General features: G+C 45.8%; 2 protein-coding genes across 2 annotated transcripts; both read right to left on the bottom strand.

Moving 5' to 3' along the window:
* Positions 1-7,569: 7,569 nt before the first annotated feature.
* Positions 7,570-31,860, bottom strand: LOC144479497 (adenomatous polyposis coli protein 2-like). Its single transcript, XM_078198227.1, has 9 exons — positions 31,786-31,860; positions 30,500-30,878; positions 28,248-28,343; positions 27,022-27,161; positions 21,914-21,991; positions 19,298-19,414; positions 17,002-17,216; positions 9,519-14,943; positions 7,570-9,452 (listed from the first exon to the last, which is right to left on the bottom strand). Exons 1-9 carry the CDS (start codon positions 31,825-31,827, stop codon positions 9,204-9,206), a joined length of 6,741 nt encoding a protein of 2,246 aa, XP_078054353.1. The 5' UTR covers positions 31,828-31,860; the 3' UTR covers positions 7,570-9,203.
* A 43,285-nt stretch (positions 31,861-75,145) lies between these two features.
* Positions 75,146-132,809, bottom strand: LOC144479395 (adenomatous polyposis coli protein 2-like). The gene is made up of 6 exons (XM_078198017.1): positions 132,669-132,809; positions 104,909-104,999; positions 96,186-96,381; positions 88,974-89,082; positions 85,922-86,035; positions 75,146-75,280 (listed from the first exon to the last, which is right to left on the bottom strand). The coding sequence occupies exons 1-6, from the start codon at positions 132,807-132,809 to the stop codon at positions 75,146-75,148; spliced, it is 786 nt and encodes a 261-aa protein (XP_078054143.1).
* Positions 132,810-144,179: the final 11,370 nt, after the last annotated feature.

Below are 144,179 nucleotides of genomic sequence, written 5' to 3'. Positions count from 1 at the left end.
GGGCACTGGAAAGGTTTAGTCTTGGAACGACAAAGGCATAGATGACCATCTCAGCACCAGTGGCTAAGGAACCCTGGAAAAACTGAGCGGAGATGGTTATTAAGGAAAATAGATTGTAGTTTATATACTTTCTCCATAGCAATCATGAATGGGCCAGCTCAGTGCCAATGTTTAAGAATGAATTGAGCAAGTCATTGGAGATTGTACATCATGGATCATGTCTGATTTCCCCATGGTAACCATTGATTGTGTCCAAATAGTACAAATGAATGTCCTTTCAGCAAGACAGCGCACATACTCACCCATTGTTATCAGTAAAGAAAGTGGGTACTGTGTTTTATAGGGAAATAAAGTCCTTAAATTGTCTGAAAGATTAGATCCAGCTCTTGTCTAAATACCTACAACCACAACAGAGTTACTATGGAATGTAATATGCAATTCTTCCCCTTCACACAATCCTGGTGATTATAGGAAATATTTGCAAGAGGAAAATTCCTTCCGAAATATTCTTCAGGACAAGTTTAAGAGCCATTGTGACCTATTTTCTTGGAAATACATTTTCTCTGTGTGTGAAAGAGTTTTGGGAGTGACAAGGATTACAAATTAGTAAGTACAGCTTGCTCCTGCCTGGATGACATTAGTAATTGCAGACACATTAACCCACTGTGCTCTTATAGAATCCTTACAGTGCAAAAAGAAGCCATCTGGCCCATCGGGTCTGCATGGATTACTAAAAGAGCATATCACCCAGGCCCTCCACTCCGCCCTATTCCTACACATTTACCATAGCTAATCCATCTAACCTGCACATTTTGGGATGCAAAAGTGCAAGTTAGCATGGCCAATCCACCTAACCTGAACATCTTTCGACATTAAGGGGCAATTTAGCATGGCCAATTCACCCAATCTGCACATCCTTGGACTGTGGGAGGAGTCTTGCTGAATCCAGTGTTTTGCGGGAAGTAGTTTGATTTAATTAGCGGTTGCTGGGAAAATGTTTAATGTTCTTTTTCTTTAAAATGACAAGGATTACATTTACAATTTTTCAGCTTTTAATCAAATGAGAAAGGTACTCTATGTCGGTGTATTTCACTCATCGTATTTTTCAGTTGCAGTTAAAAATAAATCCACCTTTCTTCGGATGTTGTGCAAGATAATTGGAGTGTTTTGAAATTATATCTTAAAACTTGATATCAAACTGCACATTGTCCCAAAACACAAGGGGATGCAAAACAGCAACAACAGTCAAATGGATTGTCCATATAATGAAACATCCAGGAATATATTTAATTATCATAGAAACCCTACAGTGCAGAAAGAGGCTATGTGGCCCATTAAGTCTGCACTGAGCACAATCCCACCCAAGCCATAACCCCATAGTCTCATGTATTTACCCTGGTAATATTCTTGACACTAAGGGAATTGAGCAAGGACAATCAACCTAACCTACTCATCTTTGAAGTGTGGGAGGAAACCCACGCAGACACAGGGAGAACGTGCAAATTCCACACAGTTACCCGAGGCCGGAATTGAACCTGAGTTCCAGGCGTTGTGAGGCAGCAGCACTAACCACTGTGCCGCTACCATGCCATCCATAGTTAGTGTCCATAACTCTAGTTGGGTGGTGGTAATAGGTTACAAATAGTTTCCAGTTAGGACGAGCAAAATTGTCCAGTGTTCCCAGTCATAACCTAGTGCCCTGCTAGTATTGTACATCTGTCAATATTGGGTGCAGACAAGGTTATTCTCAGCAAATAATGTCCCATAACAATGACTGGCTTACTATAAAAAATGGCCACTTGGACCAAGTAATGGAGTGAAACTGTTCCCACCCGAGTGTCAAGAGCTAGAGGCACAGGTTCAAAATAATTGGCAAAAGGAGTAAAAGTGATGTGAGGAAAATGATTTTCACCTAGAGGAAGGTTGGAGTCTGTAATGGACTTTGTGAGAGAGTTGTGGAGGCAGGTACGATTGAGATATTCAAAAGAGAATTGGATTGCTATCTGAAAAGAGAGAATATGACAAATCAGAGGATTGGGACTAGGTAGAATGCAATTTCAGAGAGTTGGTGCAGCCTCAATGGGCAGAATGGCCTCCTGCACTGTAAAGGTTCCAAGGAACACCATTATATCCTATCAGTGACAAAAACAACTACTTGCATTTATACAGCACCTTAAATGTAGTAAAACTTTCCAATGTACTTCACAGGAGCATTATCAAAAGAATTTGACTGAGACACATAAGCAGTTGAGGTGGTTTTGTGGTGCAGTGGGTAGCAACTCTGCCACTGAGCCAGGAGCTCTGGGTTTGAGTCCCACCCCAGGATTTGATGGCCAACGAAGGTGCATTCATAATGTGGTCAAACAGGTTGGGTGTCAACCTGCAAATTCTTCCAGTGCGCCAATGGCTGGCAGTAAGAGCAGGAAAGACTCCTGTCAGCCACGATTGATGTGGAGTGGCGCCCCTCAAACTATAATCCCCTGGTGACAGACTAGGGCAGCATGGTAGCACAGCGGTTAGCACTATCCAGGGACTCAGGTTCAATTACGGCCTTGGGTGACTGTCTGGATTTTGCACGTTCTCCCAGTGACTGTGTGCGTTTCTTCTGGGTGCTCCAGTTCCTTCCCACGTTCCAAAAATGTGTGTGTTTGGTGGATTGGCCATGCTGAATTGCCCCTTAGTGTCCCAAGATTTGTTAATGGATTAGCCAAGGTAAATGCACGGGATTACGGGGTTGGGGTGGGGTTGGGGTGTGGTGGAGTGGGTCTGGGTAAGATGCTCATTCAGAGTCAGTTTATACTCAATGGGCTGGATGGCCTCCTTCTGTACCGTAGGGATTCTATGAACTGTCCCAGGAATTACTAGCTATGGAAATAGACAAAAGTCTGGCTTAGTGCACCACTAGGTGCGGGAAGAGAATTTGAATTGGAACAGAAAGAGGTATAATAGGGCAGGTGACCAGATCTTGATTAAAGAGGTCATCTTCAAGAAGCATCTTTAAGGAGAGAGACAATCATGGATTCATACAGTACAGAAGAAGGCCATTTGGCCCATCAAGTCTGCACTGAACACAATCCCAGCCAGGCCCTATCCCCATAACCCCATGCATTTACCCGAGCTAACCCCCCTGACACTAAGGGGCAACTTAGCATGGCCAATCCACCTGACTCTCACATCTTTGGACTGTGGGAGGAAACCCACACAGACACAGGGAGAATGTGCAAACTCTGCACAGACAGTGACCCAAGCCGGGGATCGAACCATGGTCCCTGGCACTGTGAAGCATCAGTGCTAATCACTGTGCCACTCTGAACAGGCAGAGAGGTTTAGGGAGGAAATTCCAGAGCTTAGTACCTTGGCAGCTGAAGATGTCAATGGTGTGGAGCAATAAAAATGGGCATTCGCAAGAGGCCAGAATTGGAGGATTGCAGAGATTAAGCAATCAACGACGCCTTCGAGAAAGCTGGCTGGAACGAGAGAGGAAAAAGTAACGACCAAACCTAGGGGGTGGCACAGTGGTTAGCACTGCTGCCTCACAGCGCCAGGGATCCGGGTCCGATTCCTGGCTTGGGTCACTGTCTGTGTGGAGTCTGCACGTTCTCCCCGTGTCTGCGTGGGTTTCCTCCGGGTGCTTCAGTGTCCTCCCACAGTCTGAAAGACGTGCTGGTTAGATGCATCGACCCGAACAGGTGCCGGAGTGTGGCGACTAGGGCAATTTCACTGTAACTTCATTGCAGTGTTAATGTAAGCCTTACTTGTGACTAATAAATAAACTTTACATTACTATTGCTGTGTAAAAGGCGTTGAAGTATATATTTGTGATTAAAGTTATTTGTCAGTTTGTTGTTTTTTTTTAACTTGAAGCCAAAACTGGCAACCAAACTGGCATAATCTAGCAGGAAGAAATGTTGGAAGTCCATTAACAATCTGAGTTGAAGTATTTTTTAATGAGACAAACATTTAAAATACATGACTGTGTTATAAATATATACACCACATTTTTCTGATATGCAAAAGTGCCGATTTGCACATTTGTCCAGTGAAACATAAAAACCTTTTGATGAGGCAGTGATAAGGTGGCATTGTGCGTTGGCCTGGGGTTTCATTAGCGCCCCCTCCCCCTTATGCCGCCTTCATTAGCCAACAACTACCTGCCTTCATTCTGTTTGCACCACAATTAAATATATTTTCTGCCAAACTCCAGCACATGGTATGCCAAAGAAAAGAAACACATACTACTTAAACAGCACATAATTACAGACGTGTCAGTCATGCCTATATTGAATACGAGATTCTGATCTGCAAATTGAGATGTTTCTCCTTGAAGGTTAAAAATAACCAACAGTCAATACATTTAAGGACTTCAGTTCCATTGCCATGGAAACCAATCTCAGAAGCAAGACAGGCGGAGAGTTTCCATGATATTTAAAGAGGCCATGTTTTAAATGGTCTAGAAGGCTTAATTTAAGCAATAGCAGTCAAAGTTCAAGCATACCTCAATATGCTGTTATTGGTTTTGACTTTTAAAAAATGTATTGTTCGATAAACCTTTGACATCCAGCCTTTCTTTTGCACCAGAAAGCAGAAATACAAGCTTCACAACTGTGGTTATTTAAACTTCTACTTGACCTCCTGTGGCAGCACAGTGGCACAGTGGTTAGCACAGCTGCCTCACACTGCCAGGGACCTGGGTTCGATTCCCGCTTGGGTCACTGTCTGTGCGGAGCCTGCACATTCTCCCCGTGTCTGTGTGCTCCGGTTTCTTCCCACAGTCTGAGACACGTGCTGGTTAGGTCCATTGGCCATGCTACATTCTCCCTCAGTGTAGCTGAACAGGCGCCAGAGTGTGGCGACTAGGGGATTTTCACAGTAACTTCATTGCAGTGTTAATTGCAGTGAGCCTACTTGTGACACTAATAAATAAACGTTAAACTTAATGAGGGAGTTAAGGCCAAGTGCAACATTCAGGTGAAATAGGGTTAGGGAGCAGTGGATAATTAAACCATGTGCCACAGACATATTTCAGTGGATACTTTAAAGTCATCCTGTCCTTATATTTATATAACAAGTGAACAATTTAATTTATAATTCAGTAGACATTTAGGAACAGAGAAGCAGAATAAATTTGGGTGGAAAAAAAGGAGTTTATCTGCAGTACAGGGGAAGGAAGGAGAGGGAGAATTGATGTGGTATAGCCCCACCAGTGGTAGGAGGATGTAAATACAGTGTGACAAGTTTACATAGGCAATTTCCATTATAAAAGTTGGCATATAAATGTATAATGGATAAAACTGACACAAGTGTGACAAAAATGTAACAACAGGAGTACAGTTTTGTAAACAGGGAGTGCACACAGATGTATTTAAGTATTTAATACATTACAGATAGCAGATAAGAGGAAATCTTGCTTGATTCCTAACCTTCATCTTATAAATATGTTGGACTCCACAGTGATACCTTTCAGATGGAATGTCCATCGACATTTACTGCCTATGTTCACAGAGGATGATGATCACTTAAGCAAGGATTGATGGTGACATTATAGAATCATTGTCCAGCAGAAATCAGTGGAAAATATCAGGAGAAATAATATTGACACTAAATATCCTCTCGATCAGCACATCTTACTGTAACAGGGTCATTTCTATGGGGAGATAGCACACTTACATATCAGAAGAGAATTGGCTTAATTGCTCCTTTCTTGCGAACAGCCCACCTCCCTTTCTTGTCTTATATCTTCCGCAATCCCACCCTTTTCCACAAGATTATAAAATAGCTCTCCATAAAGAAGATCCTTTTGTTCATTTGGCACCTTCGTTCCAGAGTAACAGCCACACTTATCTTCCCAACACGCATCCAGCTGTTTCTTAAATGAATCTCCAAGTGCAAATAGCAGTCCCTTAAACTAACTTAAAGAGTTTGCTTTGTGAAACGCCTTCACTTTTTGTTTGTTTGGAACAATGAGGACTAAAAGTTACTCTCAAGTATGACACGGACTAAGAACAGAGCCAAAGATTTCGGTTTCCAGTGACATGCTGTGAAATTAGCAACCGATCCAAGCTTGTTTATAGTTTAGTATTCCAGTAAATTAAACTTGACGGGTACACAAAAGTCTGGTCATTGTGCTAATATGCCATTCTGTCCCTTCCATTAATTTAAATTTAGTGAAAGTAAATTAACTACATTGCCTACCGATGAACATAATTAATCATTTTATGTACATGTAGCGGACATAATTTTGCTTTCCCACACTGGACACCACCAGTAAACCATGAGTTACTTTAAAGGGACAGCATCACTCTAGTTCTGCTGTACAAACTTATACACGATCAAGATACAAGACTAAAACCTTCAAATGACCTTGTGCAAAGATTAGTATACAAGCTCAATCCGGGTGTAATTTTAGCCTGACATGTATTGAACACACGGGACTGGGTGGAATGCTGAGTTTCCAATCTACTTGATATTCCTCTCCAATAGTAGAGATCAAAGCAGAGTAAAATCCTGCGGGGAGAGGGAGAGTGTAAGACCAATATTGCACTCGGTCCCATCACTTCCCTGATCAATTTTAACCTGATTGGCTTAAATTACGCTGAGTGTTTCTGTTAAAATGCTCAAGGAAGCAAAATAAAAATCATACTTATGTAACACCTTATTATAATCTCTCAAAACAGAAAAAAATAGCAAATTTCTTTGAAGTGCAGTGATTCATGAATGGGCAATTACAGCAGCTATTTTGCATTAAGTGAGAGATTAATGTTCAGCTAATCTTTAGTTTGGTTTGAGTGGCATTGAAGGAGAGCCGTTTGCTCTGCTTCAAGTAGTGCCAATGTCCTTTAGGGAAGGAAATCTGCTGTCCTTACCTGGTCTGGCCTACATATGACTCCAGAGCCACAGCAAGAAGGTTGACTCTCAACTGCCCTCTGAAATGACCGAGCAAACCTCTCAGTTGTGTCGGTGTTTCAAGAGGGCAGCTCACTACCACCTTCTCGAGGGCAACTAGAGATGGGCAATAAATGCAGACCAGCCAGCGACGGCCATGTCCCATGAATGAATAAAAAGAAAAATGGGGTGCCAATTGTCCCTGGATGCAGCAGACAGAGAGAGACTGCAAGCAACTGATTGACATCTCTGCTTGATAAAGAAATTAATAACAACTTCATGTGCTTATCTGTTCACAGTGTCATTTGTGGACCCAAGTCTCTTACAATCAAAGGTCATTACATTACATTACATTTTACTTTTCTGAAATAAAACATTGACTTACTTTTATTACTTACTTTTCAGTCAATATCCTTCTAAAACCATAACATATTGTTGATATTTCTCAATCACTGTTCCGTTCTGCTGTTGCGTCTCTTGCCAGAGCTTAATATTTATCTTTGAAACATTTGGTATCATCTGTTGAATTTTTGTACACACCAAGATGTGGAATGTGGAATCGAGACATGTTTTGGCACCAAGCATTAGCACGGAATGATTCCAGGTCAAGTCTCAGACAGATTAAATATAGAGTGCCCAATTTTAACCCAAAACTCAGCAGAGTGCTCATCAGTGTGGTATTTACAATTCCCGTCCAGGCAATCCTCTTGGCCTCTTCGATGTCCCCTTTTGTGCCAGTCAAACTAAAATGCATGTATGTCTGCTGTAAAGCCCCTTCATCTGTCAGAGAAAGAGGAAACCTGAATTCCTTCTGACTGAATTGGATTAAAGTCTAAATCCCAGAGGTGAAAGGACAGCGCAAAGCACTCATTCCCGAGTACAGTTCAAGAGTTGCCACCATGCATTTCCCTCTAAACTCCATGGAGTTATTAAGTGCATTTTTAGATTGTAGCCATTCTAAAGGTTAAAACTTTCCATATTTATCCCTTCTACGTTTAAATATGTGTATAATCACTGCAAAAAATAATGCAGTCAGCAGCATTGCCAGCACAATGTCTGAATGGGAAATTAATCCATATGGAACCTCTTAAAAATGTTAAAAATCATTTGTAACGTTAAACAAATGAAAGCAAAACTTTAATTGGAACATTTTGAAATATCAATTGTGAAGATGCAACTTTCCTGAAGAAATTGAAGCAAGTTTGGTTAGAAAGTGACACTCCCCGTTCCAAACATTTTTTTTTAGTTTGTTTTGCTTTTGCTTGTTGGCTACCATCTAATGTAGTGTATTCCCTCTTCTCAATTCAAAATTTATATCTATTTTAATGTTTGTTGCTTGCAAACTAGGAATGTATTGTTAGTGTAGCGTTTCTGCTACTCCTTCCCAACTGCCTGCCTGCTTTTGACCTTCATTTGTACGTTAGACATTCAGAGAGTGCTGCTTTGTAAAACAATAGGCCTGCATTTGGCCTTGGTCGAGAAGATGGCACTTTGTCCCCTCCTGTCTTTCCTCCCACTTACACTGCCAAGTTGTGGATATTCATCAGACACATTGGTGAGCAGGATGGAGAACATCAGTACGTTAACCATTAACTCCAGTAACCATAGTACAGACATAATTGAGTGCCTTGATTTTCGTAACATGGGCTAACTTCATTATTAATTTGTCTAAACTGAGTAACTGGCCCATGATTGTTACAAAAGGTACCGCAATAATTGTCTTCATAAATTGAGATAGTCATTGAAATGGCAATCATTATTGAACTATTAGGAATATTATTCGCTTTATAATTTTTAAAAATGATTTTCGTCCCAGCAGGACCTCAACTCAACTCATCTCAGCATCACTGATTAGCCAAATGCGTTAACCTGCTACCTATTCTTCATTCAACCAATATTTGCAAATCTCTCTAACAATTGACCAACTGGAAACCAATTTGAGTTGAAACTGATCAAAGTTTGAGTGTTAGCATCGGTCACTAAGCCTTATCATTGGAACATTGTGTTCACACTTGCAGCAGTGTGTCACCATTTGTTGCAGTCAACTCATAAATATAAACAAGTGGTACACCAACATAGCTGTTAATGTCTTTGTAGGAGGTACCTCGCCTGATTATGTCTTAATTAAATGATAGTCTCATAATCAGATGGATAGTGGTAGAACTAAATTAGATGATGCATGCATTTTGTACCCCAATTAAGGCTGTGCTTGAGGCACATTTATGAATGAGCACATCGTTCCCAGGTTGTATCACCGCAAAGTGAAAACTGCAAAGTAACAAAGTACTTAAGCGCAAGTAGTCTACTGTTCAATTTGGCTTTCAGCTTTGCACTTTCCCCACTGTTTTTTCATTAATAATAGGTGCTCGTATCTGAGACGGTTGGAGGGATCCACTGTCTGATCTTATTGTCTTGGGGCTAGGTATATAGTTGAAAGGGGTCACTCGAGCAGCTCTGCTTGGGGAACCATGTCTACTTGAGTTGAAGTGCATGTGTCCTGGGACATTGGTATAGTTTTCAGTCTCAGCTGAAATGGTCATATTCCTCATCAACATTAATGTGTCAAGTTCCTGTTCATTGTCTGAATAGACACCATACGTGGTGTCTGTATTTTTCCCTATCAAAGATCGGCTCACGGTATTCCTGGGAATAGCCTGCGCAATGTGAGGGATTAGGTCCAAGGTTGGCGACGTACTCGAATTTATTTTTGTGATGGGGAAGTCGTCAGTTTGCACGAAGGCATCACTGGTTTTAGTTTCCACGGTTCCCACTTTGTTCAAATGTTGCTCGGACTCTGATTTATTCACCAGTGCCATGGCTGAAGGCGGAAGGGAGTTGCTGAGAAAATACGGAATGTCTTCATCCTTGATTCTTCTCCACATCCCTTTTAAGCTTGGCTGAATCTTCTTCACCGGCTGCTCTTTCTGGCTTGCAAACTTTTGGCTACTCCGAGGCTCTTCTTCGCTTTTTGTCTTGTCGCTAGATTCTGACGAGGCTGAACGAATGGAGGATGGGCTCCCTGCCCTCTGCAATACATTGATGTGAGGGGAAGAGGAGTAGCGTTTGAAGTTATCATGTCGCCAGGCGGCACTGTTCTTCACGGGGAGCCTGGAGGGGCTCTCCGAGCTGGGTCTTCTCGACAGCTTCTCAATTCGGAGTCCGTCCTCACCACAGGTGGCCTTCCTTTGACTCAGGCTCAGGTTAGATGCTGGCTTAGCCACTCTGAGCTCTTGACTTTGTGAGGGGCGTGTGAAAGCCTTCTGGAAATCCGACTTGCTCCTTCGTGGTGACACAGACTGAGACAGCGACGAGACGGATTCGGAGGAGGAAGCCTCAGACCTCTGCCTCATCAGCAGGCTTGAGGATTCTTTGATGAAGGTCAGCTGCCGCACAAAGTTGGACTTGTCGGATTCGCTGCCGCTTGACTTGGCCGATGACATTCTCACCAGGTCCAGCCTATTGGGTGGCATTACCTTCTTGGAGCCTTGATTCTTAGTTGGTCCATGAGGCTCGTTCCTTGGAAATGAGGGAACCTTCTTTGCTGGAGTTACCGGTTTAGTTGGTGTCTGAATATTTGGTGGTTGGACTGGAGATTTGCGGGACAGTTTCCCTGACACTGGAGACTTGATACTTGGAGTGGAAGGTGTGGAACTCACCTGAGCTCTGGGTTTCTGATCAAGCTTGCTGATGATGGTTTTTGTTGCATTTGGCGTTCCTTGTCTGGTAGGCTGCACACTCGCTGTTATGTTCTTTGGGGGTTGCCTGGATGGTGTTGAATTCCTGGACGACCCCCTTGAAGGCCCTCTCGCTATTCTCGCTGGTGGAGTCACACTTCTTTTTGGTAAAGTACTCTCGACCTTTACTGTTGTTTCTCCAGGTCTGTGCAAGCTCCTCGATCTGAATGCCTGGTTGGGAGTTTTGGAAGCCACATTACTTCTAGGCGCTGCTTTCTTTGAGGCAGGGCTGGCATTTGCAGACTTCTTCCACATGTCAGGCATGTAGATCACAGTCCTTCCTCGAAAGACCACAGGCAAGCTCACTGCCCGAGAGGGCGGCTTGGGCGCGTTGGGAACCTTCTCACCAGTAGATTTCCCTGCCTTATTTTCATTCGGCTTGCTCCCTTCTTTCGAACTGGTCTCCGCGCCCTCCACGTTACGCGTTTGCTCCTTCTGAGTCCTTTTTTTGTCCTTCCGCTCAAGGGTAAAGTGCAGCGTCGATCCGATGGACAGTCCGGACACGAAAGATAGAATTGAATCTGATTCCGAGGAAGGTTCCCTGGAAAGGCAGGCTGCAGCCTGGTGCAAGCTCGTGACTATCGAGTTGGCACCTTCTTGGATGGCTTTCCACTCAATGCTTTCCAGATCTGGAGAGGTTAAGTCCGACAGCGAGCTGTAAACGTCTTGGTTCGTGTCCTTCCTGCGCTCCAGGTCATAAACCGTGTTGTCCCTGCCGGTGCTGCCCTGAGCGTTGCCTTTCAGATTCTGCTTTGCGGACCTCTCAGACTTTCTCTTCGAGGAATGCCTCCTCTTCTTTGGCATCGCTGAGCTGATGCACTTCTGCAAGAGGTCATCTTCCGAATCGTAGCTCAGGGAGCTGGGGGAACTGTCCCTTCTGGTCGACAAGGACGAGTACCCGTTGGTAAAAGATTTCGAAGAAGTGGAGACCTGAGACTTCTTCCTCGATTTCACAAATGCTTTCCGTGTTTTCGCCTGAGTGTCATCCGACTCCACGTCGCTGAGTGAACTCAACGAAGAGCTAAGGGAAAAGCAGAGAGGGCTTTCGTCTGTTATCAGATTCCGTTCCGTTTTGCTCGCCACGCCGGTGCTTCGGAACTTTGAGCTGGATTTATGATGCTGGGTTGCTTCGTTTCTCCCGCTGTGGTTGACGGATCTTTCCTCATAGTCGTTTTTGCCTTCAGTTTTCGGCTTGCCCGGGTCTGTTGGGACACCAAGCATGTCCAAAGAGTCATAAAAGCAGTACACCGCCTCTTCGGTGGGTGTGGTGTGGCGCATGGATTGGAAAGCGTAGCTCCCGTGAATGTATTCGCCGCACGAAACGTCCATTCTTTGCTGCCCTTCCTCTGAACTCCTGCAATCGCTTTTCTTTGTACCCAGCTCCAGCGTGTGCCTTGGCATAGCTTGCTCCTTCCTGAAGCTGTTGGCAATCGACCCCGGTTGGAAAACATGAAGGTTCTGGCTTTGACACGACTGCGACGGCAGGGAGTTCTGATTCCTCTTCAGGACCTCCCTCTGGCTGAAATTAAGTGAATACGATTGGGCCACCGGCATGCAACTATTTACATTCAAGTTGTATTTGCTCCCTTGTTCGAGACTCCTGTCGTGCATCTTTATAGCAATGGGCACCTCCAAGTCGTCAGCGTTTTGTCCTTCTGCAGGCAGCAGCTCTCTCCTCTCGATTACTTCGGCCTTATTGGTTGTCAATTTGGGCGATTCCTTGTGGGGGTACTCCAAGGTCTCATCGCTGAGGGAGGCTGAACTGGAAAAGTTAACTGGAGTCCCTTCCACAGAATCCGAGTAGGAGGAATCTTCTCGGAATGTGTCGTTCTTTGAGGTGCCCGGGCCAGATGGTTCTAACTGGGAGTGGGCCGGCAATAGCATGTAAACGGGCAGCTGAAGCGACTTCTTGGATTGCAGCACCTGCGTGGGCAAACCAGACGCAGCGGTGGCTTTCACTTTTCTGAATTTGGTGGGCATGGCGGAATTGATGCATTCCTTCAGGATTTCAATGTCGTCATCAGAGTTTTCCAGGATGCTATCCAGCTTGTCAACCTTTTCCATCCCATCTCCGTTCCGTTCCTCCCTGAGGTCCTCCCCCTGCGCACGACAGTTAAAACAGCTTTTCTCCTGAAGGAGAGGCATCAACTTTAATTCAATATCCTTCTGTATGTATGGTTCGTGGAGAGTGAGAGCGCTGAGGCTGGAGGCACATGAAAAGTTCTCATTAGGCTTCTCCAAGGTGAAATAGAGCATTGTGTCAATATCTGGAGGGAGGTGAAATCGTTCTTTGAAATCATTGATGTCCATGTGTTTTTTCAGATCGCCATCCCATTGGTTATTGCCTTGACTGGCATCTTTCTCCAGTTGGTCAAGCAAGGGGGTTTTACTTCTGCTAGGGGGCATGGTTTGCCCGGGGCTGTCTGGCAAATCACTGGGGCTGATTGTCCCGCTAATCATTTCACTGCACGGGTCGCTTTGAATGGAACTCACGATGGACGGGCTTTCAAAGCTTCCAAGTGAACTGACTGAGCTGCACCTGCTTAAGACCAATGGGGTTTCTTGCAAATAATTTTCGGATGGGCTTGAAGGGCTGGAATCCATATTTCTGGAAGATACTTTCTTCCTCAGCGAGAACTTTTCGTGCTTGGGGCAAGGTATTTCGATAGGTTGAGATGAGCTGCTGAATGAATGATCGCTGGACTTGTTCCGCATTTCGTCTGAGGAAAAGGACTCGACGGGCTGCGGTGATCCTTTATCCACGCCAATGATTTCCAGAGAGGAGTCACTGTCCACGTCATTTTCGCTGCCAATTTGAACGTCCAAGACGTTTTCAGCAGATGACAGGGATGAGAGTGAGCTGCACCTTGAGAAGCAAATTGGAGTGTCTTCCACACAGTACGTCTGTAAAGTTTCCTGGTCGTTGGACAGAGGTGTGGAAGAAGATGTGCTAGAAAGACCTTGGTTCACACTTCTACCGCTTTGCGAATACCCAGAATGAATCCACGCCTGCTTTCTGCCACTCAGGCTCTGAGGAGTCAGAGAATTTCCTGGGCTCGGACTTTGACTGCTTCCTGTTGCGACTGAAGCCACCGGGATCTTTTCATAAAAAGGTGAGAATCGTTTCTTACTTATTTCGTCAGGTTTTCTTATTCCCCAAGCTTCATGAAATGTAGTTGTAGATTCTCTAGAACTCAGTTGTCCATCAGAATCCTTTCGATCTCGCTGATCGTTCTCCCCACTCTTTAGGTCTAAGTTGGTCGGCCTTCTCTGATACGTCGGAAGCTCACCCTTTTGGTCTGTAACCGAGGATTCCTTAGCTGAAAGAATGCGACTTTTCACGTCACATTCGCCAGTGCTGTTAGCACAATCCAGACTATCATTTGATAAGTTGGCGTAGTCTGTTCTTGCACCCAAGATTGCGTGCACTTTGCTACGATTTTCACGTTTGCTTGAATGAGCAGCATCAGTAGGGTGACAGGGCGATGAAGATTTTGTCCTGGGCTCGTTCAAGTCATCTAACGCACACTGCCAGTCAATGCATTGATCTTCAGAGCTCAGACTGAAACTGTCCTCTGAGGATGTGTGCATGTTAGACATATCCTCCACTATTTTGTCAATTCTAGCTACAGTTGTGGATATTTGGTTTACCAACCTCTCTGCTGCAACAGACACATTATCAGTGGCAGGGTTGAATTTTGGAAGAGCTCCGTCAAGATCTCTTTCCGATTCTGAACATCTTCCACTGCTACGACATCTGGACAAGCCTTGTCCTTGAAGAAAGGAAGAATTTAGGTACATGGACAGCACGCTTAAGCCACCAGTTTCTAATCCAGTTGATATATTGGGGCCCTCATCGTCATCAAAACATCCAGAGTCTGAAGCATAATCCTTGGCCAGGCTTTCGATATGCCTGAGGGGCTTGTTGATGTTGGGATGCTTAGGACTAAGTTTTTCGATACCATCAAATGTCTCTGTTAAATGTTTAGCATCCAGTTCAGCCTCCAGAGCTTTCTGCTTCCTCATGTATAAAGAGGGCATGCAAGAGCCAGGGGATACCATGGTGGTATCTTTGTATTTGGCTGGCCGGTTGGTCAAAAGATTCCTCAGGGCAGCTGCGCTCCCCATTGCGATCATCTTGTGTTTGGAGTGAATGAGGTTCCTCAACATGCTGATGGCTCCCAGGTCCCACAGTAGCTCTTGGTCCTTTGAACTGCGAGCTGAGAGATTCCACAAGGTTCCGCACGCATTGCTGACAATGGTCAAACTGTGAGACTTCAGATGTTGCAACAAGGTCTGCAGGCAGTTGTAGTCACGGAGGATTTGCCTAAAAGACAGACAAGGCCATTAAGCAAAATGGGCAATGATATTTTTATAATAAAGTAGCTGGAGAAGAAAAATAATCCAAACATGAGTATATTTTTTAAATTGCCATGATAATAGTTGCAAGAATTTAAATAATGGGGCGATTTTACCAAAAACATTCTAAGCGCTGAACAAGCATGAAAACGGGACAGAAGCGCACCTATTTTTGGGCCACTTAAAAATCGAATCTTACCTCACTTTGAGGAGAAATGAAGCAAGATCTGCTTCCTGCCAGCAGGGGGAGGGGGCAGGGCTTAAGCTTGCAGAAAGCTGGCAACTTGCAGCAGAGGGTGCCATTGCGCATATGCAGATCTCTGTTCTATGCTGCTCTTGCTGCCCTCCATGATAGCGTCCCAGGCTCACTTGTTGTATTTAAATTCTACTTTACACAGGATTCAAATGTTAGAATCAGCCTCGTGCCTGAGGCTGATCTCGCCGGATATCTGGTGCCGGTAAGATCGTGAGAGGCAAGAAACCAGGTGTGAACCTGAATTTTCCACTCTCTCGCCATCCTATCGGCTTGCCCCCCCATCCATCGACTGGTGGGGCAAGATGGTAAGATCACCCCCAATTTGTCTCAATTGTACGTGTATTCATTTAACATTTTTGAAGTACAGTGCTGTGTAAAACAAGAGATGGAGGAATGGTAATGTCATTGGACTAGTCCAGGGGCCAAGGCTAAAGATCTGGGGACACGGGTTCAAATCCCACTATTGGGAATAATGTGGCTGTCACTATTGAAACATGAATTCCACCCTAGGCAGCATCAACTAACTCTTTATGCAGCCATCAGTACATCTTTCATAACTTGAGGATGTCCGAAAGCACTTTACAGTCAATAAAATAATTCTGAAATGGAATCATTGTTGTGATGTAGGAAATGCAACAATCAATTTGTGCACAGCAAGCTCCATGTATATATAATATATAGAAAAATATATATGTAGCATAGATATTACATAACATATATACATTAGATATATATTCAATATATTAGAATATCTAATATGTTCCAGAAATATTAGAATGATCAGTTTTTTTGTTGTAAGATGTTGAGGGATAAATATTGGCCAGGTCATCATGGAAGATTTCCCCGTGTTTCTACAGTGCCATGGAATCATTCACTTCACTTGAGAGGGAGAAGGAGCCTCAGCTTAACATACCATCTGAAAAATGGCACCTCTGACGGTGTTGCACTCCCTCAGCACTGCACAGGAACGTCAGTGGAGGTTTTGTGCTCCAGCTCCTGGAGTTGGTCTTGAGTCACCTTCATAGCGAGAGGATTTGAGTGTAGGAATAGGGATGTTTTACTGCAAATGTATATGCATTGGTGAGGCCACACCTGGAGTATTGGTGTCGTTATCTGAGAAAAGATGTCCTTGTTATAGAGGGAGTGCAACGAAGATTTACCAGGCTAAATCCTGGGATGGCAGGTCCATCATACGAGGAGAGACCAAGTCGATTAGGATTATATTCACTGGAGTTTAGAAGAGTGAGAGGGGATCTCATAGAAACTTATAAAATTCTAACAGGATTAGACAGGGTAGATTCAGAAAGAACGTCCCTGATGGTGAGGGAGTCCAGAACTTGGGGTCATAATTTAAGGATAAGGGGTAAACCTTTTAGAACTAAGCTGAGGAGAGATTTCTACACCCAGAGAGCGGTGAATGTGTGGAATTCAGTGCGACAGAATGTAGTTGAGGCCAAAACATTGCGATTTCAGGAAGAAATTCGATATAACTCTTGGGGCTAAAGAGATCAAGGGTTATGGGAGGAAGGGAGGATCAGGATATTGAATTTGATGATTAGCCATGATCAAGATGAATGGTGGAGCAGGCATGAAGGGCCAAATGGCCTACTCCTGCTTCTATTTTCTACGTTTCTATTCATGACTGTCTGATTCAGAAGCCGGCATCTCCACATCATGATTCAGAGGTGACAGGGCTACTTACATATTTAGGCAATGCTTGTAAATCGGGCACAGCAACATGCTTTTAAAATAAATCATTAACTGCTATACCTGTACTCCTCGTTTGTCGCGATGAGGCTGGAAACATTTCGCAGAATGCCTCCTCCGCTCTCTATGATGGCCAGCGAATTGCTCTGACACTTGTAGGTCAGAGTACCTACAAGGAAAACCAGCGCCCCTTCAACAGAACAGATGGCCACCTTGTTCTCTGTGCTGTGAGCTGACAGGTTCCAAAGGGCACTCAGTAAGCTTTTCAACGTTGACTCCTTGAGAGGAACAGTAAAATGTAAAACTCAGAACACCAATTCACGAGATCACAAGATAGTTCCGGTGAGAGCCACCATTCAATCCTCTTTAGGCTGAGAACTTCCATGTGAAACAAAAAACTATTACAATCCACTCATTGCATCACACAGTAATAAACGCTTCGATAACTCTGAGCCTCTTCGCTTCTTCCTGGAACTTTATTCCACGTGTTGACTATTCTATTTGAGAGAAATTATTCTTTACTTCTGTGCACTCTTCGACAATGGCGAAGTGGTATTGTCGCTGGACTAGTAATCTAGAAACCCTGGGTAATGCTCTGGGGACCTGGATTCAAATCCTATCATGGCAGATAGTGGAACTTGAATTCAATAAAAATCTGGAATTAGAAGTCTAATGAAGACCACAAAACCATTGTCGATGGTAAAAACCCATCTGGTTCACTCATGTCCTTTAAGGAAGGAAATCTGTCATCCTTACTTGGTCTGGACTACATGTGACTCCAAATCCACTGCAATGTGGTTGGCTCTTAATATCTTCAAGGGTGGGCAATAAATGCTGGCCCAGCCAGCAATGCCCACATCCCATGAATGAATAAAAAAAAGACATAATAAACTATCCCAAGGTGCTTCTCAGGAGCATTATTAAGCAAAATTTACCACTAGGCCACATAGGTTAGGTTGATTGGTCATGTTAAATTACCCTTGATGTCCCAAGATGTGTCGGTTAGGGGAATTAGTGGAGTAAATAAATGGGGATAGGGTCTGGGTGGGATGCTCTGCTCGAGAGTTGGTGCAGACTCGATGGGCCAAAGGGCCTCTTTCTGCACTGTAGGGATTCTATGATTCTATGATAGGATGATAACGGCCACAAACTTGATCAAAGTGGTAGATTCTTTGGAGCAACTTAAAGGAGGACGACAGTGCAGAGGGGCATAGAGACTTGGTGGTGGGTGGGGAGGGGATATTCAGAATTTAGGCTGGACAGTTGAGGCACGGCCACCAATGGTGGAGTGATTAAAATCTAACATGCTTAAGAGGCTAGAATGAGAGTGACAATATTTTTGAGGGTTGTGAGGTTGGAGGAGATTAAACAGATGGAGTTGGGCGGGGTGGGGGGGACCGTGGTTTGCTGGGTGGAGGCAGGGGGTGGTTGTGGTGGTTTGGAGAATGAGACCAGAGAGGAATTTTAAAAACAAGCATGAGTATTTTAAAACTGACTCTGAGCCAGTGTAGGCCAGTGAGCACAGGAGCGTGGAGGATTGGAGCTCGTGCAAGTAAGGGCCAGCGCAGCAGAGTTTTGGATGACCTCAAGTTAATGGATTTTATATAGAGATACGGACAAAATGCTTGATATGAAAAAGCAGATTAATTTACAACTGCATGCCCAGGTCCAGTAAGCACCTGAGAAGTGTAGCACATAGAATTGTGAAGCACAGCAATTGGACAGAAATGGCCCATGTTTATGCTCCATGCAAACCTTAGAATCATAGAATTCCTACAGTACAGAAGGAAGCCATTCAGCCCATCAGGCCTGCACCGACCACAATCCCAATGTCCGTAACCCCATGTGTTTACCCTGCTAGTCCCACTGACACTAAGGGGCAATTTTAGCACGACCAATCCACCTAACCCACACATCTTTGGACTGTGGGAGGAAACCGGAGCACTCAGAGGAAACCCACACAGATACGGCAAGAACATGCAAACTCCACACAGTGACCCAAGGCCGGAATTGAACCCGGGTCCCTGGCGCTATGAGGCAGCAGTGCTAACCACTGTGCTACCGTGTCACCCCTGTGCCCGCCTGCTTCTGCCATTTTATTTCATCTCAACCTATCAATATTTCAAGAGAGAATGGGGGCTGTGTCACTGAGTCGGAGATGACAATAAAAAAGTGCATAGGACATTAAAGTAAAATTTGTTTGTGTCTATAAATTATTGAAGCAATGTTATTCTTTATGGATTGTCAATCAGTTCCATTCTTTCTGCTTCCCTCATCTTGGCTACATTTTTCCATCAATACTCTTCGCTAGAACCTTAGGTTAACCCATGAAATGTGAGTTCGTTAATTAAGAACGCACCTTTTTAGCCTTCAGAGCACATTGCATCAATGCGCTTACGCTTCTGACTTCCCGTAGAATCCTCTTGCTGTTGACGTCAGCTCTCCATGAAAGATTTCTCAGAATGCTAGCAACAACCTGGAATAATACACACATATTAAGGGCTGAACACAAGTGTGCAGACCTATCATTGACTACGCTGTGAGCTGTTTGCGCGGGACTGCGGCAGATTGAGATTCCTGGTTGTTTGGACCTCAGCCTGACTCCCAATCCAAAACCGGTCCAGTTCTCCAAGTCATTCCCCTCCAAAGCAACAATGATTTCCCCATTGCCAACTACAACGAATTACAAAAATCAAAGTTAATTAATTTAGGTAATTAGGATACAACGGGATACACGCACGCAATTACTTTATACACACATTCATACATGTTCATTCAGACATTCATTAAATGATATGTTCCACTGTTGATAAACGCTGAAGTAACTGTGACATTCTTAACGTCGACCTGAAGATCTCCCCCTATATATACATGAAAAACCCTTTCAATTAATCACAGAATTTTGAACACACCCTGATTAGATTTGATTTGATTTATTATTGTCACATTTTGGGATACAGTGAAAAGTATTGGGTGGGATTCTCCCAAAAAGATTCTAAGTGTCGAATTTGCGTAAAAACTGGAGATTGTTTTTCCAGCAGGATTTTCAAAATGAATCTCTCCCACTCTGTGCATCACAGAGAGCCCGAGCATGAGTCACGCTAAAAATCTGTGGACGGGGCCTATTCCCGCTGGAGAGGCCGGCAGCATAGTGTTGAGCGGGCCACTGCACATGCGCTGATTTGTCAGCACCAAGATCGGCACATGCACTGTAGCCCCGCACTGCCAGCCTCCTGATCGCTGGCCAGCTCCAACACTGGCCAGCCCCGTGACCCCACATCACTGGCCGTGGGACCCCTCCACCCCCTGATCGCTGGTCTCCGGGATGTCTCAGGACCAGCCACCCCACCTGGGGCCACCTCAACCCCCCTCAACCCCCCTCCATTGGCAGTCCTGAACCCCCCCCCCCCGCAGTCCGGCCCCTCCCTTCTGCAGCCCCAATCACCTACTGGCAGGTGGACCCCCCTCCCTCCCCCACCCTGACGGGCAGTCCCTCCCTCTGTCAGCGTTGAGTGCAGAGTGGCAACAAGACACCCCACCCCCATGATCTCCCCCCAATAGGCTCTGCCCCCTATAGGCCCATCCCCATCTGACCCCGTCCCCTTGGCACTGCTCGGTGCCCAGTGTGCAATACTGAGGCAGCAGTGCTAACCACGGTGCCACCGTGCCGCCAAATATAAATACAAGCTGCTCAAACTCTGAGGTCCCTGATTTTAGCCACCTGCTTGAAACAGGGTAGATTCGGGTCAGAGGATCACTTGCAGCATGCCTGATATTTGACATTATTTTATGGTATTTTACTGAAGTTAAACGCAGCTGGGGCCCTTTGAACCCAAGCTCTGCAGTTAATGGAATAGGCACAGTAAGAAGTCTCACAACACCAGGTTAAAGTCCAACAGGTTTATTTGGCAGCACTAGCTTTCGGAGCCTCAAGCTCCTTCTTGAGGTGCGTGAGCAGAATGCATTAATGGAATAGCCAGAGGTTTTTCATCTTATTTTGATTTCAAGGACAAAATGGAGATCAGGGATAGGATGGATGACAGGAGAGATTGAATGATGGATCCATAGATCCACCTGCTCTACGCACATCTTTGAATTCCTCGATTCTTTTCTTGCCCCATTACCATCCACTTTGCCATTGTAAGACCAGCTCATTTGGGGCTGCACGGTGGCACAATGTGTAGCACTGCTGCCTCACAGCACCAGGGACCTGGGTTCAATTCCGGCCTTGGGTCACTATCCGTGTGGAGTTTGCATGTTCTTCCCATGTCTGCATCGGTTTCCTCCGGTGCTCTGGTTTCTTCCCACAGTCCAAAGATATGCGGGTTAGGTAGATTGGCCATGCCAAATTGCCCCTTAGTGTCCAAATATATGCAGATTAAGATGATTGGCCATGATCAATGTGAGGGCTTACAGTGATGGGGCAGGGGAGTGGGCTTAGGGAGAGTGCTCTTTTGAAAGGTCGGTGCAGATTCGATGGACTGAATGGCCTCCTACTGTACTGTAGGGATTCTATGGATCCGTCATTCAATCTCTCCTGTCATCCACCCTATCACGGACATCCATTTTGTCTTTGCTCCACCCAACCTTTGCTCAAAACCTACTCGATCTCTTAACTTTTCCCAGGTCTGCTGGAAGGTCTGTGACCTGAAACGTTAACTCTCTTCTTCTCTCAACAGATGCTGCCATAGCCTGCTGGCTGTTTGCAGCCCTCTCTGCTTTTGCTTCAGATTTCCAGCATCTGCAGCATTTTTGCGTGAAAGTTAAGGCCCTCACTTTAGTTCTAGGATGGCAGCTCTGACGGGGAAGCCAAAGAATAACGTTTTTTTTAAAGTTGAAAATTATTTTACATCCTGTACAAAGAGGAATTCGTTTTATATCAATATGTAACTTTAGGAATGTTGTAGCGTGTTACTTTGGAGTATCCCTTTAAACTTTGACAATATCAGAACAAACTGCTTCACGAGTGACCAACCTGATGTATGTCCTCACTTTCAGACTCTAACTGGGCCACGATACTTTGCATGCATCCTTTTCTGGAGCACAATGTAGCCTGCAAGAGGAAAACAAGCGCAGAAAGTTGAACGAGTGAGCACACCTCATTTACCAAACCATTTGATTCCCTCTCCTCAAGATATTTCAGACCAAGACAAGGGTTCAACACCTGTGATTGGCTGTTTAGTGGGACATCATGGTCCCACTGGGAAGATGAGAAAATGATTCATTGTGGCAACATCTTAAATCAGCCTACTTTTAAATGGGCCGGTTTTGTGGTTGGACTTCAGTTTGACTCTTTGTGCTGAATTTGGCTGACCTGAGTCAAATATGAGGGCACTGTAGGTAGATCACAGGCCCAGTGCGAGGAAGTGAAGAAAAAAATGGGGTTACGTGGGTAGGGCGAGGGAGAGGGCCTGGGTAAGATGCTCTGTCAGAGAATCGGTGGAGACTCGATGGGCTGAATGGCCTCCTTCTGCACTGTAGGGATTCTATGATTCTATGAAAAGATAATCAGCCAGGATTCCAAAGGTTGGTGATATCCACTGAACCCCACGGAAGACTGCATTGACTTTGATACCTTTAAAGGTTGAAAACTTACTGAAACTAATTATTTCAGTTCCCACATGAAGAACGATAATATTGAGGTTCTAGATGGGATGATATCTTAACCAGTATTAAGCTTCATAAAAGAGGATGAGGGAGAGAGTAACCTAGAAAATAGAAGCAGCAGTAGGCCACTCGGCCCTTCGAGTCTGCTCCACTATTCATTCTGGAGAGTCATTCCTTTTTTTTTATTCATTAGTTGTGGGTGTCATTGGCTAAGCGAGCATTCATTTCTCATTCCTTGATTGCCATTTCATAGGGCATTTTTTTTAAAGAGTTAATCTCATTGCTGTGGATCTGGAGTCACATGTAGGCCAAACCAGGTAAGGACAGCAAATTTTCTTCCCTGAAGGACATTAGTGAACCAGATGGATTTTAATGACAGTGGTTTCCTGGTATCATTAGACTTCTATTTAAACTCAGATTTTTTATTGAATTCAAATTTGCCTTGGTGGGATGTGCACTCAGGCCCCAGAGCATTAGCCTGGGCCTCTGGGTTACAAGTTCAGTGACAGTACCATTACGCCACCACCTCCCTGTTAAGGGTAGCTATTGCCTATGACCAGTTTGAGTGTTTCTTGTGATCAATAACTGTTTTGGAAAAGGTTAAATCATCTACCTCTGACCTACAGGAAAATAGCACTGAGGAGCAAGAGTAGGCATTCAGCCCCTCGGGCATGGTCCACCATTTGATAAAATAATGGCTGAGGTGGTTGTGGGCTCGACTCCACTTTCCTGTCTGCGTGCTCCCCCCTCCCCCCTAACCCCCACCACCCCCCACCACCATAGCCCTTGACTCCCTCATCAAAATTCTATCTAAGTCAGCCTTGAATAGATTCAATGTCCCAGCCTGCCTTGCCTTCCGGGGAAGAGAATTTCTTATTCCAACTCTTGAGGATTAACCAGACGAAGCACGGTGAGTACTCAAACTCCTAAGCTTTTATTACTTGCTCGCAAGGAGAACAGACACAGTGAATTTCACTATGAGGTTCTGTTGATCCATACAGATAATTAGCAGTTATAGTTAATTACAGCAAATGAGAAACCAGCAACTTTCTAATCCTTTATTTGCATACATAGTCCACCAATCATAGCATAGCTTTTTGCCCTTTCTTATCCAAAAGAAAACCGTCTCCATACAATATGTCACCATATCTTGTTTTTTTTAATATTTGTCATGGTAACTTATCTTTGTTTCATCCTGTGGCCAAGGCTGGGAATGCAGTGTTTATGAAACTGACACAAAGTTAGATTAGTCTCTTTCCTGAATACCTCAAATGAGGCCTTGTTTGATAATAAGTTATTTTCGCTGACAGAGTTGCCTTGTTGTTGTTGTAACTTAATTTCCACAGCGACCCTCCCAGGGAAAATAATTCTCCTCGTCTCAGACATAAAAGGGAGTCTTCTCATCCCGGCAGATTGGGTGTTTCAATAATGGATGAGTTGCAGAGCAGGTTATTTATTATTTAATAAACTCAAAAGATTGCTTAACGTGTCTTGACAATATGTAAATGAATGTCGTCTACTTTTCATCGACTCACAAATAAACGGATTTGAATTTTTTTTTAGTATCAATCTGATTGACCTCTACACCTGTTGGCACCAGCTTCTGATTTGCATTTTTTCTCTCGCATTAATCATGTTTTGATGTGAACATTGCAATTAGGTAAAAAGATTGGGAATTCCCACTGGGCCAACGCTGAGTGAGAGATCACTTTGTCCGTTGTGTATTAATTCCTGGAGTTCAATAGATATTATCATATATATATATATGCAAGTTATATCACTGTATTGACTTTCAGGAAGAATGATCATTCTAATTTCGCAGCAGCAGATGGAGTACAATGAATATCCATATATACCTTAACAGGTGAGGTTAGGCGATATGTACTGAATTTGTACTGTTTACAATGCAGAAGAAACTTAGCACTTGTAGAGAGAACCACTGATCACACATTAATAGCGCAGATGATGGCCTAGTGGCATGTTAGTATCACAGTGAATCTGAACTGGCAGTTATCCAATTGAATCACTCTGGCTCCTCTTTTGAGTCGATGGATTCAATTCCTCCACTTGAAAAAGCCGGATAACAGTATAGCGAATTTAAGCATTAAAAATACCAAGTGCTGAATTTCATTGGAATTCTTAACTTTGTGGTCGGAAAGTTCCATTTGAACATCACTCAGCTAAAATGTTACTAACTAAACCTTGCTAGGGGAGGCGTTGGCCTAGTGGTATTATCGCGGGGCTATTAATCCAGAAATTTGGCGAATGTTCTGGGGATCCGGGTTCGAATCCCGTGGAATTTGAATTCAATAAAAAGAAATTTGGAATGAAGAATCTCCTGATGACCATGAAACCATTGTCGATTGTCGAAAAGATTCACCTGGTTCACTAACGTCCTTTAGGGAAGGAAATCTGCAGTTCTTACCTGGTCTGGCCTACATGTGACTCCAGAGCCACAGCAATGTGGTTGACCCTCAGCTGCCCTCGAGCAACTAGGGATGGGCAATAAATGCACTCCCATGAATGAATAAATAAAATAATTTGTTCAGCGGGGGTACAGGGCATTACTTTGAAATCTGCTGTAACACAGAACATAGTAATAGACTTTAAGACAGGCTGGTGCAAAGGTGAACAAATGGCAGGTGAAATTCAATTCATAGAAGAGCGAGGTGATAGGTTTTGTAGGAAGAATAAGGAGACAGTATAAATGACCTTAAAAATGGACGTAAGGAAGAGAGAGGTGCTTGGGGATGTTTGTACACAAAATTTTGAAAGTGGCAAGACTGGTTAACAAGGCAATTAATAAAAATATCAGATCCCAGGCCTTATAAAGAGAGGTGTAGGTTAGTAAAGTCAGGATGTTATGCATAACCCATATGAAACTCTATCGCTGCTCCAGAAGGAGTATGTATCCAATTCTGGGCATCACACTTTAGGAAAAATATGAAGGCTTTGGGAAAGTTATCAAAAAGATTTACTTAGAGATGAAGGGTGGCACGGTGGCACAGTGGTTAGCACCGCAACCTCACAGCACCAAGGATCTGGATTCAGTTCTGGCCTCGGGTCACTGTCTGTGTGGAGTTTGCATGTTCTCCTCGTGTCTGCGTGGGTTTCCTCCGGATGTTCCGGTTTCCACCCACATTCCAAAGATGTGTGGGTTAGGTTGAATAGCCATGCTAAATTGCCCCTTAGTGTCAGGGGGACTAGCAGATGGGGTTGCGGGGATAGGGCTCGGATGGAATTGTTGCCAGTACAGGTTCGATGGGCCAAATGGTCTCCTTCTGCAGCTTTGGAACAGAAAGAGTTTAGACAGAGTAAATGAAGAGAAATGTTACCAACAGCTGAAGCACTGCTAACCAGGGAACACAGATTTAAGGTGATTGACAAAAGAACCAAAGACGCAAGGGAAAAAATTCTATAGGTGGTTCAGGTTTGGAATGCCTGACATGGTGTTGGTTACAAATTCAATTGGAGTCTTGGAAAGGAAACTGGACAAATAGCTGATGGAGAAAAAAAAGTGCATGGATAGGGGGAAAGAGCTGGGATTCATGGCACGAACTGGATGGGAAGACAATGACGCAGTGGAATGTCTGTGGACTGAACCTCAGGCTCTGGGGACATGGATTCAAATCCCACCATCGCCACACTAGTAAATTAATAAATCTGGAATCATAAAATTGATGGTGACCATGACAACTATCACTGATTGATGTAAAAGCCCATCATTAATGCCCCTTTAGGGAAGGAAATCTGCCACCCTTATCCGGTCTGGCCTATACGTGACTCCAGAGCCACAGCAATATGGTTGACTCTCAACTGCCCTCTGAAATGGCCGAGCGAGACTCTCAATCCAAGGGTAATTGGGGATGGGCAACAATTACTGGCCTTGTGAGCGACACCCACATCCCATGAAAGAATTTTTAAAATTGCTCTTTAATAAAGCAATGCAGTTTGATGGCCTTTTTGGCCTCCTTGTGTGCTATATTGTTTTATCATTGAGAGCAGGCCAATTGCCATCCACCCCCTTCAATGTGACTGCTCATAATGTCCCATTCTTGCATCAACAGCATGACATTGGGAAGGGGACGGCCTAGTGGTATTATCGCTAGACTATTAATCCAGGAAATTTACCGAATGTTCTGGGGACCCGGGTTCGAATCCCGCCATGGTAGATTACTAATGTCCTTTAGGGAAGGAAATCTGCCGTCCTTGCCTGGTCTGGCCTACATGTGACTCCAGAGCCACAGCAATGTGGTTGACCCTCAACTGTTTGTGGGCAACTAGGGATGTGCAATAAATGCTGGCCAGCCAGCGACGCCCATGTCCCACGAATGAATTAAAAAAGCAGAAGCATCATAAAGGTAGTAATAATAGCCACAGCTGGGGTGGTGAGAATCCTCAGCATTCTTGTACTAACAGCAAAGGCAAATCCTTCCAATCAGTATTTTAAGGGCAGGTGTGAGACGGTATGGTTACCTTATTGACCACGTCCCCGAAGGTGAGGTTAGTCAGGGCCATTCCCGCGTACCGACGCAGGGCTGAATTCAGAGGATCATTGGTGGGCCCGTACATGTCACAATCGACCTGAAGAAGTTCAGCAACGGCCTGCAAACCTCCTGTATTGGAAGGTGGGCAGAGGGAAGGGCAGAGGGAGAAAATAACAACTATAAGACTCAGATAGAAATAAAAACAGAAGATGCTTGAAATGCTCAACAGGTCAGGCAACATCTGTGGAGAGAGAAGCCAATAGGTCAATAGCCTTTCATCAGAGCTGGAAAAAAGTTAGAGATGGAACCGGTGATATCTTGCAGAGGTGGTTGGTTCCAACAGGTTAAATTGCTCTAAACTTGTTTTATTTTTCCAACTAGTTATGAATCAAAATGCTTCAATACCAGAACCTGGGACATGTGTCAGTCAGTGGAAATGAAGGCACTCTATTAAGTTGAAACTGAAATTTCATCATAGAAATCCTACAGTACAGAAAGAGGCCATTCGGCCCATCAAGTCTGCACCGACCACAATCCCACCCAGGCCCTACCCCCATATCCCTACATATTTTACCCACTAATCTACGCATTCCAGGACACTAAGGGGCAATTTTAGCATGGCCAATCAACCTAACCCGCACATCTTTGGACTGTGGGAGGAAATCGGAGCACCCGGAGGAAACCCACACAGACACGAGGAGAATGTGCAAACTCCACACAGACAGTGACCCAAGCCGGGAATCGAACCCAGGTCCCTGGAGCTGTGAAGCAGCAGTGCTAACCACTGTGCTACCGTGCCGCCCATTTACATTCAGAGTCTCTGAATCTCAATTACACAGGCAAACCTCCTTATCAAACTCCTCTTGTGTTACCAATGTAAGTGCAGTTAGCACCACTGATAACATCTGGCCCTGGCTGGAACTCTAGATCACTGATAAGACTCCAGTGGGTATAATTTTGTTCCCATGTCCTGCACTGTGATTTGTGTGACACAGATGAATGAGCTCCAATTAGTATGGCAATCTTAGGCTTTATCCTCAGATTCTCCAAGTTTCATCTTCTATTCTGAAGTGCTTGTCCTTTTGAAATACTCCATAAAATCCAATCTCAAAACCAAATTCTCATCTGCAAGTTACCACCAATTAAAATGGAGAATTGACAGGAACACCGAGAGAACAGCCAATAAAGAGTTAAGTAACAATTTTTGCAACTTGCCAAGTTCATTCATGGCGCGGCGATACTCTTCGTCGAAAGACAGTTTCATGATTGCACACATTGCCTGGCAGATCTGGGGCTCAATGGGTAGTGGCACTGCAAGGGAAAAGAAGAAAAGAGCACTTAGAATCAAAATTCAGCAACATCCAGTTACAGCGTTTGTCCCGAATGTCTCCTTCACCTCCTTCTCTTGACTTCTTATGGCATATAGCTCCACAAGTTTTGAATCAGTAAGAGGATCAAGGTTTATGGGGACAAAATGGGAAAGAAGGAGTTGAGGATTACATCAGATTAGTCATGATTCTGTTGAATGGCGGAGCAGACTCGATGGGTCGAATGGCCTACTTCTGCTCCAATGCCTTGTGGTCTTGTAGTCTAAGTGGTATTAATCCTCCCCTAGCTCATCCAAGTGGCCCAGCTATTTGAGGCTATGACCCACTACTGAAATCAGTTAGATTATAGTTGGTAATGGAGGTGACGCAAATAGGAGAGATACTATTATGAGGAAGATCGATAAGTACATGAGGGAGGAGGAATGTTCACAGAGTAAGATGAGGTATGTTGGGAAGAGATGTGTGTGGAGCTTCAACACAGGCCTGCGCCAGTTGGGCCAATGCTTTAAATTTTGTGTAAGGTGGAATTTTCTTGTTGTTATAACCTAACGTTACATTAGAAGTTCCTTTACCTATTGATAAGTGGTGGGCATGCTTACAGCTTTTACAGAGTACTCCTTCGGAAATGTTTAGACCTGATTGTGGGAAAGTTATTTAATTTTATTTGTCACTGGGATGTGGGCAACACTGCCATGGTTGCATTTGTTGTCAATTCTTCGTTGCATTAAGGAGGAGGTGGTAGGCGATTGTGGTTTACGACTGAAGAGCTTGCGAGGCCACATCAGAGGCCATGAAGAATCAACCACGTAGTGTTGAAGGCACAAACCTATAAATAAAAGGAAAGGATTGACAGACTAGGACTCTCTTCTCGTCAAAAGCGAAGGCTGAGGGTTTACCTAATAGAGGTCGTTAAAATAATGAAATGTTTGGTCGGATGGATACAGAAGGAATGTTTCCTCTTGTGGGGAAGAGCATAACTTGAGGTCATCAAAATAAGATGGTGACCAAGAAATCTAATTGGGAATTCAAGGAATTTCTTTACCCAAAGGCTGATGAGAATGTGAAACTCACCACCACAGCGAGTGTTTGAAGCAAATAGTATGGATGCATTTGAGGAGACATTAGACAAGAACCTGAGGGAGAAGGGAACAGAGGATTACAATGGTAGATTTGGATGAAGAAAGATAGGAGCCAGTTCGGGTAGAGTATAAAAGTTGTGTGGATTAATTAGACTAAATGGCACTATGCCTATGAGGGGCAGCACGGTGGCATAGAGGTTAGCGCTGCTGCCTCACAACGCCGAGGACCCAGGTTCGATTCCTGGCTTAGGTCACTGTGTGTGTGGAGTTTGCATGTCCTCCCCATGTCTGCGTGGGTTTCTTCCGGGTGCTCTAGTTTCCTCCCACAGTGCGGGTTAGGTGGATTGGCCCTGCAAAATTGCTCCTAATCAGGGGATTAGCTAGTATAATTCATGGGGTTATGGGGATTGGGGCTGGGTGGGATTGTGGTCGGTGCAGACTCGATGGGCCGAATAGCTTCCTTCTGCACTGTAGGATTCTCTGATTCTATGATCTGTGCCGTAAATCCTACATAATCCCATGTAACATATGAATGGTAGAAGTGGCAGGTTATCTGATGAATCAGTTTCATATTCAGTGAATTAATTAGGTTCTTAACGACAATTGTCATGGTCATGCGCTGAGCTTCAACCCATTATCACTGCTGCTTAAAGTGTCTTTCTGAAATCCAATCTGGATATATAGGCTTGCAAAGATAGTGAGCAGTTTGCTCCTCTCTTTAAATGTGAGGCCAAACACTAACTTTTTATTCAAGGACTTTTTGGAGTCATTCTTGGGAAATGGGCATTGCAGGATGGCCAGCATTTATTGCCCATCGATAGGTGTCCAAGGGCAGTTTAGAGTCAACCACATTGCTAGGGTTCTGGAGTTATATGTAGGTCAGGCCAGGTAAGGATGGCAGATTATCTTCCCTAAAAGACAGAGTGGAGTGGAGTTGCGGGAACTAACCTCTCCTCACCCAACAATAAACACAAGTAAAACTTTCAGTTGAAATCGATGAACATTCTGGAACCAAACCAGCCAAGGTTGGGCTAAGAAAAATGACAGTTTATTTACTTACTGTTGTTGGATTCTGGACCATTGCCTTGCCTGTTAGTATCCAGCCATTCCCAGCACGTCTCGCAGTACAAGCGCACCTGCTCCAGCACATGCAGAACGCGCATTTCCCGTTTGGCCTGCCCTTCGTCGGGCTGGGAGTATATGATGTTGTGGAGCGCTGCGCTGGCGCGGGCTCGGGCCTCCTTGCTGTTGCTGGAATTCCTGCTCGGTCCCGAGTCCCTCTCGCTGTCGTGCAGGAGCTGAATGAGCAGAGGGAGGCAGCCAGACTTGCGCATGGCGATGCAGCTATCCTGCGAGCTGGACATGGCGAGCAATGTCTTTGACATGTCATCTTTGTCACGGGTGGCCAGCATGGAAAGCAGCCAGAACACCATCTCCACCTGCGGAGTGAAACACAGGAAGGAGTTATTTCCGATTTTCATTAACATTTCATTTTTGTCCCATCCCAATTTTACAAGATCTGTACCAATCCTTGCGATAAGTCCTTCCATCAGCTTTTCTCCTCTCTCGTTCTATTGAAGGCTTTCATTTAAATTAGAGTGTTGATAAACAAGTGCCAGCACCCTGCCCAAATGAAAGCAGAAAATACTGGAAACACTCAGCAGGTCAGGCAGCGACTATGGAGAGAAAGAAAGTTAAACCTTTAGGTCAATGACACTTCATATGCCTAACTGAATGCATATTACAACAGTGGGCTACCGATGGTCCCGGGGGACACATGCGGCCTATCAGGGTTCTGAGTGCGGCCCACAAGACATTTTGTTGACTGTTGCCCATGCGCAGAGTTGCCACATTTCACTGGGTTCCATCCGCAAAGCTTTTTTCCTATCGCCACGACTCAAATGATGCTCACCTAAAGCAAGGACAAGTGAAGAGAGGTGCGTGCTGATTTCACACAACACTGACCGTGTGAGCCGTACACTTCCTCCGCGTCCAATCAAGTGTGAATATTTATTTTGTTTTTACACTTGACGTTGATGATAGTTCTATTAATATATGAGTAGTTAACCATTTTCTATAACTCGTTATGAAATATTTGGCGTGTATTATATGCATTTAATCTTATTCATGGGGTCATGGTTAGTGAACAAGCCTAGTTTCAACCTTGCGGCCCACTGAGAAGAAGGAGGGCCACTCTTGCGGCCCATTTACTAGCTTAGGTTTCCTATCACTGGCATATAGGGATACCTAACAATGGGTGCATTAGGGTGTCAGTATGGTTTAATGTGCGTGTGCCTTTTACTCCATATCTTATTGTTGTTTTGTTAAGTTATTACAAGCACTTACCTTACTGCCCAAGTTGTTCAATCCTTGAGGTAAATTATTCATCGTGCTCTCTGCACCTTGATCATTCGATTTCCCATGGCCCTGCACACAAACAAATGAATGACATTTTAGAAGGAAATGTGACAGAGACATTCTTTATGTAGATCCATGAAGTGTAATTGATTTAATTCTACTCACTTATCCTTTGGTGAATTTTGTGCCCATCAAAGGGGTAAATGTTCATGTTACCAACATTTTGATTTAAAGTTAAAGTTTATCAGTTAGTCACAAGTAAGGCTTACATTAACACTGTAATGAAGTTACTGTGAAATTCTCCTAGTCGCCTGTTCGGGTCAATGCACCCAACCAGCACGCCTTCCAGACTGTGGGAGGAAACCGGAGCACCCGGAGGAAACCCACGCAGACACAGAGAGAGCGTGCAAACTCCACACAGACAGTGACCCAAGCCGGGAATTGAACCCAGGTCCCTGGCGCTGTGAGGCCACTACTGTGCCATCGTGCCGCCCACATTTGTGCCACTGGCAGTTCATTTCCTTAAATAGCCAAGTCTCCTACAGGAACTTGAATCTTTTTATACAGTATGCTGTAATTTCCACAAGATCAGCGGTTTCCCTTAATTGCAGTGCAATGTGCCAAAGATTATATAGGATGCCCGCTATGTCCAAAAAGGTGATAATTGCTACCTTGTCATCAGCTATTAAGTGTCAGCTTTGTCTCAGTTGGTGGTACTCTTGCCTCATGAGGTTGCTGGTTCAAGTCCCACTCCAGTGCTGGAGCACAAACATCAAGGTTGACACAAATTTGAGGCAGCGCTACGCTGACAGTTTAACATCTCATCCGAAAGATAGCAGGCGTGATCTTACCGCCCGTTCGCACCACGCTCCCACTGCAGCGAAGATGGAGAATTTGGTGACAAGCCAAATCTCCGTCCACTGCATTGGGATGGGAAAATCCCACTGGCGTGAACAGTCGGAAAACTCGGCCAGCATCTTTGAGTTTCCATCTGTCTACTCGGGTGTGTAAAAGATCCTATGATATTATTTTGGAGAAGAGAAGGCTGTTTATCTTTGGTATTCTGTCCAATATTTATTCTTCAATTGACAGGCGGAAAGGCAGGTTAATAGGGTGGTGAAAAAGACATATGGCACACTCGCCTTTATCAATCGGGGTATAGATTACAAAAGCAGAGAGGTCATGATGGAGTTGTATAGAACTTTGGTGAGGCCACAGCTGGAGCACTGTGTGCAGTTCTGGTCACCACATTATAGGAAGGACGTGAAAGCACTGGAGTGGATGCAGAGGAGATTCACCAGGATGCTGCCTAGGATGGAACATTTAAGTTATGAAGGGAGGTTGGATAGGCTTGGATTGTTTTCTCTGGAGCAGAGAAGACTGAGGGGCGACCTGATTGAGGTGTACAATATTGAGGGGCATGGACAGGGTGGATAGGGAGCTGCTGCTCCCCTTAGTTGAAGGGTCAGTTACAAGGGGACACAAGTTAAAAGTGAGGGGTGGCAGGTTTAGGAGGGATTTTAAGAAAAACCTTTTTACCCAGAGGGTGGTGAGGGTCTGGAATGCGCTGCCTGGGAGGGTGGTGGAGACGGGATGCCTCACATCCTTTAAAAAGTACCTAGATGAGTACTTGGCACGCTATAACATTCAAGGCTATGGGCCAAGTGCTGGCAAGTGGGATTAGGTGGGCAGGTCAGGGTCTTTTCACATCGGTGCAGACTCAAGGGGCCGAAGGGCCTCTTCTGCACTGTAGTATTCTGTGATTCTGTGACATCATAAAAACAGATGATTCAGTTATTATCGAGTTCTTGTTTGTGGGAGTTCGTTTTGCGCAAATTGATTGCACATTTCCAGCATTACAACAGTGACTAAAATTCAAAAAAACTTCATTGGTTAGGATTGGGAAGCCTGCCTTCCATACGTAAATAAATAACAAGCCAATTATTAACAAACCAATTGATTTGGATTAATACCATTCCCATGTCAAAACACATTTAGTGTGGATATGGACAGACTATTTTTTGAAAAAAACCCTCGTAAGGGTGGGTAGGAAGGAGGTGCACTATCTTCAAGGGGGGTGCCCTTTGTACAGCAGGGAGCAGCCCCCCTAATATAGTATCACGGCTTTCTTCCTACCCGCCTGCTCTCGAAATACCACTACACTCCCCACCGCCCACCTCTGTAAGCTGCCCAAACTTTCCCTGCCCAAGATCTGGGATTTAACTCACTCTGAGATAAGGCTCCTCCATCCCTCCTCCCACCAGCCCCCTCCACTGGCAAGCTTCGCACTACGGCCTCTGTATTGCACAGAGCGCTGTAAATTCCCATTACTGACCTTGCTGAAAAAATTGGCAACGTTCGACACTTAGAATTATTATGAGAAAATTCCGCCCATTGGCTGGAATTTTACCGCCTCGTCTGCCCCAGAATTGGGGCGGGCGAGGCTCGCAGAATGGTATTCTCCGTTGGCCTCGAGTAGGATCTTATGAGCCTCGGGCAGACGAGGCAGTAAAATTCCGGCAATTATGTCTTCCTCTTGGGCCTGCTTGCAGTCCCAGCAGTGCCCGGTAATGTGCTCTTGGCATTGTTGCAGCTGCCAGCCAATCAGGCAGTCTATTTAGCTTGTCCTGCTGTGCGTCATGGTGCAGGTCGGGCTGGTGTGTGGTGAATCAGCTCCAAACTGACTTTGCTCCTTGTATAAGTCTTTAAGGAATGCAATGAATAGTTGAGGGTTTGGCACAGAGCCTTACAAAATCCCATTCTCCACATCTGCCAAATGGAGTACTTGCCCATTATTCCTACTCTCTGTCTTCTTCTGCTAGAGTCAATAACAGGGCAATAATTTTCCTTCAATTCCATGGGTGCTCAGCTTTAGATAACAATCTCTCATGAGGGGCTTTATTAAATGCTTTCCGGAAATCCATACAAATATCATTAATGGACATTTCCATGTGCACTACTTTAATCATCTTTTCAAAAACTTCAATCAGATTCATTGAGTACGTCCTACTCTTTCCAAATCCAAGCTGCCACTCTCCGATTAGGTGAAAATTTTCCAGGTATTTTTTTTATATTCATTCGTGGGACATGGGCGTCGCTGGCTGGCCAGCACTTATTGCCCATCCCTAGTTGCCCCAGGGCAGTTGAGAGTCAACCACATTGCTGTGGTTCTGGAGTCACATGTAGTCCAGACCAGGTTAGGACAGCAGATTTCAATCCCTAAAGGACATTAGGGAACCAGATGGGTTTTTCCGACAATCGACAATGGTTTTGTGGACATCAGTAGATTTTTAATTCTAGATTTTTTAAATATTGAATTCAAATTCTACCATCTGCCGTGGCGGGATTTGAATCTGGGTCACCGGAACATTAATTGAGTTTCTGGATTAGTTTCTGGGTTCAGTCAGAAGCAGATGGTGAGTCCTGCTTTTGGGTGAAGGTTTAACAATAAACCCTGTGCAGACAAGATTAGAATTTATTCATAGAATCCCTACAGTGCAGAAGGAGGTTATTCAGCCCACCAAGTCTGTACCGACCACAATCCCACCCAGGCCCTATTCCCATAACCCCACGTATTTACTCTGCTAATCCCCCTGATACTAGGGTCAATTTAGCCTGACCAATCAATCTAACCCATATATCTTTGGACTGTGGGAGGAAACTGGAGCACCCGGAAAAAACCCACACAGACATGGGGAGAATGTGCAGACTCCACACAGACAGTCACCCGAGGCCGGCATTGAATCTGGGTCCCTGGCGCTGTGAGGCAGCAATGCTAACCACTGTGCCGCCCATTTAAAACAATGTTCTGTGTACTGGCTAACTACAAATACGTATCTGTGACTTAGAGCTGAGAGTGCTGTTTTAAAGTGCTCTCCCTCTGAGGGCTGTACTAGGGCTGAGTGCTGTGTTAGAGGAGAGCGCTGCTTTGGCGGTAACTGTGGTTAGTTTGTAAAAGTCCTCCACAACAATGATGAAAGGTGAGCTTGTTAATGGTGGAGCAAAGGAAAACAGGAATGCACAAGAGACCCAAGGTTGGAGGGTTGCAGAGTTGTTGGAAGGAATTTCCACTTACTTCTAATGTTACATAGAAAGTCAGTGCAAGTGCAGGTTTAGGAATTGCATAAATTGTGAAGCTTTGAGATTCTGATCCATCCAGAATGCTAGTTGAGCTTCAGTTTACACTGATGCGCGATTAAATCACTCGGGAGGCTAGATCGTACCCGGGAAATAAAGGCTTGTATTACTGACAAGAATGGAGCATACTATATTACAATACAATCCCAGACTAAAGGGTCACCAGGCAGTGCAGTGACCTTTATACTCCTCCAGGTAGGCGGAGCCAACTGGAGTGTACCACAGAACAATATCAACAGGTAGAACAGCCCAACCCTAACCCCAACAGTGACAACAGTAACATATCTACAAGTACCCATAGTGCTGACCATCTATGGTTCAGTACCCATAGTGGTAACCAACTATGGTTCACCACATACACGTCTCAGCAGGTCATTTGAGAGAAGAATGCCAATAAGTGGAAACAAGTTGTTTCTTCACAAGAATATTGGCCTCTGTGTCATTTCAAGCCCCTCTTACACATCTATAGGCAATCGGTTATAAAAGAACAGTGCTGAGGAACAAGCCTGTCCCTAGGTTAATGAATCAAGTGTTCAGTCTATTGATTGAGTTCTATTCACCAGAGAGCAATGTGAACTAATGCTAGTTAAAACCCACAGGCAATAACCTCTTCTGGGAACCCACAGTGTCTCTTGAAGTGTTTGCTTAACAGCACTCATGTGGACCTATTTTTAAAATATATTCTCGAGTTAGATATACTCTTCCATAGAGAAATTTAAGAATGAGAAAAACTGCTACTTTGGCTCCAGGGTATATCTCTTGACAGATAAAATACATTCCCGTTCCTGGGATACTTGAACTGCAAGGTCCTATTGGTCAGAGAGACTCACTGCCAGTCTCAGAGAACCCCTAACCTTTTAAAAAGACCAACATGAACTCTGGGGCAGACGATCTAGACAATAATTCAATGTACAGATTCAGATGAAGAGCAGTAGTACACATAACTGTTTCCCTTGCTAATCATTCACTTCCACATAAACTTAATTGTTATTTGGTAGCTCACTGTATTCTTTGAAATACATAAGTTAACTAATGATTATTAGGATTATGGAAAGTGCCACTTAAACCATGAGCATTAATATATGCCCAATTTAGATAAACTCTACGCTATCAAATTTCATCCTGTGGGGACATTTTATGTTTAAAATTATTCACTGCAATTAATTATTGCCAAAGCGTCACTATCTAGATTGGAACATCGGAATGTACAAGGCTAGACATGTAAGATCAGATCATTGTTAGAGCACAGAAGGAGACTGTTCGGCCCATCAGTTCCTATGGTGGCTCTCTGCAAGAGCAATTCAGCTACTCCTACTCACCTACCTTTTATCCGTATCCCTGCAAATTATCCATTTTCCTTTTGGTTTTGAGCGAATTTGCCTCCTTCACACTCTCAGGTCCTGATCACCCACTATGTTAAAAAGCCTTTTCTGATGCCGCATTTTTTCTTTTACTATCATTTTAATTTTTTTTATTCATTCGTGGGACATGGGCATCGCTGGCTGGCCAGCATTTAATGCCCAACCCTAGTTGCCCTTGGAGGGCAGTTGTGAGTCAACTACATCGCTGTGGCTCCAGAGTCACATGTAGGCCAGACCAGGTAAGTAAGAAGTCTCACAACACCAGGTTAAAGTCCAACAGGTTTATTTGGAATCACGAGCTTTTGGAGCGCTGCTCCTTCATCAGGTGAGTGGAAGTAGGTTCACAAACACGGCAGATATAGACAAAGACACAATTGCAAGATAATTAAACATTGGAATGTGAAGAATGGTTGGAATGCGAGTCTTTACAGGTAATCAAGTCTCAGACCAGGTAAGGACGGCAGATTTCCTTCCCTAAAGGACATTAGTGAAACTCTCTCGTTGTTTCCACCAATGAGGACAGTTACACCCTATCTATTCTGTCCAGACCTTTCATGATTTTGAACCTCCTCTGAATTTTCTCTTTTCCAAGGAGAATAACTCCACCTTCTCCAATCTACCCACATTAATGAAGGTTTTAAAAATTCATTTACGGGATGTGGGCTGGGCCAGCGTTCATTGCCCGTCCCTAACTTCTCTCCAATTCAGGGGGCATTAAAGAGTCACTTGTAGACCAGACCAGGTAAAGATGGCAGATATCCTTCCTTAAGGAACATTATAGTGAACCAGGTGGGTTTTTTACGATATTCAACAATAGTTTATTCATTAGTCACAAGTGAGGCTTACATTAACACTGCAATGAAGTTACCGTGAAATTCCCCTAGTTGCCACAGTCCGGCGCCTGTTTGGGTCAATGCACCTAATCAGCACATCTTTCAGAATGTGGGAGGAAACCGGAGAACCCGGAGGAAACCCATGCAGACACAGGGAGAATGTGCAAACTCTGCACAGACAGTGACCCAAGCCGGGAATTGAACCCAGGCCCCTGGCACTGTGAGGCAGCAGTGTCCCACTGTGCCTTGCTCCCTACCTCCATGCATAAATTCCCTTTTGTGTCCCTAATTTGCCCTACTCCTCATTTAAGACCCTTTGTTTATTTATATACCAATAGAAGATTTTTGGATCCCCTTTTATGTTAGCTGCCAGGTTCTTCTTATACTCTCTCGTTGCTTCTCTTCTCTTTCCCCTGCGCCAAACGTCCTTAGCCTGGTTCTCAATGGTGCTAACCACCTGGTATCTATCATAAGTAGCCTTTTTTCTGTTTTATCTTGCTCTCTATCACCCTTGCCATTCAGGGAAATCTGGATTCGTTTGTCCTACCCTTCCCCCTTGTGGTAATGACTTCCACAAGATCAAAACAATCTCCTCTTTCAAGGCAACTCTTGCTCTGTTACAGTTTTCCCTTCCAATCGTTGATTCTAATTTACCAGGCTCAGAGCTGTGATGTTGGCTCACCCAAATTAATTATGTTTCCATGCTGGGATACACCTTGTTCTTTTCTATTGTTGTTTCTCTTTCCACACCTGGTGGTGCACAAGGCAGACTTTCTTTAGTTCCCATAGCAAAGTTTTTCCTGGAACAGGTCACTAGCCTGTTACCCGTTCTTTTCTACAGTTAGCCCTAAATACTGTTCCCTTTGTCACTCTACTGACCACTGATCCACATGATGCACTCTATTCCCCAGAACCAGATGGAGCAGTGCCTCCTTCCTTGTTGGACCAGAAACGCACTGATCCAAAAAATTCCCCTGAAAGCATTTCATAAATTCTCCTTCCTCTCTGCCCTTTACACAATTACATCTGAGTTTTTCAAAGAACAAAGAACAGTACAGCACAGGAATAGGCCCTTCGATCCACCAAGCCCGTGCTGACACATGATACCTTTCTAAACTAAAGACCTTTTGCCTCTATGCGGTCCATATCCCTCTATTCCCTGCCTATTCATGTATCTGTCAAGATGCCTCTTAAACGTTGCTATTGTATCTGCTTCTACTGCCTCCTCTGGCAGTGCATACCAGGTGCTTATCACCTTCTGTGTAAGAAAGCTGCCTCTAACATCTCCTTTAAACTTTCCCCCTTTTAATTAAGCCTACATCCCCTACTAATTGCCATTTCTACCCGGGGGAAATGACTCCGACTATCCATTCTGTCGATGCCTCTCATAATTTTGTAAACTTCTATCAGGTCGCCCCTCAGCCTCTGACGTTGAAGTAAAAACAAACCAAGTTTGTCCAATCTCTCCTCATAGCTAATATCCTCCAAACCAGCCAACATCCTGGTAAACCTCTATACCATCTCCAAAGCCTCCTAGTCATGGGGCAACCAGAACTGTGCGCAGTATTCCAAATGTGGCCTAACCAGTTGCAAGACTTGCCAATTCTTATACTCTAACCACTACAATTCAATTAACCTCTACAGCCTGCATCATCAACTTCCAAAGTTTGAGAAATATTATGCACTAGAACATCTATTGCACCTCTCAATTAATTTTTCCACCAACTATCTAACCTTCCTAAATCATTAGAGTCATTTCAGTCTTCGTCTCAATTTTCAATAATTTAGAGTTTATTCACTGCCATATTATAGATACCTATTAACACAATATTAAGATTTCAACCACCTCCACTTACTGAATCATTTACCAAACAACATCATCAGCAATTACAGCCTCATATTATTAATGGATGGAGAATCCAACCTCTATTGTTTTTCTGAAGTTCAGGCAAAGGGAGCATTGAAGATAAAAGTTTATTTATTAGAATCCATAGAATTTTACAGTGCAGAAGGAGGCAATTCAGCCCATTGAGTCTGCACCGACCACAATCCCACCCAGGCCCTATCCCCATTACCCGATGCATTTACCCTAGCTAGTCCCCCTGACGCTAAGGGGCAATTCAGCATGGCCACCTAACCCGCACATCTTTGGACAGTGGGAGGAAACCAGAGCACCTGGAGGAAACCCATGCAGACACGGGGAGAATGTGCAAACTCCACACAGACAGCTTCCCAAGCCAGGAATTGAACCCGGGTCCCTGGTGCTGTGAGGCAGCAGTGCTAACCACTGTGCCATCGTGTCACCCAGGACTAGGACTTGAAGAAAATAGCATTGCCATCATGCCACCCTAGTCACAAACAGCCTTACTGCAGTGAAGTTACTGTGAAAATCCCTGAATCACTACACTCCAGTGCCTGTTCAGGTACACTGAGGGAGAATTTAGCATGGCCATGCACCTAACCAGCACATCTTTTGGACTGCGGGAGGAAACCAGAGCACAGAGACACCCAAAGGAAACCCACACAGACATTAGGAGAACATGGAGACTCCGCAAGGACTGTGACCCAAGTTGACAATGGAACCCAGGTCCCTGGTGCTGTGAGGCAGCAGTGCTAACCACTGTGCCATCGTGTCACCCAGGACTAGGACTTGAAGAAAATAGCATTGTGATTACAATGCAAAAGAAAATTAGGTAGCATTCACTACATGGAACTTAGTGTAACATTATTACTTTTCCTTTCGATTACAACTCTGTTAAATTGCTATCAACGGGCATATTTAGAATATTGGTTGGGGAGTCGGTGATGAGAAGTCAGTAATATAAAATTATAGCAAAGTGCTGCTCTTTCAGTGAGTTGATGAAGTATGAAATGTTTTGCCACAGGGTGTGATTGAAGCAGCAATCATTGAATCTTTATAAGAGAAAATTGGATAAATAATGTGTCCTGCTTCACAATAGCACTAGATTTCTCTAGAGATTTTGGTAAACATTCTTATTGCATTTACTTATTGCAATTCCTGTCTCTATTGCATTATATATTAAAAGTTATGTTATCTCAATCAAATCTTGCCTTTATTTCAAATGGATTGCAAATATGTTCTACTGTAAAAAGAACATGTGTATGAATATGAGTTTTGCTTCTTGTTTTTCTCCCATCTCCATTCCTGTAATTTATGGGAGATGGGCAAGGCTAGAATTATTGCTCATTGAGAAGGTGGTAGTTAGCTGCCTTCTCAAGCCATTCCAGCCCCGTGGTGTAGGTACACTCAGTAACAAGTCTCACAACACTAGGTTAAAGTCCAACAGGTTTATTTGGTAGCAAAAGCCACTAGCTTTCGGAGCGCTGCTCCTTCATCAGGTGAGTGGGAGTTCTGTTCACAAACAGGGCATATAAAGACAATTTACAAAATAATGGTTGGAATGCGAGTCTTTACAGGTAATCAAGTCTTAAAGGTACAGACAATGTGAGTGGAGAGAGGGTTAAGCACAGGTTAAAGAGATGTGTATTGTCTCCAGCCAGGACAGTTAGTGAGATTTTGCAGGCCCAGGCAAGTCGTGGGGATTACAGATAGTGTGACATGAACCCAAGATCCCGGTTGAGGCCATCCTCATGTGTGCAGAACTTGGCTATCAGTCTCTGCTCGGTGACTCTGCGCTGTTGTGTGTTGTGAAGGCCACCTTGGAGAACGCTTACCCGAAGATCAGAGGCCAAATGCCCGTGACCGCTGAAGTGTTCCCCAACAGGAAGAGAACACTCTTGCTTGGTGATTGTCGAGCGGTGTGCATTCATCCGTTGTCGTAGCTTCTGCATGGTCTCCCCAATGTACCATGCAGTGTACCATGTAGGTACACTCACAGTGCTATTCGGAAGGGAGTTCCAGAATGTTGACTTGTGTGGCCGGTCCAGTCAATGGGAACCGTCAGGATGTTGGTGGTGGGGGATTCAGCAATGGTAATGCCATTGAGAGTGTAGGGAGGTGGTTAGATTCTCTCTTGACACTGATGGCTGTTACCAGATAGTTGTGTTATACATTTGTAACTTGCCATATGAAGCCCCAAATCTGAATGTTGTCTTCTTAGGCTTACATAATATATATGTCCAAAGATGTGCAGATTAGGTGGATTGCCCCTTAGTGTCAGGGGACTAGCTAGGGTAATTGCATGGGGTAATGGGGATAGGGCCTGGATGGGATTGTGGTCCATGCAGACTCGATGGGCCGAGTGCAAACTCCACACAGACAGTGACCCAAGGCTGGAGGCAGCAGTGCTAACCACTGTGCCACCGTGCTGCCCCACTCTTTGGCTGAAGGAGTATCTTCTGAATTTCCTATTGGGTTTCTTGGTAACTAGCATGCTACATGCATCATGGACTGCTTCATTATTTCAGGAGTTGTGAAAAGAATTTGAATACTATCCCCACTTCTAAACATAAAGGAAGGGTATTCATGAAGCAGCTGGAAATTGCTGGTCCAGAACACTGCCCTGAGGAACTCCTGCAGCGATGTCCTGAAGCTTAGGTGATTGGACTCCAACAGCCACGATCACCTTTCTGTTAGATATGACTCCAATCACAGCAGATTTCCCCTTTGTTCCCATTAACTTCAATTCTACTCAGGCTCCTTGATGCCACACTCGCTCAGCTGCTGCTTTGATGTCAAAGGCAGTCACAGTTACCTCTCCTCATAGTTCAAAACTGTATTCTTCTTATGTTCAACTTTTCTTTCATTCAAGAAAATCCAATAATTTAATAATTCAGGAATAGGTGCTTTAACATTTAAGACAAGTTCATCAACCTGAACCAGAGTACAGGAAAGAGGTAGAGAATCTGGTGAAATGGTGCAACAAAAATAATCTCTCCCTAAATGTCAGTAAAGCGAAAGAGATAGTCATCGACTTCAGGAAGCATAGTAGGTGACATGCCCCTGCCTACATTAATCGGGATGAAGTGGAAATGGTCGACAGCTTCAAGTTTCTAGGTGTCCAGATCACCAATGACCTGTCCTTGTCCCTCCACACTGACGCTATAGTTAAGAAAGCCCACCAATGCCTCTACCCTCTTAGGAGGCTAAAGAAATTCAGCATGCCCACTATGACACTCACCAATTTTTATTGGTGCATCATAGAAAGCATCCTTTCTGGATATATCACAGCTTGGTATGGCTCCTGCTCTGACCAAGACCGCAAGAAACAAAGGGTTGTGAATGTAGCCCAGACCATCACGCAAACCAGCCTCCCATCCATTGACTCCGTCTACACTTCCCGCTGTCTTGGAAAAGCAGCCAGCATAATCAAGGACCCATGAACCCTGGACATACTCTCTTCGATGTGGAGATGCCGGCGTTGGACTGGGGTAAACACAGTAAGAAGTTTAACAACACCAGGTTAAAGTCCAACAGGTTTATTTGGTAGCAAAAGCCACACAAGCTTTCGGAGCTCTAAGCCCCTTCTTCAGGTGAGTGGGAATTCTGTTCACAAACAGAGCATATAAAGACACAGACTCAATTTACATGAATAATGGTTGGAATGCGAATACTTACAACTAATCAAGTCTTTAAGAAACAAAACAATGTGAGTGGAGAGAGCATCAAGACAGGCTAAAAAGATGTGTATTGTCTCCAGACAAGACAGCCATACTCTCTTCCACCTTCTTCCATTGGGAAAAAGATACAAAAGTCTGAGATTATGCATCAGCCGACTCAAGAACAACTTCTTCCCTGCTGCCATCAGACTTTTGAATGGACCTACCGTATATTAAGTTGATCTTTCTCTATACCCTAGCTATGACTGTAACACTATATTCTGCACCTTCTCCTTTCCTTCTCCCCTATGTACTCTATGAATGGTATGTTTTGTCTGTATAGCGCAGGAAACAATACTTTTCACTGTATCCCCGTACGTGACAATAATAAACCAGATCAAATTGAACAGCAGCAATTGAATGGCTACTCCTGCTTTGCAAATTCCTGACTCGTGCTTCAGACCTAGTCAGTTCTGACACTAGCACCTCATTGACTGGTGTTAAAAGAGCATCTCTAAATTCTCAAACTCTAACATAACATTACAGGATATAAACAACCTCTATTCAGTTCTCAGTAAATGGAGAAGCATCCTTTGTTCTGCCAGTAATGAATTCTATCCGTGACTTTGCCACAAGCCACGACTCTCATTGCTTTCTTCTTGAGAGAAGTTTTTTTCTCATGTACCGAACCACAGAAATGGATCTCACGTTACGACAGAAGCCTCCAGCTTTACTGTTCAATCAAACTAGGAACTAGAAGCAGGAGTAGGCCATTCGGCCCTTCGTGCCTGCTCCACCATTCATGGCTGATCATCGAATTCAATGACTGGAATTTTACCGGCTCACCTGCTCTGGAATTGGAGCGGGCGATTCCACAGAATGGAATTCTCCAATGGCCTCAGGCGAGATTTTACGAGCTTCACCCGAGTGAGGTCGTAAAATCCCGGCCAATATCCTGAACCCCACCCCCCCCCCCCTTCCCCCCATATCCCTTGATCCCTTTAGCCCCAAGAGCTATATCTAATTTCTTCTTCAAATCAGACAACGTTTTAGCCTCAACTACATTCTGTGGTAGTGAATTCCACACATTCGCCACTCTCTGGGTGAAGAAATTTCTCCCCATCTCAGCCCTAAACGTTTTACCCCTTATCCTCAAACTATGACCCCTAGTTCAGGATTCCCCCATTATTGGGAACACTCTTTCTGAATCTACCCTGTCTAACCCTGTCAGGATTTTATATGTTTCCATCAAATCCCCTTTCACTCTTCTAAACTCCAGTGAACATAACCCTAACCGACTTAGTATGTCCTTCGTCTCTTAGTTTCTCCTCCAATTGGGGAAAATTATTCAGTATCAGCACAAAAACATGTGGAAATATCTTTGGGCTAGGGAAGGGATGCAGTGACGTATCAGCTACACGGTTCTATTTAATTGTGGACGTTACTTTGCATTCAACAAAATAAAATCAATGCAGCTTTTTAGATGCCCAGAGTTCCACCAATATCATTAACAAGGGACAAAGACACATCACAACTCCACAAATAAAGTGGATTGCCTTCCAATAATGCATTAGGGGCAAAATTTGATTCAAAGCAAAACTAAATTCACCTCACATTAGCTAACCCAAGTGTAACACAAAAAAAATCCTAATTCCAGCATACAAACACCAACAATAGAATCCCATCAATTCTTGACATCGGAACAATGAAACACACAGCCATTGAATGATATTTTTATTTATTATTTAGGTTTTTTTAATCAATCAACCTCATTACATGGACTCATTACTCTCAAAAGGGCTATATGTTTTTTCTTAATCGGTTTGCTTAATAAGTATAGTCTCTTGGGTTTGCATTTTAGTGAAAATAGCCTTAGGTTTTTCTTCAGCAGTGAGAGGCATTTCTTTCTTGTCATCTTCCCCCCTCTCCCCCTCTGGTGCTGGACAAACGTGGATGCAAATTGCCCAATTACTGTTTACCCAGCAGCACAGAACAGTCCACTGTTAATTATGCGGGGTTTAATTGCTGCTACCTTGTTAATATGAGTCTTTCTCTGATCATCGGTGAAGTAGCTGTCACTTTCTGCCAGGCTGGAGGACGGTTAACATTGGAAATGTCCCGAATATGAAGATTGAACACGGTGGCACAGTGGTTAGCACTGCTGCCTCACAGAGTCAGGGACCCGGGTTCGATTCACAGCTTGGCTCACTGTCTGCGCGGAGTCTGCACGTTCTCCCCATGCCTGAGTGGGTTTCCTCCAGGTGCTCCAGTTTCCTCCCACAGTCCGAAAGATCATAGAATCTCTACAGAGCAGAAGGAAGCCATTCGACCCAGCAAGTCTGCACCGACAACAATCCCACCTAGGCCCAATCCCACACATGTTTACCCTGCTGATCCCTCAAACCTATGCATTCCGGGATTCTAAGGAGCAATTTAGTATGGACAATCCACCTAACCTGCACATCTTTGGACTGTGGGAGGAAACTGGAGCACCCGGAGGAAACCCACACACGCATGGGGAGAATGTGCAAACTCCACACAGACAGTGACTCAAGCCGGGGATCAAACTCAGCTCCCTGGAGCGGCGAGGCAGCAGTGCTAACCATTGTGCCACTGTGCTGCCCCTAAAGATGTGCTGGTTAGGTGCATTGGCCAAGCTAAATTCTCCCTCAGTGTACCCAACTGGAGTGTGGCGACTAGGGGATTTTCACAGTAACTTCATTGCAGTGTTAATGTAAGCCTACTTGTGACACTAATGAATAAACTTTATGAATTACCAGATGGTATTGGCTACATGTTTTTCATGGCTTTTCGGAAGATCTTCAGTAATAAGGGGTTATACTCTTTTGAACGAGGTCAAAGAATAAGGCGGCACGGTAGCACAGTGGTTAGCACTGCTGCTTCACAGCTCCAGGGTCCCGGGTTCGATTCCCGGCTCGGGTCACTGTCTGTGTGGAGTTTGCACATTCTCCTCGTGTCTGCGTGGGTTTCCTCCGGGTGCTCCGGTTTCCTCCCACAGTCCAAAGATGTGCGGGTTAGGTTGATTGGCTAGGTTAAAAATTGCCCCTTAGAGTCCTGGGATGCGTAGGTTAGAGGGATTAGTGGGTAAAATATGTGGGGGTAGGGCCTGGGTGGGATTGTGGTCGGTGCAGACTCGATGGGCCGAATGGCCTCCTTCTGCACTGTAGGGTTTCTATGATCTCCTTAAGCCTACAAGGACACAAAACGACTCTGACACACTGATGTAAGCTTTAACAATATTAAACCATATTGGGGCCTGTTTGGGTAAGTGTGCCGTAATACATTGCAATAGAAAGAATAAGGAGGTCAAATATGTTCCTTGGAAAGTAAATGGGTGGGATTTACTGCCCCCCCACCACCATGGTGTTTTTCCCAGCAATGTAGGTTATATATATACATTGTATGTTGGAGTTTGGGGTGCGGACAGGTTAAGTGACCCCTGAGACATCACAGAGGTGGCTCGCCATTGGCAGCCAGCGGGATCTTCCAGTCCCGCCAATGTCCGTGGTGTTTTGCGTTGCTTGCCCATCCCAGCGTTTGGGAACCCGCAGTTGAGGGGGTCACTATTGGCGGGACTGGAAGATCCCGCTGGCGGGAAGGGCCAGAAAATCCCACCCAGTGCCTAAATGGGTTAGAGAGACAGAGCGATCTGAGGTACAGATACACAGATCACCAAATTGCTTGCGCATGAGGCCAGAAACAGGGGCCATAAATATAAGATAGTCACTAACAAATCCAGTCGGGAATTCAAGAGAAACCTCGTTCCCCAGAGTCTGGTTAGAATGTCGAACTCACTACGACAGGGAATAGTTGAGGTGATGAGCACAGATGTGTTTATGGGGAAGCTAGATAAACAAATGGGGCAGGAAGGTATTGAAGGATATTTTAGTGGGGGTTAGATAAAGTAGGGTGGAAGGTGGCGTGTGTGAAACATCAACACCAGCATGAAGCTATGGGCCAAAAGGCCTCTTTCAGTGCTATAAGTACTCTGTAACTTTATAGGGTTAGCTTTGACGAAGGACATACAGAAACTGCTTCAACTCGGACACCCATTAGTGCTGATCAAGTCACAGAGTATTTTCTGGGTGGAGTAAGCAACACTGATTGATATATAGTGTTGCATAGAGTATATAGCCCAGCAAAGTCTGTTTATACTCTACACATGCTTCCCCCCAATCCAACTTCATATAACCTGATTAGCATATCTTATTCCTTTCTCCCTAATGTGCATATCTAACAGCAGCCATTGGGGCTTGGCAGCTGGAGTTTAGGGCCTATACTTAGCCCTGTGTCAGCACCTCACTGCCCAACCTACAGAATGGGCCGGTCTAAGCCTGGGCCTCCCAGAAGCAAGTCTCAAGTGCCAGCACCAAGGCACTGAGTCATAGAGGTCATAGACGTTTACAGCATAGAAACAGGCCCTTTGTCCCAACTTATCCATGCTGCCCTGTTTTACCATTAAGCTAGACCCAATTGCCCGCATTTGGCCCATATCCCTCTATACCCATCTTACTCATGTAACTGTCTAAATGCTTTTTAAAAGACAAATTGTACCAGCCTCTACTACTACTTCTGAAGCTCATTCCAGACACCCAAAGTTGGTCAAAGACATTGACTATCTACCTTATCTATGTCCCTCATTATTTTATAGACCTCTATAAGATCACCCCTCAGCCTCCTACACACCAGTCAAAATAAGTCCCAGTCTTTCCAGCCTCTCCTTTTAACTCAAACCATTAAGTCCCAGTAGCATCCTGGTAAATCTTTTTTGCACTCTTTCTAGCTTAATAATATCCTTTCTATAATAGGATGACCAGAACAGTACACAGTATTCCAAGTGTGGCCTTACCAATGTCTTGTACAAGTTCAACAAGACGTCACAACTCCTGTATTCAATGTTCTGACCAATGAAACCAAGCATGCCGAATGCCTTCTTCATCACTCTGTCCACCTGTGACTCCACTTTCAAGGAGCTATGAACCTGTACTCCTAGATCTCTTCGTTCTATAACTCTCCACAATGCCCTACCATTAACTGAGTAAGTCCTGCCCTGGTTCTGCCCTTAAGGCTCTGGATATTGGCGACGTAGTGAAGCAAGCCAAGATCTATGTGAATGGCCAGTAGTAAGGAAAGTGCAGTGGTCAACATGATCATAGAGTCCCTACAGTGCAGAAAGGGGCCATTCGGCCCATCGAGTCTGCACCGACAACAATCCCACCTAGGCCCTCTCCCTGTAACCCCACGTATTTACCCTGCGACTCCCCCTGACACTAAGGTGCAATTGAGCATGGCCAATCAACCTAACTTGCACATCTTTGGATTGTGGGAGGAAACCTGAGCACCCGGAGGGAACCCACGCAGACACGGGGAGAACGTGCAAACTCCACACAGACAGTCACCCAAGCCTGGAATTGAACCCAGGTCCCTGGCGCTGTGAGGCAGCAGTGCTGACTACTGTGCCACCGTGCCGCCCTTTCAATTCCCTTCGCCCCTCAGCTCCTGGATCAACAGCGGAGGAACTGAGCTGAATGTGTTTGTTTTTATTTGGATTACGAATGGGAACAAGATTTCTGCAGTTCCTTTTCAGTTCCCTAAATTCATCTATGCAGCTCATCTCAAATAATCCATGTGGTAGCAAGTTCCACACTATAACCACCAGCAGAGGCCGGTGAGCTACGTCATCAAAGATCAACTGGGTATGAGTCTGTTCTTGTGGCTCAGAATGCAGTCAACATCAAGTCTGAACATTTGTTTTGACCGCAGTGCCAGTTTCGGGAAAATGCCGCTGACACAATTCTCTCTCACTCACATTTCACCCCATGATCCCACCCCAGGGGCGGCACGGTAGTGCAGTGGTTAGCACTGCTGCTTCACAGCTCCAGGGTCCTGGGTTCGATTCCCGGCTCGGGTCACTGTCTGTGTGGAGTTTGCACGTTCTCCTCGTGTCTGCGTGGGTTTCCTCCGGGTGCTCCGGTTCCCTCCCACAGTCCAAAGATGTGCGGGTTAGATTGATTGGTCAGGTTAAAAATTGCCCCTTAGAATCCTAAGATGCTTAGGTTAGAGGGATTAGCGGGTAAATATGTGGGGGTAGGGCCTGGGTGGGATTGTGGTCGGTGCAGACTCGATGGGCCGAATGGCCTCTTTCTGTGCTGTAGGGTTTCTATGATTTCTATGATCATTCTCCAAACCGCTGAATTTGCCTGTAAATCTCACTGAAGGGTGTGTCTGTGATACCACTGGGAAGTCCACACTTCCGCCAACGACGAGTGAACTGAGTGTTTGTGTTTGAATGCGGTTTTTAAACCATAGAAGTACCAATGGCCGCTTTTAAAGGAAGCCTGCCTTTTGGCAATCAAATTCTGGAACTTGGTTGCCAAACGAATGAAATCAACGTCAGTCAGGGTTAGATTTCTCCATAAGGACATCAAAAAACATCTGTGTGCATTGTTCTCAGGCAGAGTGTTCCCTCTCCCTTCAATTTCAGATTTCTGCAATTGGAATTACCGTAAGAAAATTTGCTGCGTTCAGAATAACCCAGTTACACTTAATCAATGTAAACATTTTGCCTTGCAAAAGGAAACTACATGTTGCCACACGTCAAACATTGTGCTCCAATTCTGGACCGTTTCAAAGGATGCCACCTTAAAAACACAGACAATTCATACTTCTACTGCCCGGCGCACAGAGTAAACACCGAACTTGAGGACAGAATCAATCGATATTGATGTGCTTGGATAAATCTAAATGTTGGCCCAATTCTGGATTTGCCCCTTCAATAGGGTCCACTTTCCAGTCAGCTGATGTTGGTTGCAATTAATGCACAGGAAGTAAAGTTGTTTATTTAAAGACTTTTTAAATATCGCTTTACGTTTTTGAAAATACACGGGCCTGAATTTTTTGCCCGTTAGGTGCGCACACTTGCGCCATTCGCACCACACAAATGCCACCATCACCAATATGGTACACTCTAACCACTGTCTCTTGACATTCAATGGTATTACCTGTAATTACTTCAATCAGACCACTTAGATTGGCCTGTTGGAGTATGAGCTCCCTGATTAAGAATCCAATTAATGGGCCAATCAGGGAGTTTTTGCCTTGTACTTAACCGGGAGTGGCAGTTCCTCTGACACTCCCGGAGATAGACTGCTGACTGCGAGCACTCTGTGTACTGCTGTTAGAGTTTATAAATCAAGGGATTTTGGTGAAGGGACTTCTGCCTCCGAAGACTTATTACATCACTGAATCCCCCACTGTCAACATCCTTGGGGTTACCATTGACCAGAAACTCAATTGGACTCGCCACATAAACACAGTGGCTACAAGAGTAGGTCAGAGGCTATAAATACTGCAGCGGGTAACTCACCACCTGACTCCCTGAAGCCTGTTCACCATCTCGAAGCACAAATCAGGAGTGTGATGGAATACTTCCCCACTTGCCTGGATGAACGTAGCTCCAACAACACTCTAGAGGCTTGACACCATCCAGGACAAAGCAGCCCTGCTTGATTGGCACCACATCTACAAACATTCACTATCTCCACCACCGACGCTCAGTAGCAGCAGTGTGTACTATCTACAAGATGCACTGCAGCAATTCACCAAAGATCCTTAGACAGCACCTTCCAAACTGATGCACCATTGATTACGCAAAGACTCGTTGTTGCGAAATAACAGGCTTTTATTAACAAAAGAATCGGAGCACACCCGAACCGATAGCTAATCTGAACTGAGGCAAAAAGGGCGGAGAGCAGTCACTTTTATACCCAGAGAAGGGCGGAGTCCCAGATTGAGGCAGCAGGGGCGTGTCCAGGCATATCACCCAAACAGACAATACTACAGTGGTTCACCACACAAACCTACGACTACTTCCATCTAGAAGGACAAGGGCAGCAGATACATGGGAACACCACCACCTGCAAGTTCCCCTCCAAGCTACTCACCATCCTGCCTTGGAAATATATCACTGTTCCTTCACAGTCGCTGGATCAAAATCTTGGAATTCCTTCCCTAACGGCATTGTGGATCAACCCACAGCACGCGGACTGCAGCGATTCAAGAAGGCAGCTCACCACCACCTTCTCAAGGACAACTAGGGATGGGCAATAAATGTTGGCCTAGCCAACAACGCCCATGTCCCATGAAAGAATTAAATAAAACTCAGCAGGCCCAAAAGTGAGCACAAATAGCGCTTACAGCCAGGATTGGCCCTGGAACACGATATCATAGAATCATAGAATCCCTACAGTGCAGAAGGAGGCCATTCAGCCCATCGAGTCTGCACCGATCACAATCCCACCCAGGCCCTATCCCCATAACCCCATGCATTTACCCTAGCTAGTCTCCCTGACACTAAGGGGCAAATTAGCCTGGCCAATCCACCTAACCAGCACATCTTTGGACTGTGGGAGGAAACTGGAGCACCTGGAGGAAATCCACGCAGACACGGGGAGAACATGCAAACTCCACACAGTCACCCAAAGCCGGGAAACGAACCCAGGTCCCTGGCGCTGTGAGGCAGCAGTGCCACTGTGCTGCACTTACTAGCCAAATAACAGGCAAGGAACATGAAACACGTGGAGCAGAAAGGCTCAGCACTGCTGGGGGGGGGGGGGGGGGAGGTGTGGGCAGGAAGAGGGCAGGTGTTGAGAAAAGGGAGGGTGTGGCTGGCATTTATATTGGTTCCTTAAGGGGACAGCCACTGTGGAGCTGCGTCAGTGAGCTGGAAGCCTGTACAAAATAAATCCTGATGGAGAAACGCTGCAAACGGTGTCTGGGCAGCACATTCAAACACAAATGTCAGCCCCCGGACATCCTTATTTCATCCTGGACATTTCACCCTATCCTGGATCGAGGTTGCTGCTCAGATGTCTAAAGGCTGCCTGACCAATCAACCCGTCCGCCAACTATAAAAGTAGATGGGCCATGTCAAATCACTTTCAATTGTCCCTTTAATGGGCTAAATTGCCTGCGTGATTATCAGCGAGCACGCTTCCAATTCTTGCACGTGCCCACCGAAATATCACGTGAATGCGCGATGCCATCGGGAAGCATGCCTGGCACCTTCTCTCGTAATTTCACGAGCTTCCCAGGATCAGGTATGTGCCTGTCCAAGCAAGGCAAAATTCTAGTCATATTCTTTTCTCGTCTGTTTACGCATTCTTCGGTCGTAGGCATTGTTGACAAGGCCAATATTTGTTGCCATTCACTAACTGGATAGCTGCTTCAGAAGCCACCATGTTGGTGTGGGATTGGATAGATGTCACACTGGATAAAGACCACAGATTTCCTCCATTAATGGACATTAATGGACCAGTTAGCATTCCAACAGCCCCGTGGTTATTTTAACCATCGTGGCAGGAATTGAATTCCTGTCCTCTGGATTACTAGTCCAGGAACATAAACACCACCCCAGTCCATCTGCTGCTACAATCTCCAGTTATCCACTGTGCGAGAAATTTGGGAATGATTTGTCTATTGTTTTATTCATTCGTGGGACATAGGTGCCGCTGGCGAGGCCAGCATTTATTGCCCATCCCTAGTTGCCCTTGAGAAGATGGTGGTGAGCTGCCCTCTTGAACCGCACAGTAAGTAGTCTCACAATACCAGGTTAAAGTCCAATGGGTTTATTTGGTGGCATGATTTTCCTGTGCACTGCTCCTTCATCAGGTGACTCACCTGATGAAGGAGCAGTGCTCCAAAAACTCAAGCTACCAAATAAACCCGTTGGACTTTAACCTGGTGTTGTGAGACTATTTACTGTGCCCAGCCCAGTCAAACACTGCCACATCATACCTCTTGAATCGCTGCAGTCAACGTGCTGTGGGTTGACCCACAATGCCGTTAGGGAGGAAATTATCCACTGAACTTAAATGATCTGATTTTCTATTGGAGGGGACACATTGAATTTAAACTTGAATTCAGGTGAAGACGTCAGAGAGATTGCAGAAAATAGTTGCAAGAATGATTCTGTGGGTGAGAGAATTCTCCATTGTGAAGGGAAGGCTGAGTGGTGATCTGAAAGATATGTTCAAAATCACGAGGGGTCTGGGTGGAGTAGAGAGATAAATTGTTCCCCTTGGCAGCAGAGGGCACAGATTTAAGGTGATTGGCAAAAGAACCAAAGGCAACATGAAGAAAGATTTGTTGCGCGGAGAGTGATGTCCCGTCAGCAGCACCGGCTGGAGAATTCCAGCCCGTGGGCGGGATTCTCCGACCTTGTCTGTGCCCGCCCGGCTGCAAGTCAAAATGGGGAATTTGGCGTTCCAGCCAAAATTCCATTCACTTTCCAGCGGCACCGGAGAATCCCAGCCTGGATGGAGGTTTTTGGCCTGTATTTCTTTGAAGGCGGCATGCGATTCTAAAGAAAAACAAAATGACGCTTAAAATTGGTCAGCTGGCGATGGGTGGCACTTTCAGAAACATGTCTGTGGATAATGAGAAAATGAGAGCACCCGGATCCTGAGCAGAACAACCAGATTGACACCAGAAGCCCGTTCATGAGACAACAGGAGAAATTTCAACTTTTGTTCCAGGAGTCTAGAGCCACATTGGGAAGGCTACAAGGCTACCGGGGCAACATGGTGGCACAGTGATTGGCACTGCTGCTCCACAGCACCAGGGACCTGGGTTTGATTCTCGGCTTGGGTCACTGTCTGTGTGGAGTTTGCACATTCTTCCCATGTCTGCGTGAGTTTCCTCTGAGTGCTCCGGTTTCCTCCCACAGTTTGAAAGATGTGCTGGTTAGGTGTATTGACCCGAACAGGCGCCGGACTGTGGCGACTAAGGGAATTTCACAGTAACTTCATTGCAGTGTTAATGTAAGCCTACTTGTGACTAATAAATAAACTTTTAAAACTTTAAGGTTAACTTCCAAAGATGAGTAGGGTGGGATCGTCTCAGAGTTTAAAACACAAATAATCTGAAGCAGAAACGCACCCCGGCTCAAATCCACCCATTTCCAGTTTTAACAGAGACCAGACGAAGGGCAGGGTATCAATGTGCTGGCAGGAATCTATTTGCTCAATTAATTCGTAAATATATAAAATATGGCAGCACAGTGGTTAGCACTGCTGCCTCACAGCACCAGGGATCTGGGTTCGATTCCCGGCTTGGGTTGCTGTCCGTGTGGAGTTTGCACATTCTCCCCGTGTCTGCGTGGGTTTCCTCCAGGCGCTCCGGTTTCCTCCCACAGTCTGAAAGACGTGCTGGTTCAGTGCATTGGCCATGCTAGATTCTCCCTCAGTGTACCTGAACAGGCGCCGGAGTGTGGCGGCTAGGGGATTTTCACAGTAACTTCATTGCAGTGTTAATGTAAGCCTACTTGTGACACTAATAAATAAACCTTTTAAAAAACTACTTTAAAAAAAACTATTGTGTAAATATAATGGTTGGGATAAATATGGTCGTTGCACTGTCTTCGAGGGTGGAGGAGGCAATTTCAATTGAGGCACTCAAGAGGGAATTGGATTGTTATCCGAAAAGGAAGTGCAGGATTATGGGGAGAAGGCACAGAATGGCATCCTGTAAATTGCTCCAACAGAGAGCCAGCACAGACATGAGGGGCCAAATGGTCTCCTTCCTTCCTGTAACAAATCTGTAGAAAAAATTCTCCAGAAAGATTGCTAAGTGTTGCCCCCGGCGACAAAAGCGTTGAGATTCCCGCCAGGTGGGTTGGCACGATCCGAATCGCAATCCACCCACACATAGGCCACGATTCTCCGATCTCGTTCACCCCGCCACAGCCTCTGGCAAGGATGGAGAATTTGGCGCTCGGCCAAAGCTCCATTCACTGCGGAGAATCCCAGCCACAGGTGTGGTCAGAGAACTCTGCCCTTAATCATTTTAGTCATCACCCCGCTATGGGGTTTCCAAAGGCCATCCCCTTTCAGGACCCCACCCTCCCCTAGCTATTTCAAGCGCCCCTTTCAGGTCTCCCCTTTCAGGCCCGCCCCTTGGCATTGCCTGTGTGTCAAGGCACTGTCCAGCCATATCCCTGACCACCTAGGAGCTGCAATGGCCTCCGAGCCACCTGGCCTGGTCATCAAATCTGGTCTCTGTTTTTGAAGACCAGTAGTGATTCCCGCCAGCTTTGCATTGGGTGGCTAAATCCCAGGAGCCGGGAGAATCCGCCTTAAAACAGACCCTGCATATTTAAATAGTGATTTAGTTATCTGGTCAATGCCCTCTCTGGAGCAAATCCCAAAAGGGGTTCTCCTCGTCACAAATCATGGCCTCTGTTGTGAGATTCTCCAGTCGTGACGCAATATGCGCTTGCCAGAGAATTTTTTTTTGAAATTCTCTTGTGGGACATGGGCGTCGCTGGCTGGCCAGTATTTATTGCCCATCCCTAGTTGCCCTTGAGAAGGTGATGGTGAGCTACCTTCTTGAATCACTGCAGTCCATGCTCTGTGGGTTGACCCACAATGCCGTTCGGGAGGGAATTCCAGGATTTTGACCCAGCGACTGCGAAGGAATACCGATATATTTCCAAGATGTGGAGATGCCGGCGTTGGACTCGGGTAAACACAGTAAGAGTTTTAACAACACCAGGTTAAAGTCCAACAGGTTTATTTGGTAGCAAATGCCATTAGCTTTCGGAGCGCTGCTCCTTCGTCAGATGGAGTGGAAATCTGCTCTCTTGTCGATATGCGCGATCTTCTTGGGGATCCTCTCCACTTGGAGCCGGAAGTTTGCGGTTTCGATGGTAGTCATGATGTGGAGATGCCGGCGTTGGACTGGGGTAAACACAGTAAGAGTTTTAACAACACCAGGTTAAAGTCCAACAGGTTTATTTGGTCGCAAATGCCATTAGCTTTCGGAGCGCTGCTCCTTCGTCAGATGGAGTGGAAATGTGCTCTCAGGAGAGCAGATTTCCACTCCATCTGACAAAGGAGCAGCGCTCCAAAAGCTAATGGCATTTGCTACCAAATAAACCTGTTGGACTTTAACCTGGTGTTGTTAAAACTCTTACTGGATATATTTCCAAGTCAGGATGGTGAGTGGCTTGGAGGGGAACTTGCCCTCTGCAATTTAGTAATGAGGCTCCCATCTTCAAAATACTGCCATGGGATCTTTGGTATCCACCCATACGGGCAGATGGGACCTCAGTTTAATGTCGCACCTGGAATACTGTACAACTCTCCCTTGTCAACCTTGATTTTTGTTCTGGAGTGGGATTTGAATCTCAAAGCTTATGACTCATATGTGACCATGCGGGTGGCACAATGGTCAGCAATGCTGCCTCACATTGTCAGGGACTCGGGAGTTCAATTCCGGCCTCAGGTTCACCGTCTGAGTGGAGTTTGCACATCCTACCCGTGTCTGCGTGGGTTTCCTCCCACAGTCCAAAGATGTGCATGTTAGGCTGATTGGCCATGCTAAATTGACCCTAGTGTCAGAGGGAATGGCAGGGTAAATATGTGGGGTTACGGGAATTGGGCCTAGGTGGGATCGTGGCCGGTACGGATCTGATGGGCCAAATGGCCTCCTTCTGCACTATAAGGATTCTTATGCTGCCAAACGACACACAGTTGAAACTGGATCCATGAGGTAAGTGCTTTTGAAGCCCAGCTTGTGGGCCGAGGGTTGCAGGAGTGTTTCCTCCAGGCTTGACAAGCTACCCAGCAAACCCCCATCTCCCCGACAACAGCAGCTTGTCTGTTCCCCTCCCACCCCCAATCGGGTGGTGTCGTGTGCCCACACACTTACAGGAGGAGGTTCAAACAGTGCAGTGTTGGTGCTGTTTTGAGTCATACCAATCACAAAGGTTTCAGGTTCACTTTCCAGTCTGTGATGAGGCATCTAATCTCGGGTTATGGCAATTTCCCTCTGGGATCGAAACAGGGGGAAAAAGGTAAGCCTGAAGTCCTTGATCACAGGAGTGGAGGTTGGGTGAGAAAGGGATTAAGTTTGTCCGTGATGCCTCCATGATTAAATAGCCTACTGACACTCAGCACCACATCTCTCAAGAAGCGCCCTTTGTGCAAAGTATTGAGGTGGCACGGTGGTACAGTGGTTAGCACTGCTGCCTCACAGCGCCAGGGACTCGGGTTCAATTCCAGCCTCGGGTGACTGTCTGTGCAGAGCCTACATGTTCTCCCCGTGTCTGCGTGGGTTTCTTCCAGGTGCTCCGGTTGCCTCCCACAGTCCAAAGATGTGCAGGCTAGGTGTACTGGCCATGCTAAATTGTCCCTTAGTGTCAGGGGGACTAGCAAGGTAAATATATGGGGTTCTGAGGATAGGGCCTGGGTGGGACTGGTGTCAATGGGCCAAATTGTCTCCTCATAAACTGTAGGCATTCTATGACTCTATGAACCTTAGCAACCTTGGAACAGGCAAAGAAAAGAAAGCAAAGCAATTGAGAACAGTTCTTCATGCAGTGACCACCCCCCCCTTCCATCCCCCCAATCTCTGCCTCCTGCTCTGGGAGTTACTGTTTGCCTTGAAGACAATTCACACAGGATGGTGGGCATATCCTTGTCACCAGACACACCTGTCTGTGGCAGGTTCGAGCTCTGTGTGGGTAGCGGCCTGTGGTTTACTTGCCCTACCTCCTGTCTGCAAGCAGTGCAGGGATAAGCAGAGAAAAAAATAGCTTCAATCATGGGGAAGGGAGGCAGAACAGATAGTTTTTTTGAAGATAGTTTTTCAATGGCATTTAAAAATAAGACATTTAAAATGGCATTTGAAAGAGGGTATTTAAAAATGAGCATCCGATAAGAGGGGCTGTAAAAGACTGGGCCTTGTGATTGGGGACTCCACAATTAAGGGGACAGATAGGAGGGTCGGAACTAAAGGTAGGGACTCAGGGTTGGTGTGTTGCCTACCAGGGGCTGGGGTCCGGGATGTGTCTGACAGGGTATTCAGGACTCTTAGGGGGGAGGGAGATAAACCACAAGTTATTGTACATGTGGGGACACACGACATAGGGAGGATAGGGGAAGGGGATATTAGGCAGGGATTTATGGAGTTGGGGTGGAAACTAAAGGCCAAGACTGACAGAGTGGTTATCTCTGGACTCTTGCCTGTACCACGGGATAGTTTAGAGAGGAATAGGGAGAGGGAAGGTTTGAATTCATGGCTGAGGGGATGGTGCAGGAGGGAGGGGTTCAGGTACTTAAGCAATTGGGGCTCGTACTGGGGAAGGTGTGACCTCTATGAGAAGGATGGTCTACACCTTAATCAGAAGGGGACCAATATCCTGGGGGGTAAATTTGCTAAGGCCATGCAGGGAGGTTTAAACTGATTCGGGGGGGGGGAGGGATCCTGAGTAGTGGGGCTGAAAGTGAGGGATGCATGGATGGGGACTGCAATGCACGGCATTGCAGAGGTGGGGTGGAGCAGGGTTTGAAATGTGTATACTTCAATGCCAGGAGTATTCGCAATAAAGTGGGTGAACTTGCAGCGTGGATCAGTACCTGGGACTTCGATGTTGTGGCTATTTCAGAGACATGGATAGAGCAGGGGCAGGAATGGATGCTGCAGGTCCCGGGGTTCAAATGTTTTAGTCGAAGTAGGGAAGGAGGTAGAAGAGGGGGAGGGGTAGCATTATTGGTCAGAGATTGTATCACAGTGTCAGAGAGGAGGTTTGATGAGGACTTATCTGTTGAGGTAGTATGGGCGGAGATTAGAAATAGGAGAGGAGAGGTCACCCTGTTGGGAGTCTTTTATAGACCTCCTAAAAGTTCTAGAGAGGTTGAGGAAAGGATTGCGGAGTCAATCCTGCTTAGGAGTGAAAGTAATAGGGCAATTGTTATGGGGGATTTTAACTTGACTAATATTGACTGGAATTGTTATAGCTCTAGCTCGTTAGAGGGGTCAGTTTTTGTTCAAAGCGTGCAGGAAGGTTTTTTGACTCAGTATGTAGACAGGCCAACTAGAGGTGAGGCTATATTGGATCTGGTGCTGGGAAATGAGCCAGACCAGGTGCTAGACTTGGAAGTTGGTGTGCATTTTGGTGATAGTGACCACAATTCGGTTACGTTCACCTTAGTGATGGAAAGGGATAGGCATGAACCTCGGGCCAGTGGTTTTAGCTGGGGGAAGGGTAATTATGAGGCTATTAGGAGAGAATTAGGAAACATAGGTTGGACTAGATTACAGGGACTGGGAACGTCCGACATGTGGAGTTTTTTCAAGGAGCAGCTACTGCGAGTCTGTGATAGGTATGTCCCTGTCAGGCAAGGAGGAATTGGTAGGGCTAGGGAACCGTGGTGCACCAAAAAAGTTTCTTTGTTGGTTAAAAAGAAAAAGGAGGCTTATGTTCGGATGAGACGTGAGCACTCGGGTAGTGCACTAGAAAGCTTTAGATTGGCTAAGAGGGAGTTGAAGAGCGAGCTTAGAAGGGCTAAAAGGGGACATGAGAAGACTTTGGCGGATAGGGTTAAAGAGAATCCTAAGGCGTTCTATAGGTATGTCAAGAACAGAAGGTTGGTTAGGGCAAGTTTAGGGCCAGTTATAGATGGCAGAGGGAAGTTATGTGTGGAACCGGAGGAGATTGGTGAAGCATTGAACCAATATTTCTCTTCGGTGTTCACGCAAGGGGACATGAATATAGCTGAGGAGGACACTGGGTTGCAGGGGAGTAGAATAGACAGTATTACAGTTGATAAGGAGGATGTGCAGGATATTCTGGAGGGTCTGAAAATAGATAAATCCCCTGGTCCGGATGGGATTTATCCAAGGATTCTCTGGGAGGCAAGAGAAGTGATTGCAGAGCCTCTGGCTCTGATCTTCAGGTCGTCGTTGGCCTCTGGTATAGTACCAGAAGATTGGAGGTTAGCGAATGTTGTCCCATTGTTTAAGAAGGGGAACAGAGACTTCCCCGGGAATTATAGACCGGTGAGTCTCACTTCTGTTGTCGGCAAGATGTTGGAAAAAATTATAAGGGATAGGATTTATAGTTATTTGGAGAGTAATGAATTGATAGGTGATAGTCAGCATGGTTTTGTGGCAGGTAGGTCGTGCCTTACTAACCTTATTGAGTTTTTTGAGAAAGTGACCAAGGAGGTGGATGGGGGCAAGGCAGTGGACGTGGTATATATGGATTTTAGTAAGGCGTTTGATAAGGTTCACCATGGTAGGCTTCTGCAGAAAATGCAGATGTATGGGATTGGGGGTGATCTAGGAAATTGGATCAGGAATTGGCTAGCGGATAGGAAACAGAGGGTGGTGGTTGATAGTAAATATTCATCATGGAGTGCGGTTACAAGTGGTGTACCTCAGGGATCTGTTTTGGGGCCACTGCTGTTTGTAATATTTATTAATGATCTGGATGAGGGTATAGTTGGGTGGATTAGCAAATTTGCTGATGACACCAAAGTCGGTGGTGTGGTAGACAGTGAGGAAGGGTGTCGTAGTTTGCAGGAAGACTTAGACAGGTTGCAAAGTTGGGCCGAGAGGTGGCGGATGGAGTTTAATGCGGAGAAGTGTGAGGTAATTCACTTTGGTAGGAATAACAGATGTGTTGAGTATAGGGCTAACGGGAGGACTTTGAATAGTGTGGAGGAGCAGAGGGATCTAGGTGTATGTGTGCATAGATCCCTGAAAGTTGGGAATCAAGTAGATAAGGTTGTTAAGAAGGCATATGGTGTCTTGGCGTTTATTGGTAGGGGGATTGAATTTAGGAGTCGTAGCGTTATGTTGCAACTGTACACAACTCTGGTGCGGCCGCACTTGGAGTACTGTGTGCAGTTCTGGTCCCCACATTACAGGAAGGATGTGGAGGCTTTGGAGAGGGTGCAGAGGAGGTTTACCAGGATGTTGCCTGGTATGGAGGGGAGATCCTATGAGGAGAGGCTGAGGGATTTGGGATTGTTTTCGCTGGAAAGGCGGCGGCTAAGAGGGGATCTTATTGAAACATATAAGATGATTAGAGGTTTAGATAGGGTGGATAGTGATAGCCTTTTTCCTCTGATGGAGAAATCCAGCACGAGGGGGCATGGCTTTAAATTGAGGGGGGGTAGTTATAGAACCGATGTCAGGGGTAGGTTCTTTACCCAGAGGGTGGTGAGGGATTGGAATGCCCTGCCAGCATCAGTTGTAAATGCGCCTAGTTTGGGGGCGTTTAAGAGATCCGTAGATAGGTTCATGGACGAAAAGAAATTGGTTTAGGTTGGAGGGTCACAGTTTTTTTTTTTAACTGGTCGGTGCAACATCGTGGGCCGAAGGGCCTGTTCTGCGCTGTAATGTTCTATGTTCTATGTTCTAAGAGGTCATTTGAAAGAGGGGGGAATTAAGAAATCTGGTATTGGATCAGATCGAGATCAATTGTTGCAGAGGGCAAGTCTCTCATTATGTATGAGAATGTGTCAATCAGTGTACAGGGACACTGCAAAATACATTGCTCCTTCTTCAAGATGATGTTAATGTGCAAGAGCGTGCTGTAGTCACTGGGCTTGCCAGACAATAGACTAAAGAGTGAAGGTACAGCAAGAATGGAATGGGGAAAATGGGCAGAATTTTGCAGCAAAGCTAATGTCTGCATCATGCATTTGATTTAATGGGGACAAACGGAATTTGATCTGGCACACTGATTTGAGTCCACACAGAAGCCAAGTGTGTGTGTCTGTGCTTCTCTGCTATCGAGCTTCACCACCAATCTTACTGTCAAACCGAAAAGGGAAGGAGAACGGAAGACAGGCAGGGACAAAAAAAATGTGATTAAATGCAGCATTCATAAATACTAGCGACAGAGGGACTGGCCATCCATCATTTCCTAAATCCTTTGCATTTGACAAGCCCTTAATGAAGAATAACATTATGCAGACAATGTTTCCTCAGGGTTATGCTAATATTGCAGGGGGTGGCTAGGTTGAGAGGCAAATAATCGCAATAATGCTAATTGTGGACAAACATGATATTTAGATGGAAGATTGACCAGAAACATAGAACCATGTGAGACATTCACGAAAATTGATCTGGATGAAACGTTTGTTGATGTTTAACAAAGGACTAGGGTTAAAATCAAAAGACAGACACCAAGAAAGAGGGCAGCTACCGGCCCCAGCCAGCCACTGCTGATTAGTATGCTGCAGAAGCTGCATGTTTGGTACACCCTAGGGGACTGTACAATTTGAAATTCCTACCTGACTCCCCTCACGGGAGCACGGGATGGATTCCGACATCCCCTGTCCCAGTTTTCAGCACCATGTGACCCAGCTCCCGGTCCTCCGAGCCTTCGGGGCGAACATCTCCCTTTCAAAATCCGTCTACCGACTCAAAAAAGCACACTCACCCCAGACACCACGCTAGCCTTCCAACAATAAAGAATTTTTTTTTAAAAACACAACACACCGGTCCTCTCAATAATTAAAATGGCTGCGTCCTCCTCAGTCTGGCTGGGGAGGGGGACTGGTGGGAGGGAGTGGGGCAAGTGAGGGGGGGCTGGTAGACGTGCTGAACCCACGCGCCAACAGAACACACGATGGAGAGACCGGGTAGAATTGTCCACTGAGACCCCGGTTTCGTCTGCTTCAATGCAAATCCCTCAGCTTCCACACAATTCTGGCACAGCACTCAAGATGACAGCTGAAGAGGAGAGAGGGGGAGAGAGAGAGAGAGAGAGAGCGGCCACTGCCTGACTGCTACATCCCTGATGTCATCTCCGACACCCAATCACAAAGCAAGCAGTTAATCTTTTCACAACTACCTTTTCTTTTCACCCTAGCAACACGGGGTAAAAAAACCAAGGTCTGTAAAATGTGGTGACTTCAAAGGTGTTCTTCTTCAATTTTTTTCAGCATCCTTTTTGTGTGCATTTCCTAGTAGCGATGTCTCTTTTGAGACTTTTAAGCAAATGTGCAATTTCCCATCCTGGAGTCACATCCAGCAACCTGTCTGCAATTCCGCTGGGTAAAATATTCAGTGTTTGAAATTTGCATTGAGGGGAACCAGAGCTATTTATTCTCTCGTTGAGGAACGAGGGGATGTGAAACTGTTCTCAGAACAAAACATTAGATTTGGCAACAATTCTGGAGACTTACAGATGCTGGACATTTCATTGTGTCTTACTCTGTAAAGAAAGACTGATATTTTTTTCCCTATTGTGTTACGCCTGTGAAAAATAATCTGTTGCTGATTCATACAGTGGGTTCCTAATGAAGGAGGAGGACCAGAGAAAACAGACATATTACTCCCTTCAGTAGCAATAAATGTGCTGAATTATTTCTTCCCCTGCGTTTCTCCCCATTGGTTTTGGAATTATGGTCCATAGAGAACAGTTACATGACATTATGATAACTGTGTGGCCGTTCTTCACCTGTCAGCCATGATGGGGAGTAGCAGCAGACTATTCGAGCACACGGGGCGACACGGTGGCACAGTGGTTAGCACTGCTGCCTCACAGCGCCAGGGTCCCGGGTTCGATTCCCGACTTGGGTCACTGTCTGTGTGGAGTTTGCATGTTCTCCCCGTGTCTGTGTGGGTTTCCTCCAGTTTCCTCCCGCAGTCCAAAGATGTGCGGGTTAAGTGGATTGGCCATGCTAAAATTGCCCCTTAGTGTCAGGAGGACTAGCTAGGGTAAATGCATGGGGTTATGGGGATAGGGCCTGGGTGGGATTGTGGTCGGTGCAGACTCGATGGGCCGAATGGCCTCCTTCTGCACTGTAGGGATTCTATGATTCACAGGAGGCCTCACAGCCAATGAAAATGGTATTCTCAGACACTGACTTTCCAGGACCCAACTGCAGTGAGAAGCCCGGATGCATAGCCTGGAAGTGTGGTAAAGGCAGGTTCAACTGAGGCATTCAAAAGGACATTAGATGATTACTTGAATAGAAACAGTGTGCAGGAGTACAGGGAAAAGGCAGGTGAATGGCACTAAGCCATCATGCTAATTTGGAGAGCTGCCTCAGACGCGATGGGCCAAATGGCCTCCTTCTGTGCTGTAACAATTCTGCGATTGTGTGATTTTTCTTCTCTCAATCTGACGGCGAAAGAGGCCAGAAAAGCAAAACATGCGCAGAGCGAGAAATCAGAATCATGGCCCACCTGGCCTAATCCCAACCTCTCGTGACAATTCAGAGCAAATGTTCATGACATTTGACGTCCAAAAGATGCTTGTGACACTAAGTTTAAGTTTTCAAGTTTATTTATTTGTCACAAGTAGGCTTACATTAACACTGCAATGAAGCTACTGTGAAAATCCCCGAGTCGCCATACTCCAGCGCCTGTCTGGGTTCACTGAGGGAGAATTTAGCATGGCCAATGAACCTAATCAACTAATAATAACCTAACATATAAACAAACTTAAACTTAACCTATCTAACCTACACAGCTTGGGACAATAAGGGGCAATTTAGCATGGCCAGTCCACCTAACCTGTACATCTTTGGACTGTGGGAGGAAACTGGAGCACCCGGAGGAAACCCAGGCAAACACGGGAAGAACATGCAAACTCCACACAGACAGTTGCCCAAGGCCAGAACTGAACCCGGATCCCTGGTGCTGTGAGGCAGCAGTGCTAATCACTGTCGCGACCGTGCTGCTCTTTAGTGACCAGCTAATCTCTTTTGGGCAACAGGATTAAGGGATCAAAATCCAGCAGGATACCAGGAAAAACTCTTACTCTCCTTCAAAATTGGATCTTTTACATCCAACTGAGAGGGCAGAGGGGATTTTAGTTTACCATCTCACCTGAAAGCTTTAGCAACACCTCCAACAGCTGGTGCGCCAATCCCTCAATACTGTACTAGATGGTCAGCCTAGATTTTGTGTTCACATCCAAATAGGGACTAGAACTCACAAGCGGTTGAATCAGAGGCACAAATGTCACTATTGAATTGCAGATGACATGTACTGGAGTGCCAGATAGGAGTCTAAAGTTTTAAAATTTATTTATTAGTGTCACAAGTAGGCTTACATTAACACTGCAATGAAGTTACTGTGAAAATCCCCTAGTCACCACGCTCTACTGCCTGTTCAGGTACACTGAGGGAGAATTTAGCATGGCCAATGCACCCAATCAGCACGTCGTTCGGAGGAATCCGAAGCACCCGGAGGAAACCCACACAGACATGGGGAGAACGTGCAGACTCCGCACAGACAGTGACCCAAGCCAGGAATTGAACCCGGGTCCCTGGCGCTGTGAGGCAGCAGTGCTAACCACTTTGCCACCATGACGATAGGACCATCCAGCTCAGCAGAGATCAGGGCTGGAACTTGAGATCTTTATGATCCATAATGTACACTTCAATCCACTAAACTCGAGGAGGCTGACAAACGGCCTCTGTTGATGGAGGCCGCATAGAGGTATCCACAATCCTGAGGGGTTTTGAACAGGAAGGTGGGAAGAAACTCGGTAAGTGGGTCGATAACCGAAGGTCATAAATATAAACCAATTGGCAAAGAGCAGGAAGAAGGAGAAATTATTTCACAAACTGTGATTACGAATACAACACCTGAAAGAGCAGTGGAATCAGATTCCATTGGAACTTTCAATAAACAATTTGACATCTGAAGAGCACAAATTGTCAGAGTGATAGGGAGAAAGATGGGGACTGGATCTAAATTGGGCTGGCACAGGTACAATGGGCCGAATGGCATCCCCTTCTGTTCTGATTCTTTGATTCAAAGCCAGAAAATAACCTAGAATGAATGACAACTCTGAATCCAAGTAAGTGACCAAGCCCATGGACTAATTACATTTTTATGATTTGGGATTCTATCTGGCATTTTGAGATCACGTTCTGCTATTTAGGTTTGGGTTTTTTTCTGGGAAGACTGAAACCTAACGGCCTCCCGTATGCAGAGCTGTCAATAGCTATTTTTCTAGAGCAGGCAGCTCATCCTTCAGTCTCTGTTAACATTGTTCATGTAGAACCCTAGAGAACAAAGCAATTCAGGGATTGCTTAAAACCCTCAATGGGGCTGAAGACCCCATAAACCGCTGACTCACGGCAAGACTGACACCAAATGGACCATAACGACACAATCAAATGCTTCACAAACTGTCTCTCACACAGGAAGCTTCGTCTTTCCTCTGAATTGAGCTGCATGCTTTTTCTTTTTTTGTTCATGGGATGTGGGCATTGCTGGCTGGGCCAGCATTTATTGCCCATCCCTAATTGCCCTTGAAGTGACAGTTAACAATCACGGTGACACAACGGTTAGCACTGCTGCCTCACAGCGCCAGGGACCTGGGTTTTGATTTCCGGCTTGGGTCACTGTCTGTGTGGAGTCTGCACGTTCTCCCCATGGGTTTACTCCGGGTGCTCCGCTTTCCTCCCACAGTCCGAAAGACGTGTTGGTTAAGTGCACTGGCCATGCTAAATTCTCAGGCACCGGAATGTGGCGACTAGGGGATTTTCACAGTAACCTCATTGCAGTGTTAATGTAAACCTTACTTGTGACGAATAAATAAATAAACTAAATATTGGATCTGGAGTCACATGTAGGCCAGACCAGGGAAAGTTGGTAGATTTCCTTCCTTAAAGGGAAGGAAAAGGATATTAGCGAACCAGTTGGGTTTTTACAATGACCGATAATGGTTCCACGGTCACCGTTAGACTTTTCATTCCAGAATTTTATTCAATTCAAATTTCACCATCTGCAGTGGCAGGATTCAAGTTTGGACACCCAGAGCATTACCCCGAGTCCCTGGATTACTAGTCCAGTGACAATACCACTTTGCTGCCACTTCCCCTATTTTGCAGAGACAAACTGCGCTGTCACCGTTCTCCGATTCTGTGAAGGTATCACAAGTTGGACGTTAGCGGTACTGAGTCATGTCTGGGTTCAAGCCACTTACCCAAACATTCAACACAAAACTATTTTTAAAAAACACCGACGCTGGGTGAACTAATTTGTTCCAAGCTTACACAGGCCGACATTTTTTGTGGACATGTGGCCAAGGAACAATGCTCGCTCGCTGTTTTGCCATTTGCTACTCTGACAGCTGCCCACAGACTTTTCATGGATTTTTTGAGCGCAGCTCCCTGTCACTGGGGTCAGGAGGAGGTCACTTGCGCCTGCTCCGCCATTCACTGAGATTGTGGGCTGATCTGTATCCTAACTCCACCCACCTGCGTTGGCTCCACGTTCCTTTGTACTTCTGGCTACCAATAATCTATTAGGGATGGGTGACAAATGTTGGATTCAATGTGCTCCCCCACCACCACCCCCTGGCTGGTGGATGAGTGCTAAATCCAGCCCAGGATGTTGTGAGAGAGGGTCTGATTGTGAGGATGGTCCACTGGATGCCAGCATTTTCTGTCCATCCCTAATTGTCCCTGAGAAGGTGAATACAACTGAATGGCTTGCTAGGCTGTTTTGGAGGACAGTCAAGAGTCAACCACATTGCTGTGGTGCTGGAGTCTCATATAGGACCTCCCTAAAGGACATTAGTAAGGAGAGGCGGTGGCTTAGTGGTATTTTCACTGGACTATTAATCCTGAAACTTAACTAATGTTCTGGGGACCGAGTTCGAATCCCACCATGGGATTATTTGGAATATCTGGAACGAAGAACCTACTGATGACCATGAAACCATTGTCAATTGTCATAAAAACCCAGCTGGTTCACCAATGTCCTTTAGGGAAAGTAATGTCATCCTTACCTGGTCTGGCCTACATGTGACTCCAGAGCCACAGCAATGTGGTTGACTCTCAACTGCCTTCTGAACAATAGCAACCAGGGATGGGCAATAAATGCTGGCCAGCCAGTGACGCTCATGTCCCACGAATAAATTTTTAAAAGATGGGTTTTCACAACACTCCAATAATTTCATGGTCACTACAGCTGATACTAGAAGTTCTGTTCCAGATTTAATTCAATCAATTGAATTAAAATTATCCGGCTGCTCATGGTGGGATTTGAATTCATGTCACTCATATAGTTCAGGACTGCTGGGCGGCACAGTGGCACAGTGGTTAGCACTGCTGCCTCATAGCGCCAGGGACCCGGGTTCAATATCCAGCTTGGGTAACTGTCTGTGCAGTGTTTGCATGTTCTCCCCATATCTGCGTGGATTTCCTCCGGGTACTCCAGTTTCCATCCACAGTCTGCAAAGACATGCTGGTTAGGTCGGTGCATTGTCCATGCTAAATTCTTCCTTAGTGTACCCAAACAGGTGCCAGAGTTTGGCGACTAGGGGATTTTCACAGCAACTTCATTGCATTGTTAATGTAAGCATACTTGTGACATTAATAAATAAACTTTAAACTTCAATTGATCTCAGACCGATCAAGTGACTATATCATAGTCCCAGAACCACAGACCCAGTACCATAACCACTATAACACCCAGTTGAGATATAACAGAGTTGAGCAATGCTATGTGAATTAGCTGTGTGTAGTACAGTTCCAAATGGGAATACACACATCCCTTTGTTACCAATGCAGATATTTAATGGACCGATCAGTAGCTGATTGGAATTAGCTGTATAATACACATGTAGCAATCACGTCTGTGTACATATTCAAAGCCAATAAAATCATTTCATTTAAATGCTAAATTTCTCTGTTTGTCTCTGACCTGTTGTTTGTGTTGTTTTTTTTAAATCTTTGTTACTCACACTTAAATAAGGAAAAGTTATTTCTGTAGTGGTGGAATGGGACGCCACAGCTGCTTCAGGAAGCGGGCTGGCTGTAAAGACTCTTCAAGTTGTGATCACGCTTCTTTGAAAAATAAACTAATCACTCCCATTCATAGTTTCAATATGCAAATGACTCAGAGGTAATTTCTGCTTAATTTGGGGTGGCACGGTGCTTAGCACTGCTGCCTCACAGCACCAGGGACCTGGGTTCGATTCCTGGCTTGGGTCACTGTCTGTGTGGAGTTTACACATTCTCCCTGTGTCTGTGTGGATTTCCTCCGGGTGCTCTGGTTTCCTCCCACAGCCCAAAGACATGCTGGTTAGGGGAATTGGCTATGCTAAATTTTCCCTCAGTGTACCCGAACAGGCATCGGAGTGTGGTAACGAGGGGATTTTCACAGTAACTTCATTGCAGTGTGAATGGAAGGCTACTTGTGACTAATAAATAAACTTTAATCCGGACAAATGTGAGGTAATGCATTTTGGAAGATCTAATAAAGATAGGAAATATATAGTAAATGGCAGAACCCTTTAGAGTATTGATAGGCAGAGGGATCTGGGTGTACAGGTACACAGGTTACTGAAAATGGCAATGCAGGTGGAGAAGGTAGTCAAGAAGGCATACGGCATGCTTGCCTTCATCGGCCAGGGCACTGAGTTTAAAAATTGGCAAGTCATGTTGCAGCTTTATAGAACCTTAGTTAGGCCGCACTTGGAATATAGTGCTCAATTCTGGTCGCCACACTACCAGAAGGATGTGGAGATTTTGGAGAGGGTACAGAAAAGATTTATCAGGATGTTGCCTGGTATGGAGGGCATTAGCTATGAGGAGAGGTTGGAGAAACTTGGTTTGTTCTCACTGGGAATTTGGCCACACAGTCAAAGGTATATAAGGAGTATAGTAAGGGGCTGAGGACACAGCCTTGTCGGGCACCGGTGTTGAGGATGATCGTGGGGGAGGTGTTGTTGCCTATCCTTATTGATTGTGGTCTGTGGGTTAGGAAGCCTAGGACCCAGTTGCAGAGGGAGGAGCCAAGCCCCAGGCCACGAAGATGAGTTTCGTAGGAAGAATTGTGTTAAAGGCTGAGCTGTAGTCAAGAACTAGGAGTCTGACATCGGTGTCTTTGTTACCTGCGTGTTCCAGGCTTGAGTGTAGGGCCAGGGAGATAGCATTAGCTGTGGACCTGTTGTGGCAGGAGGCGAACTGCAGTGGATCCAGCCAATCTGGGAGTCTCGTGCCATGACTAACCTTTCAAAACACTTCATAACGATGGATGTCAGAGCCACCGGACAATAGTCATTAAGGCACGCTGCCTGGCTTATCTTTGGTACCGGGATGATGGTCGTGATGCACTGGCACCAAGACCCAGGGGCCTAATCTGGAATCTGGAACATGCTTGTGATGTTTAGCCATTAATGTGACTTGTCCCCTTAAGGCTACTACTCAGATACTGCTCAAAGAGTGGAATGGTAGCACAGTGGTTAGCACTGCCTCACAGCACCAGGGACCCGGGCCTTGGGTGACTGTGTGGAGTTTTGCACATTCTCCCCATGCTTGCATGGGTTTCCTCCGGGTGCTCCGGTTTCCTCCGACAGTCCAAAAGTGTGCAGGTTAGGTGGATTGGCCGTGCCCATTAGTGTAGACCAGAGGGATTAGCAAGGTAAATGTGTGGAGTTACGGAGATAGGGCTGGGGATGGATCTGAGTAAGATGCTCTGTCAGAGAGTCGGTGCAGACTCGGTGGGCCAAATGGCCTCCCTCTACACTGTAGGGATTCTATCCTACTATGCAGCTAAATAAAGCTGTTTGTAAGTTAGCAAGGCTGATAAGCAAGGTCATGTGGGTGGCACGGTGACACAGCGATGAGCATTGCTGCCTCACAGCACCAGGGACCCGGGTTCGATTCCCGGCTTGGGTCACTGTCTGTGCGGAGTTTGCACATTCTCCCCGTGTCTGCGTGGGTTTCCTCCGAATGCTCCAGCTTCCTCCCACAGTTCAAAGACGTGCTGGTTAGGTGCATTGGCCATGCTAAATTCTCCCTCAGTGTACCCGAACAGGTGCCGGAGTGTGGCGACTAGGGGATTTTCACAGTAACTTCATTGCAATGTTAATGTAAGCCTACTTGTGACACTAATAAATAAACTTTAAAACTTTACTGATTACTTGTAGATTTTAGGAAACAGTGTGAATTCAGAGATGAAGTAACTGGTTACATTTCTTCTTTTTTAAGTTTGTTTTGCATCTATTACAAAGAGTCATTTCGGAAGTATAATGAATGCGTACTTGACACTGGGAACTTATAACTTTCACGTCTCCAATGATGCTGATGACCTTAAACATTGGCCGAATTCTCCAATCTCGTTCGCCCTGCTACCGCTGCCAGTGAGAATGGAGAATTGGGTGCTTTGCCAAAACTCCATTCACTGCACAGGGCCAGAGAATCCCAGCCAGGGGTGAGGTCAAAGAATTCTGGCCATTAACTCTGCTCTCTTTGCAGATGCTGCCTGACCTGCTGAGTATTTCCAGCATTTTCCTATTTTTATTTCAGCTCTCCGAAGGTGCTGCTCACAGTGAGTCAGAGGATCAGTCGCTGTAACAGTTTCAGGGTGTTATTCCATGCAATGCCCAATTAATTTTAGGGAAGAATTTGGCAACGGGTTCACACAAGATCACCCTCGAAGGACGAGGGTAACATAAGAACATAAGAAATAGGAGCAGGAGTAGGCCATCTGGCCCTTCGAGCCTGCCCCGCCATTCAACAAGATCACGGCTGATCTGAAGCGAATCAGTTCCACTTACCCGCCTGCTCCCCATAACCCCTAATTCCCTTATCGATCAGAAAACTATCTACCCGTGATTTAAACATATTCAACGAGATAGCCTCCACCACTTCAATGGGCAGAGAATTCCAGAGATTCACTACCCTCTGAGAGAAGAAGTTCCCCCTCAACTCTGTTCTGAACCGGCCCCCCCTTATTTTGAGGCTGTGCCCTCTAGTTCTGGTTTCCCTTCTAAGTGGAAAGAATCTCTCCACCTCTACCCTATCCAGCCCCTTCATTATCTTATATGTCTCTATAAGATCACCCCTCATCCTTCTAAACTCCAACGAGTACAGACCCAATCTGTTTAATCTCTCCTCATAAGCTACACCCCTCATCTCCGGTATCAACCTGGTGAACCTTCTTTGCACTCCCTCCAAGGCCAATATATCCTTTCGCAAATAAGGGGACCAAAACTGCACACAGTACTCCAGTTGCGGCCTCACCAGTGCCTTGTACAGTTGCAGCAAGACCTCCCTGCTTTTATATTCTATCCCCCTCGCGATAAAGGCCAACATTCCATTTGATTTCACGATTCGTGAAAATGGAATAAAACAATTTGGTGGGATTCCCGCCATTGGCAGGCGGTGGAATCTTCCGCCCTTGCCACTGTCAACAGGGTTTCCAGTTGTTTACACCCTCCGTCACCGGGGAACCTACGATGGGGAGGTCACCATCGGTGGGGACCGGAAGATCTCACTGGCGGGGAATAGCCGGAAAATCCCATCCATCAAGCTCGCGTAGGTCCATGCCAAGGATGGGAAGTTATGCTGATGAGAAGACACTTGACACATAAGCCTTGATTTTAAAATTCTCATCCTTGTTTTTAAATCCTTCCATGGCTTCGCCCCCCACCCCACCCCCAGATCCATGTCCTACAACTTTCCGAAATCTCTTTGCATCATTCCAATTCTGGTCTCTTGAACATTTAACTGCTCCACCATTGACAGTTGGGCGGCACAGTGACACAGTGGTTAGCATTGCTGCCTCACAGCTCCAGGAACCCGGGTTCGATTCCAGGTTTGGGTCACTGTCTGTGCGGAGTGCGCATGTTCTCCCCATGTCTGCGTGGGTTTCCTCCGGGTGCTCCGGTTTCCTCCCACAGACCACAAGATGTGCTGTTTAGGTGCATTGGCCATGCTAAACTCTCCCTCAGTGTACCTGAACATGCGCCGGAGTGTGGCAACTAGGGGATTTTCACAGTAACTTCATTTCTGTGTGGGTTTCCTTCAGGTGCTCCGGTTTCCTCCCACAGTCCAAAGATGTGCAGGTTAGATTGATTGGTTATGCTCAATTGCCTCTTATTGTCTGGGAACTTAGCAGGGTAACTACATGGAGTTACGGGGATAAAGCCTGGGTGGGATTGCTGTTGGTGCAGTCTCGATGGGCCAATTGGCCTCTTTCTGCACTGTGGGGATTCAATTATTCAGCTGCATAGGCCCAAAACTTCATGTTCCCTCTTTAAATCTCTTCACCTCCCTAAAGGCGGCACGGTAGCACAGTGGTTAGCACTGCTGCTTCACAGCTCCAGGGTCCTGGGTTCGATTCCCGGCTCGGATCACTGTCTGTGTGGAGTTTGCACATTCTCCTCGTGTTTGCGTGGGTTTCCTCCGGGTGCTCCGGTTTCCTCCCACAGTCCAAAGATGTGCGGGTTACGTTGATTGGACAGGTTAAAATTGCCCCTGAGATGTGTAGGTTAGAGGGATTAGCGGGTAAATATGTGGGGGTAGGGTCTGGGTGGGATTGTGGTCGGTGCAGACTCGATGGGCCGAATGGCCTCCTTCTGCACTGTAGGGTTTCTATGATTTCTATGAAATCTCTCTCCTGCTTTTGAAGACACTTCTTGAAATCTACCTTGCCTTTGGTCACCTGTCCTCCTAATGCCTTCTTACGAGGCTCAATGTCAAATTTTATTTGATAGTGGTCCTGTGAAACGCCTTGGAATGTTTTACCACAGTAGAGGCACTCTATAAATCTAAACTGTTGTTGCCCATAGTAGATGCAGAAATTTGTTATTGCCACTGAAGCAGAGAAGGGGATTTATCTGAAATTTTTTGTAACAAAGAATTTCGGTAGAGTGTATTGGGTCATAGGGGGAAATTTCCCATCCTGTCTGCCAAGCGAATTGTAGTGGGCAGGGGGTGAACCATGCAAAGGTCTGTTGACCTTGGGCAGGATTTTTCGGCTTTGGGGCCGGAGAACTTTACAGAAAGAGGCCCTTCGGCCCATTGAATCTGCGCTGGCCATCAAGCACCTATCTACTCTCATCCCCTTTTCCAGCATTTGGTCCATAGCCTTTCATGCAATGATGTTTCAAGTGCTCATCTGAATACTTCTTAAGCATTTATTTGATCTGTCCTTGTGCAAAATAATCAGGTAGTTCCAAATTTGGTTGCCATTTGTGACTTGCAAGGTTTTTGAATGGTGATTTGTTATTGTGTTATGGATGTGAAATACGTGACAGGAATTTGCATTAGACAATATGAAAAATGGCAGACAAGAAATGCACATGCTATCTAAACTTTTCTAAACTACTGCATGAGAATAGAGTGCCGATTGCAGTGTCCTGCATCATGTTTCATGCAGTATAAATTGTAGTCTCCCGGTTACAGTTTGATAATTTCTTGCAAGCTGTTCTGATGAGTGCAAGGCAAAAAACTTCAACAGCATGTCTCTTTTTTCAGCAATACTCAAGTTTTGTACCACTGACCGACTAAATGCACATGCAAAAATATCTATGTTCTTGGTAGAAATAGGGCAGTAACTGCAATTGTAAAAACACTTCGCAGCATTGAAAGTTATCCAACACAAACTCAGTCATGTGTGGTAGACCTCCGGGTCACAGGAAACAAATATAATGTACTTCAAATCCCATCTTATCAAACTCTTCATCACGCATCATTTAAAAATAACAATGCAACTAAAAATATGATGCCATTTGGTGGGAAAATATTTTTACAACTCTTGCAAAGTATAATCTGATGAAGAATGCATTCAGTGAATTGAAAATTACAATCCAGTCTCCAGATTCAGCCTCTGAGACGTAAACCCATTCCAGCTTTGTACCTGAGGTCAGATAGATTTTCAATTGAAATAAACAGCCTTGCTTTTTATGGGTATCTTCTAGTTTCTAGTTATTACTTCATAACAGGCTATACAAAATATGGCAATGTCTTTGAATCTGACCTCTGCCTGATGTCCCTTCTGCTGGAGCCGAAGAATTTCCTTTTCAATCTGTTGGATCCGGTTCATTCGCGCCTGTCAGGAAAAGAAATAGTATAAAGCAATGAGTTTTTCTTCAAAGCGCCAAAGGGGTTAGACCAGAGAGTTTGAGCTCCAATTTCTAGTCCATCCTGTGTTATTTGGTCTTCGCTGGGGTAACAATACAATTTATTGGCCTTGACTACGGAGGGAAGTAACAACCAGAGTTCATATTCTTAGTTGTTATAGTGATCCCTGTGTCTGAATATCCAATCACCACAAAACTGCACTGGGAAGTGCTAGCCACACAATAAAATCATGAACGGTTGAGTAGCTATTCAAATACAGTGACTACAGGAGCAGGTCAGAGGCTGGGAATTCCGTGGCAAGTAACTCACCTCCTGGCTCCCCAAAGCCTCTCCACCATCTGCAAGGCACAAGTCAGGAATGTAATGCAATCCTCTCCACTCGCCAGCTCCAATAACGCTCAAGAAAGTCAACACCATTTTGAACAGGACATGATCAATTTTCAGGGAGTTTGGGAAGGATCTTACTGGAGGGAGGTGTGCTGGGCAGGGTGGGGGATATAAGGGAAGAGTCCAGGACTGGGAAGGCTTTGACTTTCCTTGTGGAAAAGACATTAGAAAGGATATTATTCTCCTGAAGGACCTCCTTTATCCTTCTGACCAACTGCCAATTTGCTTCAACCATTCATGAATAATGATTTATACGCAAATGGTGGCCAGTGTTTGTAATTGGATAACTGAAGTTGCCCTTAACAAGCTAAATTAATTATAAATAGCACCTTGGTAGGACAGAACTTGAGCATAGCTGAAAAAAAGACAAGTGTTGTTGAAGATTTTCATCTTGCACGCATAGAATCATAGAATCCCTACAGTACAGAAGGAGGCCATTCAGCCTATCGAGTCTGTACCGACCACAATCCCACCCAGGCCCCATCACACTTTTACCTTGCTAATCCTCCTGACACTAAGGATCAATTTAGCATGGCCAATCCACCTAACCCGCACATCTTTGGACTGTGGGAGGAAGCCGGAGCACCCGGAGGAAACCCACGCAGACACGGGGAGAACGTGCAAACTCCACACAGACAGTCACCCAAGGCCGAAATTGAACCCGGGTCCCTGGCGCTGTGAGGCAGCAGTGCTAACCACTGTGCCACTGTATAAGAATTTCAGTGCTAGTGTGATGCTAGGTGAGTAGGTTGTACGCTCCGAAGTCTGCTGGATCTTTTCAAACAGCGTATCCCTTTGGCTGTTTGTAACAAACTGACTGTACCCAACCAGTAAAACTCAAAACAAAGTTTCCAACATTAGATGCGATTCTATGATTGGATAACATTTGTCAAACAATCCTGAGCGTGCTAAGAATTGTGCTGACAACCAAGTTAAGATTATCAGTCGGGCTCACAGTGTGGTGCCCTTATGTGTGTTAGAAGCTACATATATTAACACACAGGGCCGGTCCCTTGCCAACGGGAAGAACATGTATGTGCAATGTATGTGCCTTATTCAATCAAACAAAATAGGTGACAGTCATTTCCTGGTTCATGTCTTGACCAATCAGAGTCAACCTGCCTGGTTTGAATGTAACCAAAGCTTGGCAGTTAACTGTCATTTATACGTAAACTAGTGCACTCTCCATGCCAACATCTCTACAAGTCATCACTCTCTCCTCAGGTAGTATGAATTGTTCCTCCTTTCATAATTTGGTATTCTTGCGAAGCTTCGACAATGTGTGTCTTTTTTCAAGAATACTAATTGAATTATGCAAGTTTTTTGGGGGGGATGTTTGAAGTTACAATCATTGAACAAGGCTGAGGAATGAGTTGTTATATTCTGGACCTGAACAGCATAGGGTGGCACAGTAGCACAGTGGTTACCACTGCTGCCTCACAGCTCCAGGTTAAATTCTAGCCTTAGGTGACTGCCTGTACAGAGTTTGCACTTTCTCCCTGTGTCTGCGTGGGTTTCCTCCGGGTGCTCCGGTTTCCTCCCACAGTCCAAAGATATGCGGATTAAGTTGATTGGCCATGCTAAATTGACCCTTAGTGTCAGGGGGACTAGCAGGGTAAATATGTGGGGTTATGAGGATGAGGCTTTGGTGGGATTTTGTTCGGCCAGAACCGATGGGCCGAATGGCCTCCTTCTGCACTGTATGGATTCTATGACTCTATGAGATGCACCAAAGCTTTAGGGCTCTGTAAAATACAGTGAGGAGTTCCATGCAGGTGGTCATTACAAGAGCTTGTAAATGACACTTTCCTGAAGGCTGATTCTCCCTGTGGGGGATGGCTCCCGTGTGAAATGGAGAACCAATGGATACTGACCGTTACATCTATTTGAATAATGGATGGGATTTCATACATTGATGGCCCATGACTTCCCAGCCAGCAAGTCCTGAGAGCTCTACTCCTCACCAGGAACGCTGGATTAGGGACTATCTTTAGTTTTCAATGTCATATTGGCAGACATGAAAATATAGCTATGAGTTTTTTATTCATTCGTGGAACATGGACATTGTGGTTGGCCAGCATTGATTGCCCATCCCTAATTGTCCCTTGAACTGAGTGACTTGCTAGGCCATTTTAGAGGGCAGTTGAGAGTCAACCACTCTCTGGTGTGGCTCTGGAGTCACACATAAACCAGACCAAGTAAGGATGGCAGATTTCCTTCCCTAAAGATTAGTGAACCAGATTGGCTTTTACGACAATCGAAGATGGTTTTATGATCATCGGTAGATTCTTCATTCCAGGTATTTTTATTGAATTCAAATTACACAATCTGCCATGACGGGATTCAAACCCGGGTCCCCAGAACATTAACTGAGTTTCCAGATTAAAAGTCTCACGATAATACCACTAGGCCAATGCCTCCCTGAGCAAGATTTAGTTAGTAACATTTCAGTTGAGTAATGTTCAAATGGAACTTTCCTACCACAAAGTTAAGAATTCCAATGAAATTCAACACCTGGTGAAAACCTCCTTCTTGGTATTTTTAATGTTTAAATTCGCTATGCTGTTATCCAGCTTTTTCAAGAGGAAGCATTAAGTCCATCGACTCAGAAGAGGAAACAGAGTGATTCAATTGGATAACTGCCAGTTCAGATTCACAGTGATATTAACATGGAACTAAAGCTCTGTCATTGCACACTCGAGAAATTAACCTCACAAGACTTTTATATAGACTGAATCCCCGGCTGTCTGCTTCGCTCACACTCTTGACTGCTGCAGTGGCTCCATTAGATATTTTAGTTGTATTATAGTTACACTATAGTAATCCAAGGACTCAGGATAATGCTCTGGGGACCCGGGTTCAAATCCCACCACGGCAGATGATGGAATTTGAATTCAATGAAAAAAAGCTGGAATTAAAAGTCTACTGATGACCATGAAACTATTGTCGATTGTCATAAAAACCCATCTGGTTCACTGATGTCCTTCAGGGAAGGAAGAAGGTGCGGCCAAATTCCCCTCCAATTCGTAGTGGGTCGGATCTCAAACAATAACGAGACAGAGTACAGGAATGGGATAGAGAATCTGGTGAACTGATGTGGCAACAATGATCTCTCACTCAATGTCAACAAAATGAAGGAGATTGTCATCGACTTCAGGAAGCATAAAGGAGAACATGCCCCTGTCCAAATGAATGGGGACGAAGTAGAAAGGATCGAGAGCTTCAAGGTTTTATGTGTCCAGATCACCAACAACCTGTCCTGGTCCCCCCATGCCGACACTATAGTTAAGAAAGCCTACTCACTTCTACTTTCTCAGAAGACAAAGCAAATTTGGCATGTCAGCACTGACTCTCACCAACTTTTACAGATGCACCATAGAAAGCATTCTTTCTGGTTGTATCACAGCTTGGTATGGCTTCTGCTCTGCCCAAGACCGCAAGGAACTACAACAGGTCGTGAATGTAGCCCAATCCATCGCGTAAACCATCCATTGACTTTGTCTACACCTCCCAATGCCTCGGCAAAGCAGCCAGCATAATCAAAGCCCCCACGCACCCTGGACATTCTCTCTTCCACCTTCTTCCGTCAAGAAAAAGATACAAAAGTCTGACGTCACGTACCAACTGATTCAAGAACAGCTTCTTCCCTGCTGCTGTCAGACTTTTGAATGGACTTACCTTGCATTAAGTTGACCTTTCTACACACCCGAGCTATGACTGTAACACTACACTCTGCACTCTCTCATTTCCTTCTCTATGAACGGTATTCTTTGTCTGTATAGCGCGCAAGAAATAATACTTTTCACTATATGTTAATACATGTGACAATGATAAGTCAAATCAAATCAAATCTGCCGTCCTTATCAAGTCTGGCCTACATGTGACTCCAGATCCACAGCAATGTGGTTGACTCTTAACTGCCCTCAGGGATAGGCAATAAATGTTGGCCCAGCCAGCGATGCCCACATCCCATGAAAGAAAAAAAATTGACCAGAATTTTCTCATTTTTTCAGAGTGCCAGCTTGGGCTGGAAAAGCTGAGTGTAGCCCACAGGCTGCGCTGCTGACTTTTCCCGCTATCTTTTTAGACACTGAAAAAAGAAGTAAAGTGGTGCGTCCCACGACATTAGGGATTTACTACATCTCCACTCACGTGACCCCTTTCCCCAACTATTTAGTATAAAGCCCTCTCTACTGCCCGAGTTGTATGCCTCACCAGAACACTCGTCCCAGCACAGGTCAGGTGAAATCCATCTCAATGGAATAGCTGTCCGTTTCCCCAGGACTGCTGCCAGTATCCATGAATCAAAACCTGTTTCTCCCACGCAAGTCTTTGAAGCCATGTGTCCATCTCTCTTACCCTATTTACCCTGCAAAAAATTGCTCACAGCTCAGGTAACAATCCAGAGATTATTACCTTTGAGGTACTGCTTTTTAATTTAGCCTCCAGATGCTCATAATCCCTAAATAGAACCCATTTCCTATTTTTTTCTTTTTATTCATACGTGGGACTTGGGCATCGCTGGCTGGCCAGCATTTATTGCCCATCTCTAGTTGCTCCTGACCTGAATGGATGCTAGGCCATTTCAGAGGGCAGTTGAGAGTCAACCACACTGCTGTGGCTCTGGAGTAACATGTAGGCCAGACCAGGTAAGGACGGCAGATTTCTTTCCCTAAAGGACATTAGTGAACCAGGTGGGTTTGACAATGGTTTCATGGTCATCTGTAGATACTTAATTCCAGATATTTTTTATTGAATTCAAATTCTACCATTTGCCCTGGCGGGACTTGAACTCAGGTCCTCAGGACATCAGCTGAGTTTTTGGATTCATAGTCTAGCGATAATACCACTAGGCCATCACCTCCCCCTATCTATCTATGTGGATGGTACCAACATGGACCATGACAACTGGATCCTTCCCCTCCCACTTAAAATTCCTCTCCAACCCCGACCAAGCAGATGTTCCGAACTCTGGTGCTGGACAGGCAACACAGCCATCTGGACTCATGCACTCAACTGCAGAGAACGATGCCTATTCCCCAACTATCCTGCCCTAACTATCGATACATTCCTATTTATTCCCCCCCCCCCCCCCCCCCCGCCCCCCCCCCCCCCCCCCCTCGGTGAATGGCTTCCTGTATCATGGTGACACGGTCAGTTCACTTATCTACCCGGCAGCACCTGCTTTCGTCCCCGCAAGGAGCAAGAATTTTGAACCCATTGGACATTTGCGATGGCTGAGTCTCCTCCACTTCCATCTCGAAGGAAAAGGGTAGCAGATACATGGGAACTCCACCACCTGCAAGTTCCCCTCCAAGCCACTCACCATCCTGACATGGAAATACATCACCATTCATTCACAATCACTGGGTTAAAATCCTGGAATTACCTCCCTAACGACATTGTGGGTCAACCCACAGAACATGGACTGCAGCGATTCAAGAAGGCAGCTCACCACCACCTTCTCAAGGGCAGCTAGGGATGGGCAATAAATGCTGGCCAGCCAGCGACGCCCATGTCCCACGAATGAATAAAAAACTTCCACCTCCTCAATCCCCTTATCTTGCAGTCAGACCCTCCTGTCCCTGACCACGGACCAAATTGGAAGGCCCTAACCTAAGGGTTGACCGCCTCCTGGAACAAAGTGCCCAGGCAACTTGCACCCTCCATGGTGCATCACAGTGTCTGCAGCTCCGTCTCTAGCTCAATGGCTAACATTTACGAGAGATGTGGCTGCCCTGGATCACACTGGTGTGCACGAGCTCCCACATTCTGCAGCCCCTAACCATCAGCTCCCCTGACATCTTTACTATATTTTAATTCATTTATTATTTTCTTAATTAATTTGTAATTAATAAACCCTACTACTCCCAATGAAGTTTACTCATGCTAGTACTAATAAAACTTTACAATTATTAATAAATTACCCGACATTTGGAAGATAAATTAGTAAAATATGCACCCAATCACTTTCCTGCTCCTCTTTTCCCCCAAATTCCCTTACTCACCAAATTCCCAACTTCACACTCTATGAATTTGCGCATCCTGACTTATTTTCCTCCACAAGAGACTTTCTTGGATGGTCATGACCTGATCTAAGCTGCCATTATAGCATAGAAGGCAGTGGCATAGTGATATTGTCACTGGGCTAGTAATACAGAGACCCAGGGAATGCTCCGGAGATCCGGGTTCGAATCCCGCCATGACAGTTGGTGAAAAATTCAATAAAAATCTGGAATCAAAAGTCTAATGAAGATGATGAAACTGTTGCCGATTGTTGTAAAAACCTATCTGTTTCATTAACGTCCGTGAGGGAAGGAAATCTGTTGTCCTTACCTGGTCTGGCCTACATGTGACTTCAGATCCACAGAAATGTGGGTGACTCCTAAATGCCCTCAGGGATGGCCAATAAATGCTGGCCCAGCCAGCGACACCCACATCCCATGAATTAAAAAAAAAGAAACACAGAGATTTACAGAATGGAAGGAAGCAATTCAGTCCTTCGTGTCATCCAGCCCAATCTCACTTCCCATCTCTCGGTTTGTAGACTTGTAGTTTGCGACACTTCAAGTGCATATCCAAGAACTTCTTAAATGTTATAAAGTTTTCTGCATCTGCCACCCTTGCAGAAGTTCCAGGTCCCCACTACCCTCTGGATGAAAGATTCCCCTCAAACTGTCTCTAAGCCTCCTACGTCTTCCCTAAATCTGTGCCCCCATTGCAGCAACATTAATGCATGTGGCATATGCCTTGGGAGAACTCAAGCCCATTGTGATAATATAGTCGGGTGGAAGGGTGAGATGTGAGGAGGATGCAGAGATGCTTCAGCGTGATTTGGACAGGCTGATTGTGTGGGCATCTGCATGGCAGATGCAGCATAATGTGGATAAATACCACTTCAGTAGCAAAAATAGGAAGGCAGGTTATTATTTGAATGGGCATAAATTGAGAGATGTGGATACTCAGTGAGACTTTGGTTTCCTCGTGCAGCAGTCACTGAAAGTAAGCGCACAGGTACAGCAAGCAGTAAAGAAGGTAAATGGTATGTTGGCCATCATTGCGAGAGGATTTGAGTATAGGGACAGGGATGTTTTGCTGCAATTGTATAGGGCGATGGTGAGGCCACACCTGGAGCATTGTGTGCAGTTTTGGTGTCCTTATCTGAGGAAGGATGTTCTTGCTCTAGAGGGAATGCAGTGAAGGCTTACCAGGCTGATTCCTGGGATGGCAGGACTGTCATATGAGGTTAGACTAAGTCAGCCAGGGTTATATTTATTGGAGTTTAGAAGAGTGAGAGGGGATCTCATAAAAACTTATAAAATTCTCACAGGATTAGACAAGTAGATTCAGAAAGAATGTTCCCGATGGTGGGGGAGTCCAGAACTCGGGGTCGTAGTTTGAGGATAAGAGGTAAACCTTTTAGGACTGAGGTGAGGAGAAATTTCTTCACCCAGAGAGTGGTGAATCTGTGGAATTCACTACCACAGAAAGTAGTTGAAGCCAAAACTTTGCGTGATTTCAAGAAGGAATTCAATATAGCTCTTGAGGGTAAATGGATCAAGTGATATGAGGGGAAGGGGGGATCAGGATATTGAATTCGATGATCAGCCATGATCATAATGAGTGGCAGAGAAAGCTTGAAGGGCTGAATGGCCTATTCCTGCCTCTATTTTTCAATGTATATTTCTATGTACTTAAATGAATACCTTAAATTAGCATAAGCATAAACAATGCTAAATATCTCTTGGCATCCTGTCCTAGTTTAATGTTTCTTGAATGTAGGTCTATTATGGCAGGTTATTGCTGGCATTGTAGTCCAAGAATATTTATGCATCACCATGGAGATTATGATGAGCTAATTAGAACATTTTCAGGTTGGGAATTTGAGAGCAGCTTGATCTCTCCCTGGTCCCCATCTAGTTGTGCGTGTGAGGTAAATCCAAAAATTTAGAAAGAGTCTGACCAGTGAATAAATGGTGCGTGGTAACTTAACAAGAAAAATTATACACTTGATTGAATTTTCCCTTTGCGCCCATGCTTCATCAGTCTGGGACACAGAGGACTTGCCAACCTCTGTAAGGTCATACGGAGCCTCCAGCATAGGCACTGTCAAATGCTATCAGTTTGTACAAGTGAGCACACAGTGAGTGCACAGACTTAAAACACTGAAGATGGAAACATGAGCACCCGTAAGGCCCCATACCTCAGGTTTCTTCATCTCGACTGATTTCAGTCAGGTTTTAACTGTTCCAGAAACGGCCATTTTCTGTCTTTGTTTCGGATGACGTCAACCCAGCCATTTTCAAATGGAAGTTATTCACTTTTCTCCGAGTTAAAAAAAGATGGACACTGCATTTTGTTTTCATTCATTCGTGGGATAGGGGCATCGCTGGCCGGCCAGCATTTATTGCCCATCCCTTGTTGCTCTTGGAACTGAGTAGCTTGCTAGGCCATTTCAGAGGGCAGTTGAGAGTCATAGAATCATAGAATCCCTACAGTGCAGAAGGAGGCCATTCAGCCCATCGTGTCTGCACCGGCCACAATTCCACCCAGCCCCTATCCCCGTAGCTCCATGTATTGACCCTGCTGGTCCCCCTGCCACTAAGTGACAATTTAGCATGGCTAATCAACCTAACCTACACATCTTTGGATTGTGGGAGTCAACCACACGTGACTCCTGTCCTTACCTGGTCAGTGGCTCTGGAGTCACGTGTAGGCCAGACCATGTAAGGACGGTAGATTTCCAAAGGACATTAGTGAACCAGATGAGCTTTTCCAACAATCGACAATGGTTTCATGGTCATCAGTAGATTCTTAATTCCAGAACTTTTTTGTTGAATTCAAATTCTACCATCTGCCGTGGCAGGATTCGAACTCGGATCCCCAAAACATTAGCTGAGTTTCTGGATTAATAGTCTAGCATTGATACCACAAAGCCATTGCGTCCCTCACATGTGAATGAGGAACACATACAAATACGTTCAATTATAAGGCTTCACAGATAGAGATGAGGCTTTTGTAGTTCTGCAGAAATTGTCAACAATTTACAGGCAATTGTTTTCTCTGATTGCTGATACATAAGAAATAAGTCAAGCCTTCTGATATATCTACACTCCTCCAATTCAGGACTCTTGTGCTTTCCAATTTTCATCGCTTCAGCACCAGCGCCTGTGTCTACGCCCAAGGCCATAGAATTCCCTTGGTCAACCTTTCTACCTCTCTCTCCTCCCTTAAGACACTCCTTAAATCCTACCCTTTTAACCAAGCTTGTCTAAATATCTCCTTAAGTGGTTCGAAGGCAAATATTCATAGAATCAAAGAATTCCTACAGTACAGAGGGAGGCCATTCAGCCCATCGAGTCTGTACCAACCACAATCCCACCCAGGTCCTATTTCCACACATTTACCCTCGCTAATCCCCCTGACACTAGGATCAATTTAGCATGGCCAATCAACCTAACCAGCACATCTTTGGACTGTGGGAGGAAACTGAAACACCCGGAGGAAACCCATGCAGACACGGGGAGAATGTGCAAACTCCGTGCAGACAGTGACAGTGACAGTGAGAGTCATAGAATCATAGAATCCCTACAGTGCAGAAGGAGGCCATTCAGCCCATCGTGTCTGCACCGGCCACAATTCCACCCAGCCCCTATCCCCGTAGCTCCATGTATTGACCCTGCTGGTCCCCCTGCCACTAAGTGACAATTTAGCATGGCTAATCAACCTAACCGAGGCCGGAATTGAACCTGGGTCCCTGGCGCTGTGAGGCAGCAGTGCTAACCACTGAGCCACCGCACCTCCTTATTTGCTCACGTACCTGTGAAGTACCCTGGAACATTTTATGGCAACAGGCATCATGTGAATATAATTCGTGCTGGTCTTTTAACTGAAATAATAAGGTGTAGGAAGAGGGGCAAGCAAGATTTGTTATTAGTTTAGGAAGAAAGATGGCCGGAACTTTCTGGCCGTTCATGCCAGCAGAATCTTGCGGTTCTGCAAAGGGTGCACCGCTCCATCGGTTTCCCGGTGGTGAGGGTGCAATCAGCGGGAAATCCCGTTGACAACAGCGAGACCAGAAGATCCTGACGGGCCACCTCTGCCACTGCAAAACACACAGCGGGTTGCACAGAAAATTCCACCCATCTATTCTTAGTCTTTCTTAATTACCATTGAAGGGTAAATCGTCTGATCTACAAAAATTGTATACTGCAGATATTACCTGGACTCGTTTTGTCATGTTGTCGCTTGTCCCATACCGCTCCTCAATAATGGCTTTGATCTGATGGGCTTCATATTGTAGCTGCTGCCGGATCAGGTCCATGTGCTTTGAAACCTAGGAGAGGCAAATACAGACAATTGAACAATAGAACCACTGATGATCCTACGGTCCAAAAGCATAGCTCCAAAAAAGTGTAGTTCCATGGGCAGAATGTTACATTGCTCAGGCGGGACACGCCCAACCCAGAAGCGTGTGAAATCATGAGAGAAGATGCCAGGTGCCATTACACGCTTGTGTGATGTTTCAGTTGGTGGGCGCATATGAAAGTCAGAAGCGGGCCCGCTGACAATCAAGCAGGCAATTTAGCCCATGAAGGGGCCAGGTGGGCACTGCCATTGTGCCAGGTGATACTGACTGATTGGCACTGCCAGGGTGCCAGGAGCAATGCCCAAGGGGGTAGAATGTGAGAGGGTTGGGGCCTGAGGAGGGGGCATGAAGGAGGCCATGAAGAGGGCGCATGAAAGGAATGGAGCATGAAGGGGGCCATGAACGGAGGGGTATGAAGGGGGTACAGCCAATCACATCGCAATTTTGTAAGAACAGTGCAAAACCTTTTTGGAATGTGAAAAGGCCATTAGGCTCAACAGAGCATTATTACTTTCAAATGTCATGTAATTCATCAGCTGAAATGATATTTACGCTTTAGTTTGATTTACTGACCCTGCCCAAACAGGAGGGCACAGTAAGAAGTTTAACAACACCAGGTTAAGGTCCAACAGGTTTATTTGGTAGGAAAAGCCACAAGCTTTCGGAGCGCTGCCCCTTCGTCAGGTGAGTGGGAATTCTACAACAGGAGGGAGCCATGTTCGAAAGGATTCGGATAATTAGTGTTGCGGTTTTGTGGTCCCAGCTTAGAACTGTACACACTTCGGGCATAGGATCGATTAACTCAACATTTAATATTGGGCGGAATTATCCCAAACAATGACTCATTTTGGTTAGAAAACCGGTGTGATTCGTGCTGGCACGTGCGGCCTCACAGCGCCAGGGACCTGGGTTCAATTCCGGCCTTGGGTCACTGTCGGTGTGGAATTTGCACATTCTCCCTGTGTCTGCGTGGGTCTCCTCCGGGTGCTCCGGTTTCCTCCCACAGTCCAAAGATGTGCGGGTTAGGTTGATTGGCCGTGCTAAATTGATCCTTAGGGCCCGATTTTACCAATCGGAGCCTAAGGGCGGGATCCGGGCGTAATACAGATCCGAGCCCGGAATCCTCTTTCCAGCGCGCCCATACGGTTTTTGCCGGCTCCGGTCTGATCCGCACAGTGGGCGGGGCTTAGCGCCGCCGGAACGATCGGAGCTCTGAACTGCGCATGTGCAGTTCGAAAAAAATCTGAAGCAGCGCGCCCGGACGCGAAAGCAAAAAGCAGAGAGAGCGGCTCTCTGACACAGACCATCTGGGGGCGAGGGGGCATGTGGGGGGAGAGGGCGTGTGACGTATCATCCTCGGGGGGGGGGGCGCTGCCACTCTATGGCCGATCAGTGGGGAGGGAGGGGGCAGGTGGTTCCGCTGCCACTCTGCGGCCGATCGGTGGGGAGGGAGGGGGCAAGGGGTTCCGCTGCCACTCTGCGGCCGATCAGTGGAGAGGGAAGGGGCAGGGGGTTCCGTTGCCACTCTGCGGCCGATCCCTCCTCACCACCGGAGGAACGAATCCCTCCTCTCCGGAGTGGCCGCATACTTCAAACACCACGACTGTCATTATTCACCTCAGCGGAACGTCCTGCCCCCTCCCTCCCCACCGATCGGCCGCAGAGTGGCAGCGCCCCCCGCCCCCCCAGAGGATGATACGTCACACCCCCTCTCCTTCCACCACACACCCCCCCCAGGCATGATTGGTCACACCCACTCCCCTCCCACCCCCCTGCCCCCCCGCAGTGGAGGAGCTGGGTCAGAGAGCCGTTGCAGTCTCTGACCCCAGTCTTCGGAGGCTGTAGCGGCGACTTCGGATATTTATTCGGCAGGTCGATTAGAGCGCGGATCCGCATCGGACCAGAAGACGGTAAAGTGGGATTTGGCGGTAGAGTTGGGCGCGCGGTTCATTAAGTCGATTTAAATGCATGCAAATACATTTAAATCGTCGGGCCGCCCAATTCGGGCGCGGGCCGGACCCGCGCCCGAATCGGGTGTCGGTAAAGCCGCGATCTGCTCGGAATCGGTGCAGATCGCGGTATAGGCCCGACACCCAACTTTACCGCGATTTCGGGCGCGAAGGTTTAGTAAAATCGTGCCCTTAGTGTCACGGGGATTAGCAGGGTAAATGTGTGGGGTTACAGGTGGAGAATGAAGGGGTCCATGAACGGAAGGGGCATGAAGAGGGGTGGCCATTAATGGGGATCCATTGGGAGGGCCCCAGTGCCCCATTGCTGGCGACCTATGTTGGGGAGAGGCTGGAGAAACATACCTTCAATGAAGGTCCAAATATCCCGGGGGGGGGAGGGAGGGGGGTCTTCAATTTCTTTTGACTTCAGGCACATTTAATAAACAGCACCTGATCTCTGCGAAGCCAGGCTTGTAGGCGTGTTTAGGCCCCGCCCCCACAGAACCAGTGCAGAATTTGCCCCTCTCCCAAAAAATGACTAAGTGTGGAAAAATCGCGATGTGATTAGTGCCAGACATCCCAGCACGAATCACACCGGTCTTTTCACCCAAAATGACAAGCCATTCTTTGGGAAAATCCTGCCCAATATTAAATGTTGAGTTAATCGATCCTACGCCCAAAGTGTGTACAGTTCTAAGCAGGGACTACAAAACCGCAACACCGATCTTCCGAATCCTTTCAAACATGGCTCCTTCCTGTGTGGGCAGGGTCCGTAAATCAAACTAAAACGTAAATATCATTCCAGCATATGACATTTGAAAGTAATAATGCCTTGTTTGAGCCTAATGGTCTTTCCACGTTCCAAAACGTACTTGCGTTGTTCTTTCAATATGCACATTTGGAACGGGTTTGAACCAAGACTCTAAAACTATGCTTGCAGTTCCACTGATACTCACACTCCTGATTTGTGATAGTTCGTCAGCCCGCCTGCCAAGGTTCTGGATCTGAGTACAATAAAAGGCCTTTTCTTTCTCTTCCTTCTCAATCTCAGAAAGGAGCAGTGCCCTGCGCAACAAGAGATGAGATATCTCAGTGTCAGCAATAAATCAGCCATTTTGTACAAGAGGCCAAAACATATTGCTGCAAAGGGAGTCATTTTGCTGAAGTTTTTTGTCTTGGACTCACCAGGGCAAATTTTAAACAATCACAACAATTTATACTACAAGAGAAAAGGGTCATTTGATTCTTGCATTTGTCCTGAGAAGTGCAAGAGGAACAAAGCTTCTCTTTACAGTAACACTTAAGGTCAAAGCACTTCTGCTGCCAGTTTTTAGCTCAGCTCAGCATGGAAGTTCCCAGCGCATTGAGACGTTTTTCCCAGCTGGCTACTGCAATGTGTTTTGTCCGGTTATTCTATTGCTTTCCTGCCCTTCCCCCATCTCGGTAATTTTTGCAAACGTATTTGATTCGGGAACACTCCCAATAGATTGGAAGTTGGCAAATGTTCCACCACGTTTCAAGAAAGGAGGGAGAGAAAAAACAATAAACCACAGGCCAGCTAGCCTAACATGAGCTGTTGAGAAAATGCTGGAATCTTTTTTTTATTCATTCATGGCACAAGGATGTCGCTGGCTGGCCAGCATTTATTGGCCCATCCCTAGTTGCCCTTGAACTGAGTGGCTTGCCAGGCCATTTCTGTAATGACTTCAATCAGGCCATTGAGGTTGGCCTCTATGAACTCCCTGATTAAGGATCCAATTGATGGGCCAATCAGGGAGTCTTTGCCTTGTACCTAACTGTGAGTGTCAATTCCTCTGACACCCCCCCCGAGATAGACGCTAACTGATGTTACTCTGAACAAAGAACAAAGAACAATACAGCACAGGAACAGGCCCTTCGGCCCTCCAAGCCCATGCCGCTCCCTGGTCCAAACTAGACCATTCTTTTGTATCCCTCCATTCCCACTCCGTTCATATGGCTATCTAGATAAGTCTTAAACGTTCCCAGTGTGTCCGCCTCCACCACCTTGCCTGGCAGCGCATTCCAGGCCCCCACCACTCTCTGTGTAAAATACGTCCTTCTGATATCCGTGTTAAACCTCCCCCCCTTCACCTTGAACCTATGACCCTTCGTGAACGCCACCACCGACCTGGGGAAAAGCTTCCCACCGTTCACCCTATCTATGCCTTTCATAATTTTATACACCTCTATTAAGTCTCCCCTCATCCTCCGTCTTTCCAGGGAGAACAACCCCAGTTTACCCAATCTCTCCTCATAACTAAGCCCATCCATACCAGGCAACATCCTGGTAAACCTCCTCTGCACTCTCTCCAAAGCCTCCACGTCCTTCTGGTAGTGTGGCGACCAGAACTGGGCACAGTATTCCAAATGCGGACGAACCAACGTTCTATAAATCTGCAGCATCAGACCCCAACTTTTATACTCTATGCCCCATCCTATAAAGGCAAGCATGCCATATGCCTTCTTCACCACCTTCTCCACCTGTGACGTCACCTTCACTACTGCTGCTGGAGTTGTATATAAAGGGATTTTGGTGAAGGGACTTAGGTCTCCACAGACTTATTACAATTTCAGAGGGCAGTTGAGAGTCAACCACATTGCTGTGGAGTCACATGTGTACCCGAACCGGTGCCTGAGTGTGACGACTAGGAGATTTTCATAGTAACTTCACTGCATTGTTAATGTGACACTAATAAATAAACTTAAGCATGTAGGCCAGACCAGAACAGGACAACAGATTTCCTTCCTTAAAGGACATTAGTGAATCAGACAGGTTTTTCCAACAATCAACAATGGTTTCATGGTTGTCAGTAGATTCTTAATTCCAGATTTCTTTTATTGAATTCAAATTCCACCATCTACCATGGCAGGATTTGAACCCAAGTCCTCAGAACATTAGCTGAGTTTCTGGATTAACAGTTTAGCGATAATACCACTATGCCATTGCCTACCTGTTGTTAAGGAAGTCTTAACATTGCGCTTAGAAAAACATATTATGATTAGAACAAGTCAACATGGTTTTTACTAAAGAGAAATCCTGCTTGACAAATTTATCAGAGTTTTTTGAGGATGTAACTAGTAGGGCAGATAAAGGGAAACCAGTCGATATAGTATACCTGAATTTCATAAAGGCATTTGATAAGGTATCATTAAAAATGTCAATTGACAAGATAAGGGTTCATGGAGTTGGGTTGATATTTTAGCATAAGAACATAAGAAATAGGAGCAGGAGTAGGCCATCTAGCCCCGCGAGCCTGCCCCGCCATTCAAAAAGATCATGGCTGATCTGAAACGAATCAGTTCCACTTACCCGCCTGCTCCCCATATCCCCTAATTCCCTTAGCGATCAGAAATCTATCTACCCGTGATTTAAACATATTCAACGAGATAGCCTCCACCACTTCAATGGGCAGAGAATTCCAGAGATTCACTACCCTCTGAGAGAAGAAGTTCCCCCTCAACTCTGTTCTGAACATGCCCCCACTTATTTTGAGGCTGTGCCCTCTAGTTCTGGTTTCCCTTCTAAGTGGAAAGAATCTCTCTACCTCTACCCTATCCAACCCCTTCATTATCTTATATGTCTCTATAAGATCACCCCTCAGCCTTCTAAACTCCAACGAGTACAGACCCAATCTGTTCAATCTCTCCTCATAAGCTACACCCCTCATCTCCGGTATCAACCTGGTGAACCTTCTCTGCACTCCCTCCAAGGCCAATATATCCTTTCGCAAATAAGGGGACCAAAACTGCACATAGTACTCCAGTTGCGGCCTCACCAGTGCCTTGTATAGTTGCAGCAAGACCTCCCTGCTTTTATATTCTATCCCCCTCGCGATAAAGGCCAACATTCCATTCGCCTTCTTGATCACCTGCTGCACCTGCAGACTGAGTTTTTGCGATTCGTGCACAAGGAACCCCAGGTCCCTCTGCACAGTCGCATGATGTAATTTTTCTCCATTTAAATAATATTCCAATTTACTATTATTTCTCCCAAAGTGGATAACCTCACATTTGCCAACGTTATATTCCATCTGCCAGATCCTCGCCCACTTGCTCAGCCTATCCAAATCTCTCTGCAGATTTTCCGCGTCCTCCACGCAGTTCACTTTCCCACTCATCTTCGTGTCATCAGCAAACTTTGGTACCCTATACTCAGTCCCCTCCTCCAGATCATCTATGTAAATGGTAAACAGTTGAAGCCCCAGCACCGATCCCTGCGGCACGCCACTGGTCACCAACTGCCAACCAGAAAAGCACCCATTTATTCCAACTCTTTGCTTCCTGTTAGATAGCCAATCCCCAATCCACGCCGACACCTTACCCCTAACTCCGTGTACCCCAATCTTCTGCAGCAACCTTTTGTGAGGCACCTTATTGAATGCCTTCTGGCAATCTAAAAACACCACATCCACCGGTTCCCCTCTGTCAACCGCACTAGTGACATCTTCATAAACATCCAGTAAATTTGTCAAACACGACTTTCATTGATAGCATGGATAGAGGATTGGTTAATGAATAGAAAGTGGAGAGTGGGCATAAACATGGCTTTTACAAGGTTGCAGGTGGTGAATAGTGGAGTGCCGCAAGGATCTGTGCTCGGGTCTCAGCTAGTTACAATCTATATTCATGACTTGGATGACGAAACAGAGAATAATGTATCAAAGTTTGCCAATGATACCAAGCTAGGTGAGAAGATAAACTGTGGACACAGAGGGCGGAATCTTCCCATCCCGCCCGCCGCGGGAATTGGGGGCAAAGGTCCATTGACCTCGGGTGGGATTTTCTGGTCTTCGGGCACGCACGGCCAAAAAATCCCACCCAGAGAGGCTACAAAGAGATATAGACGGGTTATGTGAGTGGGCAACAAATGGCAGGTGGACTATCGTGTGGGGAAGTGTGAAGTTATTCACTTTGGTTTTAAAAATAGAAAAACAGAACATTTTTGAAAAGCTGTGAAACTTGTACGTGTTTAAACTTAAAGAAACTTGGATGTGCTCGTACAAGGAACACAGAAACTTAACATGGAAGTGTGGAGGCAAAAGGCATGTTTACTGTAATTGCAAGGGGATTAGAGTACAATAATAAAGAAGTCTCGCTGCAATTGTACAGGGCTTTGGAGTAGTGCGCGCAGTTTTGGTCTCCATATTTAGAAAAGGATATACTTTGCATTGGAGATGTACAGTGAAAGTTCACTAAACTGGCCCCTGGGATGATGGGTTTTTCCTATGGTGAGAGGCCGAGTTTAGAAGCCTAGCCTGTTCATTATTTCCTCATTAGACAGCCCACCCAGTCCAAGTAATAGCCTAGTACACCTACTCTGAGCTGTTTTCAATGCATTTACATACTTTCTTAAATACATTGACCAAAACCGAACACAGTACTCCAAATGTAGTCTCACTAGTGCTTTGTAAAGCTGAAGCATAACCTTTCTATTTTTGTAATCATTTCCCCTCACAATAGATGACAACATTCTATTATCTTTCCTAATTAATTGCTGTACCTGCAAACTAACCTTTTGTGATCATGCACTATGACACCCAGATCCCTCTGCATCTCAGAGCTCTGCAATCGCTCACAATTTAAATAATAAGCTTCTCTTTTATCCTTCCTGCCAAAATGGACAATTTCACATTTTCCCACTTTATACTCCATTTGCCAGATTTTAGTCCATTCACTTAAGCTATCTATCTGTTTTTGTTGCCTCCTTATGTCCCCTTCACAATTTACTTTTCTCTCTATCTTTCTGTCATTAGCAATTTTGGCAACCATCCAATCCATCCCTTCATCCAAGTAATTTTGTTTTATTCATTCATGGGATTTGGGCGTCGTTGGCTGGGCCCACATTTGTTGCCCATCCTTGAGGGGATTTAGCAGTCAGTCACATGTAGGCCAGACCAGGTAAGTACGGCAGATTTCCTTCCCCAAAAGGATATTAGTGAACCAGATGAGTTTTTACAACAATTGGCAATGGTTTTATGGTCATCATTAGACTTTAAGGTATAGATTTATTTTTTTAATTCAAGTCAGACCATCTGCTACGGTGGAATTCAAACACAGGGTTTGCCCTGGGTCTCTGGATTACTAGTCCAGCAACAATACCACTTCGCCACTGCCTCTCCTAATTTATATAAGCTGAAAACAGTTGGGTTCCCAGCACCAATCCTAGTGGTGCATCACTTGTTACATCTTGCCAACCAGAAAAAAAAACATTTATACCTACTCTCTGCTTCCTGGTAGCTAGCCAATTTTCAATCCATGTCAATATGTTACCCCCTATACCATGAGCTTTTATTTTCTGCAATAACCTTTGATGGGTCACTTTATCAAATGCCCCCTGGAAATCTAAGTACAGTACATCTCATTTCCTCAAAGAAGTCCAATAAGTTGGTTAAACATGATTTCCCTTTCACAAAACCATGTTGACTCTGCCTGATTACCTTGAACTTACCCACATGCCCTGCTATAGCTTCTTTAATTATAGCTTCTAACATTTTTCCTACGACAGATGTTAAGCTAACTGGCCTGTCGTTTCCTGCTTTCTGTCTCCCTCCCTTTTTGAATAATGGAGTTACAATTGCCCCGAACCTAGGGTGTTTTGCAAAATTAAAATCAACGCATCAGCTGTCTCACTGGACACTTCTTTTAAGACCCTAGATGATGTCCATTAGAACCCAAGCTTTTGCCAGCCCAAAGCTCCAACAATTTAAAAGAACAAAGAAAATTACAGCACAGAAACAGGCCCTTCGGCCCTCCAAGCCTGCACCGACCATGCTGCCCGACTTAACTAAAACCTCCTACCCTTCCAGGGATCATATCCTTCTATTCGCATCCTATTCATGTACTTGTCAAGACGCCCCTTAAAAGTCACTACCGTATCCGCTTCCACTATCTCCCCCAGCAACGAGTTCCAGGCACCCACTACTCTCTGTGTAAAAAATCTGCCTCGTACATCTCCTTGCCCCTTGCACCTGAATGGAAGTCATAGCCTTCCATTCAGAAAAGCACCCCTCTACTGCTACCCTCTGTCTTCTATGCCCTCGTCAGCTCTGTATCCACCATGCCAGCTCTTCTCTGATCCTGTGTGACTTCACCTTTCGTACCAGTCTACCATCAGGAACCTTGTCAAAGGCTTTTCTGAAGTCCATGTATACAGCATCCACTGCCTTTCCCTCATCTATCATCTTTGTCACTTCCTCGAAAAACGCAATCAAGTTCGTGAGGTATGACCTCCCCTTCACAAAACTAATAAATCCATTTGTTTCCAAATGTGAGTAAATCCTGTCCCTAAGAATCTTTTCCAATAATTTCCCTACGACTCACCGGCCTATAATTTCCTGGATTATCCCTGCTGCCCTTTTTAAACAATGCTCAGAACTATTTCCCTGGTGATAGTAATTTTCTTGAGTTCTCCCTCTTCCATTTCCTGATTTATAGCTGCTTCTGGGATGGTACTTGTATCCTCTATAATGAAGACTGATGCAAAATACTTGTTCAATTCATCTACCATTTCTTTGTTTCCGATGATCAATTCTCCAGATTCATTTTAAACAACCATCGCTCACTCTGTTAGCTCATTTCTTTTTTAAATATTTATAGATGCTCTCGCTATCTTCTTGTATATTTCTAGCTAGTTCCTTTCTTACTCTATTTTCCCCTTCTTATTAATCTTTTGGACATCCTTCGCTGATCCGTATATTCTGTCCACTCTTCTAACCTTCCACCGTTCTTTGCAGAATTATATGCTTTCTCTTTGGGTGTGATCTTACCAGCTGTTCACGCCACACTCCCGCTACAGCGAAATTGGAGGATTTGGCGGCCAGCCAAATCTCCGTTCACCGCGGTGGGATGGGAAATCCTGCCGGCATGAGCGCTGGTAAGATTCAGGGCTTTATGTTTGATACCATCTTTAACCTTTCTAGTTAGGGCATAAAGTCAGCCCAGAAGCCAATCTTCTATCTATTCCAATATACCCCCTATACCATGAGCTTTTATTTTCTGTAATAACCTTTGATGGGTCACTTTATCAAATGCCCCCTGGAAATCTAAGTACAGTACGTGTCATTTCCTCAAAGAACTCCAATAACTCCAATAAGTTCACAAAACCATGTTGACTCTGCCTGATTACCTTGAACCCTCCCTACCATTACCTTTCTTCATTAAGTTGCTCCAGGTGCTCCACGCTTCCACACACCACTGGCAAAGAATCTTGTTCCCATACAACCACTCGAGAGTGCATTTGGTTTCTCTCGGCTGTCTGCTCCAGGGCCATCTCGTCCTGTCCCGAGCACACCATATTCGTTTGTAACTTTATGTCGCATAGTTTGGCGACATCCGTGTTCAAGTCTAGAAGAAAGTAGAAAGAATATTTCACTATGAATGCTGTATTATTGATATAACATATGCGAATTGACAAATGCGCCATTCAAACCAACAAGTTAGTTTGTTTCACAATCAACCCTACTTTGCTAGATCCTCTCTCTCTCCGATACCCCACTTTGATAACCTTCTGGAATATGACCGATCTCACAAATCCATTACTTTTTGGTTGAAAAATTCCATCATCCTTCCTTCCATGCTCTCGTTCATTCAATGTTCACGAGTCTCCTTTTACTTATGGGCGGCACGGTGGCACAGTGGTTAGCACTGCTGCCTCACAGCGCCAGGGGCCCAGGTTCGATTCCCGGCTTGGGTCACTGTCTGTGCGGAGACTGCATGTTCTCCCCGTTTCTGCTTGGGTTCCCTCCGGGTGCTCCGGTTTCCTCTCACAGTCTGAAAGATGTGTCGGTTAAGTGCATTGGCCATGCTAAATTCTTCCTCAATGTACCTGAACAGATGCCAGAGTGTGGCGACTAGGGGATTTTCACAGTCACTTCATTGAGGTGTTAATGTAGGCCTACTTGTGACACCAATAAATAAATAAACTTAAACATGTCATTCACAGCCAAGAGCTTACACGGATCAGGTTTGACAGGTCCTTTCATCATTAATTATGTACAGTCAACATCTTCCTCTATTATGGCTTCTTTCCATAGAAACATAATATCTTTAATCTGCATTTTGGATCTAATAGACATGTCTATAATCACAAACAGTTCCTCAGCCAGGAGGGATGTGTGAATCACCCAGTTCACTGTTTGCTTTCCCTTTGTTCTATTTGGGAAGAGGGAATATCTCACTTGGTGTTCGAGTGATGGCCTGATCTGCATTGCGCCTGGGAAGATGTTTCCTTGCTTAATGTCTGATGAATAGCCTGCCTTACCATAGAATCGCTACAGTGTGGAGAGAAGCCATTCGGCCCATCGAGTCTGCACCGCCTCTCCGTAAGAGAATCCCACCCAGGCCCACCCCTCCGCCCTATCCCTATAGCCCCATGCATTTACCATAGCTAACTCACTTAACCTACACATTTGGGACACTAAGGGGCAACTTAGCATGGCCAATCCACCTAACCTGCACATCTTTGGACTGTGGAAACCGGAGCACCTGGAGGAATCCCACGCAGACCCGGGGAGAACGTGCAAACTCCACACAGCCAATCACCCAAAACTGGAATCGAACCTAGGTCCCTGGTGCTGTGAGGCAGCAGTGCTAACCACTGTTACGCCCTTAAATTTAATCAGAGAGTCCACCACCTTGACGACGATGGATGACTTGCCGCACACATTGTGACACCCATTGTCTTATTGTGCTACCAGCCCCTGATGGCCATCTTAGTGTTTCCCTCCGGTGCACCCTCACTCTCTTGTTTACTTTCCTCCTTATCTTTTGAACAGCCTCACAATGTGCCTCCTTGACATTGGTCAGCTCTCCTGGACATAGATCTCTTTCAAACCCTCTTCTGCTCAGTCCACCTCTCTCTTAAACCCTCCACCCCTCTGCCTCTCTTTCCTCAGTTCTCTACAGTTTGGATTCTCCAACATGGGAGTCAAATGAGCTTGCAAAATACCATCACGCCTGAGGCCCCATCGCCATTGAAGAACGTGAACCTGTCACAGGCTGATCTCTGATGTGAATGCTATTACATAATGGCAGTGTTTTGTGAGATAGAGGACCGCTAGACAAACTGTAAATGTTTATATGTAATCCATCAAAGACCCTGGATTATTGTAAGCTATTTATTAAATATTGAACCATAGAACATTACAGCACAGAAACAGGCCTTTTGGCCCTTCTTGGCTGTGCCGAACCATTTTTCTGCCCAGTCCCACTGACCTGCACCTGGACCATATCCCTCCACACCCATAGAATTGTGACTATATATTTTAGTTGGGCCACGAAGAAATAAACTTTTAATGCTTTCGTCAGCAAATGTACATTTTGAATTCTATATATGTTACTAAAATTACATCGTGAATAGCTGGTAAACTGTAACGTGAAGGTGGCCTGATTAAATGGGCTGCCCGTGTACTGTATGTGAAGGTGTTACTGTGTGTCAGTAAACACATGAGATGAAAAGCACTTTGATTAATAAAATATGACCTACAATAAGAATATGTACTTTTCAGGTTTCTTTTGCTTGTACAGTTACTGCCGATGAGGTTGGATGTTTAAAAATGTATTTATTAGTCACAAGTAGGCTTACATTAACACTGCAATGAAGTTATTATGAAAATCCCCTAGTCGCCACACTCCGGCGCCTGTTCAGGTATACTGAGGGAGAATTTAACACGGTCAACGCACCTAACCAGCACGTCTTTCAGACTGTGGGAGGAAACCAGAACACCCGGAGGAAACCCACGCAGACACAGGGAGAACATGCAGACTCCGCACACTCACCCAAGACCAGGAGTTGAACCCGGGTCCCTGGCGCAGTGAGGCAGCAGTGCTAACTACTGTGCCGCTGTGCCACCAAGGGAAAACAGTCTGATGTTTTCTGCCACAGAATATGAAGAGTGCACTTCTATGGAGTCACTGCAACCTTTGCTGCATCAGATCACCATTAAATTAGCAGGGAATCTCTAATGATTCAGAACGCATTTGTTGCTGATCTACCACAATAAAATGCAACCACTGGCACACAATTGAATTTTGTGGATGATCGAGTGCCCAAGGAACTTTGAAATTAACTTTGGTCATATGTTAAATGGTGCTTTTAAAAAATGAACCAGCAAATCCCACATGGCTTTGCTCCTGGTAAATCGGATAATGGCTAGAATTCTCTGATGTTACACGCCCTGCCCCCACTGCCAGTGAGAAAGGAGAATTTGACGCTTTGCCGATTCCCCACTCACTGCAGCGGGACCGGAGAATCCCAGCCGCAGCGGGCAAGATCGGAGAATGCTGACTAATGTGTGTTATACAAGGACAGGCGTGTTATACAGTGTATTGCGCAATGTATAGTTCTGTGGCCAAGTTTAAATGTGTGTTTAGTCGGCTTGGCTCTTTAAGGTCCCAAGTTTAAGGTGCTGTAAACCGGCACACCCTGAGGTCATTTAAAGACTTGATGCTATCTGTAATGACTCCAATCAGGCAATTGAGGTTGGCCTTTTGGAATATGAACTCCCTAATTAAGGAGCCAATTGATTGGCCAATCAGGGAGTATTTTCCTTGTATTTAACCAGAGTGTCAGTTCCTCTGGCACTCCCGAAGGTAGACTGATAGCACTCTGTGCACTGCTGTTGAATTGTAAATAAAGGGGTTTTGGTGAAGGGACTTCTGCCTCCGAAGATTTATTACACTACCTATGAGGGAAGTTAGCAGATTGACAACTGCTTGTAAATCCCTGGTCTTAGAGTCATAGTCGTAGGGCAATACAGCATGGAAACAGGCCCTTCAGCCCAACCGGTCCATGTTGACCATGGTGCCCTCCCAGCTAGTCCGAATTGCCTGCGTTTGGCCCATATCCCTCTAATTCTTTCCCATCCATGTACCTATCCAAATGCTTTTCAAATGTTGCCATTGTGTACCTGCCCCAACCGCTTTCTCTGGCAGCTCATTCCATATACGCATCACCCACTGCGTGAAGAAGTTGCCCCTCGGGTCCCTTTTAAATCCTTCCCCTCTCACCTTAAACCTGTGCCCTCGAGTTTTCAATTCCCCTTCACAAGACTATGGGTGGGATTTTATGGCCTCGCTTGTCCCGAAACTGGAATATCCCACCCGAGGTGGATGGACCTTTCCATTGTCCGCCCCATGCCCACTTCGATTCCCATGGCGGGCAGGGCGGTAAAATTCCTGCCTATGTGCGTTCATCCTATCTATGCCCCTCATGATTTTATACACCTCAAAAGGTGGGAGGTCAGAAGGAACATTGAAACTGTCTGTTTTTCCTTCTCTTTTATTATATAAATACCGTGTTCCTTTGGCACTCCGAGTGAAATTTATCGGTATTTGGGATATTGGGTCAGGTGTCAGTGGAGATGGCAGCCTCAATAAACCTTTATATCAATAAAGACTCCCATTTCCTATTGATCCCATACCTACAGCCCAAACTATTGAGACAGCACTGTATTGTCAACACATCAATCATGTTTACATGCATCACAGATATTGCAGGGTCAGAACTTCCCTGCACAGTTAATGAGATTGGTTTAACCACTTATCAGCTAGAAAAACACATCAACATATCAGCTTTGATGTAACATCTCTGTGCATCATGTACCCACATAATCTAATCTCTGTAGATAAAGTTACATGACCAGATGTGGAGCTCCTGTAATGGGAGTATGTATAAACAGCTTTAAGCTGTCACATAGAGGGGTCAAGTTTCAATGTGGAGGTTTGCACAATTCCCTCGATTAAAACCCATCGAGATTTTTAAAAGTGTTAGTCTCATCCCAGCCAGCTGATCCCAATCGGAGCAGTTACATGGGTGCCAGAATTGACCTCAACATGTCTGATTTAAGGAAGAAAGAATTCCCTCAACACATCCATCGACAGTCAGATATTTGCTGCCGAGGCTGACTTCAACCACACCGCATTGGCTATAAAGTGCTTTGGGATGTCCTGAGGTTATGCAAGGTGCTATATAAAGACAACTCTGAGTTTGGATCAGACTGTTTACAACCTTGGTGTTGTACATGACCTAAGATGAACTTCTGGCCACATCACCATGACTACCTATTTCCTCCTCCATAACTTTGCCTGACTCCATCCCTGCCTCAGCTCATTAGCTACTGAAACCCTCATCCACATCTTTTTTTATCTCCAGACTTGACCACTCCAACACACTCCTGGCCAGCCTCCCACCCCTAAAACCTGTGTCACCCAAACCTTTACCGCCCATATGCTAACTCGCACCAAGCCCCATTCACATATCACCCCTTCACTCTCTGACCTCGTCCATTAAACAAAGCCTCAACTTCCAAATTCTTGTCCTTGTTTTCAAATCCATCCACGGCCTCAGCCCTCCCCCATCTCTGAATCTCTTCCAGCTCCACAAACCTCCAAAAATAGACATTCTCCTGAGGTTGACTTCTTGAGCAATCCTTGACTTTAATGGTCCCACCATCGGTGGCCTTTACTGACGCAAGCTGAGGCCTAACCTCTGATATTCCCTCCGTGAATCTCCCCATCTACCTACCTCACTTTCCTTTCCCTTAAACTGCTCCTTAAAACCTAATTCTATGGCCACACTCTTGGTCATCCGACTGGAATTTTACCGTCCTGCCCGCCACGGGAATCGGAGTGGGTGAGGGGCGGGCCATGGAAAGGTCCATTGACCTTGGGCGGAATTTTAGAGTCTGGGGACGAGTGAGCCATTAATTCCCGCACATCATGTCCTTTAGTGGTTTAATGACATACTTGGTGGAATTTTCCCCCCAAAGTTCTAAGTGTCACAAAAGTCTGAAAACTGGAGAGTTTCAGTCCAGTTTTATCAGCGAGCTATCCCACGCAATTTTCCCACACTCTCTCAATTTTTTTGGCAGTAGGGAGTTTCACGCCGGTGGGAGGGGGTGGAGGGGCGGGGGGGGGGGGGGGGGCGGCAGAGCCTAAACTTGCCGGGGAAACCGGCAGACTGCTCGGCATGTGCCCTGATCTCCCATATAGTGTAGAGATGCCAGCATTGGATTGAGGTGGGCACAGTAAGAAGTCTCACAACACCAGGTTAAAGTCCAACAAATTTATTTGGTATCACAAGCTTTCGGAGCGCTGCTCCTTCATTAGGTGAGCCACCTGAGGAAGGAGCAGTGCTCCGGAAGCTCGTGATACCAAATAAACCTGTTGGACTTTAATCTGGTGTTGTGAGACTTCTTACTGCTCCCATATACTGTGTACAAGTCTGCACAGTATATGGGAGATCTGTCAACCCACCCCCCCAACCCTGTCACAAAAGATGGCCCAGGAAGATCACTACCGGCTAGACGTGGGTAAGAATCGGATTTTTTGTCTGCCGCTTAAATTTCCTGCCCTGTTACGCCATTCGACCAGTGGGGCGGGAAAACCACACCCACCATGTTTTATAATGTGTTTGGGACATTTTGTTACATTATAAAGGTGCTACATCAACACCAGCTGTTGTTGTTGTAGCTGAATCTTTTCTTTACACCAATTCCACATAGAACTCCGCAACCTACTGGAAAATAATCAGCTCCAAAGAACAACCCTTTGCAAAAATGTGATCAAAATGTATTCACTGACTGATGAGATTATCAGCCTCAACAAGCACACAGCTGCAATTGGAGGGTCGCTTGCAATAAAAGCTTAGGAGGTATCCTCTGTCACCAAGGAATCAATTGCTGTTACATTCCTCAAAGGGGAAATAATTGCTCAAAGCTTGTTTAATTAGAGCAAACGCCGCATTGATCACAGCATCCCCGGGGGTGGAGGAAGGGCTAGGACAGTTATTACAAAACGCAAGAGCAGGGATCGATATGAGAAAGGATGGATCTGTTGTGAGGTAGTTAAATCGAAAAAACGAGAAAACAAGATTTGGATAATGCCACAGAACAGGCACGATGAGATTACTTTCGAAATCGGGATCCGGGTTTGCACGCTGGTTATATTTAGGACAATAACTATAATACTGTTTTCAGGGTCATTGCCAGTTAAAGCAGAGTTGTGAACTCAGCACACTTAGCGGAATTGCTGTTAGGCAAATTAAAAGGAGGAACTGGCATTTTCCACTTGAATGCAGCACTGATGTGTGTCCTGCCCAGGTGAAGTCCTGTGACCACATTGTGGAGGAGAGATTGTAACTCATCGAGTTACAATCTCGAGTTTGGCATCCTGCCCAATAAACAGCTATTGCCTTTGTCATGTTTCGTGACACATTCAGTAAATCTTCAAGCAATAGACAGAGATAGTGACGTGATGGTAATACCACTAGACTAGTAACCCAGTAGGCCCAGGTTAGTTAAAGGCAAAATATCGTAGTTGCTGGAATCTAAAACAAAAATAGAAGATGGTGGAAAAACTCAGCAAGTCTGACAGCATCTGTGGAGAGGGAATAGAGCCAATGCTTCGAGCCAGGACAGCCAGACTTGAAATGTTGGCTCTATTCTCTCTCCACAGATACTGTCAGGCCTGCTGAGAGGTTTCTAGCATTTTCTGTTTTAGACGCGGGTTAGTGCTCTGAGATAATGGGTTTACATCCTGCCATGATTTACATTCAATCGATTGAAAGCTGGTCTCAGTAATGGAACCCATCTGATTCACCTCATGCCCTTTAGGGAAGGAAATAGGCCATCCTTATCCCATCTGGCCTACATGTGATTCCAGATCCATTGTAATGGATCCCTATAATGGATCCCTATAATGGATCCATTACAAGCTGTTCAGCCCAAGGGGAATTAGGAGTGGGCTATAAATACTAGCCTGGTCAGTAATACCCATCAAAGAAGAAAACAAATCTTTACACTTCTATGCCTGAAATAAGAAAGACTGACTTGTATTTATATAATCAATACATCAGCAAGGTGCTAACCAGCCTTTTGAAGTGCAGTAATTGTTGTAATGTAGGAAATACACAGCAAAGTCCAATAAGCAGCAACTTGAGAATGAGGAGGTGTGGGTTGAGGGGTAAATATTGACCATGACACCAGGGAGAATTCCCCGATCTTCTTCAAAATGGTGCCACAGTATCTTTTACGTACAACTGAGAGGATAAATGGGGCAGCTGGTTAACCTCTCACCTGAAAGACAGCGCCACTGACAGTGCAGCACTCCCTCAGCACCACACTGGAGCATCTGTCTAGATCTTATACTCGTCTCTAAGCGAGGCTTGAAACCCTTCTGGATCTGAGCCAAAAGTGGTACCAACTCAGCCATGGCTGACACCAAATGACCCTTTGGGGGTGGAGTTTCATCAAATCAGAAACTAATTTCTTTGGATGTTTTGGAAGGGGTGTTGTGATGGGCGGAGAGAAGGTTTGTTTTAATTCGTTCGTGGGACATGAGCGTCGCAGGCTGGCCAGCATTTATTGCCCAACCCTAGTTCCCCTTGAAGGGCAGTTGAGAGTCAACCACATTGCTCTGGCTTTGGAGTCACATGTAGGCCAGACCAGGTAAGTAAGAAGTCTCACAACACCAGGTTAAAGTCCAGCAGGTTTATTTGGAAGCACGAGCTTTCGGAGCGCTGCTCCTTCATCAGGTGAGTGGAGAGGTAGGTTCAGAAACACGGCATATATAGACAAAGACACAATTGCAAGATAATTACAGATTGGAATGTGAAGAATGGTTGGAATGCGAGTCTTTTACAGGTAATCAAGTCTTTACAGGTACAGACAGTGCGAATGGAGAGAGGGATAATCACAGGTTAAAGGAGTGCGAATTGTCTCAAGCCAGGACAGTTAGTAGGATTTCACAAACTCTACTTGGCAGACCAGATAAGGACGGCGGAAGTTTTGTTCCTTTCAAATGGATAAACTGGTAAAGGCTTTATCAGATAGATTTCTGGTCTGTGCATTGCAAATAAGGAAATATGTCCTACCTTTCAGCTGGTCCAGAATTTCAATCCTTCCAGTGGAGGCTAAGTTGCAAGCTTCTTGCTCCAGCTTGGTCTGAAGCTGCTTTAACATTTCCTGCAGTAGGTAATTGAGGGTAATCAGTACACCTATCATCCTGCTGCAACAAGCGTGACACACACAAGAAAAATGGACAGTCAGAAGAACCTTTCTTCAAGAGGCCCTGTGGTATCGAGAGTGCTCCAGGGACTGACTTTTAATTTTGTCTTCCTAACGGCCCTGCCAAATTTGCAAATGTCAAGGGCTCCTTTCATTGTATCTGTTTGTAGCTTCCGACACTGGAACACAGATATTAATTAGAGGATATGTAAATGCTACAGTCGGCTGCGAGATAAACCTGGTTTGGTCTTCTCCTCATCTTCGCTGGTGAAAGATCTGCCTGGTGGATGCCTGCTTTAGGTGACTTTTATTACCTGTAATATCATGCCCACAGTGTTTCAGTAGAGAGTCGCTGCAATAAAGGATGTAATTGTAAAGGACCTCCTATTGATCCTGTGATCCGTTTTTCCTTCAGTCCCATCTAAATAGGCCATACACCATTATTACTGCAACGAATCAATACTAAACCCATCCTTTTCCACAGAGGCACTGCACGATGCTGTGAGAACGCTTGTTACCTGCCAAGCTGAAATAATGGAACAGGCCCTTGCTGTTAAAGCTGCGTACAAAAGGAAGTGGATATGCTTAGTTCCTGTTGTAATAACACTGCTGCATGACATATGGAAGGATCATCATTACACGGCCTTTTACCTTCAAATGCCCTGTGTTCTTAACTCCAAAGATTAAGCCAAATGACATTTGAGGCAGTGATTGATTCCAAAATTGTCAGGCAGAAAATTTAAAGACAGCATCGAAGTGTCCACAGACTGGGTTTCAGCACATTGTGATGCTCCAGCTAGTCACAGAATCCAGTTAGTTACTAAAAAGCCGCGACGGCATCTAATTCCTCCACCTGTGAATCCCATTGATCACTCCGAAAGCGCTGTCTGCATTCAAGATATCCAGGACGCAATGTGTAGCCTAACTCCACAGCATTGCCACTGTACATCCAATATCCGCACCCAGTAGCAACTACTCTGCAAAGGATAGGCTCATGACATCAACTTCCACCAGTGTTTGCACCAGCTGCATCCTGCCCCTTTTAGATTTTAATTTTAAAAGGGAAGTCTCTTCAAAGCACAGCTGAATGTGGAGTCTCCAGGCCTCTCCACACTTGGCTTCAGCGCGTTGCTCTACAGATGGCCCCTGTTCTGCGTGATTAAATCAGAGATTCGGGCCGCTTTAGGCTTTGCCATATCAGAACAAGATACAGCTGCACTCAGCCCATGTCCTGCTCTGTTCCAAGCACTACATCAAAGGCAGCCTGAGACTGGGGAATCAGCATCTCCCAAAAGCACACGCACAGGAAAGATTTAAAATGCAATTTTGGAAAGTCTAATGCAGCACATCAATAAAACACCAGAGCTGCTGAATCATGCTGCCATCATCTGACAGGGAAACCACAGCTCAAACTGCAATGCCAGCGTAAAGTCAGAGGAGGCAACAGCACAGAAGCAGACCATTCGACCCATCAAGGCCATGCCAGCTCTCTGCAAGAACAATTTAGCTAGTCCCATTCCCTGCTCTTTAGCCCAGCAAACTGTTTCCATAAAGGTGCTTATCCAATTCCCTTTTGAAATCCATGACTGAATCTGCCTCTGCTACACCCTCAGGCAGTACATTCCGGAGGTTGAGGGGTGATCTACAAAATTTTGAGGGGCATGGACAGAGTGGATAGTCAGAAGCTTTTTCCCAGAGTGGAAGAGTCAATTACTAGGGGGCACAGGTTTAAGGTGCGAGGGGCAAGGTTTAAAGAAGATGTATGAGGCTGGTCTTTCACACAGAGGGTGGTGGGTGCCTGGAACTCGCTGCCAGGGGAGATAGTGGAAGCAGATACGATAGTGACTTTTAAGGGATGTCTTGACAAATACATGAATAGGATGGGAATGGAGGGATATGGCCCCTGGGAGGATAGGGGGTTTTAGTTAAGTCGGGCACCATGGTCAGTGCAGGCTTGGAGGGCCGAAGGGCCTGTTCCTGTGCTGTAATTTTCTTTGTTCTTTATTCTTTGTTTTCCAGATCTTGGTCATTTACTATGTGAACTATTTCTCCTCACGTTGCCTATGGTTCTCTTGCCGATCACCTTCAATCAGTGTCCTCTGGTTCTTGGCCCTTTGGCAATGGGAAAAGTGCCCCTCAATCTCCTCGAGCTAGACCCCTCACACAGCTCTATCAAATCTCATCTCGATGCAGAGAAAGTCAGCGTCCCACTAAAGGTTCCGACATTCCTTTCTGTTTGTCCTTCGGGTCATTTCAATGTAATTTGCTAGGCAGGAAACACATGAGATCGGGTAGAAGGTTGGGTTTTAAACTACACTCAATAACACTGTCTGTTGAAGGAGAGCAGAGTATAGGAAGGATGTGACTGCATCAGAAAGAGTGCAGGGGAGATTGATCAGGATGCTGCCTGAGCAGGAGGGTTTCAGCTATGAAGAGAGGCTGGATAGGCTGGGGTTGTTTTCCTTAGAGCAGAGAAGGCTGAGGAGGTCATGATTGAGGTGCACAAAATTAAGAAGGATATAAATAGGGTAGATAGGAAGAAACCTTTCCCCTTAGTAGAGGGGTCAATAACCAGGGGGCATAGACTGAAGGTCAGGGTGGCACGGTGATTAGCACTGCTGCCTCACAGCGCCAGGGACTCGGGTTCAATTCCCAGCTTGGGTCACCGTCTGTGTGGAGTTTGCACTTTCTCCCTGTGTCTGCTTGAGTTCCCTCCGGGTGCTCCGGTTTCCTCCCACAGTCCAAAGATGTGCGGGTTAAGTGGATTGACCATGCTAAAATTGCCCCCTAGTGTCATGGGGACTAGCTAGGGTAAATGCATGGGGTTATGGGGATAAGGTCTGAGTGGGATTGTGGTCGGTGCAGACTCGATGGGCCAAATGGCCTCCTTCTTCACTGTCGGATTCTAGGATTCCATGATTTAGAGGGGATTTTCACCCAAAAGGTGGTGAGAATCTGCAACTCACTGCCTGAAAGGGTGGTAGAGGTGGGAATCCTCACAACATTTAAGAAGCATTTAGATGAGCACTTGAAACACCATAGCATATAAGATTACAGACCAAGTGCTGGAAAATGGGATGAGAGTAGATAGGTGCTTGATAGCCAGCAAATATACGATGGGCCAAAGGGCCTCTTTCTGTGCTGTAAAGCTCAATGACTCTATGAATATAGGAGAGATTTTCCGGTCTTCGCACTGCGTGTTTCTCACAAGGGGAGGCAGCATTCACCGGCAGCAGATGTTCTGGCCCCACTGCTGTCAATGGGATTTGCCATTGAATCCACGGATCATCATCAGGAAGCCTGCAGCAGGGATGCACTGTCGATGGGACTGGAATATCCCACCGGCATGAACAGCCGTAAAGTTCCAGCCAAAGACTCTAGAGCCACCCATTGCCCCGGAATACCCCCAGATTTCTAATATCCTCCAGCATCTCAATCACCTTTCATTCTTCTAGGGAATATAGGCCTGGTCTTCTCAACCTCTCCACAACAGATAAGTCACTGACTTCAGGCATCGGTTTTGCAAACTTAGTTGCATTCCCTCCAATGGTATCATATTCTCAGAATCATAGATTCCTACAGTACAGAAGGAGGCCCATCAAGTCTGTACTGACTACAATCCCACCCAGGCCCTATTCCCGTCACCCAATGCATTTACCCTAGCTAGTCCCCCTGACACTAAGGGGCAATTTGGCATGGCCAATCAACCTAACCCACACATCTTTGGACTGTGGGTGGAAACTGGAGCACCCGGAGCAAACCCAGGCAGACACGGGGAGAACGTGCAAACTCCACACTGACAGTAAAGTAAAGTTTATTTATTAGTCACAAGGCTCAGTGCTGGATCCACTGTTATTTGTCATTTATATTAATGATTTGGATGAGAATATAGGAGGCATGGTTAGTAAGTTTGCAGATGATACCACAATTGGTGGCATAGTGGACAGTGAAGAAAGTTATCTCCGATTGCAACAGGTTCTTGATCAATTGGGCCAGTGGGCTGACGAATGGCAGATGGAGTTTAATTTAGATAAATGCGAGGTGATGCATTTTGGTAGATTGAACCAGAGCAGAACTTACTCAGTTAATGGTAGGGCGTTTGGTAAAGTTACAGAACAAAGAGATCTAGGGGTACATGTTCATAGCTCCTTGAAAGTGGAGTCACAGGTGGACAGAGTGGTGAAGAGGGCATTCAGCATGCTTGGTTTCATCAGTCAGAACATTGAGTACAGGAGTTGGGACGTCTTGTTGAAGTTGTACAAGACATTGGTAAGGCCACACTTGGAATACAGTTCTGGTCACCCTATTATAGAAAGGATATTATTAAACTAGAAAGAGTGCAGAAAAGATTTACTGGGATGCTACCCGGACTTGATGGTTTGAGTTATAAGGAGAGGCTGGATAGACTGGGACTTTTTTCTCTGGAGCGAAGAAGGCTGAGGGGTGATCTTATGGAGGTCTATAAAATAATGAGGGGCATAGATCAGCTAGATAGTCAATATCTTTTCCCAAAGGTAGGGGAGTCTAAAACTAGAGGGCATAGGTTTAAGGTGAGAGGGGAGAGATACAAAAGTATCCAGAGGGGCAATTTTTTCACACAGAGGGTGGTGAGTGTCTGGAACAAGCTGCCAGAGGTAGTAATAGAGACGGGTACAACTTTGTCTTTTAAAAAGCATTTAGACAGTTACATGGGTAAGATGGGTATAGAGGGATATCGGCCAAATGCGGGCAATTGGGATTAGCTTAGGGGTTTGAAAAAAAAGGGTGGCATGGACAAGTTGGGCCAAAGGGCCTGTTTCCATGCTGTAAACCTCTATGACAGATAACACTGCAATGAAGTTACTGTGAAAATCACCTAGTCGTCACACTCTGGTGCCTGTTCAGGTACATTGAGGGAGAATTTACCATGGCCAATGCACTTAACCAGCACATCTTTGGACTGTGGGAGGAAACCGGAGCACCCGGAGGAAATCTATGCAGACACAGGGAGAATGTGCAAACTCCACACAGACAGTCACCCAGGCCGGGAATCGAACCCGGGTCCCTGGCGCTGTGAGGCAGCCATGCTAATCACTGTGCCACCGTGCTGCCTCCTTAAGGAAGGAGACCCAAAGCTGGACTGTATGAGTGTGTTTAGTAACTGACTAGTCTTTTTAATTCTACATTTCTAGGCTCTTACGCAACCCAGCTGCTTCTGAATCACTATTAGCATGCAGCAACACTGTGCTCTCAGAACAGAGTTTTACAGAATGGGAGAGCAATGGAACAGTGTAGTCCTGATTCTCCAACTCATCAACCTCGCGAGCAAAGTTCCACTCTGCTTTAAATGAGGCCTTGCAGCTAAAAAAAGTCACGGAGATATATTTCCTAACAGCAGAATCCATGCTTCCAGCAATTTCATAAATCACATTTGTCAAGACCTAATGTTATGGGACCATGGTCCCATTAGCCAGCAGGTCAATTTTACATATATATTTCCCTGACCAGCCATCCTAGTGTAACGTGCCAATTTAGTGCTGGCTAATGTTGAGTTATTATACTTTCATACTGATGGCTTGTGTTCGCTAAGAACTCCCTGAGGTTGTTGAAGTTCACTTCACATAGTATCCTCACAAGCAGCAGAGGCTATTTTTTATATGTTGGAGAATTTGAACATAGATTATAAGGGTTGTTATGGACAGGAGAGAGAATCTGAACTTCTCTATCCTCTTTCCATCTATCCATAAGCACAGGTGTTCTTGAATTATATTTAAAGGAGACTGTAAGGTGTTTCCCAAACACGCTGCTTATGTGATCCAATTTACTAATAACTCTTGGGGTTCATATCCACAGATCTCTAAAGGTTGCCACTCAAGTGGATAGAGCTGTGAAGAAGGCCTATAGTGTGTTAGCTTTTATTAACAGGGGGTTGGAGTTTAAGAGCCGTGGGGTTATGCTGCAACTGTACAGGACCTTGGTGAGACCACATTTGGAATATTGTGTGCAGTTCTGGTCACCTCACTATAAGAAGGATGTGGAAGCGCTGGAAAGAGTGCAGAGGAGATTTACCAGGATGCTGCCTGGTTTGGAGGGTAGGTCTTATGAGGAAAGGTTGAGGGAGCTAGGACTGTTCTCTCTGGAGCGGAGGAGGCTGAGGGGAGACTTAATAGAGGTTTATAAAATGATGAAGGGGATAGATAGAGTGAATGTTCAAAGACTATTTCCTCAGGTGGATGGAGCTATTACAAGGGGGCATAACTATAGGGTTCGTGGTGGGAGATACAGGAAGGATATCAGAGGTAGATTCTTTACGCAGAGAGTGGTTGGGGTGTGGAATGGACTGCCTGCAGTGATAGTGGAGTCAGGCACGTTAGGAACATTTAAGCGGTTATTGGATAGGCACATGGAGCACACCAGGATGATAGGGAGTGGGATAGCTTGATCTTGGTTTCAGATAAAGCTCGGCACAACATCGTGGGCCGAAGAGCCTGTTCTGTGCTGTACTGTTCTATGTTCTATGTAACTCGCAGCAAACTCACATTATGAATAACTCAGAAGGTTAGTTTATTCACATTGAAACCTAGGAAGAAAGTGTTCACAACCTCACACATATGCATACACACACACATACATACACACACAAACACACACATACACACACACGCACATATATGCACACATACACAGACACACATACATACACACACGTACACACACATACACACACACACATGCACATATATGCACACATACACAGACACACACATACATACATACACGCATACACACATATATGCACACATACGCGTGCACACATATACATACACAATACATACACGCACACATACATACACACACATACGCACACACACACACATAAACCCACATATACATACACATGCAGAAATACACACACATTACACATACTAACACACACAAAATGCTCACTGCACACATATATACACATATATACAGACACTACAAATACACATATACACACATATATACACACTACACACATACACACTACATATGCACACACATATACACACACTACATACAGACACACATACGCATATACACGTACACATGCGTACAATAGATAAGAGGAAAATTTACAACTATGGGCAACAACAAAAAAGGAACCACAGAAATGAATATTAGTTCATGTCACTTCCAAAGTCCAACAATTCAATGTCCAAAGATTATTTCATTTGAGACAAAGTTCAGTGCAGACGGGTTTCTGGTTGGAGACAATAGCATGAAAGTCCATCAACCGAATGATGATGTGGCATGATGGATCTCTTGGCAGGGATTGAGCAGAGACTTTTAAATTCAAACAGACTTTGAGGAATTGAGAGACGGTGGCAAGTTGCTTGGTTAGCCAAGCTGCTGGCATTTTTTCAGGTTAGCTTTAAACAGCAGTCATTTCTCACTCCTCAAAAGAATATCATAGAATCCCTACAGTGCAAAAGGAGGTCATTCAGCCCATTGGTCTGCACCAACTCTCTGAAAGATCATCTAACCCTGCACATTTACCATGGCTAATCCATCTATCCTACACATCCTGGGACATTAAGGGGCTATTTTAGTCTGGCCAATCCGCCTGACTTGCACATCTTTGGACTGTGGGAGGAAACCAGAGCACCCGGAGGAAACCCACGCAGACGGGGAGAACGTGCAAACTCCACACAGACAGTGACCCAAGCCGGGAATTGAACCCGGGTCCCTGGCGCTGTGAGGCAGCAGTGCTAACCACTGTGCCACCGTGCCACCCCGGTGTGAGATTCGGCAATGTTGAGAGGAGGATTCTTTTGTTCTTGTAACTCCTGCTGACAGCTTCCAGAACAAGGGGCCAATCCTGTGGTCATGTGACTTGTAGCAGCCATCCATTTGGTCCCAAAGACAGTTAATTTTAAAAGTAGCAAAAAAGAATATCAAGTTTTGATACATACTTATTTTGAGTTTCTCTTCATGTTTTATGGATAATATAGAGTGAAGAGGGTGAAGTGAACCTCTGAAAATCCCTGTTGTATTTCTTAAGTGGAAAAAAGTACAAGTTCTTTTTTCCATTTATCTGATGTTCATTATTAATATCAACTGCTCTGCAATGAGAGATAATTGCTGTAGTTAACATTAATGTGTACAGCATGTTTGTGGAAATTCCAGTGGCACTGGGAAGCTTGGACTCAGCTGTCTTTCATGATACCATTTTTACAATTTATTAGTGTCACAAGTAGGCTTACATTAACACTGCAATGAAGTTACTGTGAAAATCCTCTAGTCGCCACACTTTGGCGCCTGTTCGAGTACACCGTGGGTGAATTTAACATGGCCAATGCACCTAACCCGCACATTTTTTGGACTGTGGGAGGAAATCGGAGCATCCGGAGGAAACCCACGCAGACATGGGGAGAATGTGCGGACTCTGCACAGACAGTGACCCAAGCCGAGAATCGAACCCAGGTCCCAGGCGCTGCGAGGCAGCAGTGCTAACCACTGTGCCACCGTGCCACCCTCTACCTTGCAGTCAGATGCCATTCTAAAAACACCTTCAAATGCAAGGTGTTGCACTATGCTGCTGCTCTCAGTGCCCTGGACAAAGGCCAGTGCAACAAATGCTGTTTGGTAAATGTCCAAATTGCTTCAGTTTGGCCCAAAGCGAGGGGCCATTTCTGCTTCCTATCTATAGCATGGCTACTACAACATTTATTAAAGTGATGCACTTTGCTATCAGAAGCATTATTTTCTTCTGATTCATGTTGCACTACTGCAATCAAAGGCTGTTAGCAGCATTATCCAACCCACTGCAGCTCAATAAATTCAATATAATTTTGTTCTTGTTTTGTTTTCTCTTTTAGTCTACTTTCGCCTTCAACATACACATTGGCTAATGTATTCCAGTAATTTTCATACTCAGTGTGTGGGGTTAAGGGAATGGGACAGGGGGTGGGCCTGGGTAAGATGCTTTGTCAAAGAGTCGGTGCGGACTCGATGGACCGAATGGCCTCTTCCGCACTGTAGGGATTCCGTGATTCTAAATGCAAGGTTTCCAAACATTGTTTTGAGCCGACCCCCTCCTTCAAAGGTTCAAATACCCTACCCATTGTCAACTTTTGAAGGATGAGTGTTAGAACAAACGGATCTTATTTTCTTGACCAATGTTACATATTGCTTAAGACTTCGATGAAAATAAAATCAGACACAATATGAAATGAACATGAGCTTGTTTCATGCGACGAGCCAAGACCAATTTCACTCCCGCATAGACACAACTGCGTCTTGTAAGATCGAGGGTGGGATTTTCCAGCCGCGCTCGTCCCACGGCTGGAAAATCCCACCCGAGGTCAACGGATCTTTGCATGGTCTGTGTCTCACCTGCTACAATTCCTGTGGTGGGCAGGACGATAAAATTCAGCCCCAGGAGTAGGATGAGCATATCAGTAAAGAATTTCTTTACATGCGAATTGCGTGGGAAGGGAGCTACACCAATAGAACTGTTTGATTCTGCATCATAAAACTACACAATAGTACAGCACAAAAGGAGGCTATTCAGCCCATTGTGTCTGTGTCAGCTCTTTGATAGAGCAATACAATTAGTCCAGTCCTCTACTCTCTCCCCATAACCCTGCAAACCTTTCCTCTCAGGGTGTGTATTTAATCTCCTTTTGAAGCTATTACTGAATTTGCCTCCACCGATATGTCAGGCAGTGAATTCCAGGTCGTAACAACTCACTGCGTTTAAAAAAAATAATTCTTTTCAACTGTCGCCTTGTTCTTTTTTCAATTATCTTAAATCTCTGTCCTCTGGTTACTGACCCTGCAGCAAATGAAAGCAATCCCTCCTTATTTACTCTACCAAAAAGCTTCATAATCTTGAACACAAATATGTAATAATTCCAAGTGTGACACTTTGAGGTCATAGAATCATAGAAAGCGTTTAGACAGTTACATGGGTAAGATGGGTACAGAGGGATATGGGCCAAACGCGGGCAATTGGGACTAGCTTAGTGGTTAAAAAAAAAGGTGGCATGGACAAGTTGGGCCGAAGGGCTTGTTTCCATGCTGTAAACCTCTATGACTCTATAATCCTACAGTGCAGAAGGAGGCCATTTGGCCTATCGAGTCTGCACCGACCACAATCCCACCCAGATCCTATTCCCGTAAACCCACATATTTACCCTAGCTAATCCCCCTGACACTAAGGGGCAATTTAGCATGGCCAATCAACCTAACCCGCACATCTTTGGCCTGTGGGAGAAAATCGGAGCACCCGGAGGAAACCCACGCAGACACGGGGAGAACGTGCAAACTCCAAACAGACAGTAACCTAAGCTGGGAATCGAACCCTGGTCCTGTGAGGCAGCAGTGCAAACCACTGTGCAACTATGCCACCCCATCTGATGAATTTGGACATTGGAAAAGACCAGTTTTGTTTCAACCTTTTTTGGATGGAAGAAAATATTATGCTGATTAAGGTGCAAGATCTCAATGACGAAGAGGACTGGAGGGAAGCCGTATTCTGAGTGCAATTTTGCTGGCTATTTGAGTTGTGTTTTCAATTATTTTTTTTCCAGCAGGGAAGTGCTGAATTGCACTGGCTTCATCTGTGCTTCATTCACATGAGTGCTGCAAGGTTAGCAAAAGGTTATTGGTTGCATAGTAAGAGGGGAAAATCACTGGGGCAGACTCGTGCACACAGGCACCCTGAAGGCACATAGTGCAACACAAATAACGATAGTCGTTGACATTGGCTGCCTGCGTCCTTCAAACCATCTCTTAGAGATATTGAATTCACATTAAATATTTGTGCTACTTTATTCAGAGCAGATACCATGTCGGAAACAATCTCACAAAGTATTATGTTTTAGAAATGGCTTCACTTATTGACATGAAAATGATTAATAAATTGCACTGTTCTACAATCCTTGTTTCACTCAGAGTGTAAGCAACGTCAATCATCATGTGAATTAAGTCACTAGTATCCGATCCATTCCTTTCAATGGACCGGTTAGCTTAATGCTTTCAATGATAATTAATGGTGAGTGTGGGGCTAATCTTTCCATCCCAATTCGACTATTTTTTATTCATTCAACGGATGTGGCTGGTTGGCCAGCATTTATTGCCCACCCCTAAGGGCATTTAAGACTCAACCACATTGCTGTGGATCTGGAGTCACATGTCGGCCAGACCAGGTAAGATTTCCTTCCCTAAAGAACGTTAGTGAATCAGATGGGTTTTTACAACAATCGACAATGGTTTCATGGCCAACATTAGACTTTTAATTCCAGATTTCAAATTAAAATTTCACCTTCTGCCATGCTGGGATTTGAGCCCAGGACCCTAGATCTTGTCCTAAATCTCTAGATTACTAGTCCAGTGACAATATCACTACTCCGCTCCCTCACCACAAAGTTCAGCACCCCTGAATCTATTTTGCACCCTCTCTTATGTCTTCACAAGTGTGGTGCCCAGAATTGGACACAGGGCTCCTGAGGCTAATCCAATGTTTTATATATGTTTATCATAACTTGATTACTAGTCCAGTGACAATACCAACATGCCACTGCCTCCCCAGACTGAGTGAATGAGAGTGAATGCAGAAATACAGTATTGTAGCCACATCTCTATCCCACATTCTTTTCAAACGCAGCTGATAGCAGAGGAATCATCCTTTACATCTGTCGATTAAAAGTAGCGAATGAACCTTAAGAACAAAATACTGATCTCTTCACGCCTCCGTCTAACCAGTAGCGTTCCACCCTTGTTTTCCTGAAAGCACTGGGGTGGAAATTCAGGTGCACCCAGCTTTGGGCATGCAGGGCCACAAGATGTGACCCCTTGCCCTTGAAGGATGAGGTCCAAATTCCCCCCCCCCCCCCCCCCCCCACCATATTGGACCTCATTTCAAATGGAGATGGAGTTTAATTTAGACAAATGCGAGGTGTTGCATTTTGATAGATTGAACCAGGACAGGACTTACTCAGTTAACGGTAGGGCGTTGGGGAGAGTTACAGAACAAAGAGATCTAGGGGCACATGTTCATAGCTCCTTGAAAGTGGAGTCACAGGTGGACTGAATGGTGAACAAGGCATTCTTGGTTTCATCGGTCAGAACATTGAATACAAGAGTTGGGACATCTTGTTGAAGTTGCACAAGACATTGGTAAGGCCACACTTGGAATACTGTGTGCAATGCTGGTCACCCTATTATAGAAAGTATATTATTAAACTAGAAAGGATGCAGAAAAGATTTACTAGGATGCTATCGGGACTTGATGGTTTGAGTTATAAGGAGAGGCTGGATAGACTGGGACTTTTTTCTCTGGAGAGAAGAAGGCTGAGGGGTGACCTCATAGAGGTCTATAAAATAATGAGGGGCATAGATCAGCTAGATAGTCAATATCTTTTCCCAAAGGTAGGGGAGTCTAAAACTAGAGGGCATAGGCATAAGATGAGAAGGGAGAGATATAAAAGTATCCAGAGGGGCAATTTTTTCACACAGAGGGTGGTGAGTGTCTGGAACAAGCTGCCAGAGGTAGTAATAGAGATGGGTACAACTTTGTCTTTTAAAAAGCATGTAGACAGTTACATGGGTAAGATGGGTATAGAGGGATATCGGCCAAATGCGGGCAATTGGGATTAGCTTAGGGGTTTGAAAAAAAAGGGTGGCATGGACAAGTTGGGCCAAAGGGCCTGTTTCCATGCTGTAAACCTCTATGACTCTATGAGTCAATGAGCAACCAGGGAATCAGCAGTGAAGATCATCAGGCCATTGTGGTCATCACAAAGGCCCACAGGTAATTCTGAAAATGAAAGCTAATCTCAGTAATGGTGGCACGAAACAATCATTGAATGTTGTAAAAACCCATCTGGTTCATTGATATCCTTTAGGGAAGAAAATCTGTTGCCGCTGCCTGATCTGGCCTACATGTGTGACTCCAGAGCCAAGGCAATGTGTTCGACTCTTCACTGCCCTCTCCTTAAGGGCAATTAGACATGGATAACAAATGCTGGCCTTTCCCATGCAAGAATAAAGAAAAATAGAGTCATTGAGTCATAGAGATTAACAGCACAGAAAGAGGCCCTTTGGCCCATTGTGTCTACAATGGCCATCAAACACCAATCTAGGGCGCCACAGTAGCACAGTGGTCAGCACTGCTGCCTCACAGCACCAGGGACATGGGTTTGAATCCAGTCTTGGGTGACTGCGTGGAGTTTGCATGTTCTCCTCGTGTCTGCGTGGGTTTCCTCCGGGTGCTCTGGTTTCCTCCCACACTTCAAAGATGTGCAGGTTAGGTGGATTGGCCATGCTAATTTTTTTTTTAATTCATTCATGGGACATGGGCATCGCTGGCTGGCCATCATTTACTCCCCTCCCTAGTTGCCCTTGAGAAGGTGCCCATTAGTCTGAATTGCCCATTGGTGTCCATGATGTGGAAATGTCAGTGTTGGACTGGGGTGGGCACAGTAAGAAGTCTCACAACACAAGGTTAAAGTCCTACAGGTTTATTTGATATCATGAGCTTTCGGAGCGCTGCTCCTTCATCAGGTGAGTCACCTGATGAAGGAGCAATGCTCCGAAAACTCATGATACCATATAAACCTGTTGGACTTTAACCTGTAGTTGTGAGACTACTTACTGTGCCCATTAGTGTCCATTTAGGTGAGTTGGGTGGGGTTACGTGGATAGAGCGGGGGAGTGGGCCTAGATAGAATGCTCTTGGTGCAAAATCAATGGGCCAAATGGCCTCCTTCTGCACTGTAGGGATTCTATGATAACTTCCATTTTCCAGCACTTCATCCGTAGCCTTGCATAATTCTCAATTTGAGAATGAGTTGACAATGGGTTTCAAATCAGAACGTTGCAAAATGGAATCACTTCATTCTGCATTGCTTGCATCTCCACGACTCTGCTGAGTGCTTTCAATGAAGACATGTAATGTGAGAAGTTTTTATCGCGCCCGATATTATCTTCTTGCCTTTCTGAATGACCATCTGAAACAGAATGATCATCTACACACAATTCCTGTTTTCCATTCCAGTTCCTCAAGATATCTGAGATGGCAGGAAAGAAAAAGCCACTTCTCCCCCTACATTAACCATCAGAGTCAATCACACAATCTTCAAGAAGAACATTGTAGAAAACCAGTCCACAACAGGCCAGCATCTACGGTTTGGTTTCCAGGGCCCACCGAGAATTAATCTCGCAGCCGTACTGAATCGTGTGAACGGGGCAGTGAGTATTTGATCCACAAAACGTTTAATTTTGTGAACTGGAAAGAGTACAGGGATCCATGGCAACAGCTGGGCATCACAAAGCCCGAGTTGATAAACTAATCTGCAGTGTCCTGAAACCAAAAAGAGAAATTCCCACATAAATAAACTAAGCCACGATTGAACTGTCGGAATGGAATGACAGTAAACTTCGTACTGGGGACTACTCGCCTTCTGTTGCTTCAGTGATGGAAGTCCATCAAATCCATAGTGTGCCTTACTGTTCCTCCACTCTTAAAGCTTATTTATTAATGCCACAAGTAGGCCTACATTAACACTGCAATGAATTTACTGTGAAAATCCCCTACTCGCCACACTCCGGTGCCTGTTTGGGTACACTGAGGAAGAATTTAGCATGGCCACTGCACCTAATCAGCACGTCTCTCGGACTGAGGGAGAAAACCAGAGCACCCGGAGGAAACCCATGCTGACACGGGGAGAACGTGCAGACTCCACACAGACAGTGACCCAAGCCAGGAATTGAACCCAGGCCCCTGGCGCTGTGAGGCAGCAGTGCTAACCATGCTATTATGTTATGTTATCAGACTGATTATCCTAACATCCAGTACTGGATAAGCAGAGATTTCCTCCAATTAAATATTCGGAAGGCTGATCCCATTGTTTTTGGTACCCGCTCAAAAATCCATTCCCAGCTCCTGACCCCATTCCTCTCCCTGAGATTAAACCAGTCTGCTTGCAATCCTGGCATCCTTTTTGACCCCAACTTGAGCTGCCAACCATGAGCAGCACCATCGTCAAGGAATATGTTTCCTTCACAAATTGGCACGGTGGCACAGTGGTTAGTACTGCTGCCTCACAGCACCAGGGACCTGGGTCCAATTCCCGGCTTGGGTCACTGTCTGTGTGGAGTTTGCATATTCTCCCCGTGTCTGCGTGGGTTTCCTCGGGGTGCTCCGGTTTCCTCCCACATTCTGAAAGATGTGCTGGTTGGTGCATTGACCCGAACAAGTGCCGGAGTGTGGCGACTAGGAGAATTTCACAGTAACTTCATTGCAGTGTTAATGTAAGCCTTACTTGTGACTAATAAATAAACTTTTACTTTCAACAACAACATCTTGCATTTACCTATCACCTGCAACATAATAAATTCTCCCTCGGTATTTCGCGAACATCATCAGATAAAACTGACACCAAGCCAAATATGGTGGAATTGGGACACGAGACCAAAAGTGACTTGATTGAAGATGTAGGTTTTGTTTTATTCATTCATGTGGGCGTCGCTGGCTGGACCAGTGTTTAGTTCCCATCACTGAGGGCATTTAAGAGTCAACACATTGATGTGCGCCTGGAGTCACATGTAGGCCAGACCAGATAAGGACGGCAGATTTCCTTCCCTAAAGGACATTAGTGAGCCAGATGAGTTTTTACGACAATCGACAATTTTTTAAAGTTTATTTGTTAGTATCACAAGTAAGGCTTACATTAACACTGCAGTGAAGTTACTGTGAAAATCCCCTAGTCACCACACTTCAGCGCTTGTTTGGGTACACTGAGGGAGAATTTAGCATGGCCAATGCACCTAACCTGCACATCTTTGGAGTGTGGGAGGAAACCGGAGCACCCGGAGGAAACCCGTGCAGACACAGGGAGAACGCGCAGACTCCGCACAGACAGTGACCCAAGCCAGGAATCGAACCCAGGTCCCCGATGCTGTGAGGCAGCCGTGCTAACCACTGTGCCTTATGGTCGTCAGATTTTTAATTCCAGATTGTTATGGAATTCATGGTGGGATTTATACCTGCGTCCCCAAAGCATTACCCTGGGTCTCTGCATTATTAGTCCAGTGATAATATCACTATGCCACTATGTTAAAGCTGGATAGAGGTAAAGAGGTTTGGAGAGAGACGTGGTCATCAAATGTTTCAGCATTTCCAGTTTTAATTAAATTTCATTTTGAAAACGTATGAGGAGCATCAATTTTGAAGGCAATTTTTAAATGTTTAGATAATTATAAGTGAGATTCATATTAATCAAAGTCATTTCACTGACGGTCAAGGACTTCGCTAAAGCTCATTTAGTCCTGTAATGAACAATCTGCTGGAAGGTACCAAAAATCAGACATAACGTACAGGGAGAAATCTCCATCAAAGTTTGATTCGGAGGGCGGGATTTTCCGCTGCCCTCCCACCCCGTCCCGCAGTGCGGTTTGCGATGCTGGAGGTGGCCTGCCATTGGCTGGAGGCAGGATCTTTCGGATCCCGCTGCTGTCAACAGGATCTCCTGATGTTTGCATCCTCCCCCGCCAGGGAGCATGTGGCAGGGTGTCACCATCGGTAGGACTGGAAGATCCCGCCAGTGGGAATGGCTTGAAAATTAGGATGCAACGAAGGCTAGCAAGGGGAGGTTCTTGTGGAGCATAAACACCACCAGGATCAGTTATCATAAAATCAGGGAATCATCGATAGAATGGTTAGCACATGGAAGAAGGCCATTTGGCCCATTCTGTCCATGTCACCTCTCTGCAAGAACAACTCAGCCAGTCCCATTCCACGGTCAAGTCCAGATGACCCTTTGTCAAAGAGAATCAGAGCAGGCAAGGGGCGGACCATGGAATGGTCCGTTGACCTCGGGCAGGATTTTCCGGTTCAGGGCAAGCGCAGCTGGAAAATCCCGCCCAACGTGTATATTTAAGGCTGAGATAGATAGATTTTTGATCAGGAGGGGAATCAAGGGTTATGGGGAAAGGGCAGGAAAGTGAATGTGAGGAATGTTGGATCAGCCATGATCCTATTGAGTGGCAGAGCAGGGGGCCAAATGGCCTACTCTTGTTCCTATTTCTTATGGTCTTATGGGTGTCAGCGGTGGGGGTAACATGTGAAAGGGTTTTACTGAAGGTGTGGTGAGGATCAGAGAGGGTGATGCTGAAAGTAGGACAATATTTAAAGGAGGGGTCTGATGCACATCAATTTAGACACGAGGCTCGAAGCTCAGTAAATGAAGGCTTTTATTTACTATTAATGAAGCTATCAGAACTTATGTACACTATCCCAGACTGAAGGGGTCCCGGCCAGAGCAGGGACTCTTATACCTCTCCCAGGAGGCGGAGCCCGACTGGGATGTGCCACGACAGTAACATACACAGGTGTAACAACCCCACCCTAACCCAACAGCAACAATAGCACAATCCAACAGTAACATATGTACATCCTTGTAGTCCTGGCCAGCCCCTGGCTCAGCACTATCCAGTGGGAACCAACGATGGTTCACCACATTCACCCCTCCTTTGAAAACAAAGGCCGGCGGGGAACAAAAACCAGAATAAAATGTCAGCAGTCTATAAGTTCAGACGATCAGGGGGACCGCACCGTCGTTGTGACCTCCTCAATACCGGCGGTGACACCGGAGTAGGCACTTGCGGTGGCGTTCTCCCCAAAACGGCGTCCAGCTGTTCTTCCACGGACTCACAGGTCGGTTGACCCTGAGGTGATGGTGGTGCAGGGGATCCTGACACGCGCTGCGGTGGCGACCATCTTCTGGGCTCAGGCAAGCTGTACATGGGAGTGAAATTGTTAAGCAATGGTCCCGATGCTGCCCGCGCCGTGTCCGGGGAAGAAATGAGAGATAATGGGTTTGTTACTGGGGGTATGGGAGCGACAGGGGTTGCTACGTCCCCTGCTGGCGCCAGATCTCGCATCGAGACCGTGTCCTCTCGCCCGTCAGGGTATGCCACATAGGCATACTGAGGGTTGGCGTGGAGGAGGTGGACCTGTTCGACCAAGGGGTCGGACTTGCGGGCCCTTACATGTCGCCGCAGGGGGACGGGTCCTGGGTACGTCAACCAAGACGGTAAAGATATCCCCGAGGAAGACTTCCGAGGGAATGAGAACATCCTCTCGTGGGGAGTAGCATTGGTTGCCGTACACAGGAGGGAGCGAATAGAATGAAGCGCATCCGGGAGGACCTCCTGCCAACGGGAGACTGGAAGACCTTTGGATTTCAACGCCAATAAGACAGCCTTCCAGACTGTAGCATTCTCTCGTTCCACCTGTCCATTACCCCTAGGGTTGTAACTCGTGGTCCTACGAGAGGCAATCCCGTATGAGAGCAGGAATTGCCTCAAGTCATCGCTCATGAACGACGAGCCCCTGTCGCTATGGATGTAGCTGGGGTACCCGAACAGGGTAAAAAGATCACGGAATGCCTTGATCACCGTGGCAGCGGATGTATCCGAGCAGGGAACAACAAAAGGGAACCGGGAGTACTCATCGATGATGTTTAGAAAGTACACGTTCCGATCTGTTGAGGGAAGGGGGCCCTTAAAATCAACACTCAGTCTCTCGAAGGGACGAGTGGCCTTGACCAAATGTGCCCGGTCAGGTCGGTAAAAGTGCGGTTTGCATTCCGCGCAAATCCGACAGCTCCTTGTCACCGACCTGACGTCCTCCACCGAGTAAGGCAGGTTGCGGGTTTTGACAAAGTGGTAGAGCCAAGTGACCCCAGGATGGCACAGATCATTATGGAGGGCGTTCAAATGATCCTCCTGAATACTAGCGCATGTTCCACGCGAGAGGGCATCCGAGGGTTCATTGAGTTTCCCTGGACGATACATGATATCGTAGTTATAGGTGGAGAGTTCAATTCTCCACCGCAAGATCTTGTCATTCTTGATCTTGCCCCTCTGCGTGTTGTTAAACATGAACGCCACGGACCGCTGGTCCGTGATCAGGGTGAACCGTTTTCCCGCCAAGTAATGGTGCCAGTGTCTGACGGCCTCCACAATGGCCTGGGCCTCCTTTTCCACCGCTGAATGCCAAATTTCGGGGCCTTGGAGGGTGCGGGAAAAAAATGCGACGGGCCTGCCCGCCTGGTTTAGTGTGGCGGCCAGGGCGAAATCAGATGCATCACTTTCCACCTGAAAGGGGATGGACTCGTCTACCGCGTGCATCGTGGCTTTCGCGATGTCGTCTTTCAATTTCTTGAAGGCCAATTGGGCCTCTGGCGTTAGGGGAAAAGTCGTGGACTTAATAAGCGGACGGACTTTGTCCGCGTAGTTGGGAACCCACTGCGCATAATATGAGAAGAAACCTAGGCATCTTCTCAGTGCTTTTGCACTAGCAGGCAAGGGAAGTTCAGCAAGGGGGCGCATACGGTCTGGATCAGGGCCAATGACCCCATTTTCCACCACGTATCCCAGGATGGCTAAACGGTGCGTACGGAACACACACTTCTCCCTGTTGTAGGTCAAGTTCAGGCGAGATGCAGTGCGTAAGAAGTTCTGGAGGTTTGTGTCATGGTCCTGCTGATCATGGCCGCAGATGGTGACATTATCCAGGTACGGGAAGGTAGCCCGCAGCCTGTTCTGGTCCACCATTCGGTCCATAGCACGCTGGAAGACCGAGACCCCATTGGTGACACCAAAGGGAACCCTAAGAAAATAGTACAAGCGACCATCCGCCTCAAAAGCCGTGTATTGTCGGTCCTCTGGGCGAATGGGGAGTTGGTGGTAGGCGGACTTGAGGTCTATGGTGGAGAACACCCGGTACTGCGCAATCTGATTGACCATATCAGATATGCGCGGGAGAGGATACGCATCCAGCTGCGTATATCGGTTAATGGTCTGACTGTAGTCAATGACCATCCGGGATTTGTTCCCACTCTTGACCACCACAACCTGTGCTCTCCACGGACTAACACTGGGTTGTATGATCCCTTCTTTGAGGAGCCGCTGAACCTCAGATCTAATGAAGATCCAATCCTCAGTGCTGTAACGCCTACTTTTAGTAGCGATGGGCTTGCAGCCTAGTACCAGATTCTGAAATAAGGAGGGTGTGGTGATCTTTAACGTCGAGAGGTTGCAGGTGGGGCGCGTTGGGCAATTTGGAGACTGCTGCTGTTCTCCCACTGCCAGCGAAGGGAGTGGCCCACCGTACTGTAGGATTACACTCCTCAAGTGGACCATGAAGTTTAGTCCGAGAAGTATTGGCGCGCAAAGATACGGCAACACAAGGAGCTTGAAGCGCTCGTAAACTGTGCCTTGTACTTTCAAGGTTACCACGCAACTCCCTAGCATGGCAACAGACCAGGACCTTGATGCCATAGAGATTGTCTGTTTGGCAGGTTGAATCTGGAGTCCACACCTCTTCACAGTGTCTGGGTGGATAAAGCTCTCAGTGCTCCCGCTGTCAAACAGACAATAAAGCACATGATTGTTTACCTGGATATCCATCATTGAACGATCGAGTCTATGAGGCTTGGCCTGGTCCAGGATGATCGACGCCACCGTTGGTTCATGAACGCCACTGCAGGCAGCTGAAATCGATGCGGAGGACCCCTGCTGGTCGTTCGTGGTCAGTGTCGACCAACATGGCTGCCCCCATGAATCGCACGTGGGTGAGGGCGCGAAACTCAGCGACCCCTGGTGGTCATACTCCTCCGACTCCGTCAACCGTAATGGCGTCGTCCTGGACTCGCACGTGGACGAACCCCGCGACGACTTCGACGATGATGATGATGATCCAAGCTCCGAAGAATCGCAGGCCGCACTGCCGTTCCTGGGTTTCGATCGGCACACCTTTGCATAATGCCCTTTTTTACCGCATGCGGTGCACATTACCGCTTTAGCGGGACACTTTTGTCGGGTATGTTTTGCTCCTCCACAGAAATAGCACCGCAGGCCGCACGGGGCTGCAGCCGTCGTCTGGCCCGAATGGGAGCACGCCATTACACAGCATTTCGAACCCGAGGGGCGAGGAGGGATTTGCGACTGCTCCTGCCACGTTGTCTCCACGTGGTCCTCTGGATATAAGACTAAGCTCTTTGAAGCCGACTCGAGCATTTCTGCTAATTCGATGGCCTGGGTAAGATTGAGATTACCCTTTTCCAGCAGTTTGAGACGGATGTATGATGATCCGACCCCGGCCACAAACGCATCTCGAGCGAGGTCGTACATGCTCTGCTCAGCCGACACAGCTTTGCAGTCACAGCCCCTGGCGAGCTGTAAGAGCTCATTGGCATAGTCCTCCATCGTTTCGCCCGACTGCCGTCGTCATGTGGCTAGGAGGTAACGAGCGTGTATCTCATTAGGTGGTTTAGTATAGCGCTTCTTTAGAAGCTCGAGGGCCTTAGGGTAATTAGTGGCCGCACGGATCGCGAGGTAGACTGTGTCGCTTACCCTCGCATGGAGGACCCGGAGTCTGTCATCATCTGTAGTGACCGCTGCGGAGGCTGCTAGGTAATCTTCGAAACACTTCAGCCAGTGGTCGAAGGTGTTAGAAGTGCCCACCGCACGTGGATCTAGCGTCAGACGTTCTGGCTTGAGAATTTGCTCCATACTCTCTCTTCTTTTTTTCTCCGTCGAGAGTTTAATAATAGTAAATAAAATTGATGCACATCAATTTAGACACGAAGCTCGAAGCTCAGTAAATGAAGGCTTTTATTTACTATTAATGAAGCTATCAGAACTTATGTACACTATCCCAGACTGAAGGGGTCCCGGCCAGAGCAGGGACTCTTATACCTCTCCCAGGAGGCGGAGCCCGACTGGGATGTGCCACAACAGTAACATACACAGGTGTAACAACCCCACCCTAACCCAACAGCAACAATAGCACAATCCAACAGTAACATATGTACATCCTTGTAGTCTTGGCCAGCCCCTGGCTCAGCACTATCCAGTGGGAACCAACGATGGTTCACCACAGGGTCTACATGGAGAAACTTGAAATCAGCCCCAAGATTCTCTTCAGGCAGATGGGTATGTCAAACATTCAAATAAACACCAGTCATTCCTACAGCGGATAAGATTTGAAGGTATAGGACAGGAATAGGCTCCATTAATGCTTTATGCTAGATTGTCTCCCTTCGACCTTTCAACTCACTCACAATCTGTGTACCTGGCAAAAGAAAAATTTATGCCTTAGCATCAGAAGCCACTTAGTGTTATTGCAAGATAATGGAATTGTTCAGCCATTGTGGCCACTCTCAAAAGATGGAGAATGTGAAAGTAATGGCTTAATTATGGAGCGCTCCTGCTAGCAGTGGCATCCATCTCAGTAACTATGCAATAACATAAATCAGAAATTGCTATTTCAGAGACCCACATTGCAAGTTAGCCTTCCTGGAGGTATCACTGATACTACCAGATCTAAATACACTTCCTTCTCATTTTTTCTATCCATTCAGCACCTCTCTCTCCCATAGCCGGGAGACAGTTAAAGTAAAGTTTATTCATTAGTGTCACAAGTAAGGCTTACGTTAACACTGCAATGAAGTTACTGTGAAATTCCCCTAGTCGCCACACTCCGGCGCCTGTTCGGGTCAATACACCTAACCAGCACGTCTTTCAGAATGTGGGAGGAAACCGGAGCACCCGGAGGAAACCCACGCAGACACGGGGAGAATGTGCAAACTCCACACAGACAGTGACCCAAGCCGGGAATTGAACCCGGGTCCCTGGCACTGTGCCCCAGCAGTGCTAACCACTGTGCTACCGTGCTGCCCCAGCGTAGTCACCATAAGGGAAAACCGGAAGTTAGAGCCGTCCAGATGGCTCGGATTTAGCAGCCAGAGACCTGTCTACACTGAAGGGTGTAGTGGTGGGACAGCTTCCAATTACGTCAAGTCCTCCTTCCTTTTTGTCAAAATTTCCAGTCCATTTGGGAATTGGTATACGTGAAAAGGAAACTACATCGTGTGTTGTCATTCCCATGTTTGTTCCCACAGACACTGGTCCCAAGGGATATCTGTGCATCTTTGATCTCCTTCATTGTTAAGGACATTCGAGACATTTTTGAAGGGCATGCTTTACTTAATGGATTATATTTGGTTTGTTTTTTTTCAATTCATTCATGGGACATGGGCGTCGCTAGCTGACCAGCATTTATTGCCCATCCCTAGTTGCCCAAGGACAGTTGAGAGTCAATCACATTGCTGTGGCTCTGGGTTCACACGTAGGCCAGACCAGGTCAGAACAGTAGATTTCCTTCCCTAAAGGACAATTCTGGGCGACAATTCTGATGATAATGACTGTGCAGCACAGTGGCACAGTGGTTAGCACCACTGCCTCACAGGGTCAGAGACCCAGGTTCAATTCCAGCCTCGGGTGACTGTCTCTGAGATGTTTGCACATTCTCCCAGTGTCTGGGTGGGTTTCCTCCAGGTGCTCCGGTTTCCTTCCACAGTCCAAGGATGTGCAGGTTAGGTGGATTGGCCATGCTAAATTGACCCTAGTGTCAGTGGGATTAGCAGGGTAAATGTGTGGGGCTACAGGATAGGGCCTGGGTGGGATTATAGTCGGTACAGACTCAATGGGCCAAATGGCCTCCATCTGCACTGTAGGAATTCTATCATTCTAGATGAAAAGCTTCACTTGCCTTTTTTATTTGCGGGACATGGGTGTTACTGGCTGGCCAGCATTTATTGCCCATCCCTAGTTGCCTGAGGGCAGTTGAGAGTCAACCACATTGCTGTGGCTCTGGAGTCACAAGCAGGCCAGACCAGGTAAGGACGGCAGATTTCCTTCCCGAAAGGACATTAGTGAACCAGATGGGTTTTTCCCAACAATCGACAATGGTTTCATGATCATCAGTAGATTCTTAATTCCAGATTTTTTTCATTGAATTCAAATTCCACCATCTGCCGTGGCGGGATTCGAACCCGGGTCCCCAGAACATTAGCTGAGTTTCTGGATTAATAGTCTGGCGATAACACCACTAAGCCCTCGCCTCCTCGTGGTGCTTACAGCACTGGAGTTGGCTTCTCAAGAACAAGGGCTATTTTTTGTTCTTCATGTTAAGCCAGATACGATCCATTAAAGATGCCCAAAGTTAGTACCGGACCAAGCTAGAGTCCCAGGCTAGCCACACCAATCCCCACTGACTATGGCAAGGTCTGCAAGACATAACAGGCTACAAGATGAAGGGATGTAAAATCGCCGGCTCCAACGCACCCCTGCCTGATGAGCCCAATGCATTCTACACCTGTTTTAAGCAAGAGGTCAGCGAGAGCTTGCCTTCCACCCTGGAAGCCCTGGATAAACCTGTATCTCGGGTCACCATTGCAGATGTCAGAGCAGATTTCTCAAAAGTCAACCCACGGAATTGCAACTGGCCCGAATGGGGTACCCAAACGAGCACTCAGATCCTGCGCGGATCAGCTGGCGGGAGTATCCGCAGACATCTTCAACCTCTCTTTACAACAATCTGAGGTCCCTATCTGCTTCAAGAAGATGACCATCATCCCGGTACCTAAGAAATACCAAGCAGCGTGCCTTAATGACTATCAACCGGCGGCTCTGACATCGAAAGGTTAGTCATGGCACGAATCAATTCCTGCCTCCCGGGCTACCTGGATTCACTACAGTTTGCCTATTGCTGCAACAGGTCCAAAGCAGACGCCATTTCCCTGGCCCTGCACTCAACCCTGGAACACCTAGATAACAAGGACACCTATGTCAGACTCCTATTTATTGACTACAGCTTAGCCTTCAACACCATTATTCCCATGAAACTCATCTCCAAACTCCAGGGCCTGGGCCTTGGCACCTCCCTCTGCGACTGGATCCTGAACTTCCCATCTCACAGACCACAGTCAGTAAGGATAGGCAATAACACTTCCTCCACAATCATCCTCAACACCGGTGCCCCACAAGGCTGTGTTCTCAGCCCCCTGCTATACTCCTTATACACTTATGACTGTGTGGCCAAATTCCCCTCCAACTCGATTTTCAAGTTTGCTGATGACACCATCGTAGTGGGTCGGATCTCAAACAATGATGAGACAGAGTACAGGAATGGGATAGAGAATCTGGTGAACTGGTGCAGCGACAATAAGCTCTCCCTCAATGTCAACAAAATGAAGGAGATTGTCATCGACTTCAGGAAGCATAAAGGAGAACATACCCCTGTCTACATCAACGGGGACAAAGTAGAAAGGGTCGAGAGCTTCAAGTTTTTAGGTGTCCAGATCACCAACATCCTGTCCTAGTCCCCCCATGCCAACACTATAGTTACGAAAGCTTACCAAGCCTTTACTTTCTCAGGAGGCTAAGGAAATTTGGCATGTCAGCTACGACTTTCACCAACTTTTACAGATGCACCATAGAAAGCATTCTTTCTGGTTGTATCACTGCTTGGTATGGCTTCTGCTCTGCCCAAGACCGCAAGGAACTACAAAGGGTTGTGAATGTAGCTCAATCCATCATGCAAACCAGCCTCCCATCCATTGACTCTGTCTACACTTCCCGCTGCCTCAGCAAACAGCCAGCATAATTAAGGACCCCACGCACCCCGGACATTCTCTCTTCCACCTTCTTCCTTCAGGAAAAAGGTACAAAAGTCTGCGGTCATGTACCAACTGACTCAAGAACAGCTTCTTCCCTGCTGCCGTCAGACTTTTGAATGGATTACCTTGCATTAAGTTGATCTTTCTCTACACCCTAGCTATGACTGTAACACTACATTCTACACTCTCTTGTTTCCTTCTCTATGAATGGTATGCTTTGTCTGTATAGCGTGCAAGAAACAATACTTTTCACTGTATGCGAACACATGTGACAATAATAAATCAAATCAAATCAAATCAAATTCTTCGATCTGGCATCATTATGCTGTTGTTGGATCCCACTACAAGCTGTTAGGCAGGCAACCAAATCACACCATTAATGACGTGGAGACCCAGCCAATGCATGCAAATGCCCCTGACCCTGGAATGTGGGGTTGAATGACAGATAGAGCATGTGGATCAAAGATCTTCCACCCAACCACTCTGTCTCTGAGCCTTAGAAATCAACCACATAGATCCTGAATGAACCAGATATTCAGTTGGCCTCAGTACCTATGAGTTAAGGAAGCAGAAAAAGAGATGACTACAGAGTAACTCCTACTGAGTGCGTGGACAATGGAAGTCAGGTGAGGAGAGAATCAAGCTTAGCTGTAATATCTTCCAAGATATGGAGATGCCGGCGTTGGATTGGGGTAAACACAGTAAGAAGTTTAACAACACCAGGTTAAAGTCCAACAGGTTTATTTGGTAGCAAAAGCCACTACCAAATTGCTACCAAATAAACCTGTTGGACTTTAACCTGATGTTGTTAAACTTCTTAATATCTTCCAAGGACAGACAGTTATGCTCAATGTTAAAGTCCCACATGTGGACAATAGCAGGGTGTGAGAAGGTGTTTGTTGAAGCTTACTTATGTGAAACACCTTCAAGGAAATGAGGGGAGAAAACTGGAGAGAAAATAGTAGCCTAAGTAAATCAAAAGTTATAAATCTCATATATGGGGCGGCACGGCAGCCCAGTGGTTAGCACTGCTGTCTCACAGCACCAGGGATCCAGGTTCAATTCCAGACTCAGGTGACTGTCAGTGTGGAGTTTGCATGTTCTCCCAGCGTCTGCGTGGGTTTCTTCCGGGTATTCCGGTATTTTCCCACAGTCCAAAGATGTGCAGGTTAGGTTGATTGGCCATGCTAAATTGTTCCTTAGTGTCCCAAGAGATATAGGTTCGGGGAAATTAGCGGGTAAATATGTGCGGGATTATGGGGATAGGGTCTGGGTGGGATGCTCTGTCGGTGCAGACTCAATGGGCTGAGTGGCCTCCTTCTGCATTGTAATAATACTATGATTCTATGTACAGTTGCTAATCTAGTGCAACCAGTATTATGGATACAATATGCATCTTCCCACCTTCCACCATACACGCACTGATTAAAATACGCTTTGCCACCAATGCAATAACTTAATATAAATGCTTTCTTGAATTCTCAGGATAGTGACAAAGCAAACGACAATGGGAATTTTTATAGAGAATGAAACAGCTTCTCAACTTCAGTTTGTGATAAGATTCCCTCCTGAGAGCGACTGTCTGACTTCCTCTAAACAACCTATCGATAGAATCACAACCTGGGCAATTTAAGCTATTTGCACAATCTGTTCCTTCACTTCTTCAGTCTTTTTTTATTCATTCGTGGGACATGGGCGTCGCTGACTGGCCAGCATTTATTGCCCATCCCTAGTTGCCCTTGGAGGGCAGTTGAGAGTCAACCACATTGCTGTGGTCCTGGAGTCACATGTAGGCTAGACGAGGTAAGGACGGCAGATTTCCTTCCCTAAAAGACATTAGTGAACCAGATGGTTTTTTCCGACAATCGGCAATGGTTTCATGGTCATCAGTAGATTCTTAATTCCAGATATTTTTTATTGAATTCAAATTCTACCATCTGCCGTGGTGGGATTCGAACCCGGGTCCCCAGAACATTGGCTGAGTTTCCGGATTAATAGTTTAGTGATAATACCACTAGGCCATCACCTCCCCACTGCTTTGAGACTCAAGTCCAATTTTAAACATGCAGCTGGGTTCAACTTTGAGCAAACACCTTCTGTTCATCACAGAGCCAAGTAACAAAATCCTCACCTTCATGTCCAAGGTCTCTGTCTCCAACTTGGACAGATGACAGGAGTTGTCCTCCAACTCTCGCCTTAGATGAGAGTTCTCTTTTCTCAGTGCCTCAACCTGCTTCACCAGATGATCGTAAGAAGATGTAGACCCAGACATCCTGAGTTCTTCCAACACCTGCACAAGAAAATCATTTGAATATTAATTTTTAAACATGAGGTTTGGCTGAAAGGAAAGTCGGGTTGTTGGGGGGATTGCAAGAACACAAGGTTTTAGGAACAAAGGCTGACATTCAACCCATATTTCATCCTATAGTTTAAGATCATGAGTTCATAGAATCCTACAGTGCAGAAGGAGGCCATTCAGCCCATCGAGTCTGCACCGACCATAATTCTACCCAGGCCCTATTCCCGTAACCCCACATCTTTACCCTCCTAATCCCCTGACACTAAGATGAATTTAAAAGTTTATTTATTAGTCACAAGTAAGGCTTACATTAACACTGCAATGAAGTTACTGTGAAATTCCTCTAGTTGCAACACTCCGGCGCCTGTTTAGGTCAATGCACCTAACTTTCAGACTGTGGGAGGAAACTGGTGCACCTGGAGGAAACCCTTGTAGACACGGGGAGAATGTGCAAACTCTGCACAGACAGTGACCCAAGCCAGGAATCGAACCCGGGTCCCTAGCTCGGTGAGGCAGCAGCGCTAACCACCAGGCTGCCACTAGATAAGCAACTTTACATAAAATTCTTAGCATTCTTACAGTGTAGAAGGAGGTCATTCGGCCCATCGAGTCTGTACCAACTCTCCAACAGAGCATCCCACCCAGACCCAATCCCCATAATCCCGCACATATTTACCCTGCTAATTTCCCCTAACCTATACGTCTTGGGACACTAAGGGGCAATTTAGCATGGCCAATCAACCTGACCTGCACATCTTTGGAGTTAAAGGCTTGTCTGCAGTGTGTTTTGTTTGAGGTCCTTTGGGTCAAACAAGTGCTGTTCCCTCTCTTGTTTGAAAGTATTAACTCATGTGACAGTGCAATTCAATAAGCTTTGTGCTGTATGAACAAACGTACAAAAGAGAAGCAGAAGTTGGCCCTTTAGTCCTTCAAGCCTGTTCTGGCATTCAATAAGATCATAGCTGATCTGTTTGTGTTGAGTTCCACGCTCCCAGCTACCTCTAATATCCTTTGATTCCCTCGCCTAACAAGAATATATCTACTTTAAAACTATTCAATGACCTCTCTTCCATTGCCTTGTGAGGTTGAAAGTTCCAAAGTCACAGGACACCTGAGAGAAAAAAATTCTTCTGATCTCTGTCCTAAAAGGCAACACCCAATTTTAAAACCTAGTTCTGGACTCAGTCACAAGAGGAAACATTCTTTCCACATCCCCTTGTCAATACCGTTCAGAATCTTATATACTTCAATCAAGTCACCCCTCACTCTTCTAATCTCCAGTGAAATCAAGCCCAGTCTGTCCAATCTTTCCTCATAAAACAACACATTCATTCCAGGTATCAATCTGGTAAACCTTCTCCAAACTGCCTCCAATGTATTTACATTCTTCCTTAAATAAGGAGACCAAAACTGCAGACTGTATTTGAGATGTGGGGTGAGATTTAGCGGGCCCATTCGCCAGGGAAGCAAATCCTGTTATAGCAACTGAATCTTACAAGAGAGTCATTACAGGATTTGCGCCAGTGAGATGTAGGTTTAAGATTTTCCCCGTGCCCCCCACCAGTGGTGTAATCAGGTTCAGACCAAGAAATGGCGTGAACCTAATTTTCATGAATTTAAATCAATTTAAGTATTATTAAAAAGCTCAAAGATGTATCGTCCAGCCCTGTGGAATGCTGCCCCGCACCCCCCCCCGCCAACCGCCCCCCCCCCCCCCCCCCCCCCCCCATCCCCTCCAAGCAGCATGGTGTCACATCAGCGTGATCCTATACTGGTTTTCAAAAACAAAAACCAGTTAAGAGGACCATACTGGGGGTGCAGAGGTGTCTGGAAGCTCCAAGGATTAAGGGCCAAGGCTGAACATTGCTCCCTGGCACTCTGCCAGGAGGCAGTGAGTTGGGCACTGCCGGGGGGTTACCCTCCTTCATGGGGGAAAGGGGGTGGGGGGGCAGGGGTTCCTAATATACGTGGTGGAGGGAGAGGGGTGCATGCTGAGGACAATGCAGGGGGAGTGGAGGTGGAAGGAGCATGCCACTCCCCCTCCCCCACTATCTCCATTGTGGGAGGAGGGATTGCCCCAAAGCTTGCAGGAGGAGGGGGTCCTCCATGGCTGTGCACTGAACAGATTCTATAGTTATGTGTGAGCAAATTATTTTGACAGTGTTTGGGCCAGATACTCATGGAGGACAGAATCATAGAATCCCTATAGTGCAGAAGGAGGCCATGCGGCCCATTGAGTCTGCACCGATCACAATCCCACCCAGGCCCCATCCCCACAACCTCATGAATTTACCCTAGCTAGTCCACCTGACACCAAGGGGCAATTTAGCATGGCCAATCAACCTAACCTGCACATCTTTGGACTCCTGTGCCCCTCATGGTTATAGAAAGTTGCAAACTGCTATCATTAGCACATTTACAATTCTTATGGAAATTCTCTATCAATCAGTAAATAACTTCCCCTGAGAGAGGTGCGGCACTGAGGTGCATCAGGTGCTATTCTCAATAATCTCAGGGACACCTGGAGTGTACAGGCAGATGATGCTCTACCCAGATTTCTTTTTTATTATTCATTCTCATGTTTTGGCATCACTGACAGGACCAGCATTTATTGTCTATTTCTAGAATCAAAGACTAGGTAGGATAGAATCCCTATAGTGCAGGAGGAGGCCATTCGGCCCATTGGGTCTGCACCAACTCCCTGACAGAGAGTCTTACCCAGGCCCTATCCCTGTAACCACACACATTTACCATGGCTAATTCATCGCATTCACATACCCTGGGACACCAAGGGGCAATTTAGCACGGCCAATCCACCTCACCCGCATATCTTTGGACTTGAGAGGAAACCCACGCAGACACGGGGAGAATGTGCAAGCTCCACACAGACAGTGACCCGAGGCCGGAATTGAACCCAGATCCCCATGCCACCCTGGTATACAACTAATACAACTGAAAGGCTTGCTGAATCACATCACCAACACTTAAGAACCAACCAAGCACATTGTGGGGGTGGAATACAGTTCAGACCAGGAAAGGAAAGCGGGCTTCTTCTCTAGACGGCATTAGTGAACTAGTTGGGTTTTTCCAACAGTCCAATTAATGGCTACTGTAACTAATACTTTTTCTATTTAATTTGCAGGTTTCTTTTAACTGAAGTCAAACTCAAATTGCGAATAGAATAATGAACTCTCATTCTCTTGAAATACTAGCCCAGGGCCTCCAAATTACTGACTCAGTAACATAACTCCTGCACCAAAGGGTGGCATGTTGGCACAAGGTTGGCACAGTGGCACAGTGGTTAGCACTGCTGCCTCACAGCTCCAGGGACCTGGGTTCGATTCCAGCCTCAGGTGACTGTCTGTGTGGAGTTTGCATTCTTTGTGGGTCTTTGTGGGTTTCCTCTGCATTCTCTGGTTTCCTCCCACAGTCCAAAGATGTGTCGGTAAGATGGATTAGCCATCATAAATGTTTCAGGTAATGGGGATAGGGCAGGGAGAGGGCCTGTGTAAAATACTCTGTCAGCGAGTCGGGGCGGACTCGATGGGCTGAATGGCCTCTTCTGTACTGTAGGGATTCTATGAACTATGTCCACCATACCAATAAATTAGAACAAACCAGGTGTACTGACTATGACTGATCAAAAATTGACATGGTTTGAGAAATTATTATTAACAGAAAGATATTTTTATTGTGTGTCATAGAAGCATCTCAAAATGCATCTTATGTGCCATATAAAGCTCAAGATTTTTTTTATTTGTTCATGATGTCACTAGCTGGGACAACATTTATTGCCCATCCCTAATTGGCCGAGGGCAGTTAAGAGTCAACCACATTGGTGTGGCTCTGGAGTCACATGTAGGCCAGACTAGTTAAGGGCAACAGATTTCCTTCCCTAAAGGACATTAGTGAACCAAATGGGTTTTTACCACAATCAATAATGGTTCCATCATTAGACTTTTAATTCCAGACTTTTGTATTGAGTTCAAATTGCACCATCTGCCATGCTGGGAATCAAACCCAGGTCATCAGAGCATAACTCTGGCTTTCTGGGTTATTAGTCCAAGGACAATACCGCTATGACACTGCCTCCCCTTAAGGGACTTTGAAGTGAATGTGGTTCTGTGGTAAAATGCAGCAATCTTCTGCTTGCAGTAAGATACTATAACTGCAATGGCCAACATTTTGCTTCAGGTGGACACAGTGGGTGAGGGCAGGAATCTCCCACTCCACCCAACTAGCCATTTATAGGGACTGCATTATCCAGATTTATGAGAAATTTCACCTTGTGGGTGTTGAGAGAGACAAAACTGAGCCCAAGGCTGTTCTCATCAGCATTTCATGTCCTTTGGATGACACCGCAAGTCAATAAATAGGATCAATTCTCTAGTTCAGGGCATTCGTAAAATCCCTACAGTGCAGAAGACGCCGTTTGGCCCACTGAGTCTGCACTGACTCTCTGACAGAGTATTTAACACAAACCCTCTCCCTTACCCTATCCTTGTAACCCCACACATTCACCATGGCTAATCTATCTAAACTATATATTTTGGGACACTAAGCGGCAAGTTAGCATGGCCAATCCACCGAACGTGCATATTTTTGGACTCTGGGAGGAAACCCATGCAGGTATGGGGAGAACACACAGATAGTCACCCAAGGCCGGAATTGAACCCAGGAACCTGGCGCTGTGAGACTGCAGTGCTAACCACTGTGCCACCATGCCGCCAAGTGATGTGCCATAACTGTTGCTGTGCTAAGAACATAGACTGGCAATTGTACTTGGGTTTTTGTGTTTCCTGCATTTCTCCAATTTCTTTCTTTCAGAATGTTATTCACAAATGAGGAACCAAGTTGTTGCCATTCTGCTTCTTACTGTTGAAAGATCAGGTTCCCTGCTACACTGGACGGGAGTGTTAAGTCACGGATCTATAAGTAATTCTAGGCTCATTTTCCCCAAGAATAATAGTGTCTGTTATCATTTACCAATACACAAGTGGAATGGAACTCTCGCTATTTTTATTGCCATGTGGCCCAGACTTAAACGAAGATGAGAAACCAGATATGATTTCAATATCGACACATAAAATACGGACGGGCCTTTTATGAAGGAGAACAAATCCTTCGCTCAGCCCAGATTCCCCTCAGGCCCAATGAATCACAATGGTCAAGGTGACTACTTGACCCCCAGTAGGCTAGACACCTCTGGTGTGCACCCATCACCATAGCAACCTCTAATAGGAAATGGAACATAATCACCAGTCAAGAAAAAATAATACTCATAAATGAAAGTTGAAAGACCATACATTGTGTTTATATATATACAGGGGACACTTGCATATAAATCAGATAGTGTCCTAAAGCAATCTTGTTTGTACATAATAGGAGATGTAAACTTTCTGAGTGTGCAGTTCATCATTGGAAATGAGTTAGGAGGCTGAAGTGTCCCTCATGGTCACATTGAGCTATGCTCCCAGGGTTTGTACATTGCTGTTACGATGCAGCACTCTTTGTAAGCCTGCTTGAAAAAGTTCAACGTGATATAGGGAAGAAATAAAAAGGAAGGCTTGTGTTTTCGCGGCTGTACCATAGGAAACATGACAGCGGAATTGTTCCCTAAAATGCCAATGTGGTAATGGTGGGCTGGATTTCGCAGAAGCAAGGTGATTCAGGTGGGATTCAAAAATTGTGGCTGGAATCTGATTCCAGAATTCCCATCCCCATTCCTGACACTGGCAATTTTCACCAACTTGGAATGAGGGTGCGTGTAGTGAGCTCGCACTCTTCACTCCCACCCTGGCTGGTTCTATTGTGGGGATAGGCATCCGTTAGCCCACCACAACCTTCATGGAGTCAGACCCCTTTCTTCATAACTTTTAACTCACGACCCCTTGGAGGAGTTGAGAAACATAATCTGCCATAGAATCCCTACTGCAGAAGGAGACCATTGAGCCCATCAAGTCTGTACCATCCACAATCCCATCCAGGCCCTATTCTCATAACCCCACATATTTACCCTGCTAATCCCCTGACACTGGGGTCAATTTAGCATGGCCAATCAACCTAACCTGCATATCTTTGGACTGTGGGAGGAAACTGGAGCAAACCCACACAGACACAGGGAGAACGTGCAAACTCCACATAGACAGTGACCCAAGGTCGGAATTGAACCTGGGTCCCTGGCGCTGTGAGGCAGCTGTGCTAACCACTGTGCCGCCGTGCCGCCCTTTGAAAGGTCTTAGCTCCCACCTTTCATACCCTGCATGCTAACTCAATGAAAACTCGTACCTCGCAATCACTCCCCATGGTCCCGAATATGCTACACGCCAATTCAGCATCAACACACCCACCCCAGCCACTCCTCATGGGCACTCATACAGGAAAAAGTGTTGAGATCAGGTGGGGTGACCAAAGGGCTGATCAGGAAAATGTGTTTTGAGTAAGGTATCTAGAAGAAGAGAAAAGTGGAGTGGGAAAGGGGTTTAGAACAGGATTTTCAGAGAGGATACAAAGACATGGAAGTCTTTGTGTAGAGTGGGAAAAAGCTAGCGAAAGGAATAAGTATTTTAAATTTAAAATGTTGTGGTGACCGGGCCCATGTCAGCAATTGAATGGCAAGTGGGACTTGATGAAGAACAGGAGATAGGTGACTGGAGTTCTGGGCAAAATTGGAGTTTGCAGAGGGTGAACAGCAAACAGTCATCAGGATAATCAAATCCAAAGGTGAGAAAATCTTGATTAGTGTTTTAGCAGCAGAGAGGCTGAGGCAGGGATGCAGTCGGGCTATGTTGCTCAGCTGGGAATAGGAGTCTTGGTCACCAATTGGATGTGAAGGTTGAATGTTAAACAGGATATTAAGTTTCCACGCTGAATAATTCAGCCTCAAAGCAGCCAAGGAGTGGAATAGAATGGTTGCCAAGGGAGATGAGATTTTGACAGGGACTAAAAAATAATCTTTACTTTCTCGGGATTGGAAAAAGCTTTGGTTAAGATCACTTACTATCAGACGCACAGTCTGATACCATGGATGTAGCCATGGTACTGAGGCAGATAATGAATAGGAAGAGTTGGATGTTCCAATGTCTATGGATATGGTCATCAAGATTTTTTATTCATCCATGGGACATGGGCATCACTGGCTGACCAGCATTTATTGCCCATCCCTAGTTGCCCGAGGGCAGATGAGAGTTAATCACATTGCTGTAGCTCTGGAGTCACATGTTTTGATCAGACCAGGTAAGGGCGGCAGATTTCATTCCATAAAGGGAATTAGTGAACCAGATGTTTTTTTCCCCGACAACCGACAATGGTTTCATGGTCATCAGTAGATTCTTAATTCCAGATTTTTGTGTTAAATTCAAATTCCCCCATCTGCCATGGCGGGATTCAAATCCGGGTCCCCAGAACATTAGCTGAGTTTCTAGATTAATGGTCTAATGATAATACCACTAGGCCATCACCTCCCTCCAAAGTGCATGAGAAAGAGGAAGGGATCGAGGATAGAAACATGGTGTGCTTTGGAAGCATGATGGAGGGGCAGGAAGAGATGCTATAGCTGGGGACAGATTGGATTGAAGAATGCAACAATCGTCCTATGGAGTGTAGAGTGGGGGGAGAGGTTGTGGGGGGGCATGGTTATGCTGTTGACTGTATCACATGCCACTAGAGAGTTTGAGGAGAAGGAAGCTGGATGACCCACCATGGGTGTGATGTAAGAGGATGTGATTTTGGCAGGATTGTTTCAGTGTGGTGAGCAGGGAGGGAGCCAGGCCTGGGTGATTCAAATGAAATCTTGAGCAAGAGGAACACAGGGTGGAGAGACAATAACATGTTCGAGAAGTTCAGAAAGAGGAGGACAGGAAAGAGATGCCCGCTTGATTGGCACCCCTGTCCCGAATATTCAATCCCTCCACCAGCAACAAACAAGAGTGACACAGTGGCACAGTGGCTAGCACTGCTGTCTCACAGCACCAGAGACCTGGGTTCGATTCCCGGTTTGGGTCACTGTCTGTGCGGAGTCTGTACATTCTCCCCATGTCTGCGTGGGTTTCCTCCAGTGCTCCGGTTTCCTCCCACAGTCCAAACGATGTGCTGGTTAGGTGCATTGGCCATGCTAAAATTCTCCCTTAGTGTACCCGAACAGGTGCCGGTGTGTGGTGACTAGGGGATTTTCACAGTAACTTCATTGCAGTGTTAATGTAAGCCTACTTATGACACTTATAAATAAACATTAAACAGTGGCAGCCAAATTTCCTTCTACACTGCAGGAACTCACCAAGGTTCCTTAGGCAACACCTTCCAAACTCACAGCCACGACCATCTAGAAGGACAAGAGCAGCAGATGCCTGGTAGTGCCACCACCTGGAGGTTCCCCTTCAAGGCACTCACCATCCTGGCTTGGAAATGTATCACCGTTTGTGGTGATATAAACAGGGCCTAGTTTTAAGGCTGATAAAATTGGATATCCTAAATTAAAGAATTGGGCATTTTGAAATCAAACACAGTCACACCGCAGGCAGGCCAATTGTACAATACACAAATGTGCCTGGGCCTGACCCATCAACCACCCATCAAAGGTCGTTACAATCTACTTGAGACTTAGCAGGAGATCATGGCACCTCATTGAAATGCATCGGTCTATTGTTAGAAGCCCAGATCGGGCCAGACTTTCTGTCACCAAGAGTTCCTGTAGATACCTTATCTGATAACAAGTTTAACAACATGGAGATGGACACCTGGGGGGCGGACCCTGGTGTCCTGTCAGGCAGACATCAAGAAACCCACTGGGTATTGGAAACCCCTCCTGGGACCTCATTGGCCAGAAGCCAGAGAAGTTTCTGGAAAGGCAAGCAGGCTAGGGATAAAGGGACACACTCAGAGGCACACAGGAGCGAAGACTCGACAGGGGAGACAGCCGTGACCATTCGGAAGACTGACCAGACAAGGAAGGAAGGAAGAAGCGGCCATCGAGACTCACCTTCATGACAACAGACCAGAGGGACTCAGAGAATCGGGCCTGCAGTTTAACCAAGCCATCTTTACGGGTAGTATACTTGAATCTGCTGGGGTATCCTCTTGTTTTATGTGGGTAATTTAAGGGTTAATAATGTTATTTAATAAACTTGTTGAATCTTTACTTGTGTTTGTCCTTTGTCCACCTTGCAAATAAGGGCACCGGGGTAAAACCTTGGAGTAAGTAAACTGGTTGAAAGTATCTGAGAATTAACAGGTACAACACGTTCCTTCACTGTCGCTGGGTCAAAATCCTGGAACGCCCTCCCTAACAGCACTGTGGGTGTACCTACACCTCAGGGAGTGCAGCAGTTCAAGAAGGCAGCTCACCACACACCTTCTCAAGGGCATTGGGGAGGCGATGGCCTAGCAGTATTATCGCTAAGCTATTAATCCAGAAAACTCAGCTAATGTTCTGTTGCCTGGGTTCGAATCCTGCCATGGCAGATGGTGGAATTTGAATTCAATAAAAAATATCTGGAATTAAGAATCTACCGATGACCATGAAACCATTGTTGATTTTTCAGAAAAACCCATCACTAATGTCCTTCAGGGAAAGAAATCTGCCATCCTTACCTGGTCTGCCCTACATGTGACTCCAGAGGCACAGCAATGTGGTTGACACTCATCTGCCCTCAGGCAATTAAGGATGGGTGATAAATTCTGGCCTAGCCAGCGATGCTCACATCCCATAAGATGAATTTTTATAAAAGTTAGTACAGTCTGGGGGAAACCTAGAAGGTCAGAGAGAGCATTGGGTAGAAAGTGTTGAAGAAAGAAGTATTCTGCTGAAGCTTCACTCATGACCCATCTCCATAACATTGTTTGGGCAATTACTGTCATGTGCAGTTTTGCATCAGTGACTCTAATTCACCTTCCGTAGAAAGGATGATTTCTTGTAGTTTTCCTTTGTGTATAAAGGCTCTGCTGACAAAGTGAATACTGTAGAGGGAGAGACGATTAACCATGGGTGTTATTCACGAAGAATAGAGGGCAAACCAAAAGAAGGCGTGAGGAAATATAAGCAGGAAAGCATAAACAGGATAGAGTTGGGAAGAAATCACTGATTTGGAGCATAAGGAAGAGGAAAAGGAACGGGGGATTTATTTTGACTTTGGGCAATAGCAACTCAACCATTTATTTTACATCTCTCCCGATTTTATTTCCCATGGATGTCAATGCAGATTTTGGTTTTGGTTTACCAAGTCTATCTGAGCTTCTGATTGGTTTATTCCCACCCCAGCAGCAGTTGGCTCATTACATACAGACCCAATGCCACCAGTTAGGCGGAAAGGTAAAACTTCTGTTCTAGTCATCCTGTTGGAACATGCCTGTGTGTAAGCATTGAAGAAAAATAAGATTGGTCTCAGTCATGATACCTTCCTTGGTTGATAAGCTGTGATGATCCATTGCCATTTGGGTGAGGTCATTGAGGTTTACAGCATGGAAACAGGCCCTTCGGCCCAACTTGCCCATGCCGCCCTTTTCTTTTAAACCCCTAGGCTAATCCCAATTGCCCACATTTGGTCCATATCCCTCTATACCCATCTTACCCATGTAACTGTCTAAATGCTTTTTAAGAGACAAAATTGTACCCGCCTCTACTACTACCTCTGGCAGCTTCACCACCTTCTGTGTGAAAAAATTGCCCCTCTGGACACTTTTGTATCTCTCCCCTCTCACCTTAAACCTATGCCCTCTAGTTTTAGACTCCCCTACCTTTGGGAAAAGATATTGACTATCTAGCTGATCTGTGCCACTCATTATTTTATAGGCCTCTATAAGATCACCCCTCAGCCTTCTATGCTCCAGAGAAAAAAGTCCCAGTCTATCCAGCCTCTCCTTATAACTCAAACAGGATGGCTGCCTCTGCTTCACTGTACTATACTATAGGTAAAAGGTAGAGTTGCCATAGTCCCAGATGACCATAGGTTGATCTCCCCTTTGAGGGGAGAGCTGACTGGTGGTGATTTAACCTGAAGGATCACCACACCTCTGGCAAAGGGAGCAAGGTTGAGAAGACAGGGCCTTCATGAATAACCTCAGCCGGTATGGGAATTGAACCCACGCTGTTGGCATCGCTCTGCAACATGAACCAGCTGCCATCCAACTGGACTAAACTGACCCTCAAAAAAAAACTTGGCCAAACCTGGAATCAAACCAGGGACCTTTAATGCTCTCCCAACTGAGTTATTTCAACTGTACTATAGTGTAACCCAGAGGCCTGAACTAATACTCTGAAAACACAAGTTCAAATCACACCAGGACAGTTGTTGATATTTAAATTCAATAAATCAGAATAAAAATTCAATGCTGACTGAATTATTGGAA

This window comes from Mustelus asterias, chromosome 26, assembly GCF_964213995.1.
Source record: "Mustelus asterias chromosome 26, sMusAst1.hap1.1, whole genome shotgun sequence".
Taxonomy (NCBI): domain Eukaryota; kingdom Metazoa; phylum Chordata; class Chondrichthyes; order Carcharhiniformes; family Triakidae; genus Mustelus; species Mustelus asterias.
This window is presented reverse-complemented; position numbering and strand designations above follow the sequence as displayed.

Excerpts from the sequence above, each read along its gene's own strand:
- LOC144479497 (XM_078198227.1), bottom strand. The coding sequence starts at position 31,827 with ATGAATAATTTACCTCAAGGATTGAACAACTTGGGCAGTAAG. Across the intron at positions 30,879-31,785 it reads TGAACAACTTGGGCAGTAAG|GTGGAGATGGTGTTCTGGCT; the intron begins GTAAGTGCTTGT and ends TTCACTCCGCAG. Across the intron at positions 17,217-19,297 it reads GTGCTCTGAAGGCTAAAAAG|GAGTCAACGTTGAAAAGCTT; the intron begins GTGCGTTCTTAA and ends GTTCCTCTCAAG.
- LOC144479395 (XM_078198017.1), bottom strand. The coding sequence starts at position 132,809 with ATGTCTGGGTCTACATCTTCTTACGATCATCTGGTGAAGCAGGTTGAG. Across the intron at positions 96,382-104,908 it reads AATTCTGGACCAGCTGAAAG|ACTTGAACACGGATGTCGCC; the intron begins GTAGGACATATT and ends ACTTTCTTCTAG. Across the intron at positions 89,083-96,185 it reads GAGCAACTTAATGAAGAAAG|GGCACTGCTCCTTTCTGAGA; the intron begins GTAATGGTAGGG and ends CTTGTTGCGCAG.